Genomic DNA, 108,180 nt, shown 5'->3' on the forward strand with positions numbered 1-108,180 from the left:
CAGGATGACGACCAAAGCACATGAGCAAGATCTCAAAAGGTGGCTTCAAAATCACTGTGTAAACATGGCCAAGCCAGAGTCCAGACTTGAGTCTTACTGAATATTTCTGGAGAGATCTGAAAATGGCTGCACAGACATCTCTCATTCAACCTAATGGAGCTTGAGAAGAACTGCATAAAAGTATTGAATTTTGAGGAAAGAGATTAATTAATTGCAATTTGGAACAAGGTTGTCCCATAAAAAATGTGGAAAAAGTGTTGTGAATACTTTCCGGAGTTTATCCAAGTCTTTAGGGTTAGACAGAGAAGGTTCATCAGCCATTGACTTCAGAGTAGATCAGCTGCTTTTCCACATGAATTTATGAATTTTATATTTTAATAACATGTGAGTTGCTGTTGCATTGAATATTTCAAAGCCTTTTAGAAACGTGTATGATTTTCGCAAAAGAAAGATGTAGTTCACTGACTCAGTTACAACTCAGTCATCCATAGGCAGCAGTAGGGGAGAGAGAGAAAAAGAAGTAAAGGGTTAGAATAAGTGACACATGAATGAATAATGCTGTGAAGCAGTGTGTGTAGCTTTAATTGGATTTGAATGGGCTGTCTCTATGTGGACAAATACTGTCGGGAACACAGAATGCTGCACATTCAGACGTAAATCAGCACATACACAAGAGACTGCAAGCTCTGTGAATCAATAATCTAAGTACTATTTCGAAACATTTTACATAAACTATACATTCCCAGCAGCCCTGACCTGTTGAAACGACTTTTAAATATAAGATACAGAAAAAAATAGTAGCACTTTGATATTAGATATGAATGAATCTCATTCTCTGTTAAAAGGATGCAGATTAGATTGCAAGAAATTGGCAAAAAAAAAACAGGTATGAAGTGGACCAAAAGAAAACAAACAAAAAAAATCAAGGAGGATATCTAACAAGCACAGGACAAAACACTAAATAAAACAAATGGAAACTATGTGGACAACACTTAAAAACACTAAAAGTGTGTAAATTGGGAGAGAAGCAAAGATTAAACCATGGACCTCTCTAAAATATATTACAGCGGTCAACTTTGTTTTGTTGATGCGATTCCCACCAAAGTACTATACAATACCAGCTTTTCTACACACATTTTTTGGCACTGGTTCGGTGACTGTGAACAAGTACAATGGGTAAAAAACATTCCATGAAACCAGAGCCAAGAAATGGGGGAGGAAGCTTTTTTAAAATAGCTGTATAAATAAAAAAGAAGGAACAAATGTTAATCCCCTTCTCCTGGAAGACAAGATATGACAGTTTGTTTAGTTGTTCTTTTCTATCTTGCTGTTAAAATAGGAGCCCCACATCTTATTCTCAACTGATTCTAACAAATCCATTTGTTTTACTTAGGTAGCACCAGTTCACCATAAATGTCATCTAAGGGCAATTTATAAGACAAACATATCCAGTTCATATCCAAATATATGAAATCCAATTCATTCCAGGTTCGGTTTATATCGATCTGTAAATACATACATACATATATATATATATATATATATATATATATATATATATATATATATATATATATATATGTTATTTTATATATTTGTTATTTTTTTATATATGTCGGATATATATTTATTCTTTTGTTTACATATGTATTTTTTATTATGTCGGTTTTGGTCCTCCATATGTGTCTAGTTGTAGAATGAATCCATCCATCCATATATATGGAGAAAGAGAGAGAGTCTCTCTCTGCTCCTCTAGTCTCCCGCTGCTCCTCCGCCTCCCTTTGTTTTGTCCAAGGCTCTGCTTCCCAGTGCTAACTCCAGTGCTCTTTGCCCCCTGCACCGGCGCCGTCCGCTGGACCCGCCTCCAGGGTCCACCTTTGCCTACTGGATCATTTCAGTGGAGATTTCAGACTGTGGCAGGAAGCCGGAGTGCCCGAAGAGAAACCTGCAAACAGGAAACCTGTCAAATCTTTTTACCTTTTGTCCTCTGGTGTCTGATCAATTCTTCTCGTAAATGTAAAGGAAACCGTTGTTGGACATGTCTTTACTGCAGTCGCTGTCTGCAGTGAAGACATGCTCATTGTCTGCCTTCACGGTTCGTTCTCCCTTCATTAAATAACAGTAGACGTCTGTCAGCTTTGGATCCGCACAGATGACGGAGGACATGTCTCCGTCCTACATTCTGCAGGCACATCGATGGTCTGAGTGGCTTTTGTTTGGTGCTTCCTGATCAACCTATGCAGAAAAAACACCAGGACCTTGTTATCAGTCAGGCAGTGTTTTTTCTTCCAAGGTGACCCACAGCCTGAACAACGCCGTTTGCACGCCAAATCCAACCAGTATTCAAGCAGTATAGACATACTGGTTGAAAATAATACTGGTGGAATGGGAATCATGGCGCCGTTGTTCAGGAGCCTGAGGGAAGTGGCTCCACATTTAGAGCAAGAGTCGTTGTTGTACAACTCTCCGCTCAGTCAGAAACCGCCAATCAGAACTAGCAGCAATCAGCTAGCCGCCATGCTATCAGGAAGCTTTCATTCAGTAACTCAGGATTGTTTATTGTAATGGATCCTGTATTTGCCTTTGAATGTTAAGTTTTATACTTGAATCTTTTGGCAATGTGGAGAGGTTTTTATTTTGACTTTTTGCATTATTTAGCCGCTTCAGAGCCTTCATATGTTTTCAATCTGTTAAAGATAGTATTATTGATAGCAGAACAATTTGCACAATGCCTGTTTTGTTTTGTTTTTTGAATTCATGGTTCCTTTTTCCACATAATGTAACCATAGTGCTTATGATTAAAAAAATAATAATTATGTGATCGGTATCGGTGATCGGCCCTCCTGGGTGATCGGTATCGGCAGGAAAAAACCTGATCGGCACATCTCTAGTTATTACCTTTATTTAGTTTCTATTTCCAAGATTCCTGCTCTTTATTCTAACTCAGGGGCTCTGCATTCCCGATTGGACTCACCTGGTTTACCTGTCACTGATCACACCTTCTCTGCATTTCCTGGTTTTCATTGTTCCCTCTTGAGTTCTTCCCTTAAGCCAGCCTAGTTCCATGTTGTGATCTTCTTGTGTCATACATGTGAAGGCCAATACTCTACAAGAACAGAGAAATTATTTATTTTACCCGAGGCTCCAAGAACAAACTTCTCTCGGGTCAGAACATTTCATACTTTAGATTAGAAGAACTCAAGTGCAAACTCCTAGTAAGCCATCTCTACTACTACTATCATCCTCATATTTCTCTGACACCACACAAAAAAAGAGGTTCTTCCCAGAATACACTTCAAGAACAAGTGTGTTTCTGAGATTCCTTTTCTGCAATCTCAGAAACACAGGATAACTTTCTTTTGGAAAGAAGAAACAAAGTGTATTGATGTAATTGGGTAGGAAAGGTTCATTAAGACTTATTCCTCTTATAAAGAATATGTTGTTTTAATGCTAAAGTTTGACAACATACATGCAACATGTTTGTTAAACAGCTGAGTGCATGCTAACTACATGGGCAGAAAGCCTGGCTATTTAACCAGCTAAATATTCATTGAATATCCCAGAGATATTCTATGAAGAGCAGAAAGACAAAAAGGTGAAATAGTCTTTGTGAAGAACATGTTTACTTCAAATGGCAATCAGCCCTGTTGTACCCCACCGGATGGAGTACGGACAATGGATGTTTACTTCAAATGTACAGCAACTACTGAATTTAGACATTGTTTGTCTATCAATAAACACTATACAGCATTGCTTATTTGCTCATGCGTGGAGCTTCTATTCATAATCAGACCCCAATGAACACATTAGTGGGCAACACAAGATTTATTTTTCCTAAGGGTATTTTGGCAGGTAGAGGACCTGGAAATCAAACCCAAGACTTTCCAACTGTTAGACAAACACTCTTGCCAAACAGCATGCCACAGGCAATCCTGGGAACCATTGCAGTATAAGACATATGGGCTACGTTGAAAGCAAGAAAAACAAACTACAAAATACAATTTATATGCTTTCGGCTCCCAAAGCAAGTCATTGCTCAGGACTGAATCTCATACACAACAACGATTAAGAACACTGAAGTCTAAGATGGCAGGGAGAGTGTAGATGAAGCACATTCTACTAACAGGAAACAAGACATGGGTTTTCTATAGGTATTGTTTTAGAAAATTGTGCATTTATTAGGGCTAACATTCTCAAATGTTTTTTCTAAAATGTTTTATAATCCTTGAAATGTGTAATGAGGTGACTGGAGTTTTATCTAGCTGTCTGTAGCAAGGAGAAGGGAGAAGGCCTACCACAGGGTTGTCTGTGGAAAGATGGCTGAAAAATGGCTTCAACAGTTCAGAAAAAAAACAGAGAGAGCTAAGATGTAAATCAGGGGTGTCCAAAGTTGGTCCTCGAGGGCCGGCATCCTGCATGTTTTAGTTCTCTCCCTGGTGGGAGTAACAACCTTTTCAGCGTGTCAATGATCCTCTTAGGCCTCTAACGAGCCATCATTTGATCCAGGTGCGCTAAACCAGGGAGAGACCTAAAACATGCAGGATGCCGGACCGACTTTGGACACCACTGATGTAAATTAAAGGACTGGCACATATTTTGCTAAGAAATACCCCGTCTGTGTTGTTTTGAATGATAAAAGTTCCACAAATAACAAGAACTTACAGATCAAATCCAGTCGAGGGTCAACAAACTCTGAATTGAGCAATCTAAGATTTTTTTTTTTTTTCAAAATACACAATTTAAAAATGTGATTGGATTATGCTTACTCGTAAATAAATAAAAATGAACTTGACATCTCTGTTAGTAATAATGATTGTAGCTATTGGAGACATCGGTCTCTCCTACAGTGTTGGCCTGCAACAGCTACTCTGAGTTTGTTCTGGGCATTTTGTTAAAAAGAACAAAAGAGTGTAGTTATGAACAGCACCACTAAGGAAGATCAGAAGTTTACCTTTTCATTTCCTTTTTATTTCGAAACATGGACATGGTGAGTAAAGTGAAGTATTTATTGTATGTGTGTGGAAGCTTAATAGGTATATATAGATCAACTGTAACATATAGCGACACATACATTTATGCACATACAAACTTTTTTAAACATATGAATTGTTTTGTGAGACATGCATTTGTCTTCTTCTCTTGATGGTTTATTTTATTGTATTTAAAATAAAAATAAACTAAAATGATATGGACTACGATTTGTCTGGAAATAAAGAAAATGTAAAAAAAAAAATTATGCCAGTTAACATTGCCTGAACTTCAACTCTAAATATGATGCAGCTAAGGTGACTCATAGAACTTAATTGCATGAAATGGGCATCTAAGGTCACTTAGAGTTGGTTAAGCATACTAGATATCATGACATAATTAAAATGCAGAAAACTACACACTGCCATTCCTCATTTGAAAGATATTTCACTACGGCATCATGACACAGAGCGACTTTAAAAGTGAGAAACCAGCAGAGGGAGAAATGAAGGATTCAACGTTAATAAAAGACAGAATGGAAAGAAGAACCGAGGTTAAGTAAGATGAAGGTTGGAGGGGGTCTGATGTATGGGAGATGTGTACAGAAAAGTTTAATTTCATGAAAGTGAAGGATCACAGCAGAGCAGAGAGCTGTAGAAATAGGAAGGCACTGTCTGCCCGGATAAAGTTAGTTTATTTGTGTAGAATATTCACATCGCTGTTAAGAATCATGACAAAAAGCTGAAAGTGAAGGATCAAAATTTACAAATACTTAAAATGCATTCACACCATGCATGATTCACAGGAGGTGACAATGAGAGCAAAAGCAAAGATACAAACTCGTACACTCAGTTCTTTGTCTTCTATGATCCTGTTTAGTTGGTTCGATTAGAACTGAGAAGTCCAGGCTGCATTTGAAATTCTAACATCTGCATAATTCGGGAAGGTAAAACTAAATCCATGAAATGAATGTAGGATTCCTCCCAGGTGCATGGGAGCCCACAAGCTTTTCTTAAACTTACATAGTTAAGGATGCTCTTCAAGATAAAGTCATGGATTCTTAAAACACACAAAGCCTCTGTGTTGAAACCCCAAAGTGCATCCTAAGGTATAGCAGAACAGCAGACCTCTATTCCTCCTCCTCTGCCCCAACAGAAGTGAACCAATGTGTGGTCTGGCTCAATAGTTCAGTAGCTCACAGCTATGTCTGAAGTTTAACCTTGGTTTGTTAAATGAGCTCGCATGTTTGTGCTGGCCTACCTCCCACAATGCATACATCTGGTGAAGTGAAAATTCAAACTTGCCCTGAGGTTTGAATTTGTTTGTCTGCTTATGCGTCAGCCCGCAGCACACAACCATTCTGTCCAGTGTTTTCCTCAATAACCTATGATCAGCTCAAAACACTCCTGACCCTGAAGACAAGAAAGCAGCTGAAGTTGGATCATTTTTACCCAAGTGTCTTATTGTATGTATTATTATCATTATTACTATTATTATTATTATTATTGCTGCTGCTATGTCTCAAACACTTCTAAGCTTCATTTCATATGCAATGTTTAAATCAACATGACCAAAAAATAATTAGGGGATATATAGTTTGTAGATGTAAATCTAAAATTATCTCTGATTGTTTTGATCTGTAGCATGATGAACAGGAAATGTAAATAATTATTCTGGATATGATATGCAATGTTTTTTTGATGGAATTGCCCAACAAAGAGGTTATCCAATTAGCACAAAGCTAAGTGCTAAAACACTTAAAATCTATATGTAGAGTGAACCTTGAAATATTGTATCAAAATTTGAATATATTAAGTGAAAGCCTGAATATATGAAATGTATCTTGAATACATTGAGCAAAAGTCTGAATATATTAAATGACAATCTGAATTTATTAAATGAATTTTTAATATATTGCACAAAAATCTGAATATATGGAGTGATAGTTGAACCAGGTGGGCATGGCATCAATAATTTATGGGTAATATAGTGGATTATCATAACTGTCAGCCTGTGTAAAAGAAATGTTGCTGGTGTTTCAGATGTTAAGTCGCCTGTCTCGATTACAGGTGCACTTTTCTGGAATGTTAATTTACAGAATATGTAAGAGTGAATGAAAAAAGTCGCTTTTCCACTGGCAAGCCGTGCACCAAGCAGTTAACATGTGGTTCAGTTTGACCCCAGGTAGTGAGCTTCTCCATTGTGTGGTCTAGGGGTGGGACGTGTGTATTCTACAGCTGTGGTCAACTCTGTTGATGTTTTCAGCAACATTCAACAATAGAAAATGTCGAGATACCGATTCTGATATTACTGATATTTCATTTTATCTTATAGAAATTCACTGCTTACAGGTCTTCTAAATCCCACTCTGCTAAATCATTCAGCTCCAAAACTTAACGCGTTTATTAGAGACGCTGCTTGTGAAAGCTCATAATTATGACTCTGCACAGAGCAGCTCTCAGATAGAAGATGGCATGTCTGTGGTTCTTAGCTAAACCGTAACGTTTAGTTATGAATGGTTTGTATTATTCTCCATGTGCATGAGTGGGTCCTCTCAGGGTACTCTGGCTTCCTCCCACAGTCCAAAAACAAGGTCTTCCTAAATTCTCCTAAGTTGCTAGAATGTGCATGCTTTATTGTTTGTCTTATTGGTCTCTGTTTTGACCTGTCTTCGGTGTACCCTGCCTCTCGCCTGTGGTTTGTGCAAAGTTTGTACTGAATGTTTCAATCCAATTCAGGTTTATTTGTAAGGACTCTCTTGAAATTGAAATGCTATATCTCAAGGGGTTATCCTCTAATTAAATAAAAATTAATAATCCCAATGGAAAATAAAATTATTTTGAAGCTCATATTCATTTATCTTTAAAGTGTTGCTGTAGATGCTGATAGCTGTAGGAAGAAAGGATCTCATGTAGCAGTCCGTTTTACAGCGACTCTGAAGAAGCATCTGCCTGAAGAAATTGTTGTTGCATAACAATCTCATGAAGATGATGCTTGAGATTGTCCGTAATTGTATTGCCTTTGTGAAGGCAAGAGATGATAAAAGATTGTTATCTCTTGATGTTCCAGAGTAGTCCCTATAACAGAATCAACCTTCTTTATCAGGTTCTTTTCAGACCCTTTTCTGACCCTGGTTCTGATGCTGCTACCCCAACAGATGATTGGAGAAGAGATTGCACCATCTACAACAGACTTCTAGAAGATATGCAGCATGTTGCAGACGAGGCTGGTTTTTATCCTCCTCCACCACTTATCTAACTCCTCCCATGATAGAAATACTGTTTGACTTAATCTTGTTTCTCTTAAAATCTCAAAATATCTCCTTTGTTTTGTTCACATTCAAAATAAGATTATTGCTGTGCACACCATGTCACAAAGCCGTCTACCATCTCTGTACTCAGCTTCTTGACATCTTTTTTTTGGTCATCTACTGAATGATAACTTGTGTAGGTCAAGAAACATTTCGATACATGTCATGCAGACAGCGGTATTACTAGTTTCACAGTTAAACTGTTAGGCATTCAAGCTGATGGGACTATTTGACAACCTGGCAAAAAAATGTATAAATGTACAGAAGGACAGAAATTGAGACAAAGAAAGGGCAAAGAGACACCAGCATGCATATGCACTGGCAGACAGATGGACATGCAGTTTGAGCAGATTGACAGAATGACAGATGGAGCTTTTATTAGGAAATGCAAGCTTTAATAGACTATTCGACTGGCAGAGAGACACACCAACAGGAAGAAATTCTACTGGGATTCTCTAAATGGGCAGCAGAAAAGAACAGCTTTGACATTCTGATACAGAAATGGGGCTTAGATGCCTGGGGCCAGGTGAGGAGAGGACATTGCATCTCTGAAGACCATCGACACAGAGAAGGACTCAACTTTAAAGTGTGTATGCAGATGTGTGCATTTGCCCAGACGCCTGTGTGTTTATGTGGGTGTTTGTGCCTGTGTTTACGTATCTGAGCATGTCCAACACTACTCTGGCCATTACTGGAGTACTGGATGAAAATAGAGAACATGCTGCCAAAACAAGGTGCTAAAAGTCTAAAAGTACAAATGCCAAAGGATTTGTACAGTCATGCATCGACAGCATGAACATAACATGTGCACAAATGCGTGCGTATGCACACAGACGGAGAGAAACACGTGGGACACAAGGACACAAAAAGGGCATCTGTTCCACTATTTATGGTTTTATAGCAGAATTTTCTCAGTACATGTGGTGAATTATGACAAGAGAAACAACTAACCTTATTGTGATACTCTAAAAATGCCACCTTGGCCTCTCAGAAGCCTTTTACAAGTGACAAATTGCATTCATTTTGTTGATCAAAGACACACAGGAGTGCACTATGAAATAAAAAGGTAAGCAATAAGAGGGGCTTTTGGAAGTACAATGTATTTTTTGAAGTTTTTTTATTTGAAGAGCATAGTTTTGAGGTCTGCTGCTATTAAGTAAAAACATAAACATCCATTTGAAGGCTTAATAGGGAGCAGAGGATGTACTGCTTTGTAGTATGGGTGTGTGTGTGTGCGTGCGTGTGTGTGTGTGTGTGTATACAACGTCCCCCACAGGCCCTTAAGTGGTGTGTATTTATAGAGCATGTGTCTCTCTCAAGCCCAAAGGCTGGTTATATGAGCCCCTTCTAATGGCTTGGAGCATAAGAAACATCTACAGTCATGTTCTCACAAAACAGACACACAGTCATGTACACACTCCTGAGTGCACAATCATGAGTACCGGATCAGGCAGTTAGAAATGCGGTTGTCCTGTCTGGTTTTGCATGAACTCAGGCCTCATTGGGTACAGGTCTGACCCTTTTTGTGTGTAAAAAGCATGGAGAGAGTTAAATCCATGCTTTAAAGTAGGACAATAAATTTAATCTACAATTTAGTCATTTTTACCTTTGCTACAAGTGGCAACATTTGAGTTGTTTCAGATAGGAGGAAAGCCTGAAAACTACATCACCCTTTCAAAACTGTTGAATTTTCTGGGTATGACATCTTACAACTACTGACTTTCATGTACTTTATTGAGATCCATTTCCTCCTGCATGGCATCAAGTCCTTTACAGTCCAACATGTTTTTTTTACGCATTACTCTGTATTTTGCAAATTTTTCAACTCTTACAAGCTCATCTGTCTGCTGACAAAATCATTTCCACAGCACCATGCTACTACCACCATATCTCAAACACAGGACATAATGCTTCTCAGCAACTTGTTGGTTATATTCACATAAAAAAATTTTAAAAAACCCAGAACATTATCCTGGATTTCTTTGTCAACATCGGAGCAGAGTGATGATCTTTTGTCACAAGGGTCCACAAAGTTGCACAAAAACTTTGTAGAATTTCTGCCTGTTGGGTGACCAAATGTGCATGTTGAAACCACTACACTTCGGGCGTGGGAGGAGTTTGGAGAGGCCATGGAGACAGACTTCCTTACGGCTTCGAGGCGATTCTGGTCCACCATCCGGCGTCTCAGGAGGGGGAAGCAGTGCAGCACCAACACTGTTTATAGTGGGGATGGTGCGCTGCTGACCTCAACTCTGGACGTTGTGGGCCGGTGGGCGGAATACTTCGAAGACCTCCTCAATCCCACCAACATGCCTTCTGTTGAGGAAGCTGAGCATGGGGACTCTGGGCTGGGCTCTCCAATCTCTGGGGACGAGGTCGCTGAGGTGGTCAAAAAGCTCCTCGGTGGCAGGGCCCCGGGGTGGATGAGATCCGCCCGGAGTTCCTTAAGGCTCTGGATGTTGCGGGGTTGTGTTGGCTAACGAGACTCTGCAATATCGCATGGACATCGGGGGCAGCTCCCCTGGACTGGCAGACTGGGGTGGTGGTCCCCCTGTTTAAAAAGGGGGACCGGAGGGTGTGCTCCAATTACAGGGGGATCACACTCTTAAGCCTCCCTGGTAAGGTCTATTCAGGGGTCCTGGAGAGGAGGGTCCGTCGGATAGTCGAACCTCGGATTCAGGAAGAGCAGTGTGGTTTTCGTCCTGGTCGTGGAACACTGGACCAGCTCTACACCCTCAGCAGGGTCCTGGAGGGTGCATGGGAGTTCGCCCAACCAGTCTACATGTGTTTTGTGGACTTGGAGAAGGCGTTCGACCGTGTCCCTCGGGGGCCCTGTGGGGGGTACTCCGGGAGTATGGGGTACCGGGCCCTTTGATACGGGCTGTCAGGTCCCTGTATGACCGGTGTCAGAGTCTGGTCCGCATTGCCGGCAGTAAGTCGGGCTCGTTTCCGGTGAGAGTTGGACTCCGCCAAGGCTGCCCTTTGTCACCGATTCTGTTCATTACTTTTATGGACAGAATTTCTAGGCGCAGCCGAGGTGTTGAGGGGATCCGTTTTGGTGGCCTTAGGATCACATCTCTGCTTTTTGCGGATGATGTGGTCCTGTTGGCTTCATCGGAACGTGATCTGCAGCTCTCACTGGAGCGGTTCGCAGCCGAGTGTGAAGCGGCCGGGATGAGGCTCAGTGCCTCCAAATCCGAGGCCATGGTCTTGAGCCAGAAAAGGGTAGAGTGCCTTCTCCGGGTCAGGGGGGTCGTCCTGCCTCAAGTGGAGGAGTTTAAGTATCTGGGGATCTTGTTCACGAATGAGGGAAGAAGGGAGCGGGAGATCGACAGGCGGATTGGGGCAGCGTCTACTGTGAAGCGGGCGCTGTACCGGTCCGTCGTGGTGAAGAGAGAGCTGAGCCAAAAAGCGAAGCTCTCGATTTACCGGTCGATCTACGTTCCCACCCTCATCTATGGTCATGAGCTTTGGGTCATGACCGAAAGAACGAGATCACGGGTACAAGCGGCCGAAATGGGTTTCCTCCGCAGGGTGGCTGGGCTCTCCCTTAGAGATAGGGTGAGAAGCTCGGTCATCCGGGAGGGACTCAGAGTAGAGCCGCTGCTCCTCCACGTCGAGAGGAGCCAGTTGAGGTGGCTCGGGCATCTGGTAAGGATGCCTCCTGGACGCCTCCCTGGTGAGGTGTTCCGGGCACGTCCCACCGGGAGGAGGCCTCGGGGAAGACCCAGGACACGCTGGAGGGACTATGTCTCTCGGCTGGCCTGGGAACGCCTTGGGATTCCCCCGGAGGAGCTGGAAGAAGTGGCTGGGGAGAGGGAAGTCTGGGCCTCCCTTCTGAAGCTGCTGCCCCTGCGACCAGACCTCGGATAAGCGGAAGAAAATGGATGGATGGATGGAAACCACTACAAACTACATTTCTTTTAGAATGATGTTTGCTTTAAGGTACAGTTAATTTCAGCACACCCACCCGCTGCTCTTGGCGGCTCGCCCTCGATGCGCAGCAGGTTGCTCTGGTGACTCCAGGCAGCAACTCTCTGACTTTGTGAGATGGACGATATGCAACGACAATAGCAGGGATAGACTGTCAGATTCTCAGAATGCAGCTTGAACTATGTTTCCAGATGTCAGATGGTGTTTTTATGCAAATGTAAAGTTGCTAGATTAGAAACTTCAACATGCAAAAAGCCCAACTTTGAACATGCCGCACATTGTTCCGGTAGCTTTTGCCAGGGTTTGCGGTACTTCTGTGGGAAATTAGTTACACATTGTTTATGCAATTTAAACTATCTGACATTCTCCACCCAGTTTCTAATCCTTCATCTTAGAAACATTTGTTTTGTCTCATGACTGCGGCTGGTCGACCTGAAACATGAAAAGTCATAACAAAGAACAAGTCGTAACAAGTGTAAAAATCAACTAGCTGGTGCAACCTCTATTACAGTGGTCCCCAAATAACAGCCCGCGGGCCGGATTCAGCCCGCCTCCACATTTGGTCCGGCCCCCTCAATACCAGAGAGCATTCAGATTTTTTTCATATATTGTATTTTCCGGTTTATATGTGGATTTTTCTTCAACCACCAGAGGGCTCTTTAGCAGGAAGTGTGTCCTGTAAACTGTGGGTGTTTCGTTTTGCATGGCGCATTGCTGCGGTTGTTTGCTAGCGGTAGAGCAGATGAACACAGGTGTTTGTTATGAACGCCGCGTTCCAGGTCGAATTCTTCGAAGCAATGCCTGTAAGTAGCAGCTTATACTTCAAAACGAGCCTTTATGTTAAGATATGCGGAATTCATATGTTAAAGTTACTTTCCCTCAATGGAATATACTCAATGGAATATATACTAGTCAGTCCCAGTGACCGTTTCACTAAGGGTTTTTGCCCATGTGCTTTCTGGGTAAAAATCAATCGAGAAACGCGCACACCTTTTCATTTTTTTTAAAGGTTAGATTTGTGTAGTGGATAAATTAAAATGGTAAAGTCATTAGATGCTTGCAACCTGATATGTTGATCTTTGCAACTTCTCAAGAGATACCATTGGGATATTGTTTATATAACCAAACTTTAATCTTCTTCACAACTTTATTCCTGGTCGGTCTGGTTTATTCCTTAGTTTTTATGACACCGTTTGCTCCCTATTGTTCTCAAACAAATTTCTGACGGTTTCACAGAACAGCTGCATTTATATTGAAAATAAATTACACACAGTCATTAATTTGGTGACATCAGAAAGGAATTAGTTGCACTACTTAATGGCACCAGAGAACATTCTTTTCCAATCTTTCGATACTCTTAAAACAAATCTTCACAACTGCATGCTACTTTGAATTTGTGCATGTCAAAAAGTCCTCATAAAATGAAGTTTCCGATGGCAGCATAACAGAATGCAAAAGGTTTTGAAGGGGATGAAGAAAATCTGTGGAGTTCAGATCAAAAACCAGTACTAGCATTTTGTCGCTCCTTTTCAGCCATCTCTCTGTAATCCATAGCCTGTACAAAACAGGTCTTGTTGGTTTCTCTTGTCCTTTAGCTGAACTGGGGTTATTTACGGTAAATTAAAAAAGAAAAGGGCCATATGGCTTTGTTTGGGTCTGTACGCAAGCCACCCAGTGCATGTGCATTTGAGCTTTCAGTGCTGGCCAGGCAGCACTGAAACAGCAGCAATTTAACTGATGCTTTCACCATATGGTTTGACTGATAGCATTAGAGAACCTGCGCTGAACCTGAAAAAGAGGCAAGCGAGAGAAAGACGGGGGTAGTTTGGACTTGAGCTGGAGGGCAGGATTTGCAGTGGAGCCCCATTATGGTATGCTGGTATGCAAATCACTACACACACAAAGAGACAATGTGTGTGTGCAAGTCTGAATGTCAACAAACCTAGTTTAAAAGCTACATAATGTCCACAGAATTGTACATCGTCAGGGTGAATGCAGAGAAAGACTTGCAAGCTTGTGGGGAAGGTGTGTGGACATGCATGTGTGTGCGTGTGCGCGCATATTTACACAGGTATAAGTGCAGCCTTATCCGGTATCCTTGTTTCAGCAATCTAGGTGATTTATGCCTTGAATACTGCAGTGTTTTGGGTGGGATCTCAGGGAATTCACTGCCATATGTCCCAATTTTCTTCCCTCTCTCTCTACACACACACACACTTTAAACATACTATGCATACCTATAAACACACTATCAAGACTTTTACACATGTACGGAATTCTACACATCCACACACCATAAATAAGTGGGCAAGGTCAAAAGAAGACTATGTGTTTGCTTCAAAGTGTAAAGTAGATTGAACAAAGGGCATAATGCAGGCATTCTGAATTTTCCGCTCTAATTAGGTCATCTTTGGCCTTTGATTCGGGTCAACAAACAAGTTGGAGGACAAAGGCGAAAAAGGACAAGATGCAAGATGATTTATTAGCATTAAACTGACTGATAATAAACATGTGGTTTAGGGTATGGTTAATCTTTTGGAAATTATTTTATTATTATTATTGCTGCAGATATGAATCACTCATGGGTGCCAATCACCAATACCGATCACACAAATTGGCCGTTAATTTTCTGGTTTACCTATAAATTATAAAAAAGATGCACTTGAATTTATGTATGTCAAAAATGAAAAAAAGTTGCAGATGGTAACGCAACCAGATGAAAAAGTTTCAAAGGAGATGAAGAAAATCTGTCGAGTTCATGCCAAATTGCTGATTAAAAATCTAATGCAGTACTTCTCGAATAGGGTAATATGTCAGGGGGACAAGAGGCAGGAGGACTTATTAATTAGAGATGTGCCGATCGATCGGCATGATCTGAAAGCACACAGGGCCCGTGATCTCAGCAGATTGATTTATCTGATACAAAAGAACAAAATAATCCATGATAATTGCATCATTGTTTCCACAAACCTGTTTTGTACAAATGTTACTGATGGTACAGGAAATATTCATTTCAAAAAGTGCTGGTGACCGTCATGGCGTTTATCCTCAAAAACTATAAATGAATGATAGGTGTAAAGTACATTAGCTTATAAAATATTTTACGTGTTTGATAATTTTTTCTTACATTTTTGACAGTTATCTGGCATGGATGACAGGTACGACACTGAAACAAAAGGTTCTATACATCTGCAGCATTATTTAAGCTGTGAGTCATGAAACACACCGCTAGTGCAAAGCTGTGATGTTTTAACATAGAAGATTGAATTAATAATAAAATATCCTAGAAGCAGGACTTACATACTACTGTGCCTGTGTGAAGTCAGCCAAAAAGGAACTTCCCACTCATACAGTAAAGCAGTTTTGTGTGTCAGAGATGGATTAGCACCCAAACCGGTGATTAATCTTGTTCCCCATTCTAGAAGACATAACCCGATGGCAAAAGTCCTTGAGAGAAAGGTAGAGACAAAGAAATCTGACTTCCAACTCCATTACCGAAAGCCTAACAGTGATATTCTCACTAAATTCTGAGAGCTGTTGTCTTCTGTGTTTTGTCTTTTTCTACCCTCTGTTTTCCTCTTTTCAGCTCCTGAACTCAAACAAAAAAAAACTGACACACTCAGAGTGCAAGCTACGGCTGACAGTAAAGCATTTAGATAAAAGGCGGGTGACTGGGAGACGGGGAAAAAAACTGAAAGACTGAGGGAAAAAACTAGAAGGGATTGAACTCAAAAGGAAAAGACACAAAGAACAGTTAGTGGAAGAAAGAAGGGGAAACTCTCACAATTAGTTCCCATCATCTAATGTATTGCAATCTTTCGCTCAGTTACTTTTGCTCCTCCCCACTTCTGTCCTTTTCTTCTTCCCCTCTGAAGTCAGAAATCTCCAAGGAAGGCTGCTCAGAAGACTTGAATTATTTACCACCGCCACCCTGGCTGCATCGCTTCGTCATTAATTTACCATATTTGCATGAGCAGTTGGACAGAGTTGCTGCAGCCACAGCAAGCACACTAGCAGCAAATCTTATTCATTAACATATATTAGATTATTACAATTCCCTGCAGAGTTAGGGCACTTGAAGTGAACCACTAATGAGCCCCAATCTGACCTATATATCTAAATTATAAATGTGCTCATAGTATCTGTTTTTGGTGTTGTAATGAATCTGCCTGGTATGTTATGACACACCACTACATGGATAACTATCTCTTTTTCATTTATCTTACAAATAAATGACACGACTTTCATTCAATTTTACCAAGCTATTATTAGGTCGGTTTTATTTCTCATGCAACAATTTAGAAAAATACTTCAAATGTGCTAAAGATTTTGATAGGCCGTGCCTGATGCTCATCTGTTCATGCGCAGAAGACGAAGGACCTGGTAATTGCTGAAAGGAGGAGAAAATGAAAAGGTTATGCGTGTTTAAAAGTGCGGTTTCCACAGCTTCAAGTCTTACTTGCCCGCTAAATAAAGCTTGAATTACATTGATTTTGCATCACCAGCAAAGCACTTTGGAATTTATTAAGATGCTCACGTCAAATGCATACATTTATGATGAAAGGACGTATTAAAAACTTGATGGAAAGCCTTTAATAATACAATAGTGTAATTAAGCAATAATTTTCAAAGCCAGAAGGGTCCTGTGTGAAATGTCAAAAGACCTTAATTTATTAATCAATAACAGAGTGAATTTCATTGCAGAGTGCTAAAAAATCCATGACTTAGCCATGTATTCATGGAGGCAGACTGGGGAGACTGAGCCTGATTCTTAAAGAGATTTTAAAGAAATGCATCCTAAAGACAGGAAATGGCCCGTGGGTGTTTGGCAGGATTGGCATGTTTCTTTTGACTGACACCACATTAAAAGTATTTTTACTCCTGATTTTCAAAATTTACACAAATGAAATCCCTTTCAAGATTAAAGTACCGTGCTGCATTATTTATCTTATCACCTTAAAAGTACTACAGTGAATATTGGTCAGGTCAGTTCAGTCAACGTTCAGTTGTGGAGAAACACACTCATTAAGGCCATAGTGCTTGCATATATGCTGAATTGTATAGTTCATACTGCCTTGCTAAAGTATTCCCATCCTAATATGGTAAACCATCCTAAGGTTGTGCATGGAGTTTATCAGTAAAAACAGTTCATTGGGGGGTGAGTTTCACTTTCAGGTTACTTTTTCACATGCAAACAGAACTTTCATTTTGTTTAGAGTAGCAGGTGCTACCTGTAACACTGATTTCGGAAGTATTTTATATGAGGGTCTCGTAAAATAAACTTACACAGCATATTGAAACGTTAAGCTGGTTTTACAAGTAATAACTGGGGGTAGTTGGTTGCTCTTACTTCCTTAGTGGTAATTCTGACTTCAGAGGGCATTACATTTTATTTTCCTGTAGAATTTCCCGGTTCCATCTACAAATGTAACGCACCATTTGCTTTTAACAACATGAAAGGTCTACAAAAACATTCACATTCATCTAGGCAGACAGGCCTGGGAAGCAAGAAAATCATTAAACAGAGGGGCACCCTAGAGGCCCATCATAATTTTGGAACCTGTAGAGATCCACAACTCAGGTAAGAGATTCTGTTAAAACGACACTATTGGTTGTGCAGGCCCACAATCTGGCTTTAACAGCAGTGATGGAGAAATTAAAGAGTCACAAGCCAAGCACAGGTCACAGCTTACCTATAGAAGAATGTAGGCTGGTTAGATGCTCATGTACATGGCAAACACTATTTATAGTGGAAGAAAAAGAAAATGCTCATCAAATTAAACAAACTATGGTCACCACGAAACAGAAATCATGCAGTGGGGCCACTTTTCATTAGCAGGATATTCCAGCTGGATGATGATAATCATACATGTGAAATGTTGAGACAAAGCATATTTGTGTTTTAGTTTGACCTAGTCAAAGCCCTAAATCTATTTTCAAAAGCATGACAGAACTTGAAAATGAATGTTTTCAATCAACGTTTAATTCATACTGGTGGCTCAACAAAGTTCTGACTCATGGATGTTTACTAGAAATGCAAACTACACTTTTCAGACTTTTACTTGAAATTAATAAAACAAAAACATGTGCCCTTTCCCTTCAAATTCACATGCGTGTACCATTTTGTTTGTTCTGTGACTTGAAACCCCTGCAGTAAAGCACACTGAAGATTGTAGTTGCTGCAATCTGAAATCAAGAAAGTTCCAGATCATCTCTGTATACTTCAATAATGTTTTCTGGTTACCACAGTCCATAAAACATGCATCTAGATATACTTCTTCATTTACTTTAGGTGTGTAAATAATCATTTGTATTTTTTTCCGTGTTGGGTCTGTGACAAATTGTCCTGACCAGTATCAGCTGCAGTGGGCTTCCAACCAGCATGTGGGTCTAAGTGGGACACAGCTCATATAGAAAATAAGTGTGTTGTATTTTTAAAATGGCCTGAATTTTAAAGGCACACTGCTTAAAATGCAGTGGATTTACCTCACTGTAATCTAAAGCAACAGCAATCTAAAAAATGTCATATGAACTGTATATTTGGAATACAATCCTTCAATGTATTCCTTATCAATAGCCTATCAGTGCTTCTCCATGTCCATAAAATAGTTTTTCTCTCTCTTCATGTGCCTGGTCTCATGATAGTTCCCTTTCATTTGCCACTGCTAATTAATTCATTGTATCACTGTCTAAAGTAGACATAATAAATTGCCAGAGAGAATTTACTGAAATACAACCCACTCAACTGCCTAAGGCTTTCCAAGACAGCAGTCAATACAGCTGAGTGAGTGTGTGTGTGTCACAGAGGTGAAAATCTCCATTTATTCCAGAAAATAGCTGTTTTAACTGGTGATAAAATGCCAAATGCATTAATGTGGACAGCACATTTGTAAAAACAGGATATACTGCACAGATTAAAACAAATCTTACAAAAAAATAAAGCTAAATCCATCCTGTCACATGAATATGACGTACAGTACACTGTGTTACATGAGCGGCTTCTTGGTGTTTAAGTAATACAGTCTGCTTGCTGACTTATGTGTGTATATGTGTGGGCATAGATATCACAACAGCAGGCAGAGAGGTGTTGATCACTTATTTGGCATTTTGACAGTGATAAAGGACATTTGTTGCCCTTGGCAATACCGAAAAACACACAAATATACATGCATGCATCATTTTGGCAGTCAGAGCTTTATAAAACACATTTATAAATCCAAAAAGCATCTCCATTTGCCCATATCTCTGACATGATTCCAGGGCATGTGCAGTAATTTGACAGGAAGCAGCTGAAGTATGGACCGTTGATCCATCAGCAACGTTTCAGCAGATTTAGATTTTATGAACCACAGCGCTGTATCTTTTCACATTAGCCCAATCTGAACACATCTTTTGTTTAACAGACATATCAACATGCACAAAGACACTTCGGCACATTGCACCAGGCAGAGTTATTACATCCTGAGGCCAAAAAGCAATTAAACAGAAGAAGATGCCTCATAGATCACAATTTCAGCAGAAGAGGTACGGAAGAAGCCAAACAGCATCACCACTAGGGGTGGGAAATAAGATGCGTTTGTTAACATACTTGGTATTACAATAATAAAAAAAATATTCTATATTCAAAACCTTGGATTACTTTTCAGCTGAGGGTAAGTTATGCCAATTTTATCCATCACTCCCACACAGAGCCAGCCCAATGCATAAGTGAACTAAGCTGCTCTTTAGCAGGGACACGAGGGACATTTTGCAAAGGCTTAAATTTTAACATAATGTTAACATTAAATGTTTACATTATTGAGAAGGAATATTAGTAAAATGTATTTGAAATGTTCAGCATAGATAGGGTAGACGCTTTTAAATTGGTAAAAAATTAAACTTAATTTTGCATAATAGCCACCCTCACCCTTTATGTAATTGTATTTTTCTTAAAAATGTTTTAAAATTGTGTTTAAATACAATGATACCAAAGTATGTTCACTCAGACTTATATATATATAAAACATTTTTTTTTCTTTTCTTCAGAATCTTAAAAAATGTCAGAGCTTCTTTATCCATCAACTCATCAAACTACAATGCATTCAGCTCAAATTGTTTACAGTCCTCCGAAATTACTGGTTTTCTCCCTCTGAATATTGCAGCACCAGTTCAGAAACCACAATGATTCCTCTCATGCTTAATGTTTTAGACATTGTGCATTCAAATGGTGGGTTTGGCAAGTTATGACAATTCAGGCCAAGACTAGGGTCAAAAGGAATTAAGAAAATGTGAATTTTACTTGTTTCTTACAAAAAAGTGGAAAACAAGTTTTTAAACTATTAGGTTGACATTTGTGTATTTTAACTGAACAACATACTTTACTGTGGCTCTATTGTTTAAATCTGAGAAGAAGCTTTTTTTTTCTTTGTCATTTGAAATTGTTTGCTATCCAGCTAGCTTTCAATCATCATGGGGGATGAGATGCATTCAGTCAAATGCCCAAATCCATAAAACAATCTGTGCTTATCTTTAATTTTGTGTATTCTAAACTTCCACATGTTGAGTGTTCTTGATTATACGAAAGGCTATAATTATTCACTCATAATGTGGTAAGAACCGTTCATTAAAAGTGATGTTTGATTAAACTTTATTTCTGTATTTATGTCATCCTTTCCTGTATTTCTTTGGACGTTTTTTTTTACAGTCGGTGTGGTCCCTTATCCGACTCCCCTGCTAATTCTGATCCAAGATGAACCTTTATCCGATTGGATCTCTCTTGCTCCCAAGGGCAGGGTCTGGAAATAGGCTTATGTTCTGATTGGATCGTTAGCCCCTGAGGGAAGGTATAAGCGAGGTCAAAAAAGAAAACTGTGCTGTCTTTTGGCTGGGCCACACAGGGGGCCTTGCCTTCATACACACACAGTCACACAGACAGCAAACACATCAAATCTTTGCAAAGATGATAGTGAAGTATGATGGCACCATAGAGGGCAAAGCAGAGACATAAGAATGGTGTAGTCTGGATAAGAGTAACCACTGGGGTTTCTGAAGATCAATCTGCAGTTTTCTGGTGCTTGGAGTCTCTGTGTGTGATGAGGGCCTGACTCCAATATATGATGTGTACATAAGTATCTAAAATATTGAAGGGTCTCTCTTTAATGTAATAAGAAAGTAAAGGCAAGTGGAAATATACACCACCAGTCACAAACTAGAAAGCTCTGACAACCCATTGCTTCAATGTCTTTCCACCTTACTGTCACTCTCATGTTTCACTGATAAATCCTAATTTAAATGTAGGATTTATAGGAGCTGGCAAGTTTACTTTGTAAAAGTGCAAAGATAATTTTTTATTATTATTAGTCATCTATTTATGCAGAGAAATCTCTTGAGACTTGCCGTCTCATTTATTTGAGACCTGCTAAATCTTATCTTCATGGTTTAATTGTTGTGTTACCACAGCTACAATCTGATGCTATGAGTTTAATTTTTGTGTCTGACTTGTTCACAAATACATCTCAGCAAATAATAACCAATTATCACTAATTGCTTTTAAGCTTGGCCAATTAAACGTGGCTCTCTCTCCCAGATTCCAACAAATCTGTTTTAAGGTGCTGTGGTGGGGATGTTCTTAACGGGAAGAACGACCCCTACATCATATTCTGCTTATGGCCCCATATAACCTTGGGTCATTTAATTACAAATGGAAATAACACCTGTAATGCAAGAATACACATAGAACCAAGCATGTGGCAGAACACATACTGAGCTAGCATGTTTCAGACATAAATGGAGACCCCCCACTCCCCCCACACATAATTATTTGTTCACAGAAATAAGTGCGCTCATATCAGGCTTACTGAGTGCTCAACACAAACCACTAAAAGTGCGGCTATATGTTGAATTATATTTTCAGGACATTTTGAAAATATCCTGCAGGCTGAGCAAACGGTGATGCTTTTATTTTTGACATCAGCCATATTCCCTGGAAATTAGTCCTTGTAGAGAGTTCATACAAAAGCCGGTACAAGTGAACCTGCTCTGCAAAAACACCTTCCAAATCGTCCAGTTTGAGTGAACGGTCTGTGCTGAAGTATATAACTTCAGAAGTGCATTACCAGACACTGCAGCACACGAAGCCAATGCGCAGAGCGTGGAAAATAGGACAAGCACGCGCCCTGGCCTAACCCTAATTAAAATAAATAAACAAGCGACGCTTAGCCTGGCTGGGGTGCAAGTAACACCAGGCACCCCCTCACCCATGCTTAGAATACGCTGTGGGGAACCCTGAACTAACTAAAAGGCTATCAAAGCAAAGATAAGAGGTTGGTTCATGTCAATATAAATCCTTGTAGAATTTTACTCCTACAAGGATGCTACTTCACCAGATGCTACTTCACCACTGTCATTTCATTTTAAACATGTCGCTTATTTATTATTTCTAGAAGCATAAAAGGCCTGTGATAACATACTGCCAGGTGGTTAAATTTTAATGTTGGAGGACAAATTTAAACCAGCTATGATCCTGCAAATTTGCATATAAGTTTTCATTTCTATGCTCTTCTAGCAGGCATATGAGGGCATGTCTGCGCAGCCAATAAAGATGTAATAGTTTGAAAGGCGATATGGAACTATGGGTTGTTATAACAGGGTAAGCCATAATGATTAGATCTGCTAGAGAAGATGGGCAAACAGAAGAAAGGTTTAAAAACCTGGCAGATGAAAGCAACAGCATGAGAGGAAGGATAACAGAGAAATAAAGTCAATAAAATGAAAAGACTATTGCAGGAGATAGATTTATGAAATGTTCAAATTTACAATAGTTATAAAATCCACCATGATGAAGAAAAGCCATTATGTTTGAGAACAAATTGAAACAGAATTTAAAGCCGAGACCTGAAACAAAGCATATGTGACTAGGCATGACAAAACCAGGAGACATCTACCCAGGGGCGTTTTGAGTTATTTACAGATTCTGAAAGTGTGTATTCTAAGCTTTCTAATGATGTCAAACACAGAGAAATAAAAAATATGTATAAGATATGGCCATTTGAATGTTGGCACACTGTCCTGGCGCATCACATATAATCTGACGTGATAGATTTAACACCTTAAGATCTTTTTTTGGGGATCCTTTTCACCTGACCGGTAAAATATGGGTGTCGAATTGTTGAAAGCAGAGGACAGTTCATCCCACAATAATTGGCTGCTTCACTGTCATTAAAAAGGTCCACAACAGTCAACTGCTGATGCCTCAGAGATAATTAGAGGCACTAACATTTTAGTATCCCAGCAGCTCACGGAGCACATTATGTAGAATATCAGAACACACACACACACACAGGGAGAAATGATGTTTAGACTCGGTTTGATTGAGGTTATAGATTTTGTTCAAAATCAGCTATCCAGCTGTTCTAAAATGTTTTAGATAACTACCTGGGAAATCCTAAAGAGAATACATCTGAAAGAGGGAAGAGAATTTAATTATATTTAAAATATTTAGCATCAGGTTGACAAACTGTTCAGTAAGAATCATGTGAAAAGTTTAAACAACAAGATAAGCTAAGTAGGAATGTTTGCAGTAGCTTCTTCAAATTATATGACTCTAAGCAACTTTACTGGCTCCACAGGGGTTCTTACCATTTGATATTACAGTACAACTGCGTGTAATATTATAGCCTTTCATTACTTCATTAACAGACAGCTCCCTTTTTCATCTTTCTTGCTGAACATTACAAAACAATGTGACTCAACAATAAATGCACAAAAGATCAAAAAATACACCTACACAAGACTCTGCGTGGTGTCTCCTTTCCCATGTGTCAAACAAAATGTTCACCAAAACACAAATTATCTGCAAACCAAAAGTATTCTGACCTGATCACTCACAGCACATACCCAATCACCAGGGTCAGTTGGTGCAGCCTACATCTCTGATCGATGAATGAACACTTGATGCTGCTCCTGGGAGGGGGAGCCAACAGTAAGAGCGCTTTGCAGAAGGTCCAGGGATGTGATTTAAACATTTCAATAATGCATCTGAAGAGAAAAAGAGGAGTATGGGTCCAGAAATAAAAATAAAAGCATAATAAATGTCCCATGTTCACTGTACATGTAAAGCACAAAGCGATTTTTTCTGAGATGCAATAAAGAAGTGCACGTCTATGGGAAAATGGGAATGTTATAATGATGCTAAGCTAACAGTAATGAGTACTGTTATGAAATGAGCTCACACAGTTGACTTGTCTTGATTGCTTTAACCTGCTTAAAGACGCTGAGATCAGTGACAAGCAATGGTGTTGCATTGTTCGCAAGTTGTGTTGTATGAAGGCAATATTTGTTTTATTTCACGTTTGAAATGTTTTGGCACAGTTGCAGCCTAATGCAAAAAACAAAGGAGAAGGAGTGGGCGGAGCTAATTAAAGAATCATTATTTTTAGATGTAATATTTAATATTTTTTGATGTGCAGTTAATTCAGTGCAGAAATTTTCATGTTAGGGAATTATATTATCACCTACTAGTTGTTTTTTTTTTAAATGGAAAATCTTTTTTTTCCCTCTTGTCGCTTTTTATGGCGCCCCCTAGAGTCCTGGTAGCCTTAGCTACACTGTAGCACTGCTCTGACAAAACAAATTATGAGCACTAGAAAAGGACTTTTGATGCTTTCTTTTCTACGCTTCTACTAAAACTCTGTAAGAGCATGCAGATTAGAAAACGGAGTCAGTAATTCCTCTAATTGCAACTGAGTTTCTTCTTATTTAGGGAGGCTGCAAATCTTGCCCCAGCAACCAAACAAGCAACTTTTCAAACTGATTCGCCCAGTCAGTTTGTTTACTTCGGGACTCTGTGTTCGCCTTAAAATGTCTGCAGTGAATGTGTCAAGTTGCCCTCAGGCTGGCTGCCAGCTTACCTGCAGAAACTGTCTTCTTTTGCACAGAAATAAAAATAAATAACCACGCTGTCCACAGGAATTTATTGCTTTGCTGTGATGGATATCTCCCTTGGTATGCTCAGGTGACCTTCCTACTTAACCTTCTTTTTTGCTACTGTTTAGCATCCCAGTAAGAGAACTGCCCCATGCTTAGCCATGCATACCAGCAATATTAATAACATGCAGGGAAAGGGGAAAAATACATGTGCACACACTGACGTGCAAAAGTAGACACAAACAAGTGAAGCCATGCATAGCAAATGTATGATGGCAGGTCAGATTTGCTCTCTAGGATTTGAGGAACTGAAAAAAAGTGGCAAACAGTTAAGTGCACTAAAAAGGTGATGCCGTCTCCTGTAACAACTTTACAATTCAAAAGACAAAATAAAGAACCGCTGTGACTAAATATTTCACAGAGAGGAGTGTAAAAGCCCAAGAAAATTGAGATAAGACGGAAGAGATTGACATTTGAAATCCTGTGTTTGAGAAATAAGTCAGACAAGCAGAAGGGAGACAAAATGAAAGAGTGAGACAGGTGAGGAGGGAGAGCATATTTGCTAACTCCGAGAAACAAAAGTCCACTTTTCATCCTGATGACAGGTAATCGATGAAGAGAACAGGAGAAAATATGATAACATGACAGAACACAAAGAGAGCTCATGCTGAGGTTGGACACGGAGGTAATAACGCACAAACATACTCAATCTACAGCACACACACAGATTTTAAAGGTCATCACTAAGTCTGCCTATACCCTCAAGACAGCTGGCAATCAATAGCTGAAAGAAGACAACAGAACAATAAGTAAGGAGGTTGTTTTTTTGTTTTTTTTAGATATATTATTATTATTACTTTGTTTTCTTAGAGACGAGAAAACTTGATTGTTGTTGTAGCTGACCTTAAAATACCATTAGTGATCCAAACAACGTTGGAGAACTTTTTAATACGCTTCTTCTCTGTGCAGCCATGAGTAGAATGTCAAATGGATATTTTGACAGCCTGTACTCTGCCTGATGATGCAGAATCTTTGCAATTTTAAATATTTTACATTGTGTCTTATCTGAGATTTTACCCATTGTCAAGATGCTCCTGGTGTAACCAGTGTGTGTAAATCTATTGACATCTTAAGGCCTCTTCAATACAGTGAAATCCTATTTTATATTTCTGCATCTTCTAGAATCACAAATTTTTGGGTGAATCCTGGAAAGAGATAGGTCCAGGTGGTGTTAGTTTCATAAAACAGAAAATGAAAACTGAAACTAGGTTCATCACATTGCTGTTTATGGTGGCTTTGGCTTACAAATTCACAAAAATAAGCATATAGTGCAGTATATTTACATTTTTATTTTATTTTTCAGTTAGTTATTCAACTGTAATCAGTCAGGAAAGAGGACAGAGAGAAGGGGAAAGACATGTGGCAAAGGGACCCAGGATGGGAGTCGAACTCAGGAGGGCCCCATCAAAGTCTGCAGCCTCTGTATACGGAGTGTCCAAGCACAGCCCCATGTAACGCCCACAAACATATTTTAAATTTCAGATAAAACTAACCTGAGTAATAAAAAAAAATAAATAAATAAAAAATGTCTTTAGTAAAGTAAAGAAGCTATTAATTTCATTCTAGTTCTGTATAAAAAGGTTGTTTCAATCTAAAGCTAATAACCGACAGTGTCACCTTTGGCTGCAAGATCTTCCATCAAGTGTGGCAATGACTCTTTTATACCGTGGGGGAATTTCGACCACTCTTCTTTACATAATTATTTTTAATTTAGCTTTGTTGCCAGATTAATTTCAAGTATGAATAGCCTGTTTAAGGTGTAGCTAACATCTCTCTGAAAGCTCAATCCCACCCCTGGCAAAATTTGAAAAATTCCAGAAAAGTGAGAGGAGCTAAGAGACATGGTCACTCGTGAGGATGAGCAGAGGGGGTAATGTTTTGAAAGAGATGATCCAAAACCATCGGCAATACATTACTTCCAAATGGAGAAGCTTAAGGCTATTTTACTGCTTGCAGGAAAGAATCCACAGTGACACTAAATATAACCACAGCACATAAAACTGTTACAACTGGTGTGACACTAGAACATCTTTAAAAAGTGGAATTACTTTCATTCTGTGGCGTCCAAACTCTTTGCCAAAGGGGCCGCATTTTTCAGATTTAAAAACCTTGTGGACCAAATTTATTTAAATCCATACAAACTTTAGTGTAACACTTTCACTTGAACCTTTCAAGCAATAAACTAAATGCACAATACATATGAGTAATAAAAACTTACCGTGTACACTGTGTTGTGGTTAACATTTTCTGTTTAAGATTTAGTTTGTCTTTAATTATTATTAATATTTAATTATTGATAAGACCAATGAAAATTCAACCATAAATGTTTTTAAATCTTTTCTTACCACTTACTTTGGCCAAATTTGTATCATTCCTGAATTGTGGTTGCAAATGCTACCTGGGCCACGATTTGGAAAACCGTAGCTTAGTGTTTGCTGTGTGCAAATCTTCATTTTGACGTTCCACATGGCATTGTCTGTGCACCTCATCCCCGCGGCACAAAAATAAATGACCTCTGGAGCGAACGCACAAGTTTTAGCAGGAGTGCGGAGTAGGAGCAATGGGTGAAGTAGAGCTCACCCTCTCTTTCTCTCGTCGCTGGTGTCAGGATGAGGGATATCCAAGTGTCTATGCACCTGTTGACGTGAGGTTCTGTGCTGAAGAGGCACTCAAATCAAGTCTGGCAGAACCCAATAAAATGAGAGCTCTCATTTATTTTGAGTGACGCTTAATGAAAGTAAAATGGCTTTACACAAGTGCATGTTTCCTTAAGAGAGCACATCTGCAGGAGATTGTGTGCACCTTAGGATGATTCGCAGTTTGTTGCTCAAATGCAAACATTCATTTTCCTGTTGAATTAATGAGATTTTGAGTTTCTATGTTTTTATTTATTTTTTTTTTTTTCAATGTGCTAATTTTGCAGGACTGAATAATCCCCTTCCATGATGCAAAACGGGCAAGCGGTATCGCAGGAAGCTTTGCAAGGACACTCCTCAAGTAAGCAGAAGAGAAATAATATTAGTATTTTGCTTATATTTTACCCTGTGCAGCAAAGATAGTAACGGAATCTCTCAGGAATTAAAGTCAGGCGAAGTCTTTCCTACCTCGGGGCATGTAGAAGAAGCTTGAACAGGTGCTCTTAAAGTCTTGCGTGTTTAGGGAATAAATGTGAAGAGTGAGCGCAAGCATTGTCTAAACTAATTATATCCACACACACACACACACACACACACACACACACACACACACACACACACACACACACACACACACACACGCACTCACGCACACACAGATGGCAATAAATGACTGTGTTTAACCCCTGTGTTTCCACAAACACACCCTCACCATCTTTGCCGAGCATAGGTGACACAAACCGTGGTGGCTCCAGTCATCAAGCAGACAGTCACACAGTTGTTGTGTTATATCGGCAGCACAAAGCAACACACACAGAAAGCAGGCTTCGTCAGGGACAGTCACGTCTCTGCGCTTGATAATCTATCTCCATTAGCCACAAGTGATAGCTTCTGATTAATAGGGGCAAAGCCAATAAACACTCCCAAGTACACAAACAAACGAAAATACTGATATTAGCATGACACCACTATCAGCGATCATTATGATGTATCACTGCTGTGCAGACTGCCAACAAAAATACAGTTTGTGCAAATGAAATGGTAGTTACTCTTATCTATTTACTGTTGGTGAGTGAAAATGAGAAAAAAAGAAATTTACAGTGCTTTCTTAAAGGGAGGTGTTACGTAGGATTGATTTTTTTCTTTTTTTTTTTAGCATCTTATTGTGTTATAATATTATTCCCTCATCAAAAACAAACCTGGAGTGCTGCTTTGATTCTTTCATTCATGTTTAACGGAATCCTTAAATCTCCTGTGGCAGCCATTCGAGGGAGTCTAAACTCTTGCTCTCACAAAGCGCTGCATAGTTCCACAAAGCTTCCCCTTGGAGCTGCAGTCTCCAGCCAAACGTCCGCCTCACAGGACAGCCCTGACCACACTCATCTCCATATGAGCGACTTCTCAGTCCAACGCTCCTAAGAACGGTTGTAAATGGCCATCATGGGAAGACATTGTTGTGATGACATGCTGAAAGTGGAATGTCGGAAAGAGCAGGAGCTTCTTAAAGAGACAGGCCAATTTCAAGGCATCAGATAACTTTTGACATTGCACACAGATGCTGTGTTTGTGCTGGATAGTGGCAGCAGAGCTGAATCTGACCCAGAATATTTGCCAAAATGTGAGAAATAGTACCCCCGCAAAAATGTGCTTGCTCTATTTCTATGCAGTAGAAAAATTGCTAAATTTACACACTTCATTCCTGTATGTGCAAGATATGCAATGGTGTAACATCTTAACATCTTAAATAATATGTCATGTTTAGATGTGTTACAAAATGCACTTCATCTCCAGATGTTTGGACCCCTCATTAAAAGGGCTTTAAGACTCATTAATGATCGTTTTTGATAGCTTGCTTTTTTAGCAAAAATGATCTATCTATCTATCTATCTATCTATCTATCTATCTATCTATCTATCTATCTATCTATCTATCTATCTATCTATCTATCTATCTATCTATCTATCTAATTTTGCCTGCAGATCCTGCTGAATCCTTCTCAGTTTGCCTTCTATTATATAACCAGAAATGTATTTGAGTCAAGAGGTTGTTGAATTTTTTTTTTTTTACTTTTGCTCTGAGAGCCAAGAGCACACATCGTCTCAACTCTCCCTGACACAGCCTCAAGACATGGCAATTTCATTTCTGCTTGTGTCCAGTTCAATTCAATCCAATCCATATTTGATCTCCCAGATGGCATGCAAGCACAGTCATGTGTACAGCATGTGTGAAGGCCGGTACGTAGGAAACTGGATGACAGACACTCAAGCACACCTAAGCGAGACAACAGAGTATTATTTCCCCGGTGATTTTGAATGGCAGGGTTGAGTGGGAACATTGAACCAGATGCTCTTTAATCCTGTAATGAGAAAACCAGCCAACCACACATGCAGAATGCACACACACTCGCACTGAAGCAATAATCTGGTAGACACAATGCTGCTCTTTTAATCCTGATCCCTCTCTCACTCATAATGATGACACTAAGACTCCCTCTCCTCTGTTACAACTAATCATTTATCTGTTTATCTGACTACGCACAGTGAGAAACACAGATTGGCTTTGTGTAGCCGTCTGTTCCAATTTAATAGCATGGGAAGAGGCTGGTGAACAGAGAGAAAGACAGATGTGCTGAGAAACTGTTGTACACTGATTTTGGTTCCGTCATTTCCTTTGTGTTAAACAGACTGGCTGAAGGTTTGCAGCATACTTTTGGCAGTGAAAAAGTATTTGCCCCCTTATAGATTTCTGTTTTGTGGGGATTCTCAGTCATACGTAAAATGCTGGTGTAGCTATCCAAACCCACGCAGCCCAATGTGAAAAAGCTATTACCCCTCAAAACAAAACCGGACCAAACTTGGTGGTAATGATCAATCCACATTATGTCACATTGGCTCACTAGTCTTTACACATTTCTTAAACAATTCAAAAGCAGACTTGCTGGTGTTCTTTGGATCATTGTCCTGCTGCATGATGCAAGTGCATTCAAGCTTAAGGTTGCAAACAGATGGTCAGACATTCTGCTAGAAAGCAGGATTCATGGTTTCATGACAGGATGCCATCACAGTCCTGAAGCAATATCACAATATCATTACACTTTCATCAACATGTTTGGCTCTTAGTATAGTAGAATGTTCTTTTTCTTAAATGTAGTGTTTGTTTTAAGCCAGATTATGTTTTGTGCAACAAAGGCCTTTTGTATTTTACGATGTTCTGGGTTATTTTGTGACCTCCTGGTTTAGTCATTAATGTGCTCCAGAAGGTTTCTTGGTGGGCCGGTCACTGCTGGGAGGGTTCCCCTCTGTTCCAGGGTTTCACATTTTCTGAATAATGGCATTTCTTGCGGTTCACTGAAGTCACAAAGCCTTGAAAATGTATTTTTCTGTAATTTTACTGGGCACTTTTAAGATCCTTTTCCTCCATTATGTTTCTTGATTCTATTGGTCAGACAGCAAGTAGGTCTGGTTGTAGCTAGTGATTGACTTCTCCACTAAAGTTATTACTCAGATTTAGGATTTATTAAGGGTGGTATGAATATGTTTTCCCCTTAGCAAATGAAATTATAATTTAAAACCTGTTGTTTGTATTTATTTCTGTTATCTTTGCTTAATATTAGAATTTGAAGAGCTGAAAAATATGTTACAAAAAAAAGCAACAACAAAAGAAACCTACTAGGAGCCAAATACCTTTTCATAGCACTATATATATGAATGTCTCTGCAATATCAGACGCAAAAACTGCAACCTACCAAACAGATTCTGGTAACCAAGCAACTGATTCGCTCCAAAATCTTTTAAAACCTTACATACTGCTGTCACTGTTTCAGAAAGTGTATGCACAGCAACACAAATGCAAAGACACACAAACGCAGACCCACAAATCCCTGTGTGGAAAGTGTGGTATACTTAGAATATAAACACTTCAGTTTCTAAGCTGCAGAAACTTTGAAACATATTCTCTCCCAGACATGCTGGCATCCAGAAATAGACGACAGCAAGAGCACATCATACGCTTTGTTTAGACCCAATGATTGAGATTGTAACGGATGGAGAGAGCCTGCTCGTATGCTAAGTGAAGAGAGGTAACAGAAGAGAGGGACATGGGGAAAGGGAGGTAATCACAGTTCCACCCAAACAGATCTCTCTCGCTGTGGCACAGCTAGGCTAAAAATCAATAACGCTTCTCTTTTTCTCTTTTTCCGTCACCAGCACTGCTAAGAACAAACTTTAACACACACATACACACAAGTAGACAAATGCAGACAAGCATAGACATCAGACAAAGCACAAATCACTTAAACACGCTCATGCTCCGATTCCTGCCTTGGGGGCCTCCAAGTGCCACCACATAGATTCGATCAATACAAGTAATATCAGAGTTTATGCCATTTGATCGCATTTGATGTGTGCTATTTCAACCATGTTTTTTCTTGGCAAAAGGAAAATGTACACCCACACTGATAAAAAAAAACAAAAAAAATAGCTGACACATACATACCGGTTAGCATGCAAACGGCTCTCGCACAGATGCCCACACAGATGCAGAGCAGTCAGAGGAGTGAACAGGAGTGAGCTGGAATCTGCTCATGCAAATCAACTTTATTTTACAAGCATGCTCCATTTTTAATCATTGTGAAAGTGTGAGACCAAACATGCAGGCAGAGGGTCTACAAGTAGGAGAGATGAAGGAGAGATGAAGGAATTTAGTTTTAGAGAGGCTCAGAGAAATCGGCTTGCCCAACTCTGACTGATGACCGTGCCAGCGGAAAGTTTAAAGTTTTTTTCCCTCTAATCAATGAATGCACCGTGCCAATTGCTTGAAAAATGTTCATATTTCAGCCACAGCAGTAGTGCTCATCATCTGCCATCAGAGGAGATGTCGGCATTGGCATTGGAGTGACGAGCTCCTTTAACTTTGGAGCAGCTACGTATGCAGCATTTTTGGAAAATTGTAGACAGTGATTTTACAGAAGAGCTATGGATTCAACACCTTAGAATGGCAAACTAAACTTTAGATGAACTGTGTGACACTGTGAGACCTCTTGTGGAATCAGCTACACATAGTCCAATGAGATCAATGCCTACAAATAAGCATGTTGCTGCTGTATACAAACTGGCATGACTTGAGTGATGCCCAAAGGTGTTTTTGTTGCAGTTTTGCAAAATACGCAAATTTCAATGTGGCTGAAAAGCCACCTCATCCTAAAGAAAAAACTTTTCATCCAAAAAAAATGCAAGTTTCTTTGAAATTACAGTGTTTCCATTAAGCATATTTATTTTCATAATTCATATTTCACAATTTTATGGTCAATAGAAAAGCAGCTTGTGACGATATGTAGGAATGAGCATTCCTCAACCAACTTCAAACGGTTTTTGGTGCAGAATGTTGGATACAGATTTGAATAAAAGAAATACTGTGGTAGCAGAATGATGAACTAGATATGAATTATTTGTAAGGACTATGAGAATACTGCAATCTAACTGTTCGTCAATAATGACACTAAATGTTTTGGCAGTGGGAAGACTTGAGTGAGTGAGACAGGCATGAAAACGAATGGGGGTTTTCTAGTTTTCCTAAAAATATACATAAACTTGGGTGTGCTGTGGTGGCGCAGGGGTTAAGCACAGCCCACATATGGAGACCTCGGTTCTTGACATGGATGTCCCAGGTTTGATTCCCGGCCTGGCGACCTTTGCTGCCTGTCTTCCCCGTCTCTCATTACCCACTTTCCTGTCAACTAACTGTCAAATAAAGGCCATTAGAGCCAATAAAACCTTTGGGAAAAAAATATATACATAAACTCATATTGTGTCTCCAATAACTGCGCACTGTTGCAAGTATTGAAATCAGGTCTTTACGTACACCTAAATGCTTTTGTTTAGGGTTTAATGTAACACACTTATAATAAGGCCTTATTCTATCGTAATCAGAGTTAGCATAAAAAGACAGAGAATCACCAAAAACAGATTGCTTCTCCCTCACATACATGCACACATTTTATTACAAATTTAACAACAATCTCACCTTGTGCAATACATGCATTTAGACCTATCCTAAAATAAATACCCAGTGTATCTCTTGTGTGTGAGTGTGTGTCAGGATAATGGCTTGTTTGTTTGTTTGCCGTTTGACACCGGTCCGCCCTCTCCTATTGATTAGTGCTCCTGCCTCCCTCTTTAGATCTCCTCCCAGTTGGCTGGTTATGAAAACACTATTGTTGGAGAGACAACTACTTCACCTAAAAGCTCCAAATGCCCAGTGCAGTGACTTCACAGGTTGACATAAGGCATTCACATCATCTGAAATCAGAATTCAATGCTAAACACCAACTGTCAGAAGGGTTTTATTCTTTTTGTTGTTCTTTTGAACACATTCCCGTGTAAATTCTGACCGTCTCTCTGAAAGTTCTGATGTAAAGTTTGAGGTATGTGGCCTGGTTGAGTAGATGATGTATTACAACCTGTCTCATGAGGCTAAAACTAAGTACCCCCAGTGCTTCCAATAAATCTATGGGAACCATTAGCTGGTGGCTTGGGATTCATCCTCATCACTTAGAAACACATATACTTCACAGCGTTGCACAAGGTTACAAATGCTGCACCCTTCCACTGGGATCTGTGCTACTCAAAACCCTGACTTTCAGCAATATATTGTGGGCTTACATTATATTAAATAGGAGTAAGACAAACTCTTATAGTTCTATTGCTCAAACACAAGCACAGTGCATATCAGGGAAGAAGGTAATAAACAAGTAATTCAAATCAAAACCAGAAGCTTGGATTTGTTTCAAGTGGAGCAATACCAATTTAAGTTTTCCCTATTTTAATTTTGATGATTATGGTGCGCAGCTGATTAAACACAAAAGTTAAACTTCTCGGAAAATTAGAATATTGTGTAAAGTGAATTAAAAATCTGATTTTTAATATAGAAATGTTATGTCATGGACATGTCATGACCTAAATAATCATGGGAACCACTGCAGGATAAGTGACAGCTGTCTGGTAGACAGTCATTTACACAAAGGATGACACTCCATAATAAGTCCATGCTAAAGAAGCTGGTTGTTCACAGAGTCCTGTATCCAGGTATTGGAGCAAAATTTATGGAAAGATTATGCAAAGCATTTGTGCTTGGGGCCCCCAAATGGCTAGCACATGGTCTAAGTGTGTGGTAATTGTCCATATTAGAAAAACTACTAATAACTCAATTAAAGGAACTTTATGGAACTTTATTATAATGACATTCCCTCATCAAAAACATACCTGGAGTGTTGCTTTGATTCTTTCATGCACGTTTAGGAAACCCCTGAATCTCCCAACGCAGCCATTATCATGGATGGATTCAGGCTTTCATGACAGCCATTGTCTTGACCTGAAATATGACAGTCTGTGTGAAATGAATCTGTTTCTCTTTTAAATTGAAATGCAATGTTTCCAATGATATTCCTGAGACATGACTAGCTCATATCTCTACTCCCTCCAGTTTCTTACCTCTCTATTCTTTGCCTCTCTACATTCCCTTGGAGAAAGATCGTATGTGCATCCATGACCTATTAAAAGGAGAAGTCAGCAAACTTTTTTGCCGGTCTAAATATTGGAGAATATTAATATTTTTTTGTTCTTTGTCCTTCACTGAAGAGCACATTCACCTGCCATTTCTCCTGTCACGCAAACCTTTTTGTTCACCTCCAGGGTCTCGTTTTTGTGAGTCATTAACATGTATTACTGTCTCATTTGCTTCCATCTTTGTGCCAAACTCCTCTCTTTAACTTCTCTGTCGATCTATCACAGCTCCAACGCATCATCAAATACAAATCGAGCGAGAGAACATGGTGAGATAAGACTGGAAGGTGAAAAATCAGTGCATTAATAAGCTTATTGTAAATATAGAAATGGAATAGGGTGAGAAATTTAGAAGGGACAATGACAGCCTTAATTAGAAAGGAAGCTAAAATGAACTGAGCTAAGGTCACTGATAATTGGATCCTGATGATATGTCGATACCATGTTTTTGCTCTTACCTGATGTAAGTGAGAACACTTATCCAGGTCGACATCATGGGAAAGAAATAACCAATCTTGACAGCTCTTTTGAAATAATTTCAGAAAATGCAGATTGACAGTTCATGCAGTTCAGTACAGATTACCTTGATACATCGTCACTTTGCCAAAAAAGATACAAACTCTCACCTTCAGTTAAATGGAAATTGGTTCATCTGGCTATGTAAGTCTTGCTCACCCTATGATCTTGCAGGGTCCCAATCAAGAAGGAAGCCACAGCTCCACAATCAACATGTTCAAGCTTTACTTGAACGTGCTGATTTCAGCAAATTTTACTGAAATTTGCTGCTGCCAACATAAACAAGACAAATATCTTTTTGAGAAGTTCTATGGTCAGATAAGAGAAATATAAAGGTTTTCAGCTACACGGACAAGAAGTATGACAGCAGGAGACAAAGTGAGCTTTTGCAACTTAAGAACACCATACATTATAATTAAAGCCCAAAATTAAATGTTGTGACAAGTGGTAATCTTCTGACCACAAATGTTACTGAAAAATATTTAACTGTTCTTTTAAACCTGGAAAAATTTAGGAGAATTTCCAAAGAGTTCACATAATAAAAATCATCAGGGCTTTTTATTTAAGTCAAGTAAAAAGACTTTAATTAGATTTTTTTAAATATCTTAGGGGAGCTAAAGCTAAAGAATTTTTTTTTTATCCTTTTCAAAATATACATCCAGTATGATTTTTCTCAGACATAGGCTGCTTTTCAGAACCAAATGATAATATCCATGTTTTGGAACGAGATTGCTACATATAGTGCTCAGATTGTGACTCGGTGACTTCTGTCTAACAATTTATCTGGATTATAGTTCAAAGGTGAAGACATCAAAAGAATGAATGAGCGGAGTAAAAACTGCTCCCGTTCAAAAATGCATTTCTCAACAGACTATTTCTGTGTGCGTTGGATCAGACACATTCCTGCACACGGAGACACACTTTTACTTACACACACAAAGAAAGTGAAATATAGATGAAACCTGAAGCAAACACAAACATCGACACCATCCGAAGAACACAGCTGCTGGACCGATCCCCTTCACCTCTGACAATAGCAGGTCAACTGCATCTTTATTTCAGAAATCAGCCCCATTAATAATTCATAAAATTCCATCAATATTTCAGTGATAAGCAGTCTTTATTTCTGTCCTGCCAGTAAGACTAAATCATTAATGACCTATGGAACTCCAAAAAAATAAAAAATAAAATAAAAAACACAGCAGAGAGTTAGTGTGCGAGTGTGTGTTAACGTTTCTTCGTCCAGGCGTGTGAGCTGCCGACACTGGGCATGCAGGTCCCTCCTCCTCTTCCTCATCAGTCCTGCTTGACGCGTGTGTAGCTATCCTTCAAATCACTTCTGCAACGGTGATCCAACACCCTGGGCAGCCTGGGTCCAGTCCACTGATTAAAAAGAAATTAGTCTTTATTTTTAAAACTCGATAATCAGTTGAGACTTGTCTACACTCCCACAGAGGGAGGTGTCTAATTTTCGCAATGAAACAGCTGTTACTGGGACTAATGCACTGGAGATGCAAAGGTTTTCAAACTGTTGAGGCCCCATAAATTATTTCAGATCTCATACATTGAATTTCAGAAATTAATTCCGACCTGAACCTTTTTTGATACATTACAACGGTAAATTCTGATTCTTGGGAATATGTTGAGTTTAAGTACTTTGTTGTCATCTTTTGCTCGTAGACCCCAACAAATAAATGTGAAGTAGAAGAAAAATTGCACATGATTTTCAAAATATTTTCAAAATAAAAATGTTCTCTGTGCTGTGCATTTATTATAAGGGCCCCTTTTATGTAGACACTCCTAAGTAAAATAGGGGTTTGGAAGAGCGTTATTGAGAGAAGTACCCAAGAAGGACCATGGCAACTCTGAATGACCTCCAGATATCAACAGCTCTTCAGGTCATTCAAAATTAAAAAAACGTTCACACTGAGAGGCTCAATCTGACTTTTTTCCCATACTTGACGACACAAATATGGACATGTTATAAATAAAAAACAAATAAATAAAATCAGACCCCGGCGTCTTTCATATGTGACCCTCAATCACACGAGTTGCCCTATCTGACGATTTTCCAAGTTACCTCAGGCTGAACAGTCATGTTGTATTTATTCCAACTTTTACATCATTGGTTGTGACAAGTTTGCACTGGAGGAGGCGGGGAGCTGTGAGATCAACTGTAAACAGTGGGGGGAAACAAGCATGTTTAATATTTGATAACTGCATGCTCCCTCCAATGTTCTGTTAGTTTCAGCTAACTCTTTAATCAGACGTTGTGCGACGCAGCGCTTCTTGCATGTAAGTGATGTGGATTAAGGAACTCACTACGTTGGTCTTCTTTAAAAGAAAAAAAAACTTGCCACAGCCATTATTTACAACTTTTACTGCCAAGATCCCTGATAGAGCTGGTCACAAATTTTCTTGGTATAAATTGTTCAACAGTTTCATTATGAAGACATATAAGCCATCATGGGTAACATCAGGATTTGTTTCCATAACGTGATGTCACATCTCTTTCAGGTGACGCAACACAAGAAAGTTGAAAAATGTTCAACTTTTGGTGCTATCGCGTCATGTGAAGTGGCAGAAAACGTTCACCTTTCGTTGTCATTCTGCGCTCTGCTTGTATCGAGACCATTATGGTATGGTATCTTAAGCAAAGATAAATGTACTAGAACTACTCCTTTTTTTTTGGATGCTTTGACTTCGTAGCTCTTTATCACATCTAATTTGCTTTAATTATGCCTTTGTTACTTTACATTTTTGTTCACCCTGTGAAGAGCTGACACCAAAACTTCTCATAAGGAGCTACAAACAAGTGCAGCCCAAATGTTACCAGTGTTAATTGTACCATGGTTTGAGAATCATGTTAAGATGAAAGCATTGCTTATTCAAAGTGTAGAACTAAATCCAACAGGGAATGATCACTAAATTGTCTCGTAACGCAGCATTCTAGCTCAACATAATAGCACTGTATGTCTGGTGGTTGATAAAAGGTACACAGCAACAGAAAAAGAAGTAGAAAAAAACTGTAAAACCTCAAGGAAGGATGGTTTTATTTTTTTATGAGAGGTTTCGGACTGTGGACATGACACAGGTAGGCTTTTAAATGGCTTAATTCCAAATGAAATTCACAACAAAAGTGATGTTTTTGATATTTTTGCTTTTGCCTACAAAAGATAGGTGCAAGAAAACCCCCAAAACAGACATGTATTCTGGTCAGGGTGTTTTATTTTAAGCTAACACGTGTTTATGTAACTGGAAACAAGACATTTAGATGACTCACGGGGCATTTCTATGTGCATTCGTCTGTTTCATCGCAGATGTAGTGGAGTTTAAAAACACATTGAGTCAATGGGTTCTGCCAATGTCATTGACAATATGCGATGGCTGATGCTCAGGCAGCGCTGAAAAAAATTGTCAAGGAATCTCATTTCTTCACCATCACATAGAAGGACAAAAGTTATGAGTACACTTTCTCTCACTTGCCTGTCTTTTATATGACAATGTCCTTTTGGTCAGTGCTGGATCTTAATCTCAAGACAAATGCATCATACACTTCATCTGATTCCATATCCAGTGCTGTTGTGTCACATTGTAACTAAATTTTAGGTATGAGACAAATCGCACAAATGATGTTCGTAGATGTTCTGCATTCACAGGAAGGGAAAATTAAGTGACTTGCAATTGGTTGCACTAGAGTTTTTATGTAAGCGGTATCAGAGTAAAGAGGGTTGAATGCAAAGGCAAATCCCTTTTTCCATTTTACTTTTATTTTTACTAGTATAAGCTACCCAGTGTTGGCCCATGAAATTTGATTGAAATCACCTCATCAAAGTGTGTGGTTATAAAGCGACAAAACACAATAAAGTTGAAGCGAAATGAAAACTTCAAGGTTCTGATGGTGACTGTGGAGCATTAAAACAAACATAAACACATTTTTCGCCGCTATCCACACTGCTACCGAATTTAGACGTCAAAGAACTGTTCAGTTTCCACACTCTTGCTGACACAATTAACTCAGTACAAAACAAAATGTCGGGGAGGGGGAGACAAAATTCTGCATATAAATTAAACAAAATGTAAATGGAAGTAAATGGGGCAGCGACTGCGGAGGCCACACCAGCGTCACTAACACGAGAGCTCGCAAAATTTCTTCACAGCTCCATGATTTCATTGTCATTAATATTCACTGACCAGAATGGATGAGCGTAATAGCTGGTAAAATGGCCCGACTGTCAGAGAGCAAATTACTTTCATTTCAACGCAGTGCCACCAAGCAGCGAAAGGCAATGACATGTAAATAGCAGACAGGGGGGAAAAAATACGAGAAAAGAAGAAAGAAAGGCACTTACACAGAAGTCATTGACATGTAAATACCAACAGGGAGGAGATGGAAGATGAAAGCGGGAGAGAGAGTCAGAGCGCCAGAAGCCTTTTTACTTTAGGAGTGCTGTAATTGTCTTCGCTCTCATTCATTTTTTAAACATTTAGGTGGAGAGCTTTGATTGATCGAATCACGCGCGAGGCATTGTGTTTCGAACACGACCTACGAAGAATGAAAATGACACCCTTCTTCCTCCTGCTGTCTCCACCCAAGTGCCGCTGCCACCCATATGAAACAGAGTTGTACACGAGTCACATAATATCCTCTCTTCGCACTGAAATGGCTTCCTCAGCACGTCAAGCGCCGTGCTCCGCTGGCTGCAGCCGTTCGCCACTGCATTCCCGTGCCTGTGTGCTGTATGAGTGATGACGGGGAGCAACTGGCTTCCATTGGGATCTAATCAAATGTGAGGGTCCATGCGGGCTCGCGGCCTGATAGAGAGGCGCTTTAACAGAGCTGCTCAGGGGAGACTCATCCATCAACCTGCAACCAACCAAAGAGCACCGGGGCTACTGCTGGCAATGATGGAGAGCCAGCTGACTGACTGGATGGAGGCACGACAGTAGTATGTATGGACGTGTGTCTGCACATGCGCCGCAGACGCATCAGTGTGTGGGAGCAACAGATTATCATATAAGAGAAGATAACCACGTTATCTCATGCTTTACCCCCCCCCCCCTCCCCCGAACAGTAAAATGAGTTATGTTTGAAAGCCTTGCATTGAGCAGGTTTAGTAACACAGTTATCAGTCTGGGCCTCCTTGAAGACGGCAGTGTGACAGAACAGAGCGTCACACTCCCCGTATGCATAGATGTCCACCGCCATCCTTGTTTTTCAAAAGTTTACCATTAAAGAACTGATTCGCCAAGTCTCCACTGCGACTGTTAGGCACGCTGTACATGCCAACTAGTTGTTAGAAGACATGCCAGAAAAAATAGCCATATTTCTATCTCAAACTCTGTCATGAAAATTTTGTTAAAATCCTCCTGGGACTTTCATTTCAGCTATTCAGCCTTATATTAGATGAGACAAAGTTTGAGCTTTTCAGCAACAAACTGGTAGGTGGGTTTGTTGGGTAACATAAGAAGTGTATGTGGAAAGGAAACTCGCTGTTAAGAATGGTAGAAGATCTATGATGTAATGGACTGCTTGGAAATATAAGCCTTTGGAAGGTGAAGACTGCAGGGCACCAGATTTCAGAAAAATCTACTAGCATCTGTCCATAAACTGAAAATGAGTGGCAAGTTTTTTAGTTTTTTATTTTTTTTGACAGGATAATCATCCAAAACAGATAATTACATCAATACAGTGCATGTTCACAAGGCCACTGTTTCCCAACTTTGGTTCCTTAAGGCACGCTTCTGCTTGTTTTATATGTTTCTCTCCATTAACACACCTGACTCAGATTATTACTGCTAAGCAAAAGCCTATTAATTAGGTATCAATTTAAGTTAGGTGTGCTAGGCAGGGAAACACCTAAAACATGCAGGGCAATGTGCCCTTAGGACTGTTGTTTGCAATCCTTGTCCTATATTCTAAATTAATTTGCTTTAACGAACACCTCTGTTCCCATACATAAACCCAGTACAAAAGCTGTAGAGGGAGCTGAAGAGATGAGAGCGCAAGAGATTCAGTGCAGCGGTTCTCCACCTTTTATTATACAGTAACTAACATCTCAGGATTTATGAATCAGTTCACTGTTGTTACCACTTTTGTGCAGGTTGGGCATTTATCTTTTTTTTGCAATGCTGATTACCGATGTGAGACACCTGAGAACCTGGTAAGGTTTTTGGTTATCCCGGACGAACCCCCAATTCTTATTATCTGGCTCAAAGGCCACAACTAGGGAAACACCCTATATATAAAAGTTTCTTAAATATGTATTTATTTAATGTTAAACTTAAAGTTTCTAATAGGAGGTAAGGGCAGTGAAATTGGTGGTGCATTGTATCCATGAGTGGAAGACGTGGTTAAAGTGTAATGTGCAATCAAAATAAGTCTCCTCCACTCACTAAAGCTTAAGTCTGAAGCAATAGTGACAATGGTAATATTATTGCTACCATTAGCGATAAAAATCCTGGTAACAGCATCAAGACTGAAGTACAGCACGTGTGTTGCTTTACTGCAGTAGGAACTGGTACACTTCACAAATTGATGGCTTAATAAGAAAATAACATGATTTGAGAGCAATGAAGCAACATCTCAAGACATCAAGCAGACAGCCTGCCTACAAACCGGACTCAGACCAGTTCTGTCAGTAGGAATGGGCCAAATTTCCAGCAAACTATTATGACGTACCGAAGTGACATTCAAAATATTTGAACGAAACATTACAGTATAAATTTTAAGCAATTAAAAAACAACTCTGCTTATTATGTTTTGTATTTAGGAGAGATAATTTTGGAAATCCCAACTGACCAAAAACAGGAAAAGGTAATTAGGATTAATGTCAGACGGTCGGAAAATGTATTTTCCTTTTACACATCACACATACATATCTGGATTTAGATGTAAATGTACTCAAATACATATTTTGCTCCTGGAATACAGCATTCTTTTAAGGTTTCTTACACAGCAGGTGGTAAATGTGAGTGCCGCTGTGTGATAAAACAAAACAGATAGAAAACCAAGAAAAAAAATGAAACAAAACGAAACTGATAAGGATCAAACATAATACAAAATTTAAATGGTATGAAGGTGTGTGGGTGATTTTCTAGGTGAGTGTGTTTATCAGTGCAGATCTGCCTACGAGGGCAGTACCTAATCACAGTGGAGGTTAGATTTTTATCTCAGCCCTGTCTTATCTCCAGAGTCCCCTCTCTTTCTTTATCTTTTTGTCTGACTGTGGGCCTCTCGGGCTGAAACTCGCTACTGGGGAAAGAATTCAGATAATATTAGAGAAACAATTGTTTACACACACAAACACATAAAGTGCAGAATAACATGTTTTATTCTTGGTCTAAGTGAGGCAGTGTGGAAAGTTCTGCAAGAGCAGGAGTAGGTGTTAGGATGTTCTTCAAGCATGCCAGGGAAAACTGTGTTTATTCTCTTTTTTCTTATTTATTGTTTATTCGGTCACATTACCTCTGCGCCTCGTCCCTGCAGCGACACAGCTATAATTCACTCCCCTAATTAAATATCTGGCTGCAAACTCAAAAGCCTGATTTTCTCCAATTGAATTTCCAATTCCTCACAGATACGCTGCATCAGCTTACGGATTCAGCCAGGCTCCGGGGTTGGAAGGATGCTTGGAGATGGAGGCTGGAGAGGCTGGAGATAGAAAGTGGGAAGATGTCGTGGGTGTATAGCAAAAAATAAAAAAAATAAACAAAAAAAACAAAACAAAACAAAAAGGAAGAGATATTCAGAGAGGAACAGAAAGTAAATCAGAGAGCTGAATCACAGAGAAGCTTGAAAGATGTATCCAGGGCAACATTTGGCTGAGCGTCTCCTGCTGGGCGTTGTCCAGGCACTTAGAGATGGGTGACACATGCTGGCATCTGTTTGTTGTGTGCGTGCGCATGTGTGCATGCGCATGCGTGTGTGTGTGTGTGTAGGGCCGTGTGGTCACTGGAGTTTAGAGATTACAGCAAGAGGTGAGGCCAAACTGACAACAGCTGCTGACTTACAAACCACATGACATTGATTTATTTTTGATTCCAGCCTAATACCCTTCCCTAACCCCTTAGCGCTCAGACACACTTGTCCACACGCGTACAGTTATAAGTCAGCATGATTGATATAAAAGCTGTCATTCTCTCTGCCAGCCTGTCGGGCTTCTCTTATCTCCATGGAGACACAGTGACAGGGCTTCATCCATCCCAAACACCCCCGACACAAACACATACATACAAATGTGCACAAACACACGCGTGCTAGTGCATAAAAAGTACACATTTCACCACATGCACAGATTTATTTATCTATATAGCCATATATGAGGCCCGCATGCACAAATATAGCACATGCTAATTATATTTTTTCTGGCTGCAATTATTTATTACCTTCCTTCATCGCCTTCTGGCTCAATCTCATCTTTGAAGCAGCCGAAGAGAGCCCGTTTCTCCACAAGAATCATTTAACTTTTATTTGAAATCTTCACTTGAAGGCCCTTTGATTTTGAAGGCTTCTCTTTGCCCACCGACGGACACATCTGTCATACCGAGAGTGGGTCCAAAGAGGGTTACCGGAGGAGGGGAGCTTTAATTGGAGTTACAGCTGTTGACGTGCAGGAGCAGAATGGCAATAACAGGCACACTTTATATGTTGTGCCACACTTTTTCTCATGACAGCTACTGTAAGATCTTTGCAGTTTTGGCATCTTACTCGGAAGTTTAGTCAACAGGCTCTTCAGATATTTAGTCAAACCAGGGAGGCTGTTATTAGAGAAGTCAAAAAAAAAAGTGAATCAAATAAATAAATAAAAACTAAATGGTACAACTCAATATTTTTTTCTGACATGCTACTACCCTCTAGTGGACAGAAAAGCAGCCTGCAGGGTTTGTCTTGATTCTGTTCTGAAATGTTGTACATGCACCAGAAGTCGTGCTTTCATTATCAGTACATGCTTCATCTTATTCAGAGTACTGGGTGAGTGTAAGGCAGGGCGACATGTACTCCATGCTTGCTTACACGTAGTCCCTAATCAACTCAAAATCCCCATTTAACCTAACATCCGCAGACAGGGTGTTCTTAATAATGACAGCGAGTCTCATAATTGCATGATGATGTAGTTTTGTAGATTTATATCTGCAAAATTCTACTGCAAGGGAACAAGGTGTCAGGTCAGACTACATATGTAACGCACTGCCACACCTCTGTCCAGTGCTGTTAGTCATATGCAAGAAAACACTAAGTACTGTAATGCAACATTTTAAATATGGATTTCTAATGTTTATCCTGTATTTAGATCCATTTTTCTTTTAACAACTGAGACCACCAACACAAAAGGACCGTACAGCATGATGGTGAAACCATCTTATTCTTGGCGGACATGCTGCGTTAAGTGACGTACAGTCTTACGTTTTCTACAGCGTAAAGATTTTTGTGATGTGGCTCATAATCCTCAAATCCCGGTTTCATCTGACCAGAGCACCTTCTTCCACAAGTTTTCTGCACTGCCAGAAAACAGACCTCAAATGGATCTTCTTTTGAATTTCTTTCAACAGCGGCCTTTTTTTTTTGTTTTTTTTTGCCAATGCGAACCAAATCTCGCCTTGCTTGTTTCCACAGTTTCTCCCACCTGAGCTGTGGCTCTCTGCAACTCCTCCATAGTGACCTGCACCTCTTGCCAGCTTCTCCATGAACGAGGAGCGACTGTTCTTGCCGGCTAACAAGAAGAGTCAAGTTTTAAAACTTTATTGTATATATTAAAATTAAGAAACAGTCTTTCAAATTAGTTTTGACAATAAATAGGCAAAAAAGGAAAATGTTTCATCACACATCTTTAAATATTAAAAATACTTTTATAATATCAAAAGCTCTAATTTTATTTGAAAATTCATCTCAAAATATTTCCGTTTTTTTTTGTTTTTTTTTGCTGTCATGCATTGTCAAGGTCAGTTGGATGCTGAGACAGCCTTTCTGTCCCGTCAAACCCGTTTGAAGAAATATTGCACACTTCTGGCTGGACCTATAAGTAGAGCTCTTGGAATATACTGTGACAGAGACAGATAAGCACTGAAGGAAAACCATCACTCATTTAGGGCCATTTGGGTTAAGTCAACAATTTCAAATCTGGCCCACACCACCCGGGCATTATAAAACACACCAACGCTTAAAGCCCGGCATCCTCCTGCAGGACTGCAGCACGCCCTGTTGTCAAACTATTGGTAAATCCATGACTCGGATCTTTTGCTGGGAGTCGGGACTTTACTCGCCCCGTACGATGCACGCCCACTTAGCTCCGCACAAAGTGTTTAATTGCTTTGGTCTGAGGAGGGGGAAAAACAGATAATAGGCACTTAGAAGATGTGAGGAGGGGAGTGTGGCTAAGAATGAATGAAGGATGTCATGAATGATGCCCTCTGTGCTTTCTGTGATATCACATTCCTCTTTAACAGTCCAGACCTTTAATCCCCAGCCCCCGCCCCTTCCTGTCTCAGTTAACAGGAGTGTCTGAATTGGCCACCAGCAGCAACAAAAGAAAACAACTTCAAGAACGTAAATTAAACATACTGCAGATGCTTTTGACTTGCTGTGTGTGTGTGTGTGTGTGTGTGTGTGTGTGTGTGTGCGTGTGTGTGTGTGTATAAGGTCTACAGGGCCCTCCAGGCAGGGTGAATAATTAACAGGGCCAGTGAGTGAAGTAGGGTACCAGGCAGGGTGTTTTGTTACCCCCGCCTCACTCAGCACGAGCAAACAGCATTAGATAAGCCTATCTCTATCCGCCTGGCTTGTGTGCATGTGTGTGCGCAGTTGGGCCACTTTAGATGATTCAACCATTTGATACCTTCAAAAGCCTCCTGCAGCTCGGTAACAGTTCCCGACAGAAAGCCTAGACATCCCTTGTCAAACGAAGATGGGCTCCAGCAGCTGCAGCCACTGAACATCTTGTCACGTCTCACAAAGTTAGATATATTTCTTCCGTCAACACATTGAAAGGAAACCAGCTTTTAGTCCAGAGAAGAAATATTGAATATTTGTTTTTTAAAAATTTTTTTTATGTTAAAGTATTTTTATTGAGATTGTACGTACGTGACAGACCAACACAAAGTAGTGCGCCACTGTGAATCAGAGCAGTACAATGCATGTTGGTATTCACACACCTAGTGGAATCCAGAGGAACCATTTGTCTTCAGGGGTCTGTAACAGTCCATCTGTGTGCATCTTTAACTCGGTGTGAAAGCAGGGGTTCTTGGAAGACCTAGAGGTTTGTTAGAAAACATTAGTGAACAAGCAACATCATGAAAACCAAGGAACGCAGCTGACAGGCGAGGGGGACAGTTGAAGAGAAATTCAAAGCAGCTTTAGGTTTTAAAACTGTGGAGATACTTTTGTCCAGCTTTGGACAAGGGAGAAGAAAGGTGGTGAGACCTGATGGGAAGATGGATGGAGCTAAAATACAAGGCAATCCTGAAAGAGAAGACTTAAGCCAGAGGAGGTGGTTTCATTTTTTTTTTGCAGGACAGCAAACATATTCAGACATCTAGAGGTTACACATTTTTGAAAAGGAAGATTTCCTGCATCCTAATTATCCGCTGCTCTGTGTTACTATATCAGATAAAACAATCCAAAATCTAAATCGGTCTAATACATTCTGAGCTTTGAGGTTGCCATGTAAGAGTTTAGAGGGTATCAAAGCTTTTGCGAATCTCTGTTTTTGAGACATTTTATCTTAAATTCAGAGTGAAACAAGCCTCTCATTTATTTTAGAGAATTTTATTTTATTTTTTCCAAAATCTACGGACTGCATTTTGTTTGCAAAGCTAAGCGTTGCTTTCTGTCGGCCTGCACGCTGTGCCCTAGCTGTTACAAAAATACAATGACTTCTCCATTTAGCCTTTGTTGAACTGACAGGCTGCCACCCTCAACTGTTGTAAGGCCGAGACGAAGTCTGTGAAGAAGAGAGAAGAAACAACGAGCTGAGAAAGTCTGCTCTGCGAAATGCTCAGCTTTACCTTTCGTTGTCGGTGAAGTTGCGTTGGATTCAAATATTCTGTCACATTCGGTTGTTTTCATTGAGCAAACAAAATTTTAAGCCCCACTTTTTTTTTTTTTTACATTTTTATTTAAACCACATATATTTTACTTGCAATGAAGCAATATTTGTGAATAATTTCTGCAGGGTTACTGTAAGTGACGATAACGCCACATTCCGACATTCCACACCCAAAGTTTGCCTTCCATGTTTGCGAGATAGGAAAGAAGGTTTCCATCAGGTCTGCAAACAAAATATTTGACTTTTATTCAGCGTTAGTATTTTGTTTACATTCTATTTACAACATAAGACATGCATGGAAGGGGGAGTGGAGGGGGCAAAAGAGAGAAAAGATATAATTCCGTAAAGAGGGTAAAACAAAATCTAAACGGCGTGAGAGACAAAAGGAGAACTTTTACATCCGAGGTCCAAGAAGAGAGCAAAGTATGTGCACCAATGGAGGCAGTATTCACGCTGATGACATACAAACTTCACAGGACTAGTGATGTGAATCTAGACATTAAAAGAAAAAAATGTCAACGCCTTCTTTAACAGGTCGGGGCTACAACATTAATACTGAAAACATGACAAGGAAGGAATATCAAACATGTTCTAAACTTCAGACCCTGTTCATAGCCTGTTGTAGCACCTGCAACGCCACCTACTACCAGAGCCCAACTGCTGACATCATGACAGATGATTATTGAGAAAGTTGATTCAAGTATAAGAGTCTGTTGTTTTTCAGCAGGGCTTGGTTTGTGTGTGTGGTGCAAGTGTAAATGTAGCTCACAGAGAAAGAGAGAGACAGAGAGAGAGAGAGAGATCAAGTTTCCCCCCCCCCCCTTTAAGTTGGTTATTTTATGTTGTTCAAATGAAAATTTTCTTTAGTTCAATACTTACAGCACCTTAACAAAAATCTATTGCCACCCCAGGTAAATTAGTGTAAGAACAACTTATGAACATTTGCTGCAATTTTACAACTGTCGATGTCGGAGAATTTTTATTTTTATTTCCCTTTTTGTCTTTTTCACTCTGCATAAAAGTCAATCCATCTGTCTTTTTTTAAAAAAAAACTCTAATTATTGCTCTGATTGGGGTTTTATAGGAATTTAGCTGATTGGTTATCTTCTAATCATTTTTTTTTATTTATCTGGATTAGTGTAGCGTTAGGTTCCGTTGTTTTTCCGACTTTGAAGAGAAATTGGCTTCTCTGTCAGATTTGTTTGTTGGAGAAAAACAGGAAGTTTGGGGCTACAAATGGTTCTTAAGGAAGTAAATCAAATGTAGAAATTAATCATATAGGAAATATTGGTGGGTGCCAAAAATTGTTAGAGCTATAATTCAGTTAAGTGTCCCCACACGCTTGGCCCCCATCTGAATAAATGCTCTCAATCCAAAGGTTGGATTCTCTGAAAATGTTCACAGTGACATTATCCTACTGAAATGAAAGTCATTTGTTTCAGGGATATTTTACAAAAAGCATGGGGGGGATCACTGATCCTAGCTTTTACCTGTGATTGAAGCTTATATGAGTCTGAGTAGAAAGCATACACTATATGTACCCGATGCCAAAGTGTTACAATGAGCAGAGGTTGATGTTGCCCGAATATTCCCAGCTCTATGTATACTTTTAGCTCGTGTCACATTACAAGAAACTATAAAAGAATCTTTTTTTTTTTTTTTACACTATGGCTTCTTTTGATCTTGTTTCACCCATCTGTTCCTAAGGAAGGCCAAGAAACAAGATAAAGGGAAAAAAAAGTAACAGAAGACAGCTTAAAAACACCCAATTGTTTACACGTTCTAATTTCATAGAACAAAAATGTCATCGAATCTCATAGAGCTAAACGTAGAGCCATCTCATTCCCATAATAAGATTAACGATGTGTGATGAAACACTCAGAAAAGTCAGGGAAACATACAGTGCACTCAACAATTATTGGCACCCCCTGGTAAAGAGTTTTTTTGTTTTTTTAAAGTTGGAAAATAATTTATCTTTTACTGTCAGACACATGAAAAGTTTACTGCTGACCAATATTGGTAACACTTCTCTTACCAACCTTTGCCACTGCAGGGTGGGAAGATAAGCTTGGGTTAAACGTGGTGCAATTAAAGCCCGTTTTCTGACATAGGAATAGTTTCAAGTCATCACTTTTTTTCCCCCTTTCCCATTTGGAAGAATGGCCAAGAGAAATGGGTCCCTGCTTTATGTCTACATTCTCCTAGAAAGTATGAAGTCTTTCATTATTGTGAAGTGTACAGACACTGGTCAACTTCGATTGGGATGAGTTGCATATGTGCTGCTTAATGCTTTTTTTCTTCTCCTAAGTGACCTTGTTTGCCACAGTTTAAGTTTTTTATAAAACTTTTAATACTGTCTCTGCTGATATTTTCAAGCTTGAATGAGTAGCAGTTTTCTTCTACTTATGTTCTTACTCATATAGATCAAAACACATCGGTCTTACTCAAATAACATGTTCTTTTTTTCCATTTGGAATAGTGGCTAAAAGAAAATGGCATCTTGGTGATATTGTTGTTTCTCCAGGGAAACAGAAAGTTTTGCTTTACCTATGAATAGTTCTTAGACAGAAATTAAATGTAAAATAAAAAAAATAAAAAAACACCATCAGGTATTGAAATAGGCCTCTGTGACTTCATACACACACTCTAAAGGGAAACAGGTCAATGATTACTAAATAATCATACAAACATTTTGAAGAATGGCTAAAACACATATTGTGAAATCATTATGGTAAAGTGCAAGACTAATTTGTTCAACAGCTGCTTAAAGATATCTAGTAGAGGTGCCAATAATGTGGAGAGCCCTGTAGATTTTACATAAAGCCTTGAGAAGGCACTTCATTCAAGTGTTGAAATTATAATAAGCTCTATAAAGTCTGCTGGTTTGCACATGGATGGCAACGGCAATGTCTTCCAGGCTTATCAAAGTAAAACTGTGGGAAAAGTAATTTAAGGCTAGCAATCGTGATGAGTTGAAATTAGTGCACAGAATTTAAGTAACAACTAAATGGAGAAATGATGTACAAAGTCAAGAGCAGATCTGAAAATGGCAACAGGGCAAGAAATCTTTACTGCAATAAATAGATTACGGGAGCAGGTTGAAGAAACGGGACTACGGTAGCAACAATCGTAAATGAGTAATGCTCTGACTCATCCTCGATCGCTGCTGTCAAAGTTGCTTGTTTCACTAATACAAAGAGAGATGTGATCTCGGAATAAGGAGTGTACGTCCACAGTCATGCTCTCACATCTCTGACAGACAGATGAAATAAATTAACAATAAAGACAAGGTTAAAAAGGTCCATCATTAAAATGCATTCGAGCAGCAATAAATAGATTTTTCTTCTATTTACAGTTATCACCAGACACTTTAAAACACAGGATCAATCCAAAGCTGTTTGATTTGTTGCTTTTATTCCTAGGATGAAGACTTGGTGGTCCTCCCTCTGCTGAGGAAGCCAGCAGGGAACATGGAGTAGATGAGATGCTCGTATAGATGTGTCCTTCCTTTATTTCATCCGTAAAAAACAACTTGCGGTGTCTCGCTGTAGCTGCGGTTATAGTTTTGTTTTTTTTTGTTTTTTTTTTTCTGTTAATTCTGCCTCATAGCACAAACATTCATCTAAACACACACATACACACAACAGACTTGGAGCACCCGATGCCTCGCTGTCCCCACACAACGCAGTGTATCCTCCTACAGCCTTGTGCTTGCTCTGAGTAGCAGTTGCCTCGTTGACACAGACCTAAGAACAGCTTTTGCTCCACGCTTTTTGTCAAAGCAATGAACCAAACCTAGAACTGAGTCCTTAGGGCAACTTCTTCCTCAAGTCGCCATTCAGAAACACTAATTTATCTTCTTCTCGGTTTTCAAGGAACCGTTGCGTTTGTGCTTCCCGTTGGCAATGCTCTCAGAGTGACAGTGTCCATTGGTCATGCTGCCGTCGACTCTTCTGCTGTGGTCGCCGGCCTTGCCCCTGAGGAGACGTACCAACCTACGCAGTAAAAACAATATGAGAGCGCCGGCAGCTGCAACAGCAAGAACGACGTCCACAAGGAAGTACTGGTAGGGGGACACTTCATACACAGCCGAGCGCAGGTGGTTAGCGCCACTGTGACGGAGGATGTAGCCGATCCAGTACACAGCCCTGGTGACTGGGTGGCCTGGCTGATCTTTGTGAATGTTGGAGAGGACACGAGCCTGCTCACGGTACCTGGGAACATGAGGACAGCAGAGCTGGGGGTTAAAAAAAAACAACAAAAAAACAAAAACATGGGGACTATGAAAAAAAGAGATTAGTCTTAGTCTACCTACACCCAAAAGCTGAAAATGGCAAGCACCAAAATAAATCTTGATTTATGAAACCATGAGCACACACACCAGGAATCAATTTCACCTTCATAAATAGCAGCTGAAACTCGTTTGCTACATCCGCCTCAGGTTCTGGCCCCCCTACACACCAATATTCAACCATGGAAGGCGAATGCAAACTTCTTGGTGAATGTCAGTGCATTTAAATGAGTCAGCAAATCAATGTTATTTCATGGTCAACAATGGAAACCGCAGAGAAATGAGTTAAAAAAAAAAAGACTATTTCACAAGGCAGAACTTGATGTGAGTGAGGTGGAGAGTTGAAAAGTTCTCATTTTTGGTAGCCACGGTAGTGGCGTGAAAAATACAAGTTACACACTGCCGCCAGCATTGTAGGAAGCAGAAGGTTCGCTCCACAGTGGAGCGCTCACGGGTGTCAGCGGTACTAAAACGTGCCTTCTCTGTGCTTTGGGCAGTGGCTACACCTGAGGCAGTAGAGAAGACCTAAATCAGTCCAACCTGGGGTCGTTGATGACACTGCTGAGGGAAGCGTAGAGATCTTCTTCTGTCATGTCTTTCCAGTGCAGCATGACTCCCATCCCTTTGGCTGCCACGCGAGTCATGGTGTCATAGTGGTCTCCGAAGAGAGGCACACCCACCACCGGCACCCCGTGATACATGGCCTCATAGATGCTGTTTAAGCCCCCGTGGCTCAGAAAGGCCTTAGTGTGTCGATGGCCTGGATGATAGGAATCATAGGTTTTGAAATCATTAGTAACTATTAACATGCTGCGTTTCCTGCACTCCTGTTTTGATATAATTATTTACAGCTCTCAGGGCACGCGACAGAGACTCATCATTTTAAGTGGAAATTATCTTTTGAAAACACATTATTTCAAAAGTTTCTCCATAAAATCTTGATTTGATCACCTCTTTATAAAAACAAAGCAAACCTAAACATGTATTCCCCTTTGTGTCAACAGAGTCACTTACTCTGACCTTTGAAAAGGGTCAAACATGAAAATGTGTAAATATTTGCTAACCTTTGTTCACACATCTTTAGAGCAGAACACGGATAGCATTGACATTTAGATTTTACCACTAAAGTGGCTAATGAGTCTCTGAAACGTCTATCAGGTACAACCGGGTAAGTCCCATTATTCAGTTATCCATCTATACATCTATGGGCTGGGCGATAAATCTACTGTATTTATTTATTTTGTTTGTACCAATGCATTCCTGTGGTTTTCCATAGTTCATAGAGATATCAGCATGGCCAAAGGGCCAATCTCATTTGACAAGAGTGTTTTACAGCATCTGTTTATTTGGACTTTGAATTCAGGCCAACTCTACAATGAAATGTTCTTTTCAGGGACCATAAAACACAGTACACAAAACCAGGCTAAATATAAATGGTACGCACTCACCCAATAGGTCATTCTGTGGCATCCAATCAACAAGCTTGGTATTGTTGCCAAGGTTACTGGGTGCTACTCCAGAGAATCTAAAAGAAAAAAAAGGAAAATCATAGTGAAAGGACCCAACACTTTTTCTTTTACTACTGGGACGTGGTTCATTTCCAACCTGCAATATTTTTCAAATGTACCATGCCTGTGGCACATACAATACAATGCGAGTGACTGAAATTATTTGCATATATACTTTTTCAGCCATGTGAGATGCTAAGATTTAGACAAATCAAGGTCCTAACAATACAAAACTAAAAATTTATGTCCTTCTGTTTTATATATATATATATATGTAAACACCTCTTTCAGAATTGAAGCAGAGGTATTTATTCAAAATGTCTAGAAAGTAAATATTGTTGAAAGTACACAGAGATTTAGACGTGCTTTTAAGGTTTCCATGTGCAGTCAAATGAGAAACCGTTAAATTAATCCCCTTATTGTGCACAGCATAATTAAACTGACTTATGTTCTGCAAGTGCTAACAAAACTTCTTAACAAGGTAAATTGCAATTCAATGAAGTTCACAGTTGTTTTAACATACTTTAATACACTCACACAGAGGCTCGATATACAAAGGGAGGCAAATATGAATACATTACTCACACCAGAAGCAAGTTCTAAAGTAATAACTCATGATGTCATAGTGTTTGCATAACCACACGCCTCATGGACCAACCACTAACAAGCCTGTCAGCTCAGTCGTTTATGTATCAGTTAATAGATGCCATGTATGTACAATAAAACGATGCCAGAAAGATCTATGGTTACTGCCCGTGTCTACTTATCTTATTTAATTAGTGAGTAAAGGACTCGGGTTAGATTTTTTATTTTATATCAAGTTAAGTCAAATGTATTTGTGTAGCACATTTTCAGCAACAAGGCAGTTTAAAGTGCTTTGCATCATAAAAACATACAGTCATCAATGATGAAACAAGCAATAAATGTTGCATTTTGTCAAATGTTTTCATATATATTTTCTTGATGGATTTTGACATCAATATTAAACATTTTGCAGCTACTTTTTTTCCCACCAATAGCCACCAGGTGGTGCTTGTGAGCAAATAAAGCAATGGTATTATCTTATTTGATTAAATATAAGCTTTTAAATTATTAATGGGTGAATTTTATTATATTTACAGAAGTTCCTTCCTTCCTAAAAAAAAATATCTCTATGGAAAATTGATAAATTTTGCATGCAGGGTTCACCACCATTTATTTTCTTTAGATAACGATAGGATAAGAAAAAAAATTCTGCCTATCCAAATACATTGTTCATAAAATAGTGTGTCACAATGGTTTAGTTAAAGAATTGGATGACTCCCAAGTTATGAAGGAAATGTGAATGGAATGCATCTCTTAAGTATTAGAGTTTAATATTAACTAGCACTGTAAATGGCAGCAGTCTTTTCAGCAATTTCTGTGGTTCTGAGGGGAAGAGGACTGATGTATAAAGTCTGGGTCATTGTAAACAAGAAAAACAACTATTCATATTGCGAACTACACCTGGTAAATCATTTAAAATATTATCATAACCAATTTGTTTTTTGGTTTGTTTTTTTGGTTTTTCTATTACAAAACAATTGCAAAAATAAAGTAGTCATGATGTTTTCTTTTTTGTTTACCATTTCTAAAATCTAAATCTAAAAAATGTAAAATCAAAATAATTAACTCTGCTGTGCTTGATTATTATTTATATTTAAAGCCAAAATATAAGGTTGTTGTTTTATATCTAGCTTTTTTTGACCAGATAAAGATAAAGAGTAATATAGTTTTACTTTCTGCAGGCTACAGGTGCAGAAAGTGGGTGCTGATGTAGCGTGAAATCGACTAATGATCCTGCTATTCAAACTAAGTATTCCTGGTATACAACAAATCGGCCAAACGTCATAGTATGAAAAACACCAGCATACCATGATCCCTGAGCCACAAAGCTTTACAGTATTTGAATGTTGCCTGAAAAATTGCTTGGAGAATAAAAGAAAGATCATAAGTCTGATGAGTCTATAAAATGTTGCGCCTTTTCTCTTTGGGGAAGTCAAAGCATTTTTGGGAAAATTAAAGTCTCTTCAGAGCATATCAACTATTTTCATTAATACAACTTTACTGGAGATTTTTGCAATACACACAGTACTGCAAAAAACATCATGACTACTTTATTTTTGCAATTGTTTTCAAATAGAAAAACCAAAAAGACAATGTTAACAGTACCCACAGGCATCAGATGATCTTTGATCACATTGGAGCTGATCATGATTATAACCCTCTCCCTCCATAATAGAGGGATATGGAATATAACCCAAAGATTTTTTTTAGCTGAGCACTTTTTATTATGTTTGCCACTATCAAATGAAATTTTTAATGAAAGTATGCTTCTCTTCTGAAAAATTCCTGGAATGGACACAATGTCTAAATAGTAAAACTAGACATTTCATTAACGGGTGAATCTGAGATAAAAGGTTACAGAAGGTTGAACTGGCAAAGAGTGACTGAACTGCATGACCCAGACCCTTAACACTTGTCATTGTGTGAAAGCAAGCAGAGTGCGAGATCGGTGGATGTGAAAGAGTGCGCGTGTAAAGCATTTCCGTTAGCGATGCATATGCATGCTACAAAACAACCTCCATCTGTCCATCTCCGTCTGCTTCCCTCCGTGACTCAAAGTCTTTTATCCAGAGTCAACAAAGCCTCGTCTCATTGTCATGCCAATCAAAGCCGGCATTCATGGAGGCATTTATCAATGAAACAATTCATTTGGTTTGATCCCCCTTTCGAACACATTGGCCCTCCATCTCTTACATCCTCTTGGTTTTAATAAACACTGAAAGCTTTTAAACAAAATCTTCTCTTTGTCTTCATTTATGCATCAGTTCATGGATTTAATTTTGACTGTTTGTAAAACAAAAAAAAAGAAATCAAATGTGACGCAGCAACACAAAAACTACCCTGCAATTGAATAAGACGTACATGACCATTATGCGGATGAGGCTTGGCTGTGTAAATATGCACATCATGGGAACATTTAGTAAGTGGGAGCAATAAAAGGTGTCATGTTCCATGTAACTGGGATACTTCTCTCCTGTGGCACCATATAAAAAAAAAACAAAAACAAAAAAACAGTCTTATCAGAGTCATGTTCACAACAAACTTCCATGGGTGCTAAATAACTGACATCAGCTTCTCGTTATTTTATCACTACAATCCAGTTTCCAAAATAACCCTGGTTTAGTTTACGAAATTATAGAAATGGAGAGAAACAACGCACCAATTTTTAGCTCATATTTACATTAAAAATAGTGAAAGACAGCATGCTGCATCTTAATTATGAGAACTACTGAGCTTGCTATATGTATAAAAGAACAAAAAGTATGTGCAGCACATCTAGTCTCAAGATCATTGATATCTGCTTCTTTAATCACAAGCCAAACAACACACAAACATTTAACATATATTGTTTCTCTTATCTCCTGCACAGAAAAGGCATTCTCTTCCCTGTCGTCCGTCCTGTCTTTGCAAAGTTAGGAATGCGGTTTGTCAACTTTGAACTTTATCCTTTCACTGCTTCTTGTGTGTTTATTCACAAGGTGTGGAGTCTAAACAAAGATTCGTTCATTCAAAAAAAAAAAAAAAAAAGACTACACAACAATGTGAGTGAAGGGAAAATGTGGGATTTCCTAATCATAGATACTTACTTATTGTGTGTTATATATATTAACCAACAAATGTAGCATCAACAAAACTTAATCTATAATACAATTCATTATGGAACATTAAAGCAAAGGTGAAAGAAAACATGACGATCGATACAAGTTGTCCCTAAAATTGGAGCCGATAATGTTCGTGCTCACAAATATTCCTAAATAAATGTCAGCAGAACATTTCTGTTGGGAAGATCATGAAGAGTGATGAGTATTACTGTTAGATTCCTAGGGATAGGACATTATACTGGAGGCCAGTCAGTTTTACGATGATTTTCCCAATCCAGTACGGGGTCAGAACAACTCAGAGATCTGGGTCACTGTAGTCAATGACTAACAACCGTCTAAATATACAAAGAGTTAAAAATTAACATGTTCAGAGGCTATGTTTGAAAACCCAGCCCCTCCATTTCTCTCTTTGCTCACAATCTTTTATTTCTTCTCTTATATTGTACTTACAATAAAGGCCAGTGTATGTCTCATGCTTTTATTCCCACAGTTTACCTAAGGTCTACCTTACTTTGAAGTCATACCTACCAAAGCGCATTGGCAATTACTGTAGTTATCCGTCTTCATGTGTATTACAATACACCAGCAAAGAGGGAAGTTTAGAAAATAAACTAATCCAGCTTTTTATACTCTTGTGATCTGATGCAGTAATTAAAATGAAATAGTTCCTTTGTTAAAAATGGAAGTCATCAGGTTTTGCAGAGGCAAGTCTCATGACGTAAAGGAGATCACTGCGCTCGACATGGCTCCAGATATTACGCACATGTGGGTGGGTCCGGACTCTGACCTTAGCAAACAGCCCGGCACTGAGGGACAAAGCACTGCCTTTATTTTACAATGCTCCTGACCAGCTATATAGCTGATTATGGGGTTCCACGTCATGTGACATCAAGAATGATGAGTATAAAAACAAAAATTCTGTTCAAACATTATTCTGTGACAGATGAATGGGCGCATGCGAGCATTACCTCCAGATGACACGCTGTGGCAGACGGGCCAGAGCTCCTGCCAGTTTGTGAGCAATGTCCTGGGAGAGGTACTTGACTCCAGCGCCAAACGACACCACCACAAAGCCATGCTCTGCTGTGTCGTTCACCAGGGCCTGAAAATACTGAAGGAACAGAGACAAAATAGCTACAATAAGCTACAGATCCAGAACAGCATGATAATCTATAACCCGAACTTTGCTTCTTCATCTCTTCACAATCATCCAAAGGACCAAAGATGCAAAAATGTTACTGTTTGACTTATATCATAAGACAATCAAACAGTCTTATGTTTGATTGATTTGATACCATTTATGACATTAAGGAAAAATGTTTCAAATTACAATGAGGCAAATTTCCCTACAGGGACAATATAAAGTGATAGTAAAAAAAAGAACAGTATTTATTTCTCAGTGATTCTTTTCTGGATTTACAAATTGAGAAAAGTTATTTTATCAATAGCTTTATTAAAGAGCATATGCAATGTTGGAATACCCAAGTGTTTAGTCTGTAGTTGGTACCAACGACAGTAATATTTATTTTGGGAATAAATTTAATATTTAAAATTTAGCTGAAAACCCTTACTTTGACCATCTCTGTAATAAATTAAATACATTTTCTGATGCACTGTCTGCGAAAGATCAGGTTGCTTGTGAGCGTTACACAAGTTTAGATTTTTAAAACGGACTGCATAAAAGAGCTGCACAATATATCAAATTTATAATCCAGTTGCAGATTTAAGAGACTGCGCAATGAATGGGAAAACACGTAAAAGTGTCAACTAACAAAGACATATCTCTAGTTATTCTGAAAGTATGGAGAGCAATGAATGACAAAAAATAGTATTTATTTTTTTATAAAAAAAAAATTTATTAGTGCTGTGTGTAGAACTGCAAAATATTCACAGGAAAATGACAACCTGTATTTTTTTGTCATAAAACACAAATAAACAAATGTGGGTATTTTTTCTTGCTAAATGCTAAACTTTTGCTCAACTGACACCAGTTAACAAGCAAAATGGAGTTTTCTTTCTTTTTAATACTGTAAAAAAATTTTTGTAGATCTTTTCAAAACTGCTTCTCAGCACATTTGTGATATCAGTTTGATATTTAAAAAAAAAAGTTTATAAAAAAATTTTTTGTTCTGGATACATTTGTAAAACTTTACTTGTCTGATCTGGCATAATGTTCCACCATTGTATAGTATATAGTAAGAAGTAAAAATAAGGTAGAAAGCTTGTGGGATTTTATATTTGTTATTGAATTTTAATTGAACTAGATTTCTTTGAGCACTCAGCTCCATTGGGACATTAAGCCAAGAAGCTACTTCTGTCCAGGTTGAGTTCCTGGAAGACAAAGTCTGGTTCCTCAATCTCGTCAGGGGACTTATTCTCATTTTTGGGCACGCCTGCTACTTGGAACCACGGTTGTCATATTACAGGATGTTGTTACACAATGTGAATTCTTAGGCATGAAGAGGAGCTCAAAGAAAACTACAGACGTTCTCCATTTCGACTCAGCAGAATAGATATTTATCTGAACAAAATTTTTTTATAACAGTTTTTAGAAATTTTCTCAAGTAAAATAAACATTGCAACCGACATTATTTAAAACCCTTTACAAATATGTAACCATTTTATTGCAGTAGTATAATCTCTTCATGACAAATCCAACCTTTAATTTGAGACCGTTTTTCAGCATTAAAAAAATAGTTATTTTCAGTAAATTCCCTGGTTCCCGTAACGTAAAGGAACCCAAGAAACACAACAGAACATGTCATTAGAGAAAGGTAGATGTGCATTGAGGGGGAAATGTCTATTGGTGTAAACCTGTCTGTAGAGTCAAAGATGTACTTCAAGACTTAAAACTACCAAAACAAAGAGAACCAAGACTGAAGAACAACTTCAGTTTTTCTTCCCACCTCACCTAGTGAGCAGAATGTCAAGAGAGGTAGATACAAATATCTCTAGGGATTGCATAAAGAATGATACAGAAAAAAAAATAAATAAATAAAAAAATAAATTTTAATCTATTTTAAGTTTGCCTTCCCCCTCTTGGTTGGGGTTGCCAAGCATTCGGGAGGGCACCGCAGGTAAATTGTTATGGGAGTTTGTATTGATGAGCAGTGCTTACAGACTAATTAAGGATGTTGAAGTCACAGGAGAACAGGACAATTAGAGGAAAGGGACTGTCAGTCCAGCTGCAGCAGCTCAGGTCGGTCCTGGCACGGAGCAACCTCATGGGCACACTGGGCCCAGTGTCCCTGTGGAACAGCCCTACCATCCCTACAACGCAGCCTTAGTGACCTCTTAAAAAGAGTCCCAGTGTCCCGAGAGTTCTCCTCAGAACAATGAGCGCGTTCTCCCTCCACTTCCATTATGACTCCCTCCACACAGTACGGCACAATGCTCCCTATTCGCCTCGAGTGGCATTCCTAAAACCCCCAGCAGCAGATACCGACGGCCCGCGCTCTCAATGCCCAAACGTTGAACTAAATCCCGTCACTGCCCGCCTCTGCTCCCCATAGCTCCCATTATCATCTGTTTAAAATTTACCATATGCATTCAGCTCTAGCCCATCCTAACCCCCACCTCGGCCATGAAGGCTCACTCTGTTGCAGGATGTGATAAGATATACATAGCGATAAAGAAACAACAACGAGAAGAAGTACATCCAACGTTTTGAAAGAAAAGCTGAAAGGACTCCCTAAAATAAACGAACAGGGATAAGTTGCTAACGGTGTGAAAATTCAGTGTTTTAAAACAAAAAATTTTAAAATATTGTACTTGAATGCTAGACAACTTTAGGAAACAAATTTGCTTGTTTTGTGAAACAAGAACAGGTTCTTGCCTCACCCCTTACTGTAAATATATTTTGTAACCTAAAACCATGTAGGACTGATGATGCTAAAGAAATATCAGTTAGAAAAAAAAAATCAATGTGGGAAGGAAAAAAAGAAAAGTATTTTCCAAAGTACAACTTCAAAACAATGAACCTCTCCTTAGTCAATGAGGGAGCAAGAAACAAATATTGCACACGAGGCAACACATTTCCATAATGGCGTAGTTACACTCAAGTCTTCATGCAGCACTGTATTTCAGTGCCATGGTTACAAGCACTTAGCTCTGGATATTTATGGCACTGCCTGTAAGAAATGTAGATTTCTACAACTTCTGTTGTAGTGGAATGAGAGTATGATAGTCCCACAGGATAATATTCTTGTAAAGAAATACCACGGTATTACTGTATTTAGATCAATATTCAAATTTAATTTGTACATTGATCTATTCACTTTTATGTAAAAGAAAAAAAAAGCCACGGTTATTCCTTCTGCAGATAGTTTCAGACCTCAGCATTGAGACAACTATTAGAAGGTTTTTATCCTGAGTCAGAGAGATACAGTTGGGACTGAGAAAGGTGAAAAAAGGTCCATTCTGTGGGGGAAGCAGCTCTGCTGTTACTTAAGCAACGGCAAAGTTGCTTCCTCCGCAGAGTCGGGCTGGATGGATTTATCAAGTTTAACTCATTAAGCTGATCAAAAACATTTCTGTGGTCATTTACAAAAACAAGAATTTCTTCTCTTACAGAGCAAATTAATAAATGCCAACAAGATGAAATGTGGAAATTCTAAAAAGTACAAATATGCACTTTTTAAAACTTCTTACTTTTTCCATCTCCCTTCGACAAGCCTGACTTTCTTGAGTCAGTCTTGAGTCAGGCCTCAAGACTGACTTGAGGCCTGACTCATATCACTGGATGTGTACTAGACAGAAAATCCAACCAGTCTCGTTTTGTATGGTGAATTAATTTATACCAAAATGATGACTGTATTTTGGACAGTGTGTGCTTCTAAAAGGAATGAGGAGCATGAAAAGTGAAGAGGGAAACGCTTATCACCGGAGCTAAACAAGAACTTCACATAAACTGATAGTATTTATGAGGCAGAATGAGTCTCCAACGCATAATCAGTTTGCAAGTATTATTATTTTTTATAGCTATAATAAAATGCTGTAACGATTTATTTTAGCAAATTAGCACACTTTTTCTTAGTCATTACTCAGGCTGGTAACAATAAAAACAGCCAAGTAAAAAGATTATACTTATTTGTTTAACATACAAAAACCCATCCAAGTACAGGTAACGGTATGATCCATATTATGTTAATATGAACTTATTTACAATCTATAATACTGTTCTTGTAAAAGTGCCTGTTTCTGACCTGAGCTAAGCTCCATATTTGTCAGGATCATAAAAATGCCTCTGCTTAATATTAATATCGGGTGGCCAATAATCAGGGTTCAGTTAAATTGACTGCACTCTGGTTAACTTAGCTTTCAAAGGACATTAATAACAGTAATTGGTGTTGCCCTCTAGCTTGCAGCTCATAACTTCCCAGGCAGCCGGCTATCTTCAGTGTAATCAGATTGGGGTGGTGGTGCTCTGAAACAAGTAGAGTAGCGCGAGTGTGGAGCAGCTTTGCTCCCAACTCCACTCACTGCAGAACCTTATCTGGTATTTTAATGAAGGAACTTTGAACTGTAACAGTGGCATGATGAAAAATTTGAATGGTTTAGAGACTGCAGCTTTTTCAAATCAGTAACTTTCTAGCCCATGCTGCTGTAAAAAGTATTTGACCCTTTACAGATTAGGATCAAACACAATTTAGTATCAGATTAAGATTAAAATTAGAAAATGCGTAAAGTTGTTTTCAAATTATACTTTCATCTCGTAAGAGAAAAGAGCAATCGACACCAATCTGACCGTATGTGATAATATAACTGCTCTGCTTGCTAAACCATTAATTAGTGGTTCTTTTTTTTCTGGACAGCTGAGCTTAATTTCTGATTATTGCCTGACCTGTAGTACTACGAAAAATGTTTAATAGAATCTGAGTGACAGACATAAAGAGGGCTAAAAGTTTTCAAAGAGCAGCACATAATGTTCTGATCTACAGAAACTCAATCAATGATTAGAAACAAACTCATTGACATCTATTACTCTGAAAATGATTTGAAGGCATTTATGGGGCTTTTTGGACTCCAGCGAAACACACTGAGGGCAATCATCCTGAAATCAAGGTATCATAAAACAGTGATGAACCTTCCCAGAAGCGCCCAGTCTACCAAACTTAATCCACGATCTCATCAACAACTCATCCAGAATTACATAAAAGAACCTAGAATGATATTTATAGTTTCAGATATCACTTGTCTCAGTTAAGAGAAGCGTTAATAATTCAACAGTAATCACGAATAAGAGAGCTCTGCAAAGAACAGCGGGACAAATTTCCCTCACAAAAAGGCATAATGGCACCAAATACGGCAAAATCAGTTTCTAGATTTTTGTTTGATATTATTATTTGTTTAATGATCTGTAAAAAGTGTGTTGAAAAAGCAAAACTGAGGAAATCTACATGGGGCAAACAGATACTCCACATCATAAACATGCATCTTTGCACTGACCTGTGGTAGAGGGCTGGGGGGTTTTGTGAGGATGCCTCCAATGTAGACGACATGAGGGAGGGTGGGTCTTGGGAACTCCAGAGCCATATCAGTGCACAGCATCCACAGCCTGCTCCCCTGCACCAAGTCGGCCATGGCCGCGTAAGGCTTTACTCCATGCTTCTTCATAATCCGGTCATATTTTGGTAACACAATGTAATGGACTCCAAACCGCTGTGCCAGGTAGACGCCCATGTTGGCAATTCTCTGCATTAAGGACATGCGGTCTGTCAGCAGTGAGTTGAATTCTGGCACGTATGACAACGGCGCCGGCGCTCCGACTTCTGCAGGGTACCACAAGCCTGTGCTGAAAACAGCATATTGCACGCCCAAGATATGAGCAATGACGAAACCGCACATTTCATTGGGGTCCACCAGCAGCAGGTCGAACTTGGCCTCCTTCAGGCGGTTCATTACTTCACCATTGCCGACAACAGCATCGCAGTTCTGAGAGTAGTGGTCAAGAATGTCAAACAGTTCGAGAAATGTCAAGCGGCCTGAGAAGATGTTGCTGACTTTGGACTGGAGGAAGTTGTCAGCTGTTGTGCTGTTAAAGATCCCTGGATAGCGCTGCAAATGGTAGTGAGGAGAGGGCGGGACCTCACGGCCCTCTGAAACTAGAAAATGTGTCTCGTGGTCCTCTTGGTGTAGTGCCGTCGCCAGCGTTTTGAAGATATAGAGGTGCGATTCAAACATAATGGGTGGGACCACGATGATTTTAGCGGCCCGTGTTGCACTGGGACTCCAGGTGAGGAAGCTGAGAATGAGCAGCAGAGACGATGGCAGCAACATGGCTATACAGATGATAAAAAAATAGATTATATGTTAGCAATGTTGAACAGAAAAATGGCAAAAAAATAAATCCTTAAAAATAATATACTACATAAAATTTCTAGTCTTTTTAAATGGAGAAACGAACAGAAATTATCTACTGCACTATGCAATTTATCTTGCATTGTGGTGTAGTATCTAAGATGATACTACACCACAATTTAAATTTTTCTAAATTTAAATTTAGAAAAATTAAAATTTTTCTAAATTTAAATTTAGGAAAATACAAACAATGCATTAATCACAAACAATAGAACAATGCTTATCATAAATAAACAAAATTAGTATTTCCTTGAAAAATTGTAATAAACCTATTAACGGTCTCCGAGCAGGAATTATTCATTTATTTCAGGATTTATTTGTTTATCCATTTCATAATGGCGATTTTTATGGGAGACTTATTTTCCAAAGCTATTTTACATATTTCATGGACTTTTGTTTTTTTAACTGTTTTGATTTCAGGCTCTTTTCAGCTCACATTCCTATATTCAGGGGGAAGGCAGTAGAGCTTTTTTATTTGGAGCGGGTCTGGTGGTGCAGAACCTGACCAAGTGAACAACTAGTCCCTCCAACCTTAACGGCCAGTCATAGCACAGTGTTCCTCTCCCCTAAGCCCCGTTTGTCCAGCGCCATATCATGAATCAATTGGGCTCATGTAACCAGTAAGAAAAATTGCTTAGCGGGTAAAATGTCAATGGCAACATGAGAACTTGAAGATGATATGCTGGTTTGCTAATGAAACTGAATGACATAATTTAACATCCGATTTTTATTCGCTTCTGCCACATCAGCATGACAGGTGTGATGTGGGCACGACAGGCCTTGCTTTCCCTTTGGAGCTGGGTAATTATGGTTTGTTCACATTTTCTCATCAGTCCCTTCAGGTTGTCAAGAGCTTATAAATAAACGGAGACAAGTTCCTATACTCCAAAGATATTCCGCCTCTTACATTGGCCGGTACGGTACGTCAGCTCAAGCCCTTATAAATCTGCCTGAGGACACGCTACACCCTCATGAAGATGTTGAAACTCTGACCAAACCCACCCCCACACCCCAGTTTGTTTGAATAGAAAACAATGTGACATAAAAAGAGCCAGAAATTAAAAAGGAGTTAAAAAAAATAATAAGTTCATGAAATACATGAAGTTGCTTTACAAAATAAGTGCCACAAAATAAACACCAGTATGATTGCATTTTGACTGAAACAACTCTCCATATTTTCTTCAAAATACAAGCATAAATGTGTGGCGTCTGCTAAACACCACATGTATTTCAGCTCAAACTGTAAACATGTTGTCATTTGGCATTTCTGCAGGCACGTGATCCAAAACCTGCTCAAATCCCCACAGGAGTGACTACAAAATCAGCCTGTATGGTCATCAACTAAAACCTACACAACATCTTTGCCATGAGCAGCAAAGAGGTCTGTGGAAGAACCTTGAAATCTTTTGCCCTCTAAATAAATGTTCTATGATGAACAACAGCAGGAATACATTCTCATCAGGCCAGAAATACAGAAAAACAATGGGAAAGGAATGAACTAAGTAAAAGAAAGCCTGACATGGAGCCTTGTCATCATACATATATTATGTAGGTACACTGACATAAAAGAACAACTCGCACAGTCTGATGAACACAGCTAGGCTAGCAACTCTGGCTAAAGGGCACCATAACAGTGTAAACACAATGTGTCTAACTAGAGGATGTTGATTTTGGGATGCAAATGATTGTGCATCCCAATAAATAATGCTAAGTTTACAGGTAGACTACCGAGGGTGAGGGGAAAAAAACATCTTATCTTTATCTAATCATTTAAAGGGTGAGGTTAAAGAAGCTGTCAATATAAATTATGCATTTTCTGTTTCTTCCATAAAGATCTCAGCCTTACAGAGAAGATGTGTCAGCATTCCTCTAGTTGTTTTTCCTTTAGACAGATTTAATTTACTTGACCTCCCTCAATAATCAAATGTTTTTCTGTCAGCTTGCTGATCATCGGCTCCGTTGGCTGATTTAACAAAAAAAAAACAAGTGTTGAACCAAATATAGCTCTTGGAAAATAAAAATGGAACTGCTTCCAAACAGACTTAACATTTAGATTTGTGCAGCTTTTATGTCTCAGGACGTTTAAGCTTCTGTTTTGGTTTGACGTTGTTGGATTAAACCCCTTCAGTGTGAGCAGGGCCATCGCTGACATGGTGTGGGTAGTACCAACGTCACTCCAGTTAAACCTCCGGCCGCTCTATTCACAAACACAACCACAAAGAGCCTTTATCATGTCACTGCTCCTATACGCCCACTTTCATTCCTTGTGGCTCTCATTTGTATTAATGATTAACCACCTTATGACGAGTTTCAATTATGTTGGTTATTTTAAATGCCCCTGTATGCTCTCTTTTTACAGGTTGCTTCACCTTAGAGGAAATGCTGTTATTTTAGCATAAAAGCAGGGAAGGGAGTGATAAAAAGGAAAAGCAAGTTTTGTCTCTACACACAGGTCATCTAGTCCTTTCTCATGAGAGCGATTTCTCCCAAAGGCGGGGGAGCATTCTGTTGTTAGAGATAATCATGCTGCAGAGACATCCTGTGACTGTGGGTCAAACACAGTAGAAATCCAAAACTAAATGAAAAACAAACTATTAATGTAAAAGTACTAATGTAGCTCCTGACAGTTTCCTGCAGTTACCTTTTAGAATTTTGTCATGTTGAAACAACGCACTTCAATTTATTTTATTTGAATTTTATGTGATGGACCAGAAAAAAAAGGCCATTTGATGAGAGAAATGAAAATGAAACATGTGACATGAATATGAATTCAGCCCCCTGTACTCTGATACACCCAAAACAAAATCCAAAAGTGATCATTTGCACTCAGAAGACGTTTAAACATTATATAGCATAATTTAATATAATGAATCCAGTTTGTATAAGAAGACATCATAGGTTTGTTACAGAATATCAGAGAAGAAGAAGAAGAAGCATCAATGAAACCAAGGAACACAGCACACAAGTCTGGGATGAAATCAAGGAGCCAATAAAATCAGAGTTAGGTTAAAAAACAACATACCAACAGCTCACAAAGCACTGTTCAATCCATAATTTAAAAATGCAAAAATATGGTACAACGTACCCAGATATGGCCTTCTAGGGAGAGCATTAACCAGAGAGATAGGACAGAGATCCATGAAGAGCTTTAGAGAGTCACAGCTCAGGTAGAAAACAGCTGAGTGGAAAAGTGTTAATTGTACACTTCACAGAAAAGGAACTCGGGGAACAGCAGAAAGAAAAAAATCAGTGAAGAAAGAAAACCTCAGGAAGTTATGTGTTCCAGGCTGGACTAAGTCACGTAGGGAAAATGGCAAATGTGGAAGAAGATGCTCTGTTCAGCCGAGACCAACACTGAACGTTTTGGCCTACATGTAAAATGACATCAACATGTCCCTGAACAGATCATCACCACAATGAAACATGATGATGGAAAATAATTTTTTGAGAAAACTCAATGGATGAGAGGACGTACAGGGCAATTTGTTAGAAGTTGCAAGAAAATTTCATCTTCCAGCAATAGAACAGCTTAATCTAACTGAACGTCTTTGGCAAGACTTAGACACTGTTGTTCATAGATAAATCTCCATCTAGTCTGACTTAGCGTTTTTTATTTTGTAAAGAACCGGTGACAATTTTAGACTACAGTTGTGCAAAGCTGGTAGAAACGTGCCAGCACAGACCTGCATCTATAACTGCAGCAAAGGATGTTTCTACAAAGTACTGATCCATCCATCCATCCATCCATCCATCCATCCATCCATCCATCCATTTTCTTCCGCTTATCTGGGGTGGGGACGCGGGGGCAGCAGCTTCAGAAGGGAGGCCCAGACTTCCCTCTCCCCAGCCACTTCTTCCAGCTCCTCCAGGGGAACCCCAAGGCGTTCCCTGGTCAGCCAAGAGACATAGCCCCTCCAGCGTGTCCTGGGTCTTCCCCAAGGCCTCCTCCCGGTGGGACGAGCCCGGAACACCTCACCAGGGAGGCGTCCAGGTGCCCGAGCCACCTCAACTGGCTCCTCTCGACGTGGAGGAGCAGCGGCTCTACTCTGAGTCCCTCCCGGATCACCGAGCTTCTCACCCCATCTCTAAGGGAGAGCCCAGCCATCCTGCGGAAGAAACTCGTTCTTTCGGTCATGACCCAAAGCTCATGACCATAGATGAGGGTGGGAACGTAGATCGACCGGTAAATCGAGAGCTTCGCTTTTTGGCTCAGCTCTCTCTTCACCACAACGGACCGGTACAACGCCCGCTTCACGGCAGACGCTGCCCCAATCCGCCTGTCGATCTCCCGCTCCCTTCTTCCCTCATTCGTGAACAAGATCCCCAGATACTTAAACTCCTCCACTTGAGGGAGGACGACCCCCCTGACCCGGAGAAGGCATTCTACCCTTTTCCGGCTCAAGACCTTGGCCTCGGATTTGGAGGCACTGAGCCTTATCCCGGCCGCTTCACACTCGGCTGCGAACCGCTCCAGTGAGAGCTGCAGATCACGTTCCGATGAAGCCAACAGGACCACATTCTCCGCAAAAAGCAGAGATGCGATCCTAAGGCCACCAAAACGGATCCCCTCAACACCTCGGCTGCGCCTAGAAATTCTGTCCATAAAAGTAATGAACAGAATCGGTGACAAAGGGCAGCCTTGGCGGAGTCCAACTCTCACCGGAAACGAGCCCGACTTACTGCCGGCAATGCGGACCAGACTCTGACACCGGTCATACAGGGACCTGACAGCCAGTATCAAAGCTGCTGGAATCAAAATGCTTGCCACACTTTTCAGATAAGTATTTAAAACCTAACAAATAAACAAAAACACAAATTTAAAAACTATGTATCAATATTTTCCAATTACATTTTATCTTAGTTTTAGTCCAGGATTTCCTTCAGTGTATTCTAAGGCTTGCGAGCCACCAGGTTTTACTTGTGCCCCCACGAGGCTTAGCATTGTTAATTTATTAAATAATAATAATAATAATTCAGTTTGTGTTTTATATGTACACTGCATTACAGGGTTCTTTGCATGTTCTTTAAAGCATCTCTGGAGAGACTGATGATGTGTCAGCAATACTCAGACCCAAAGCAAAAGTGTTTAATGATCAGTTCTTTGCATCAGTCCAGTAACATATCAAGTCTTTCGTATTTTATTACTAGATGTATAAGAGCTATCGCTAGCATGAGCATTTATCTGTATCTACATGAAATGACAGAATTATCCTTTCTGCTAACCAAATATCTATTTTGTAGTATGTAAACTATGACGTGAATAAGTCGTCTATTTGTGCACAGTAGGCGCCTCGTCCCTGCAAACAGCTGTGGCTAGTAACAGGACTCAAGACGGGTCACCATTTTGTTTGGCACTGTCCAGAGTATATTGCAACAAGCACTCGAAAGTCCAGACTGTTGACAGTAACTATAGAAACCAGTCGCCATCTACCCAGGACTCTGATGCGTCATGACTTAAATTACTAACAATCGGGTCTAGTTACCCTGAAGCACCTTCATGTGGATGAAGGTTTGATAAGAAATTTTGTAACAGTTTGGAAGAAATATTTACTGGGTTAAAGATGTACCTCTAACCATTAAACGTTATTCCTTTAATGGAAGTATGTTAAAGTTATGGGTTTAAACAATTAGAATCAATATATGTAAAACAAAAAAAACAAAAAAAAGGGAAAATTACCAGTAAGAACTTTAGCAACATACAATCTTGTTTAAAATTACTGCAAAAGTTCTCCCTCTAAAATACATATTCACTGACGGAGAGAGAGAGCAGAAAAATCTCACAGTAATTGGCAGTTTTTGTGTAACTAATGACCAGTTTGGCTTCAGCAAACAAAATATACCCTACTTACAAGCACCCTGCAGTCAGAAAATGTATTTTGTACAAAGGAAAATAAAAAGCCACAGGACACATAATTGTGTTGTTTTCTGCCTTAGCTCCATAATATACATTGGTCCAACAGTACAACAGAAAGGCCTAATCTGTGTGACACGCATACAATACGCATGTGAATATTAAAAACCTCTAATATATTCAGCCATTGAAATACTTGGCTCATATTGCAACTTCCTGTTTTGCCTCAACGAAAAGCAAATCTATTACAACACCAAAAGAAAGAAATGTATAACCTGTTTTATTATACTATAATTAAACCCCATAAAATTGACGTTTTCTTGATCTATAGCAGAACTGCTTCCACAGTAGCGAAAGGTGAATTTTAATTGTGTGTTCTGAGAAGGTCAGATCTGACATCAAACACGTGACAGGCTCCTATCTTTTCAGCACTGTAAAAAAAAATTCAACAAGACTTATCGAAGGTGTGGTGTGTCTTCGCAGTACGTAGAAACACGTACACACACATACAAACAAAGTGGGTTATAAGAATGAAATCATGTCAGCTTTGCAAGCAAAGTATGACTGCATAATGAAAATCTTTCTAAAAAAAAAAAGATCTAACTTGCCAGTGCAGAGCTATTCCAAGGGTCAGTTTTTAAAACACGGGCAGCACATATGTGAGCAATATGACAGTGTGTCCAATTACTTGTACTACAAAACTCTCAACAGCAAGACGAGGAGACAGCAGAGCAGTTAACATCTTCAATAGTTTTGAAAACAGAATGGAAGTGGAAAGAAAAATCACCTGGCTTTCCCATGCCACGGCACATAAGATGCTGTTTATAATGGCAACATGATCCCTCAGCAAGCCCTTATCTTTCAAAGCTTCATCAACATTTGACAGACAGACAACCACAGGTCAACTTATGCTTATGGTTAAATAACACCTGTAAATATTAAAGTTGTCCAAATATAAAAAACAGCACTAGAAAGAAGCTACTAGACATTTAGCTGCAGGAGTCCACTCACGTAAATCTACTGTACTTACCTTATATAATTTTTGCTGATTTACAACTACCAGCCGTCAACATACAAGAACTAGTTCAACAGGTATTGCCCAAGATGCATCACTTGTAACATTGATAACCCCAATGGTGGCTTTATGATTAAGGGATAAGAGTTAAAAAGTTTAAAACATTGGGTCATAAACTGTTTTTCAGGTCAGAGGCCAAAGAAAGATTGAAAAGTTCCCGTATTGCTATATGCAGACTGCATGTAGCTAAATTAACATAGTTTTGTTACTGTGTTAAATTAACACAGACCTGAATCAGACCCAGGTCAGAGTTGGCAAAATAACCAAAATTATTTTAGAATACAATAAAGCTGGCAGGAGCGTTAACAAGGGTTAGGGTTAGTGCAGGAAAAGGTGCACATTAATAATTTCCCTGATCTCTTTCATCAACCAATCTTTAAAAAAACATGTTCTCATCTGCAGCAGTTCCATCAGTCAGGGTTAGGTGTGGATCAGTACCGAGGTACACAGGTTTTTAAGAAGGTTGTGGTTTCCAAACTACCAACATTGTCCAACATGCTAATCCTCCAGTTCAAAGTCCTTTCAGGGAGGCGATAGTGAATGTCCCAGAGAGACCAACTTTATTTAATTTTTTTTTTTTCACTTATTGCTGTATATTGCCGATTAGCAGGATGACAGTAAGCTGATGCATGTTTCCTTCACAAGAAAAACATAGCTGCTTGAGGATCTTTCAGGTTACCTCGTGGAAACTAAAGGACCACCATCCATTGCAAAACTACAAGCTAAACTACAAGCTAAAAGCTGACTGGCAAATTGTTGGAAAAAGCAAGGCAAGTGGATCAAGTTACGCAACTTTCTTAATAATCCATCTATCATTACTGTGGTACTGTGCTATTTCTACTGTAGGTCGTCATATCAAAAGCATCTTATACCCGTGTCAATGTCCTGTCAAGCTGGATTTAACTCCTATCATCACAAATAATTACTGGCTTTGTGAGGACTCTGAGACAGACATTTTGTATTGTTTATGTAATGCCAGAAAGAATAACAAGAGGATAAAAGTCTTCTCACACTAAGCAAGTGGATTACACATTTTACTCTAGCATGAATAGCTTACTCCAATTCCTGCTCGTATTTTGACATTTAAAGCCAGCCAGACTGAAAGTAACACTTTTTAGGTAATTATGGCCAAAACCTTTGAAAAACCTCAGTCACTAAAGGCAGTCAAGACATTTACACCAACCATACATTGGCGACTTCCAAAGAGCTATGCTGAAATATAAATGTTGTGTCTTGTCTACCAAGAGAAAGTTAGTAGGTATTTAGAGCATCAGCAGCAGACAATTTTTATCAAGTTGCTTGAGTGACAATTACTAGCTCCATCATTCCCACAAAAACAATGTTTTATCTGTGACTGCGGGTTGCACTTTCAAGAATTTATCATGACAACATGAATAAACTCAGAATATAAGTAATATTTTTTTTAATCAAGTTAATAAAAGCTGGGTGCTTATTTTTGAGATTTTGGCTTGGCAGAATCATTTTTGACTTACATGAAGATGAACAGATTGTTTTTAATCAACCAACTAGTTTGTTAATCATGTTGTCATGTACCTCTTTAAAGACCAATAAAATTCATAAAGACCAATGAATTTGATATGTGAGCACATGCCTAATTAGCATGTGCAAAGACTGGTTTCCATCAGAAATAGTAAATAATGCATATCTTACTGTTGGGATTTAACTATAATGTTTCCCTTGAAAAATAATATAGGCAGTTGTAGTGCATTGTTCTTTGACACAGATTTTAATGGTAAAAATTTAATGCTCTATAGTAATGAATGTGCCCTTTGGCCTGAATAAAAAAGGTCTGGTATGTGTCAGTTCAGTGGCATTTAGTCCAGCCATTAAAACTGGTTGATTATTCATTAAAGATCACTTGTTGAGTGAAATAATGTGGAAGAAATTTGTATCCTAATCTCAGGATCTAGCTGTAACATTTTACCTAAAAAAAAAATAGAATTCAAGCAGAAATGCCTTAATTTTTTTTTTTTTTTTGCTATATTCTATGTTGTGACACATAATTTTTGTTATATTCACATTTTCGCTGGTTATAATGCAAATGAAAGGCCATAAATTAAACGATTTTTTTTTTGAAAACGCAGTTTCTTAACCCTGATTTTAGTATTGTTTGAAATACTTATAGAGTCAATTTCATTTCTTTGACATGCGACTCTGGTTGTAAGTTAAAAAATTTTGATAACACACCCATAGGCCAGCAAGACGGAAAGCAACAATTTGTTTGTACCATCAGGTGATCACTATAGTAGTTTTGAAAGTATTACAGATGACTGGAAGACGTCAAAAATGCTGCGTTTACCATCAGTTTGTTACGTTCGAACGTCAACATTAAACGAATACATGCAGTGGCAAAACTAGCAATCTAGACATTTAGGCAAAAGCTGTTGGAAAACATCTCATGTGTCATTCATGAAAAATTTCATACACTTTCAATTATCCCTGATTAAGTTACCTTTATGTCAGGTAAAGTGCCTTTACTACTTTTACGTCAGGTAAAACGGATTTTTACATACAAAGCAAGATTACAAACTATAAACCAATGTTTAAGACAGTGATCCTTATGGATTAAAAATAAGACTTTATGGGTAAACGGGAAAAAACAATAAACTAAACAAAACAAAAACAAAAGCGCTACATAATCGCTGATGGGTAAACTTCGAGTACTGATGATTCGCAAAGTTCCTGAACGCAACACTAGACCTTGGCTCCATCTCAGAGTCTGCAACAAGGATTTGACTGTAACGCAATTTAAATAAATAAAATAAACAAATAGACAAATACGCCATAGGAACAAAGTAAAGTTTCCCTCACTCATGCCAAAATAACTACTTAAATTAAACGTAGCATATAAGAAGAAGAATGGGGACGAACAGTTTGGCTGTGTTACCTATAGGCAAACTGTGCTGTACACCTGTTGTAAAACGCATTTTCAATGGCCTTACCTTTAAGACTTTCGGTTAAGGAGAAAGAAAGGCGAGGGTAAAATTGCAGTCCTGAATTTACTGTGCGGAATTTCAAGTGTTAAAACCAAAGAATAGACTTTGGGTGGGGGGAAAAAAACCATTAGCTGAAGTTTAAATGGGTCCCCGAGAATCGAATACGACAGAGGAAAGCGTGAAACTCGCTCTCTTCCTTCAGGGGGGTGGTGAAAGGCGGGACTTAGCAGTGTCACAAGATGGAAACAAAGGGAGTGGCAAAAGGAAAAAAAACATACAACGACTGAGTTATTGGGTGACTCAGGTATAAGTGATGGGTGAAAGAGTCCGCACAGGTAGGATGTTCTGTAAGTCAGTCCATGGCTGCTGATATTGGAAGTTGGGATTTAAGGTCACAAGTTCCTTTGAAAGAAAAGGAGGTCCAAAGTGCTACATTTCTACCTGAGCCACACGACTGGGGTCAAACAGGTTGTTCAAGAAACACACAAGTCCTATGCAAAAGTACTTGGCCTGAGTCTTATGATTTATCTTTTACTAGGGGTGATATTTTTCATTCACTTTTTGTTCTGTCTAATAATTGGCCATTTTCAGATCAAACCATTTATTGCCAACAGCATTGGCATTCATGTGCTTCTCAATATTTAAAATAAAACAAAAATTTTACTTTTTCATCTTTTCAATTCAAAAAGTGAAACTCTTATATTATTTAAATTAGGGTTCCAAGCTGTTTACCACATCAGCCAAAATTATCAGGCTGAAAGTACACATGTGCAATCAAATTTTATTATTATTATTATTATTATTATTATTATTATTATTATTATTATTATTATTATTATTATTATTGTTGTTGTTATATGCCTGCTCAGCAATAAAATAAATTTTAATAATCAAAAAAAGTAGTCTGATTTTTGCAGAAATTCTATCTGCAAATCATTGCAGAACGAAAACGCCAAAAGGGTCTTACTTAAAAGAAAAGCATACAGTGTCATGCATTTTTTTTCTGTGTTTTTTTCTTGGTTTTTTTTGGTGGTACAAAATCAATCAGAGGGCCATAATTAAATTCTCCTGAAATAGAGAGCTCTTGCACATTTAAGGAAACAAGTGGAAAGATATATATATACCTGATACCTTAGATAATTAAGGCTTACAGCTAATAAAATCCCAAAATTCAGTTTGTCAGAATATTTGATGCACAAGACAAAATAAGTAATTTTAAGACAGAATGACACAAAAGATCTTTGCTAATTAAGTTGGATGTTCAAAGTGTGCTGTATGCAAACACATTAATGAAACATTAGGTGGAAGGAAAAAATGTGGTGAAAAAATGTGGTAAAAAAAAAAAGTGCGAAAGTAACAACGATAACAGCACATTTGAGAAGATTGTTAAAAAACCTCATTCAAGAGTCATACTGAGATTCACAAGGTTTGGACTTGGGCTGAAATTATTGCTTCAAGAGCCTCTACAAACAGACATACCTTGAACATGGGCTACAATGATGTTTTTTCTTGTTGTATGCCATGCCACCTCCTGAAGTTGGCTCACTGTGTTTTCTCAAGTTTGCAGTCAATACAGGTGGCATCCAGGAAATTATAGAGCCTGTCACCTGTTCCTCTGACAAGTTTTTGCAGAGATGCTGATTTCATTTTCCAACTGGACCACCAAAAGCACCAATACCTGATTTAATGGTCACTGCATTTGAATGGGCCTCAAGCTACCAAGCTTGCTTGACCCAAGACACACAAAGAATCTATGAAGTATTATTAAGAGTGAAATGATGATACCCCACCCAACAATAAAGATGGGCTGGAGACCAGTAAAGTGGCTTATAGTCTTCCTCAACACTCAGCATTATCACAGACTGATTGCCTCCATGCAGCTGCACATTAAGGCAGTAATTCACACTCGAGAAGCCCCAATTATTTGAGCGATTTTGTTTCTGTCATGTGTCAGGACTTTGCAGAAATTCTTTCACAATTTATCTAAACATACTTTCAAAACTGTTCATCTGTATGTATTACTCTGAAGCGTTGTACTTCCTCTTTAGTAAACTGATTTTGCACTGATTTTGTCATTTGCTTAAGGGGACATAACTCAGTCTGTTACAGGAACGTGATAAAAAAAATGTCATCATTTATATAAATTATGACAAGGAGTAGAAAGTAGTTTGGCTTTTTTATAGTACAAAATAAAAAGGATCATGTTGAACATTCTCGTTTGCAGTTTTTACAAGAAACGGGAGGAGAGAGTAAACTCCCCACCTGCAGGAAAAGTCAAGAAAAGGAAAGATGCTTATCAGGCAGAAAGGAGGTGAAGATGACAAATCTAAAGGCTGAGTTCTTTGTCACAGTGCTGACACTAAAATTTAACTGTCACACTGTTTACATGACAAATACTTGTAGGCAAGCAGCAGTACAACAAAAGGGACAGCAGAGCAATTTCAGGGTAGCAGCGAGGGCGGGGGGTTGGATGCCTTTGAGACTAGTTGAGACTAGGACCGTGATGTGTGTAGTTAAGACACAAATACAGGTCTCTTCTCCAACAATAATCCATTTGTTAACTGCCACACACGCAAACACACACACACACACACACACACACACACACGCACACAGACACAGCCGCAGGCTGCTCATCCCTTTCGATGTAGTTGCTGTCCTCTCTATCCCAGTTCCTCAGCAATGCCATGAGTCATCACATAATGCTGCTTAGCTATTGGTCAACGTGTCTCAGCGTTCACTTGGTACTCCAGTGGAAAAAGGGCCTGTATAGGAACTCTGAGCAGATGTGACTCCATGATGTGCTTCACATATCCCCCCCCCCCCCCCCCCCTCTTACTGTTTTATTCCTCCTACAGTGCTATTGTCTTTCCCCTTGCCTTCTACCCCTCCTTCACCCCAACAACCCCCTCAGATATCAGGTGCGTTACCTGAGCTTCGTATCAATAGTTTATCACCCTGGGACATCCAATCTACGGAGCACAGCGGAACTCTCCCATGGAGAGTCGTGGTGGTCACGTCTGTGTCTATGTGTGGGACAAGAAAAAGAGAAAGGCTGAAGAAATGGTCAAACAAAAAAAAAGATGGAGCAGATGTGATTGGATTGCATTGGGTTGGGATGAAAAACTGACACCAAAGCCCAAAGGTTTAATGTAGGCCAAGATATAATCTGTGCAGTCAGAAAACTTTCCTGGAAAGTTCAAATTTTAACATTTTTGTGTGGAACAACACCAAACTAGATGAAGAGCGAAGCACCACAGTAAATGTTTTATTATTTAAAGTGGAATTTAAAACAATTAATTAATGGAAACTTTTCCTCAAGTCCTGTACTGACATCTAGAGGGCAAGTTAGGGAATTGCTTTGATACGGATAATTGCTACGCATGTGAAAACCCAATGTATCTAATTTCAAAGTCAAACAAGGAAGGGATTTTACCTTTGAAATGTATTAACAAATGTTGAGTATTACTACAGTTTCTGAGAGATGTTTAAAAATTACTACAACCTATTGAACAGTTTACATACATTCATTTGGGACAAAAATGAGTACACAGTGGAATGATCAGCAACTTAAAAACAATAATGAAGTGCACAAATTTACTTCATAAACTTCACAAATATATGGTTAATATTACAGCTTTGTAATATTAGCATTTTTTTCATTTTCTGTTTTTGTTTCAGCTAATAAAAAAAAAGGTAATATCAGAAATTACCAATATATATTTCAAAATGTGATGAGTAACCATGATGAAGCGAAAAAACGAGCCAAAACAAATTCAAATAGTCAGTTAAGCCCCTTTCGCACTGCAAGGCCCGGCACGGAACGGAACCGCTTCGGTCCGGTTCCACCCGTACTGCAGCCCTGTTTAGTCCATGGGTCAGAGGCCAAAATTTGACATTTTTGTCCATTTCAGGGTGGCAAAGTCTATCAATATTTTTTGAAAAGATACATGTCTCTAGTTGATATTTTGGTATGATAGCCATTCCAAAATGGTAGCTGAGTCATAGTTATCATCTCATGAAGTAAACAACCCCTTTGGAAAAATTCTGTTTTTTGAGGCTAGTGTATCTCTGGTTTAGGGTCATGGTATGGGCATTTGTCAAAGGTCTATAATGCAATATTTGGTATCATCTTAAAGGGGACATTCTTGGCTTTCATTTAAGCCACATGTTTTGAGTTTCTCTGACCAACACAGAGGTCATTGGAGGTCGTTAAACCAAAATTATTACACATTTTTCCACACCTTTTGACCAAACCAGATACATTTCTTTCATCCCAGTGGAGTCCAGGGAAATCAGGGACACAAGAGTTTATGACTAAAATACTCAACAGACTCTAAGGAATCACAAAATGTATGATATACCTACACTGTCTGTCTATGGGAGGCGATTATAAGCTGTAATTTGAAGTTACAGACTTGGGCTATAACCTTAACTGGTGTATATGTTGGGGGTTTAGTGGGGGTTTGTTTAGAGTGTCACTCCTGTCTAATTTGTTAGTTATAAAAAAGTTAATCAGTAACAGAAATGTACACTTACATAGACTTTAGGATGCTGTATTGGCTTATTTATCAGATTTTGTGAACTTTTCCTTAATGACCTACATAATAGTAGCCCATGATGGCCACATAGAGACATAGCAGAACGAGGGAGGAGACCACCCTCATTAAATGACAAATTCTGAGGTAAAAATAAAAAAAAAAGATTATTTTCAGATGCTTAGGCTACTATTGACAGCATAATTCAGATTATTATATTACATTTCTGCCAACAGATGATAACCTTAGGCATATCGGTATCATCTACTTTATGATTGCTGAGTATGTTGATGTCAATCAGGCCCACAAATGAGTTTGTTAAAAAATAAAATCAGTAAGATGTAACTATTCAGGTTCAGCATGTAACTTATTTAAAAATCTATGTATTTATTAAAACTATCACTATATTGTCCTGAGACCCTCCTCCTGGCTCTGATTGGTTGTTTCAATTTAGCACTGCGAGAAGGCAGAGGGGCTTGATTTTTCTTCACAGATTATTTGTCTCAACACGGTGACAGTTTCAATAAATATATAACAGATTTTTTTTTCCTAAAATATACATACTGCAGCATTGAACTGCCTTTGTTTGCATGCTGTTTCTACCCTCTGCTAGCTACACAATTTAGCTGAATAGTCTTACCCTGTACTTTCAATTTCTACTTATCTAGAACAAAGTTTAGTGCTGGTTTACAATTACAGACCTTGAAATAGTGTTGACTTTTTGTATTTTTTTCAGATGACACATAGCTATTAACAGCAAATTAGAATGTTCACCATTTGAGTATCATTAATCCATTTGGAAATATTCCAGTGTGGCCACATAGAGACATAGCAGAATGAGGGAGGAGACCACCCTCATTAAATGACAAATTCTGAGGTAAAAATAAAAAAAATATTATTTTGAGATGCTTAGGCTACTATTGACAGCATAATTCAGATTACTATATTACATTTCTGCCAACAGATGATAACCTTAGGCCAGTGGTTCTTAACCTTTTTTGAGGTATTGAACCCATCAGATTCATATGTGCATTCACCAAACCCTTCTTTTGTGATAAATAAAATGATTTTTTTTCCAAATTCACCCCAAGATCACTAAGTCTTCTTAAACGGTAGAGTCTCTGAGAATAGTTCTGCAAAATGTAGTCAGTGTTTTCAGCAAAGTTGAGCTGACTGTCCAGGAACGACCCAAGGTATTTAAAATTTGCCACAGTTTCAACAGGTTGACCATCGAGAGAAACTGGAACCACTTTAAGGTCTTGATGATTTAAGTTTTAGATCATTTAATTAGCTCTACATTCTTAAGAGAATGGAAAATGAATGATAAATAATAAAGACTTTGCGGTATTCTGATTTAGTAATGTAATTATATTAGTTGTGTTACCACCCCCACGCCACTAGAGGTAGTAGCAACCCCGAAACGATGCAACTAAGGAGCAGATTTAGAAGTACACCGAAAGCTACAGAAAGCTTCAGGTGACCAGTAGCATTGAACAGCCTTTGTTTTTTGTTTACTACCACATTTCTTTTAACCCAGCTGTACCTGAGAGGAAGTTAACAACTGCAATACTCAACAGACTAAGGCAGTGGTCTCAAACTGTGTTCCTCAAGGGCCAGAGTCCTGCAATTTTTAGATGTGTCCCTTGTTATACACACCTACATTCATTGGCTAAACTACCTTACCAGCATGCAGCCTTGTATTTCAAAGCAGTCTTGGTGCAACATTAGAGCTTGCACATTTCTGAGCTCTTCAGCCTGTTTGCACATCAGGTAGCGTGCATGCCACCCAACTGTTCCTGATGCTGGGGGTCCTCACATACAGTCTAATATAGATGGAGAAATTCATAGCAAGATAGTAGGCTATTAGACTATTTGATGTGAGAATTAGAAAAGAATTAGCTCATCTGCCTTCTCCCTGTGGACCTGCTGTCATCTGAACAAATATTCTGCTCTGTCAGACACAACCAATCAGAGCGGGAAGAGGGTCTTAGCGCTGTCAGTCATCCTCATATAGGCGCTGCTCTACCCCGGTTTTCCTGGAACATTAAGTTGCTTCTCCACCATTAGCATATTTAGAAGCATTAATAGCTTTTTAGCTATTTTAGCACACCGAATAGAAGAAGTCAATGTAACACAACATGCTAGCCACTGGCAGCATTTAGGCTAATGTTGAGACGCTTTACCAACGTCGAGAAAGAGTTACATGCTGTTAGACAAAATGCCCATTGTAAAGAGTTACATTTTTGATTCTGTTAGACGCTAAGGCCCATTTCTCAGAAAACAGAAACGTATCAGGCCACATAGACATGGTGTGATTTCAGGGAGTGTCTTCAGTCCATATAATCACTTAGCCTCCTCCTTTTCCTTAGTCGCTGCCAGACTTTATTAGAAACTCTTCTCGAATGTAATGGTAAAAACGTCTCCTTTCAGCTCTGAAAGTGAATAAAATAAGTAAAGTCTTAATGATTTTGTTGGCTGATTTTATGCTCTGTGTGTCAGTACATTTTTGATCTATCGGTTAGGATTTTCCATCTATGAAATGGCAACTAAATCTATGAAACAACTGCAACCAAAATAGTTATACCAAACCATAACATCCCAAATAATAAGTCCCAAACAAATTCTCAACAGTTTAGGGGTGAATTTGTCTGTTCCCATGCTTGTTTCTCTGTTCCATGGTGTAATCTATTTTCCTTGTCTCTTATTTTGGTCTGTAAACCACAACCTTCTTCAGTTCTTTAAGATTTCTTTTTTGTAAAAAATTTCAAATCACAACATTTAGGTGACTTTGTCTTGTCTCTACCTTGTCATATGACAAGGATACAATCGATGAGTTAGTAATATGTGGCAAACACGAGGGTGTTTCCGTACAAAATTTGAGGAAATCCTGAAACCCTTTAACATAACTCATAGTTATTTATTTGCAGATGTGACAATTATTGGTGTGAACCAAAGCCATAAATACAATGTGGCCAAAAGCTATGTTACTAAGATGCTACATTCAAGATTAAACATTTATCATCATAATTATTCATGCTCATTTATTTGAAAAAGGACATTTGTTGCGCAAAAATAAATTATGTTGGGCAAAATTTTGTTGTAAAACAATTTTACTAGAGATGATGTGGGTCACTGTAAAAAGACAACTTAGAACCAAAAATAGCTCCTACTTGGCAGAAAGTTATGGAATATCATGCAAGTACATGTCAGTGGGTTAGGTTGTTTGAGCAGTAGAGAAGGTGAAATGGTTGGAAATCTGTCTTTCTTAAATTAGCCTCAGGAGATGCTTGCAGTAAGAACTGCTAAAGATCTGTGTGGTTCATTGTTGAACACACAGAGTAAGAATCTTGCTGTTCACTTGAAATGTGCTGCAGCATGTCCACCTCTTTTTTTACAGCTTGGGACTCATTTTCACTGACAATTTCTTGTCAGAGTTCAAGTTTTCACGCCATGCTTCACTTACCACTTACATTTCAGTATAAGTGGCTTTCTGCTCTCCACATAAAAGCTCACCTTCCTCTATGTTTCTTATCTGACATAACATCACATAATAAATCTAGCTGTGCTGTCAAACAAAATGTGGACAGGATGATTTTGTATTGGGTACGACTTAGAAATATGTAAAAATGAGATTTAGAAATTAAAAGGACCAATTGAGCATTTTAAAGTCACATGATTTCCATGTGCCTTTATTAAACAGCGTTCACTTTGAATAAGCATGTGGTCCTCAAGAAATGTAACTTTTTCAAGGAGTCAAAGCTCATGGAACATGGCTAAATAAACATTCAGCACCAAAATACAATAAGCTGGCCAGAGTAATTTTGTTAACATGTTAACTCTGTTAACATATATGTTAACAAAGTGACTTGATATATAAGGTATATCATACATAAGTTGTGATTGGCTGCACCTCCACCCTACAAGGTATGCGGGATACATATGTCATATTTAGCAGGAAATCAATAAAGCTTAGAAATGGAAGAAATGGATGTAGTTTTTATGTTTTTCTTGTTTTGCTTTGTATTTTCGTATACAATCCCTTGCTTAAATTGTGGATAAGTAAAGTCACAAAACTTTGACACATTTAACAAAGCACTGTAAAATCCATTAAAAAAATGCCACCCAGTGATTTTATTTCACAACATAGGATTTCAAGATGAGATTATGTGGAATGAATTAAGGCTTTTTACCTCACATGTTTGTGTCTGTTTGTAACTTTTGCATTATGTATTATATATAACGTTGTCTCCTTTTTTCACTATGTACATTGTCATCCACGCTTCTTATTTTATAAATTACAGAGTCTGACAGTCATTTGTCCTGTGGAGGAATGCGGATTTGATAAGCACTGCCACAAGACATCCAATCTTAATCATTTAATTGTTTCTCCTGCCTACTTGATAGCATCAGTGAAGGTTTAATGGCTAATTTGTTCTTATCAAAATTAACTGGAGACACTGGTTGTGTCCTGGTTCGCAGGAAATGTAGTGGTTAAAGAATTATGGGTGTAATGTCTCATAGTGTCCACTGGGTGGAGAACAAACCCAGTTAACTAAAAGTAAGAACAATGTTCTCATAAGATAAAACACAAGAGTAAAATGAGCAAGGAAATTCAAACTAATCTTTTCCAAATCACAAAAGTGTATGTGTTTCAGAGGTTGATTTATCAACAGGATATGATTTTCACAGCCTCCGATGTCCATCATGTTGTGTTCCAAGCTTAGAAGGACTTAAAAGAGAGCACTTAATTTCAGATTTTCTCAGATTTTTAATTTGATTTATCCTGTAGGTTTGACTAAAAATACCAAATGTGTTTTCCAAAAATAGGTAAAAATAAATAATCAAAAACATCATCACTCTGGTTGCAGTTTGCCCTACCTTTAGAGTCATTTGACTGCGACGTTTAGTTGTTGTTGTTCTTTTGTACAATACTGTCATTTATTTTACTAGATTTGATTAAGCTGGAGTAAAGTTCAGCTGTCCTTGATGGATTTTACTGATATTTTCTCCTTCATATTATTTAACTTAAGCTAAAGTTTACAAAGAGGCTACAAAGGAACAAAATTATCTTAATGCACAAACGTGTGTGAAGGGTACAAAAACACAGCGCAGTAAAATAGAAAAAAAATAATGACATCACTAAATCTGGAGATTAAGCACAAAATTAAAAATGGTCAAGTAGGCAAGACAGTAGATCTTAGACTTATGAAAGTTTTGCTGTAATAGCTAAAGTCTCAAAAATGTAATTTCTTTGTTTTTTTTAAAATCTCTTGAATGTTTTTTCTTTACTTTCTAATTTCTTTTTATTTCTTAATGTCACTTGCTGTTTTTATTTTAATTATGTAAAGCATTTGAAATGCCTTGCTGCTGAAATGTGCTAAATAAAATTTGATTGATTGATAAAAACATTATAAACATGTCTTTCTGGAAATAAGGTTTTCCCTTTAAATTTTCAATTAGAAACCTCAAGCAGGGAAACCTGGACCTTTGGTATTTTGACATGTTACATGAATTAACATGCTGGAATATGTAAAAACTGTATGCTCTCTTCCATTACGGGTTACTCACCCGATTATTAGACATTATAATCAATGTTACTAATTAAAAAAACTATGTTGCAAGCACATATAATTGAAGTTTCACCCAAATGAATGTGTTCTGTGCAGTGCTTTGTGTTTCTTAGTGTGCACACAGACAAGAGACGGAATAGACAGGGTTAAGAGGACTGCTGTCCTCCATAGCAGCCATTTTGAGGATATTTGTGACTATAAGGTCAGTGTTTTAGCCTCAGGATGAAAAGCTAACAGCAGAGTAATGACAGAGGGGGAAACTGGAAACAGGAGATAAAACCAAATGGGCATGGTTGAAAAGGTTGATTACAGAGCCAGTCTGCCATAAAGCAAAGGAAGGAAAAGAAGGAGAGAATAAAGAGGCTGAGGGAGAAAAAGAGAAGTAAAAAAAAACCCAAAGATATCACTGAGAGAAGAAAGGAACTAAGTATTTACACACAATGAACCACGCCTTTGCTGTTTTATGTTTTATGTGGATTTGAAAAAATATTTTTGTTCCCTATTCCACAAGAATAAAACATTTTTAAAAAATTCTTCAAAGTTACAGATTTACCCTAGAGTTATTATGCATTGCATCCTCACAATTTAGGAAACATGGCACTGCAAACTTCTTCACAACATTTGCAAGCAACATTGGAAATCTTGCTTTAAAATGTGTCCTTGTGTGACATCATTGAAAAAATAAAAAATAAAAAGAAACCAGGCAAGATAATGAAGAAGAATATTCATCTTTCCAAGTCTGGTTTACCTTTGCAATAGTCAGTGAAGCTGTAGAGGCCCCCCGGAAACTCAGGAGGAGCAGCAGAGATCTGCAGCTGAGGTGAAAGAATATGTTGACGTGACAACGATTACACCCTGCATGAGCAAATTGTGATGGAATAGACTTAAGCACAAAGCTTCTTTCCATTTAAAGAAGCAAAGTGAAGCTGTTACTAGAAAAATGTTCACATATAGAAGTTTGTAACTGAATATGGTTGTAGATGGTAACAATGTCTTTCTTTAGGTCCAATTTGCCTGGAACAGCAATCAGCTGTAAGCGCAAAAACATCTTACGTAACAGAAACACAGACCTGAAAACAGTCTGTGTTTAATGGTTTCATTTTTAGTGAATTGTGTTGCCAAAAATAGATTTTAGTAATGTTGTGATTTCTTCAATATGATTGTGATCATTTCAGTTCTTCACTCTTTTCATTGTTTTTTGACATTTGGCTTACTTTCACTTTCTCCTTACCTCACCACCCATTTTTATCTTATTTTCTCTCTCCCTCCATCCCGGTGAGCAGGTGCACAGTGACAGAGTCACTGAGCCATGAAATCTCTCCTTCTCAAGACACGTTTCTTGCCTCCTCTACTCAAACACACACACATACACACGTGCACACACACACACACGCTTACCCATGCAAACCGCAATTTTTTTCTACCATTTTTCCATTTTCTTCGCTCATTTACTTTATCCTTCACTCCCGGCCTGATCAAAGATTCAGAAAACAATGTGCAGTCTTGATTGTTTTACTGAGAGGATTACAGAAATTCTAACGCCAGTGGGATGGAAAATGTTTCCAGAGTTTCATTAGCAACAACAGAAATCTTTGTATGCACGCCCATGCATGTGTGTACTTGTGTGCAGGCTCTGCTGCATATGTCTCTGACCACATCTACATCTTTAATGTCTCAGACTGAATAATGTATGAACCCTGCGGGCTGGAAGACGCGCATACACGTTTTCCACCGACACAGAAAGCACAACTAAACACTCGAGCCGCAAAAAAGTTCAAACTAAATGTTTTGTTTTAAGATAAAATCATCTTTTGTGGATCAAAGAGAGCAAAGCCGAGTTCAGAACAGACCAACGCTTCCTGTTCTTTTAACCATAGTGGCTTTTCTACTACCAGCTTCCTGTTTACATGCTGCAGATTTCCTCTCGAGATGAATTCAGGCTTCACATAAAATGTCTTTCTTCTCTGCCTGCACCTGTACTTTTACATGCTTTTGCAGCTGACCATTCAGCTTGTCGCTCGTCTTATATTCCTCTCTCTCGTTGTTACAGGGCTTCAGCCGCGCACAACTTAAAACTTCTTATTTGACTTTCAAATGTCTGCACGCTGTCACTTTTTTTTTTTTTTTTCAGCATACCCACACACACACTTGGCTTTTCCCCGGCCTCTCATGAAGATGAAGATGTGAAGCTGAGGTCAAGGTTGGTTTCCACGGCAACGATGCATAATGATGGCATGACCCACCTGACCAGCAAGCCTCTCTCCTCCTCTGCTTTGTTTGAAGACTGCTGGAATTAACGAGCTTCCGCAGAGCTGCAAGTGATTCCTTTAAAAAATTGTCATGTTACTCTTTATTTAAAAACCACACAACATTATGCATTTATTGGTTTATCAAGTTTTTGAGAATATGAATTTCATACACAATGCTTTATTTCCAGTTAACTTTGTTTTGGAGTTTGTATTCTTTTAATTGCTTCAACCACAATAAAATGTACAAACCCCCAGATCAAATCTACAATATATTAAAGGGTTGATATTAAATTTGTTTTGAGCTTAGGTGGAATCATTTTGATGGGGTCGGGGAAAATCCCTTAAAACAATCCTGACACAAATAGATTCCATGGTATCTACCTAAAAGCTTGAGAGCTTTATGTTCCTATAAAACCTGGAATACAACAGACAAAAAAAAGCGACCACTGAAAAGCCATCCAAACAGCAGGAGATGGGCGCCCTCAATTATTCTTTCATACGTGAGACAATGGTTCACTGGATAGTTTAATGAGGAGGAAAATAAGTGACTCACTTTGAGTTGTAATGCATATTTATTAGGCAGGGACCCAACTATTCAAATCAGTTTTTAGGACACATGCGGAGCGCATATTTTAGATAAACCTGCTTCATAACTCTCCAGGGTCCCTCGGCATTTCTACTTTTTTGTGTGTGTTTTATTTATTATTACTTTGTGTTATATTTGCTCATGCAAAAATTAAAAACTAGCCTGCTTTTATATTGTGGGGTGGATTTAATTTTTCATGAATGTTTTTATTCAAGTCTTTCACAAGAGAGCAATCTGTGCCCCCTTCTGGATTTTGCAATTTGTTTTGTAGGTTTACCCTTGCAAAACACTTCCTTTTTTTTTGAGATATTGGTATTAAAATGTCTTCAGAATTTAATATTTTATTATTTTCCATGGAATTAAGATGTCTTTTTAAATCTACTATAAATCAGCAATTTTAAGGGACTTAATTTTTGTATTTTAACTGACAAAATTGGAAATTAGCAGGCTACAATTTCGGGAGATTTAGACATTTGTTATTTATTTTGAGAATTGAAGCTAATATATTGCTTAAATTGGATATTCTGGTTATTCTTGTTGTATTTTTGTCATGCAACTTACTCTTGTGGCCGCCGAAAGACTAGAAAGCCATCAGCCTGTAAGTAGAGACTAGCTGCGTTTTGAACTTTACTTGTCCCAGAGCCCACTAACCCCCGCAGCGGGCGGCTGCGCCTATACAATCACAAATCAATCAGGATGGGCTGTTAGGAGCGTGGAAACCGGGCTACCTTGTGGCGTCACGTTAGACTGGCTGCGCCTGATCTCTGCTGGGAATGTGAGTCACTTCTGGCGCAAACAAAGCCCACCCAGTCCCTGTTGGGATTCGGAGGGTTAGCAAAGCAGAACAATAATAAAGGAAATACAAACTTTTACTTTTTTTAATTTTTTTATTTTATTATTATTCTCAACATTTTTTCCAACTTTCTTTGTCTGTTAGTTTTAAATCATATTTTCAATTAAACGTGTTTACTTTAATGAGGAATAGGCTTTTAAGAGTGAATCGGTGTAGCGACAGAATGATAGTAGTAAACCTCCGCACTGAAGAGACGGAGCGCCGGGCACGCGTACGGTGCCTTGCGCGCTCCCGCCCGCTGCTGCGCACAGACAGTCGGTGCGGAGAGAGAGAGAGAGAGAGAGAGAGAGAGAGAGAGAGAGAGAGAGAGAGAGAGAGCTGCTATTAGTTGTGACAGAAAGCGGCGTCAAGCACATACCGTCTGAGGAGCAGCTGCTGCGACAAGGTGGGTTTAAGGAAATCTATTTTGTTATGCTCACGCCGAGATTCGTTTGGCTTTGTCGCATATTTGGAGCGCTTCTGTTTTCAGCGCGGTTGCCATGTCCTCCAGCTTGATCCAGCGTCCTCCTCTCCGCGCTTGTTGTTGTGTATCCGCAGATGCTGAGCGTCGCCGTGCTGTGTGTGTGCGCCGTCGCCTTCGGGCACGTCTCCGCTCGCTCGGACAGCGGCAATTTTCTGGACGATAAGTGGCTCACCGGAAGATGGGATAAATTCAGAGATGTAAGTGACGTTTCGGGGTTTTGTTAGCAGATAATACCCCCCACCAGCATCACCCAACCCCCATCCTCCCAAGTCCCCCCCTTTTTTTCCCCTCCTCACAGCCTCACGCATTGGGTTGAGATCATGCGCTCCTCGTTTTCATCTCGTTGTCTCAGCGACGCGTCACGGGTTCCTCTGCTATGTTTGTCACACGTTCATCAGCCTCTTCACTCAGGCTGTGAACAAACCAACAACCATTCAGGGAGGATCCTTGCTTGTGTGTGTGTGTGTGTGTGTGTGTGTGTTTTTTTCTCGCTGTGTGGTTAACAGAGGTAGCCAAGGCCTCAGAGACACAGAGCTGTCTGTGAGTGACCGAAAAGGGCCCAAATAGGTAGAAACAGGGCCGCACCGAGGTTGACTGGGACCCTGAGGAGAATTGGATCTGGAAGGCCAGTTTTAGTTGACTCTTGTTTAAGCATCATAAGGTGCAGCTTACTGTGGTTAATAACAGTTACAGATATAAAACCATTACAATTTATCACCATAGTGTTCTAAAGAAAACTTTTGAGTCATCATAGTTTTTTTCCATAGCGCCACCACCTCTCCCCTCGCCTGCAGCTGCACTGTGCTAGTCCACTGTTTGTACGAGGATTTCTATAGTCAAAAAGAAGAAGAAGAAAAAAAAAAATCCAAATTAATTTCACAATTAATTTGGAATTAATTGTGAAAAACGCTGTGAGTCAAGGAGTGGAAACTAATTAAGGTACTTGGGTTTCAAACTGCAGTGTGCAAGATGTCTGCTTAGGGTTTATTTGCACCTCGGCCAGTTCGGTACCTGACTTACTTGGATACTTCAGTTTGAAATTTTCAGGTGAACTTTTTATGTGTACTTTGATTTATAATAATTTTCTATATTAGGGAGTCATGTTTTGTAAGAGTGAATTGTCCCTAACATGAATCAGAATCTGTATAATTAGAAATAGGGTTTAAAACAAGATTTTAGTTAAATTCCATAAAATAATATAACATATAATATAAAAATGTACTGATGTTTGAATTGCCGCAGGATGACACACGGCACTGCACGGGACATGGGGGCTTCCTCCCATCATCCAGAAACATGCATGTTGTGATAAGTTGGCTCTCTAAGTTGCTTTTAGGTGCAGTGAGTGTTGTGTGTGTGCCAGTTTCTGCCATGTGTGTTTCTGTGTTACCCTGAGGTGGAGAGGCGACCCTTCCAGGACGTAGCAGCCCTGTCCTCCATTTACCACTCAAGATAGACAGATAAACAGGGAAGAAGAAAATACGAGATTTGTCCATTTGTGTATTTTACTTCACAATTAATCAAAAATATTTGTCATCCAAGATAACTACATTGAAACACAACTAGATGTGGGATGAGACACAAAAGGGGAACATGTGGGTAAATGGGGGAGGGGGACGTTACTAATTGGCAAAGGGGGGAATTGACCTGTAGCTGTCTGGTAAGCGACCAGCTGTGGGCCTGACCGTTAGCATGGCTAGTTAGCTAGCAAATATCAACTTGTTACAATTGTAGAAAAGAGAAATACCAGAAGATAAATAACAAGCAATCGGATGATGTTTTACAGTCGTGTTTTGAATGTTTGTGTAAATGGCTCGGAAGCTGTGATGTTTTTGCTCGAGGTCATCATACCGCGAGAATCTTACAGATTTTCATTCCTATTTTAAATTCTGATTCTACTAAGCACATCTATCAAGTTATTCATTTAATATATTTAATATTAATTAGATTAATATTTAACATTTTAGATTCTAAAAAAAAATAATTTCATATGAATTATATGAAGCAATGGGGAAACTGGATTTTTAAAAATGTGTTGGTTCAACTGAGTGAATTTAAAAGTTGACATATTTTTCAAAACTGGACCACAAAGCAATGAAATGTATTTTTTGTGAAAATTTCACGGCTCTTGGAAACCTCTCACTGGCAGGGGGTTAAACTGTGTTTTATTTGTTCTAGTCGGATGATCAAAGTTCTCTGTAGGAATACAAGAAGAACATTTGAAATAGGACCAAACATTTCGCATCACCAGGCAGCCCCAAGTTCAGTACACCAATGCAAGTCTCATTGGTTGGCCTTTGTGTTCTCTCCTGGATGTCACACATCAAAAATGAGAATATCTGACATTTATCTGAACAAATATCTTCAGTTTAATTCTAATCAAAATATTCCGTTTTTTTTTTTTTTATTGAAGCAAAACATCTACAAGTCAATTTCCTTAATTAAAATGTATTGATTTTTATTGCCTAATACTTATTATTTTTTTTTAAAAAAAGTCTTTTTTACAATTTGGCTACAAAGATGGCCCATAGAACGTCAACCTGTGAAGAAATATAAGCCAAGACAGGGATGTTGTGAATATATTATTATTATTATTTCTCTATATTTGGTTTTGCATAAATTATATAAAAAAAATCTCGAGGAATTATTAAAACACTGAAATGTAGAGCATGTCCTCTTGGAGATGGCATCCTTGTGGGATCATTAAATGAATATTACAGGCTGTCTGTCTGATTAGGCCTACCTGTAGCCTACATATGCTTCCCCAGTGATTTGCCTCTTCTCTCAGCATAACAGTGATTTACTGTGAAGTGATCTGGCTGATTATGCTGCTGCTGAAAGCCCTCAGCAGCAGACTATATGTCAGCCACCATTAACCTGGCATGCTAAGGCCACTTAGGGCATTAATGCTCCTGCAGTCTCTGGCGGATAATACCTCTGATCATGTGGTCCTGTTGCTCAGTTTGCTGCAATTAATCACCCTCCTCTGCACTAATTCCTGTATCGATTAAACAACCATTTAGTAAGAAAATGCTGCGTTTTTTTTTTCTTTTTAGCAGCGTTGTTATTCTTGTGTCGTACACTGGGGGACTTGAATGCTGCTTCTTAAGATGTTTTCAGCAAGTAGCCGCTGCTGTTGAAAACTATTGAAATTACTGCTCCGTGCTTCACATGGTCTGTCTTCTGCTAAAAAAAGATATCATGCCTCTAGCCGCACATTTAATGGCTCCACAAGCGCAACAGAGTGCATGCTCTGACTTGTACTCACAAAAACACACACACACAATAACAAATATGAGCTTTATGTGCAGCAAAAGGATCGGCACTCACATTAAGCCTAGAAACCATCTTTTTGAGAAAAAAATTGTCGTTGGATTGAGTTAGAAAAACAACAAGGTAAAGAATTGCAGTAAAATAAAGCTACACTCCAACCTCAATAGAAGGTCATTTCCTGTGTGCTACAAATGTAGGATTTATAGCTCTAGAGCCAGAGAGAGATACAGAAGTGGTGTTCTTTCTGTTTCTTTTTTTATTCGATTTTTCATCTCCTTTAGTGTCGGGACAGACGTTTTCTCTGCTAGCCACGGCAAAGCCCTTAAGCACAGGTGGACCCATGTGATACGCCTCAGGTCCTAAATTGGATTATGCAAATACGCATCCAGGAACAAAAGGTTGGAGAGTAAATTTTACTGGCCATGTGCCTGTTCTATTTATGGTTACCTCTTTTCCTGAAAATAAGGAGACAGACAGAAAAGCAGACATAGACCCTTGCACAACTATTCATACGCATTTTTCACATTTTGTCATGTCACAGTCACAGATTTTTAAAAAATATTTACCGTTAATTTATATTATAGACTAACATAAAGCATATGTATAAATGTGAACTTAAAGGAAAAGAATTCATGGTTCAATACAAAAAAAAATGTAAAGTTGAATATTGAGGGCTGTGCACATCATCGATAGAGTTGGGTAATAAAATTATAGCAATTTTGATTTTTCCTTGATAGATATATGAGAAAAGGTTGATATGGTCCTTCAATATACAGAAAAGATGATAGCCAGTGATAATAAGAGCTTCTCCAGTTTGGAACAATCATATGACTGGAAAAGAGATTCAAAGTTAGGTTGACACATGCAGCACAGTGGCAGTCAGACTTATAATGTTTGTGCAGCTCCAGCCTCTTAGTTAGGTAAAGGGTACGGCATGACTGGAAAAAAAAAAGAGTGTCCTGAAGGATGAAAATACAGAAGACACAGCAAATGGCATATTTAACAGGAATAGTTTAGTCATGTGAAAGTACTTTGGCTATTTAAAGTCGGACAGAAAACAAATTAGCATGCTCTGCAAATTATGTTCTGATGAAGTCAGTGAATACCACCAATCAGTACTCCCCTAATTCAAATTTGTTTGTGTCTGTTTATTTTAGTCAATTTTTTTTTTTTTTGTCTTTGAAAATTGCTAAAGTTTACAATGAGGATATAAAGATTGAAATTTCTTTCCTATCCAAGCATAGACAGTGCCTATTTTATTGTTTTGATTGTTTTCTTTGAAAGCTGCTAAAATTTTCAGTGAAGATATATATTTACCTGTTTACATCTCTTTTTCTTTACTAAAATAAAGCAATATTTCAAATGGGATAAACAAAGGAGAAATTTTAAGAATTTATATTTAAATTCCTATTTTATTTATTTGACATCAACAAAAATGTTTTTGTGTTTATTCTTTAATATTTTAATTTAAATATGCCTCTTTTATTAATTCAAAACATGGAGCTAAATACAGGATAATGACATATTTGAGGCTGAAACAGACTTGACACTATGGCAGAGGTTCACTTTCCAACAGACCTCTAAGCATACAGCCAGAACTACAATGGAATGGTTTAGATGAAAGCATATTTGTTTTATATTTGTGCCTTAGAATGATCCAAAATTTATTGTTACTGTTATTTGTTAAACGATAAATAGAAAATCATCTTTTTTCCTACGTGGCAACAATTGGGAGTACTCTCGTAAAGCAGTATGTAGATATGATAATTTGTTCATTTTCTTGCTTTAACCTTGAGACTTAGTAGAAGTGCAGCTCTCTATATTTGGTGTCTTTCATTTCCTGTTTCAGGTGCTGTCTTCGGCTGAGTTTTTTTTTTTTCCTTTCAGACAGTAGCATACCAGTACATTGTGGAAGGTATTTGTGTAAATGCCAGCGGTTTTGAAAATGTTCACTTTTTATTTTGCAAGCGCTGCAGACACTTGGACTTGTATCCCTGCACAGCTGCCAAAGCTGAAATATTTTCAGAAACAGAGCCCAAATAAAACCTTCGAGATAAATGCTTCAGCATTTTGTTGTACAATTATATTGCTAAAGCTAATACTAAGCTTGATTTTTCTGGCCAGATGCATGCGTGGTAGGCAAAACTTGGAAGTGATGCCAGTCTGATTTATGCCGCCATGCATAATGGAACAAATGCATCCTCTCCTGTCACAACACTGCCAAGTTGTACATTGCACGCTCTGTAGAGGTTGCACCTCAAGGCACAGTCCGCCTTGAGGTGCAAGGCTGACTGTGATCGGAGTGACACAAGCTTTAAACACAAACACAATGTAAACTGTAGTTCTGTGACACACTGACCACTTCAACTTTTATTTTCAGGGGCTTAATAAAGTGTGCAGAGGCTTTTTATTTGCGTCTGTTGTCATTTCAAGTAAACTACCCCACTGATGTTAGATGGAACAGTGGACAAGCAGTAGTGTAAAATCAAAAGAAGAGAATATGGTGGCCACACCTCAGTTCATTTGTTTATTTGACACAGAAAAACTCTGCAATCAGTTTCCAATCTAGGAGGTAAAGCAGACGAATCCCAGATATCCCGCTTATATAACTTCTGACTTCAGTTTTGTCCTACAGTGAGATTATTTGCCATGTCTTTGCTTTCCATGAAGCTTTCCCTTCCAATCAGGGCTGCTAAGGCTGATCCAATAACCAACATATATGGACCTCACAATGACAAATTTGTCAAGTCTTTCCCCAAATTACTCCTCCAGGGTAGTCATCCTGTGCAGAAACTATGCCTGTAGTGCAACTTAAAGTGTATACAGCAAGCATGTGGTACAATGTTGCTTTCATTTTGCTCTAAAAGCCATCACTGCATCTCACACTAAGTGCACAAGATAGGAGCCTGGCTGCTGACTTACTGTAAGCCCTGTTAGGATGGCTGCCGAGACCTGGGGCCTGAGATTGACTCAGGAGAAAGATTATTGTAGCAATGAATTGGAAAAAAGTGATGAATGATTTGTGATGACAGCGACTTGATTGCATGGTTTACCGTGAGAACAAAATAATGTCCTGGTTAGGCCAGTCTCATTAGAAGAGATTATACTTGTCTTATATATATCTTTTCCCCATTCTTTATGTATTTTTTAGTGTCCGTGTGTGTTCTGTGTTGTTTGTGTTGTGGAGTGTGAATGATGTTGGGAAGGTACAGAGCTTGAGGCCTTTTCCACTTCAGAGCACCTTGGTATGAATTTGCCTGTATTTTGTGCGAGCATGCATGCCACAAGCTTTAGCAAGAAAAACAGCCAGTAGAATTTAACGTGCAGGTCTCCTGTTGGACGTTGGTAAAAAAAAAAAAAAAAAGAAGCAGCAGCAGATTAGAGACAAAAAGAAGCAATTGGGGTACATCTAGGAAAGGTAATATCAGGCCAGCGAAGGTGAGAAACACCTGGACCTTTCTTGTGGGCACACACCCGATGAGCCCACTGTTGTGCTTCACTTTATTTTCACATCCTTTTTCACATTTGGCAATGTTAGGCAAGACAACTAGTGGACACAAATACACTGTTTCATTTCCACGTTGAATGTTTCTGTTCCTGTTCCTGATTTTCATGCCTCTCAAACTGAAATATCAGTATCTACCTTAAACTGTAAGGGTGTAATATGGGATTGCAGAACTAGTGTAACTCAGCACAAAGCAAAGACAGCTACAGTAACACGTGTGCAGGTCCGCTCAGAGCAGATACATCATAAACTGGTAGAATCTGATGATGATAATGACATGCTTATGTTGGTGCACAACAACTTTGTGTGTGTCTAAAGCACTGGATGCATCTGAACTCACCCAAAGGGAAGTTCTTAAGGAAAAACCCCCCATAGAGGAAGGCTGCAGGCTGTAAAACTGCACAACCTTTGCAATTCCAGCTAGATGATTCTAAATGGTCATATGGCCTGCAAAGCCTTGTTTGATGTGAAGCTTGGTGTTAATTTTGGAACTATGATGTGAAATGTTAAAGCCACAAAAAGTCCCATTTAAAATTGGTCACATGAACAAGCACGCGGACGGAAGTCAGACGAGACCAAATTTGAATTCAGCCACTCTAAATATACAACCAGAGCTACGGTGGAATTGTTTAGATCAAACCATTTTCGTCTGTCAGAATGACAAAGTAAAAGTTCAGACCTGTATCCAATCTGTGGCAAAAAAAAAAAAATTGAAGTTCACAGACACTTTTCATCCAGCCAAATTCTCAAAGAACAATGGGCAAACAAATTAGTCTCTAGATGTGTGAAGCCAAAAGATTTGAAGCTGCAAGAAAAGGTTAAAGGTGATTCAACACAGTGTTAGCTAAGAGGGAGCTGAATAGGAAGTGCTCGCGTTTTCCAGATTTGTATGTTGAAAATATCCACGTACCCATTTCACCCAACTGTTTGTACAATGTGGAAAACAATGTTCAGTGGTATGAGCACTTGTGCTCAGTGCTGCATTTGGTGTTTTGAGTCTATAGTTGAGTTAGTGCTCCTCCAATTATTTAATGTGTTTAATGCTGTCAGATTCCAGCGCTCACATTGGGTGTTTTGTGGTTTGTTAATGGGACCATATCTGGGTGCAGGAAGCGCTTTCGTGTTTGTTTGTTTGTTTGTTTGTTTGGATGTTCTTCTGTGTTTGCGTTGTTCTGTTCCAATGTGTCCGTTGAAGCCATTAAGGAATCAGACCGCAAGCACTTTCGTTGTCTTTCTGCTGTGTTTGCTTCTCTGGAGGGCCCGGCCTCTGTAATGCAATGTTCTCATTATTCTGTCTCTGCTTGCAGAGCTAGAAAGGAACCGACAGACATTTTCTTTGCTTTTTTTTTTTTATTACATAGGTGGACAGTAAACAGGGAAAGAAGAATGGGGATGGGTGGAGAGGAGCCTCTGCTGAATAGGTAGAGGGTTAGGTAGATCAACAATGCAGGGCAGAAAGGAGAAATTAATTTGAGCTGTGGAAGAATAGGAGTGGACCCCGTGCTCCTTATAGGAAGAAAGGAAGTGACACCAAGATAAAGTCACTGTTTTCCCCTCTGCTTATCTTTTTATAAGCAGAGGGGAAAACAGTGAGTTCATTCAAAGCCAAAACTAAGGGCATGTTCATAACACCCCAAACTCTGCTGCAGGAGATTGTTGTGGACCAAAACTGATTATAATTTCAGTCATAAACTTTTAAAGTAAATTTCTGCTCCTACTGCTGTAAGAGGCCACTAATTATTTGCATCTGGAGCAGAGAGTCCAAATAAAATGAGCTGGGATAGTTTAGGAGGAAAAATTCTTGTATAAAGATTAACAAGGAGAAATCACTGCCTAACTTTACTTTAAAAAAAATAAAAAAATAAAAAAATCTGATATTATCAAATAGGTTCGTGCATAACAGCATTATTTGAAGCAGAGCATTTCAGTGAAGAAATATGATGATTTTAAACCTTCCTCACCCACGTCCCAACTTAAAAGGTTTACTTCCGTTTCCTTAGAGGCCATTGTTTTACATTTTCAAAGCCCTCTGAGCTGCATAGTGCAGCAGTTTCACTTGGCTGCCTTTAGGTGTTATCTTAAGGGGTTTTTTTTAGAAACCATTCAAAGCATATCAAGCTTTTCTGGTTTTAATAATATCAGGACTTTTTCACACTTCATATGCTTCCAGTCAAAATCTTTGCAGCTGCTACAAACATATGAAATTGTGCATTAGTCTGATAATTATCTCAGTACTCCATTATAAACACTCAGGTGCATATTTATATACTGTGGTACACCGCTGTTAGGTTTTCCAGTTCTTATACCAATGTTGACCTAAAATTGAAAATGCTTAAACCCCAAAGTTTAAAGTCACCAGATATAAAAAGCTGCACTGATGGCAGCCTGGATGTCAGTCTTTAACTGTATTGAAAACAGTTAAAGGAATTTGAAGGGTTGAATGCTTTATTTATTTATTTAATTTTTATCAGTGACTAGGGTTAAGGGTGGAGTAGCATCATCTATAAGTATTGAGCATGCTGGGGTCGGAGAATAATGGGACTCAGAACTTCTGAAGGCAAACTGCGTGCAAGTACGCATGAGGGTGACTGACTGCGAATGATAAACACTGCAACAATGGAGACCTGTGAAGAAACAAGAAAAGCCTATCACTGTGGTGGAGTGTAGGCACCCAAAGACAGACAAAACGTCTTTGGAGTGAGACGTCTGAACTCACACTGGGCTAAACAACTGAGCGCTCACTATTTCATAATCCCTTTTTACATTTGAATCAGAAGCCAGCACCTGCTGGGATTCTCTGTGGCCCGTCCCTCTATTAAAAGCCAGCAAATCTCTCACCTTGACGCATTCCAGATTTAGACTGCAGGGCTGCAGTCACAGGGCACTGAACTGAGTCACTACCTCAGGGAAGATTTATGTGAAGTATCTAGTTGCACAAATGTTTCACCTGAAAAAGCTCTATTTCATAGCTACGCTGAGGAGGTTTAAAAGAATATAGCAGTGAGGAAATGGAAAGGAAAACATGGAGGTAAAAGGTTCTTAGAGTTTTTTTTTTTATTGATGTCAGATGATGAGTGTTACATTGACTCTCAAAAGTCTGCCATTTTTCTGCTTTCCCTTTAATTAATATTAGGTATAAACAAAGAAGAACTAATGTCAAAATTAGATAAAAAAGTTGCATAAAACAAGTGTGTGCTCACTCAAGCAATAAGGATTTGAAGCTTTCGTCTATAATTCATCCCTAACAGATTTGTGTGATTGAATTCTCAGGATGGGAATTTTTTTCCATTGATTCATCAGGATCTCATTTTTTAAGATGACAAAAAGCCTGGGAGTCTTGACAGCAACGTGTGCACTTTAGAAACCCGTTGTGTGCGTTTATATGTGTGTTAGAGAGCAGAGCTGAGAACCTCAGAATGTTACCGTATAGCAGTGGGATCTCAGATCAAGGCCTCTCCATCTTGTTAAAGCCAGAGCAGTGCTGACTCCGTTCTTCTCCCTCTCTTTATATGAAGTCCTTTTAGCCACAGAGAGCAGTTTCTAAGGAGGCCCAAAAAAAAAAAAAGTTGCCTCCAGCAGCTCACAACAGACCCTCAATCTGCTCTCCAGCTTTTATATTGCAACCCTTTTACAAAATTCAACATGTGGCTATTATCTTCAGTGGAAAAGGGTACAACCAACGTTCAGTCCCATACCAGATGACTCTGGCTGGAGGAGTCTCCCGGCTTTATTTGCTGCTTCTCAGACTTCTGCTGTGTGAGTAAGAAGTCCTCAGAAACAGGCTTAAAAACAAGTTTATCAACTGAAGCATCTGGCACAGGAACTCTGAAACCCACAAGAGCGCCCGCCTGCAAATAAAAAGAGGTACAATAAATCTTGTGTACCTGTCAGCAGGGCGACTTGCACCACATTTTCAGTTCTGCTGCATGTGGGCCTGAATTTGGCTCTCTGTTCAGAAGTTCTACACACTTCCTCCCAGGAGTTGTCAATATCAGTTGGCAAGATTGTGTCTGAATGTTGTCTGTGTGTTTATGGCAAAAGGAAGCACGTTACTTGGTCTTAGTGATTATAAAGTGTGAAAAGTGCAGTTATTTACTGAACACCTTGGTTGTATTGTAAATGAGATTTAAAAAAAGGCTATTTTAGAACAGCCATGGGAACACATATTATGTCTCAGAGATGAATATTTGGACCCTTTTCTTATTTTGTTGTACAGGATTCATTTTCCTCCATTTCATGCAGCAATTTAGCTCTGTATCTTATCAAATTTTTGCTGATGATAAACTGATTTACATATCCCTCCAAATCCTGATAATGTCACATACAGAGCTCAATGCCCTACACTGATGCTTTGCAGAGATTAGAAACTAAAAACAATATTCTCTAGTGAAATGACAATAAAACAGATCCTGTCATTTTTTCCCCCAAAGGACATTCCCCCCCAAAAAATCCAATAATATTGCCCAGTCCTATAGAATCTTAGGGATTATTATCGAATACTCTACTAAAAATAATATCTAGAAGTCCTCTTAGATTTTATTTAACCATGTTTTACAAACTAATTATTGGGAAGCTTTTGCTACAAGCAGCAATGCATGGTTTTGTTTAGTAACAAAGCTATCCAGAGCTATCTTTATTCCTGCTTAAGCTGAGAGTCAGTTTCAGGTTTACAGATGTTTCAAAGTTTAGCTGACAGGAAGCTTAATGAGCACCTAGTAACTGCAAGCAGCAATGTCTGTGTCTACCAAAGTGAATGTAGAGCCATTTCTTAAATGTCAGATATCCAGCATTTCCAAATCCAGTATGTTTCATGACTGAAACTTCCACACCAAGAGTTGTTTGTTTTTGATAGTGCTGCCTGATCATTGCTTTTATTTACTCTCAAGAATTACATTCCTTTAGCTTCAACGTTCCATGTGCAACTACATAGTTCTGAAGTATATTTTTTAGATTAAAATGTTTTATTTTTGTTAATAAAAGGTTAATTAACCAAATTCCTTTTATTTAATAAATCACACAAAGTCAAAAGACACGTGTCCAAAAGAACCAGTGTAATTATTTATATTTTAAAACCTAAAAAATCTTGCAATGACATTTTCAAATTTCTTAATAATTCGAAAATAATCCAAATTCCTGCCAAAGATTTAAAAGTTAACACATGTAAGTGAGGATGATAAGCAGCTAGTTTCAAACCAGCTCTTTATAATACTGCAAACACGTATTGCTACAACAATATATAATGTGTGGTTTTGTTTCCTACATAGCCACATGCCTATTTTATAAGGCAATATCTATGTTTTAAAATTAATTCCTGGTTCTCTGTCTTTGTAATGCTTTCTCCCAAAGGAAGTTGAGGTTTGTATGATGATTATTTTTGGTATTCTGCATTGAAAAACCTATATTGTTGTGCTTGTAGTGAACAGTAATACCTTCTCAGAATATTCTCTGAACATTTTTTTTCTGATTATGTTTATTGACTAACTGTGTTTCAGGAGCCTGGAACATGGACTCCATCCAAGCCCTTCGATCAAGGTGGGTGAGAATGAGAAAGAGCAAAGCCCCCGGGGTGGTTTAGTTATGTAATGAAATAATGAAAAAAAAAAGGAAAATACTCCAAGAGCGGCTCGCTGACCTCTAATTGTTCTGAGGTTTCACTAGCATCGTTCGAGTTGCAGGTGTTATTAAATTCCCAGAATTTGAAAACAAATGCCAATTTTATAATACAAGATGTAGATGATAAACATGTCATGAAAAACAGTTGTTTGGGCCCATAAATAAAAACATTTTTCCGCAAGCATGGAATTACAAATTCAATGTAAATGGATTAGAAACAGTTTTTGATGATCATCTAAATATGTTGCATAGATTTCTGGCTGAGAGGTTAAAGATATGTTTTACAACTATGATACATGTGATACATAAACTTTCCAGGTTATTTTGTGGGTGTGATGGGTAAGAGTAAAATACAGTGCTTATCTAAAGTCTTATAAATTGTAAAATGTATAAGACTATGTTATTGTGGCCAGAAAACGAGTCTTTTGTCCAAACAGGTGTTTGTTCAAGGCAACTTTAATGTGCTCTTTAAACGAGGATTAACCAGATTAAGCTGTGTCACAACACTTCACCTTAGACATGAATATCTTTACCATTTGTTTCTTAACAAGTTAACTTGCTACCCCCTAATGAAGTTTTCACCTTCAACAGTTTGCCCTAGTGATAATGTTTGCATGTTTTCACTCTGTTTTGACATGACTCTGATGATTTGGCTCATAACATATTTCAGTGGACTTTCCCAGTTGTTTATGAGGCTTAGCAATTGATCTTGACACATTTATAGACTACTCTTTCAGCTGGTGCAGGATCACAATGCTCAGAGGAAGTCACATGAAGTCACATGACTCTTAACAGACAGGAAGCTGCAGGCAGAACAGTCATTTTTCTGTGAATGTGGGTAAAAATCCTTAGATTCCTGGGAATACCAAGGTCAATTAAATCAACAAAATGACGTGCATAGCCTTTTAATATAGTCTTACAAACCTGCACACAAAAATGTCATGTTTTTTTGTGTTTATTTTTAAATCAGCTGCTCAGGTTGGGGATGCAGATTAAATCACAGTCAGTGCAACAACATCAGGTCCTTGGGGACTGGAGAGGATGCATTCTGTTGGGCATCTTGACTCGATAGTGGTGATCGGACGGAGAAGTTCTTATGAAAACAGAAAACTCTTTTCGTTTAATGTCACCGAGCAGCTAAAACCAGGAGGATTTTCTATTCTTTGATCATCTCATTGCTATTTGTATTACAGACAGTGGTAATCTCCTGCGCTCATCCAGGCACACCAGGACATGAACATATCCTCTCACTTATCAGTGTGTCGTCAAACACACACACACAAACACACGCACACACACACACACACACACACGCACAAACCCACACACACACACACGGACAGGGAAACAATAGCATTAGATAGTGCGTTGGAGGATGGAGGCAGGATAATCTGCCAAAGCTGCTCTGAGATTACAGTAAGGTTCTTTCGAGTAGAGGTCATGCGCAAACTGTCCTGACCACAGCCAATGGCTTTGGATCTTGCTCTTAGGTGTGTTGCTTAAAGTTGACATTGGATCAAAAACTGTATCTACCGAGATCAAACCATCCCCCAGAGATTCATATATATATATATATATATATATATATATATATATATATATATATATATATATATATATATACACTTGCTCAAATTAACATGAACAACTCTCCTACGTTCAGGCTGCTGTAAGATCAAAAGTCACCTCTAAAACCAGGACCATCTGTTTTTAGCTCTAAGGATATTTAACAGTGTTACGGTGTTCTGTTCAGGGCAGCGGAGACAGCTAGTAACATACAAAGAAAGAGTGACTCAAATAAAAAAACAAAAACGGAAACAGATCTCACATATATGTATGTTGCTTAGATCTTAAAAAGTAAAAGGAAAATGCACAGCTTAACCCGAAAGCTTTGATGCTGCGTTAAAAGAACAAAAGGAAAAGTGTATCCGTGGAGGATTTTTCCTTTTTCTTTGTTTACCCTCGCAGGCTTTTGCCGGCTGCTGTCTAGGAAACTCTGAGGTTTCAATTTGTTGCAGTGTGCACACATAGATGCACTTTGCAGAGTTCTCATCATACACGACTTTGTTCTGTGTTTATAGCTCTTGATCCAGCCAAAGACCCCTGCCTGAAGATCAAATGCAGTCATCACAAGGTGTGTGTAGCTGAGGATTACAAGACTGCCTCATGTGTCAGCCAGAGGAGAGTTAGGTAAACGCACACACTTTCTATCTTCACGAGACAGAAATTTTCTTTGATTTTCATTCGTTTTTCATTCATTTCTATAGCTTAACTCTAACCTCTGACCCCAACCTTAACCGTACATGCCGAGCAGTATATGCCGAGCCCTAAATCGAACCTAAATTAAATTCACAACTCAGTACTAAATCTAGTCCCGTTTTATGGCTTTTTTTGGTCATGCTTAAATGTTCCAGGTCATCAATCAAATTTTAATATCAAACAAAGACAAATTGAGTAGATAAAAAAAAAACAGCATAACATTTTTCAAATAATAATTTGATTTCAAGCAGCCATGTCCATGTTACCTTCAGTTCTCATGAAAATAGTCCCCCCACCCTCTGAATAGATTAAATAATTATTTGAAAACAGTTTTATGTCATCACACACTCTATCTTTGTCTGGAATTCAATTTTGTTTGATGACCTGACGACATTTTCAGTGCAGTAAATAAGGAAGAACAGGAGAAATCTCAGAGGGGGAAAATACCTTTTTTTGTACATTCTCTACTTTATTTCAAATGTAACATTATCTTCTACAAAGATGAAGCTCTAAAATGCATATTTAAAAAAAAATATATATATATATATTAACATTAGTTGAATTTCTGTCCTATTCTTCATCACATTTCATTCCATTCTAAATTGTACAGCATGAGCAAAGCAACTGTTTTCTTTAGTTTTTCCAGCTGCTCTCCTTGTTGCCCGGCTCTCTTGTGACTGTTGTGTGACATTACAGCTTGGTCCAGTTACCCAGGCGCTGGCACTAACTTTCAGCGGACATAAAGTGCTGCCAAGTGATATGAATGGGCTTTGTTTGTGTGTGTTTGAGTCTGGGATGCCTCAGACTGGACAGAGGACAGTAACACCACACTGACCTCATTTCCCACTCTTAGCAGCAACACAATTCCCAGGACATTGGGAGAGCAAATCAATCAATAATAATAATAATAATAATAATAATAATAATAATAATAATAATAATAATAATAATAATAATAATAATAATAATTTAAAAAATAGTAATCGTACACAAATCCCAAATCCTTGTTCCGAGTCTAAAACCATCGCGAAGAACATGGCGTTACGTTGCAGATAGAACAATGCTGACTGTGTGACAAGCGATTGGTGAAATGATCTTTTTATGTTTTTGGTTGTCACCTCCAGTTTTAAAGATGCCAATTTGCACCCGAGCGTCGGGTCGAAGTGCAAGCCGTGTCCTGTGGTTCACCCCTCGCCTGTTTGTGGAAGTGATGGCCACACCTACTCCACGAAGGTACCCTCACATTTCAGCACTCATTGGGCTTTCTGTTGTTGTTGGGTTTTTTTTGTTCTGTTTTGTACACAAGGGAAGCAATTTTTATTTTATATTTGTTGGAGTTGAACCACATTTGAACCAGCTTAGCATCTCTAATCCATCTCATGACAACACTCTGCAATTCCTTTGGGGCATTTCTCTATTAGATTCATAAAGAGGAAGACTAAGATATGTGTTCTTTCATCTTTATAAAATTGCTGAAGCGTGTCAGGACTGCATGGAGAGGATCTGTAAATCTAAATATTTATGTCGTACCACGGGTTCTCAATTCGGTTTAGTGCTGAATGTCGACTGTAGCAATCTAGCAGATGAATATTCTTTAACGTCAAATATCCTGGCTGTATGCGAAGTCTGTTGCAGTCATTAACAAACAGGACTGGCCTGTATGTAGTTCCATCCATCTTCTAAACAACTCCGACCGGCTTCCCTGTCCCTGCTGAATAAAACCTCCGCAGCATGATTCAGCCACCACTATGTTTCACAGTGGAGTGGTGGGTTCAGGGTTATGTGTAATTCAGTTAAATTCAAATTCATCTTTTCACAACAAATGTCATGTCAAGGCACTTTACAAGAAAGTCATTTAAAAAATAATCACACATATGTTCCAATTTATCCTAGTTTTCAAACAGTTCTGATCATTGTTCAAACTAGCTTAAAAGGTTTTCATTCATTGACTTGCAACATTCACTCCTCTGGAACGAGCATGTTGTGTTTGTTGACTTTACAGCAGTCCCTCCTACAGCGCATGCACGTAGCGAAGGTGGAACTCCAGCAGAACACGGCTTAGTACAATTGGCCGTCTACCGTGACCGACTGGAAGTTTGAGAAAACTGAACAGATACACAAAAAAAGAAACAGATGGACTGATGTAGGATTATTTTATATGTTCATAAAATGTCAAATGTTAATTTCAGGAGAGTGAGATCGATTAGTTGATGGCAGCGATATCCTCGTTCTCCAGGAAGGAGAACGAGGATACTCGTTCTCTTTCTCCAGGAAGGAGCAAAGTTTTTCCCGCAGTAACCTGAGCTTATAGCAGCATAAGTAGAGATAGTTGAGGTTAACCTAGCACCTGGAATGAGGCCTGAGACAGGCAGGGAGAACTGACTTTCTGGATTAGATTTCCCCGCCAGATTGACCCGTACTTTCTACCTACCTCTTCTCTCCCACCCCTCCACTTGGGCAAACATCACTGTTTTATATATAAGCTGTATCAAAAGGAACATTTTAAGCTTAGTCTTAAAATTAGACTGGGTTTCTGCCTCACAGACTCAAACTGGGAGCTGTTTCCACAGGAGAGGAGCCTGACATCTAAAGTTATCAGGTTCCGTGGGCAGTGGCGCAAGAAGTGGGTATGCAGAGTATGCAACGCATAGGGGCACAGCACCAGAGGGGGCGCCAAAACCCCGTCTGGAGGGGGCGGCGCTCCAATGATGTTTTCCCATACACTTCAGCGCGCCTTACGCTCCTTTGCCTCACGCACATAACGAGGTAAATGTAGCGAGTTTTACCTCTCAACATTGCCAAAAAAATTCAAGTATAAAACTTAACATTCAAAGGCAAATACAGGTTCCATTACAATAAACAATCCAGAGTTACGGAATGAAAACGTTCCTGATAGCATGGCGGCTAGCTGATTACTGCTAGTTCTGAGTGGCTGTTTCTGACTGAGTGGAGTAATTATGCAGAGCAGAGAGGAGATCATCTTTTTTAGAGATCATCTGTCTCATGTTAGGACAGCGAAAGTTTTAATATGTATGTAAAATGTATTTTTTTAGGTTAGATGCTGCAGCTTTAAGCAGAGGTTCGGTGTGAGAGTCACTACCAGGTGGAGCAGAAGCGGCGCTCCGTCTGTGAAATATTACTACCTGTATCGCGTAGCAGCGGTCCAACACCGAGAGCAGAACCAGCGTCTTACATCGCAGCTCGAAGACTTAAATTATTTTGCGGGTTATTTGTTTAGCTTTCTGACCGTCATGTTAATCCGGGTGACTGTTTGTAGCTGTGCGCTGCTTTACCTGCTGTCTGATCCTCCATATGTCTTTTTTACTGCAGTGAGCCTCGATGTAGCCAAACTCCATCAAGTATGGCATTGTTTTTATGTCGTATTAGCCTTGTTGTGTTGATGCATTTTGACATGCTTCAATTTTCCACCGCAACACGCAAACTTCCCCATTCACTCAGTGCGTTATAGTTCCACATCGCTTAGGATTTGTTGCTGCGTGTTTGCGCAGAGTGAAGGAAAGAGGAGACCAGCTGCACAGGCAGGCTGCGAAATGAGATGCAGGTGATCGGTATCGGCAACAAGAGCCAATTATCGTCGATCACCGATCATGCACTTTTTCACGAAAATCGGCCACCCATTTTTAATGTACAGTCACTGTACATTAGCTGTAAACTGCAACGGTGTACTCTACATACTGAAAATGCCATGTTTGGTTCCTGAAACCAATAGACACTATACACTTGACCTGACCGCATTAAGCTGCCTGCTGCCAGGCCTCCTTTCCAATCAAGGCACATCTCAACCATTTCTCTCAACTCTCACCCTATAACTCTCATCATTTGTTAGTTTCCTCTTCTCACATTCTGGTGTTGCTTCTGTCTTTGTTTCCCATTAATCAGTGTAAGCTAGACTACCAGGCATGCATCACCGGAAAGAAGATTTCCGTAAAGTGTCCCGGCATGTGTCCCTGTCCCCCTCAGCCTGAGCAGGGCTCTGCAGAGAAGAAAGGTAACACCGTTCAGCTGGGAACGTCATTTGTATGGGCTACAAAACTTACATAAAGTTTCTGCAAAAGCATTTTTATTGTTAATATTAATGAAGCTTAACAATGAGTCATAGGACGAAACTAAAGTTTAAATCAATAACACTTCACAGTGTGCAGTGAATCAGATCTGAAGGAGGTGGTGAGTCGCCTGAGAGATTGGTTCAGAGTGCTGCACGAGAACGGAAACCACCAGAGAGTCAAGATCCAAAAACCGGAGAAGAACAGTGAGTCACGACACACTTTCACTGAGTCAGGACTTTCATGCTCACGTAGACGGTTCATAGCACATCTTTAAACTTCCTCACAGAGTTCGACGTTGGGACGTCACCGATCTGTAAGGACCCTCTGGGTTGGATGTTCTCCCGACTGGACACAAACTTTGATCTCCAGCTTGACCAGTCAGAGATCAAGAGCTTGTATCTGGACAGGAACGAGCCATGCTCTGACGCGTTCTTCAAGTCATGCGATACGCATCCCGACAAAGTCATAACCAGCTCTGAGTGGTGCACGGGCTTCCAGAGGTACACAGGTGGGTCACCTTCAGTTTGTTCAGGGCTGAGTAAACGTTT

General features: G+C 38.9%; 2 protein-coding genes and 1 long non-coding RNA gene across 3 annotated transcripts in view; 1 reads left to right on the forward strand and 2 right to left on the reverse strand.

Annotated features, from left to right (window-relative positions):
* Positions 1 to 312: 312 nt before the first annotated feature.
* LOC145552024 (uncharacterized) lies at positions 313 to 32,623 on the reverse strand. The gene is made up of 3 exons (XR_014087961.1): positions 24,065 to 32,623; positions 2,975 to 3,106; positions 313 to 1,945 (listed from the first exon to the last, which is right to left on the reverse strand). It is a non-coding gene; the product is annotated as an uncharacterized LOC145552024 (long non-coding RNA).
* A 15,527-nt stretch (positions 32,624 to 48,150) lies between these two features.
* ugt8 (UDP glycosyltransferase 8) lies at positions 48,151 to 74,884 on the reverse strand. The gene is made up of 6 exons (XM_008413599.3): positions 74,663 to 74,884; positions 63,862 to 64,694; positions 58,383 to 58,525; positions 53,669 to 53,745; positions 52,761 to 52,980; positions 48,151 to 52,143 (listed from the first exon to the last, which is right to left on the reverse strand). The coding sequence occupies exons 2-6, from the start codon at positions 64,690 to 64,692 to the stop codon at positions 51,777 to 51,779; spliced, it is 1,638 nt and encodes a 545-aa protein (XP_008411821.1). The 5' UTR covers positions 64,693 to 64,694; positions 74,663 to 74,884; the 3' UTR covers positions 48,151 to 51,776.
* Positions 74,885 to 88,718: 13,834 nt separating this feature from the next.
* spock3 (SPARC (osteonectin), cwcv and kazal like domains proteoglycan 3) overlaps positions 88,719 to 108,180 on the forward strand; it is a 25,050-nt gene continuing 5,588 nt past the window's right edge. The window contains exons 1-8 of the mRNA XM_008413587.3: positions 88,719 to 88,837; positions 88,990 to 89,112; positions 101,186 to 101,225; positions 103,388 to 103,496; positions 104,690 to 104,798; positions 107,466 to 107,574; positions 107,722 to 107,835; positions 107,919 to 108,140. Coding sequence (XP_008411809.1) covers positions 88,990 to 89,112; positions 101,186 to 101,225; positions 103,388 to 103,496; positions 104,690 to 104,798; positions 107,466 to 107,574; positions 107,722 to 107,835; positions 107,919 to 108,140 — 826 coding nt within the window. The 5' untranslated portion in view covers positions 88,719 to 88,837. The remainder of the gene's footprint in view (positions 88,838 to 88,989; positions 89,113 to 101,185; positions 101,226 to 103,387; positions 103,497 to 104,689; positions 104,799 to 107,465; positions 107,575 to 107,721; positions 107,836 to 107,918; positions 108,141 to 108,180) is intronic.

This window comes from Poecilia reticulata, chromosome 1, assembly GCF_904066995.2.
Source record: "Poecilia reticulata chromosome 1, P_reticulata-male-v2, whole genome shotgun sequence".
NCBI classification, from domain to species: domain Eukaryota; kingdom Metazoa; phylum Chordata; class Actinopteri; order Cyprinodontiformes; family Poeciliidae; genus Poecilia; species Poecilia reticulata.

Coding starts and splice junctions, on each gene's coding strand:
- ugt8 (XM_008413599.3), bottom strand. CDS start 64,692: ATGTTGCTGCCATCGTCTCTGCTGCTCATTCTCAGCTTCCTCACCTGG. Junction 58,526..63,861: donor CCCCCAGCCCTCTACCACAG/GTCAGTGCAAAG, acceptor CTGTTCCTTCAG/TATTTTCAGGCCCTGGTGAA. Junction 53,746..58,382: donor CCACAGCGTGTCATCTGGAG/GTAATGCTCGCA, acceptor TTTTTCTTTTAG/ATTCTCTGGAGTAGCACCCA.